Below are 143,249 nucleotides of genomic sequence, written 5' to 3' on the forward strand. Positions count from 1 at the left end.
TAGACCACTGGGAACGGCTTTGATCACAGAAATAAACTCTCTGAAAGGTATTGGAAACTCTTTCAATGTTATAAATTGTTCATATGTGAGAATATTACCCTTGTGGTCGAAAATATCAAGAACAAAGTCAATATTCCTCTCATGCCAGCTGGGGTAGAACAATGACTTATTCCTTACAGTTATGTCTGAATTATTCAACAAAAGAGCTTTATGTGGGGAACAATTGTGCAGGAAACAGATGTGCAGGAAACAGATGACAGATGTATTCCTAAATATTTAACACAGTCCTTTACAGGAATATTTTCTATTTGTTTTTCATCAGAGTTAAATAAACATAAGATTTCACATTTAGAAACATTCAGTTTTAATCCTGATGCAATAGAAAATGCAGTTATAGCATTAAGGGCATGGGTGACCTGGTCTTTGTCTCTTACAAAAAGAGTAGTATCATTAGCCAGTTGGGAAATTTTGATTTCTTTGTTAAAAATGGTTAAGCCATACAAATTTGCATTATTCAGAATATCTAGAGATAGAAGTTCCACAACCAAAATGAATAAAAATGGCGAAATTGGGCATCCCTGTTGTACACTTCTGTTGATACTGAATCTTTTGGAAGTATTTAGTAACACAGAACTAGTTTAGTAACACAGAACTATTTATATCATTGTAAAACATGAGAATTACTTTGATAACATTTTCACCGAATCCAAAAAGTTTAAGAGACCTAAAGAGAAATTAATGTTCAATTGTGTCAAAGGCTTTACAGATGTCCAAAAATAAGACAACCGCATCTGAGTCAATTGCATCTGAATAATCTATAAGGTCCAAGACTAAACAAATGTTAGAGCTTATGTGATGGCCATTCATAAATCCTGTTTGAGTCTCATTTATAAGGGTATCTATTCCTTTCTTTAAACTTTTGGCATAAACCAGAGCAATCAATTTGTAATCAATATTTAATAAAGTAATTGGTCTCCAATTGTCAATGAGAGAAGGGTCTTTATCGGGCTTCAGAATCAATGAAATAAGGCCCTGTTTTATAGTGGAGACTATTCCCCCACTTTTAATGCAATCTTGAAACATATTAAAAATCGGGTCTTCTAGTAACTCCCAAAACTGTCTATAGAATTCTACTGACAGGCCATCAGGGCCAGGTGATTTCCCTTTTTTCATTGAATTCAGATCCTCTCTAATTTCTTCAATTGACACAGGTGAATCGCAAACTGAGTGGAAATCATCCTCAATTACAGGGACAATTCTGAATGTGGCAAATGTAGCTTTCACAACCATCTTCCTGAAATTGAGAGCTGCAAAGGTTTTCATAAAAGGAATTGACAAATGATGATATTGTAATGGGATCTTTGCATAAAACATTGTTAATTTTGAGTGCAGTTATAGATTTTCTTTTGTAGTTTCTCTTTTCAAGTGCAAAAAAGGAGCTTTGCCAGATCCTTGTAAAGCTGTTCTAATTCTAGTTGTAAAGACTTGAATACAGACTCCTCTTCTTCAGATAGATTATCTTTCATTAGAAAACTGTCAAGCTTGCTCATCTTTTTCTCTAAGGTTTGGCGCGTTTTATGGCTACCACTCTGACTTTATATTTGAAAAATTCCCATCTACTTCCATGACCCAAGTCTTTTCTAGCAAAAATATCTTCAGCTAACGATTTTATGTTTTCATCCGGATTGAAATAACGCCAAGCATCCTCAACACAGAGATCCTTGCATAATGTAGTGATAATATTGCTATTTTGAGGGCTTTGACTTGTTCTAGGAGGAAAACGATCAGCAGATGCATCAGGTGTTTCATTCAAATCCCCTGAAATAATTAGAAAAGCATCTGAGTATTTGATGCTTAAATCCTGTACTTTCCTGGTAAATTGGGTAAAATGGGTCTTATTTGGAAAATGTGAGTTATGTCCGTATACATTACAAATGATGAAAATAGCAGTCAAGTTTAAGTTACTATGACCCATCTCCCATCTTGTGAAGATGTGGATTCTAGAACCTTTACACTTGTGAATAAGTGTCAAAACACCAGCAAAGTGGTTTGATCCATGACTGAAATAGGCCATATCTCCCCATTGTGCTTTCCAAAATTTCAAATCACTTTCACCCGAATGAGTTTCCTGAAGGACAAAATCTGAGTTACTGCGTTTGCAGCACAAAAATAAAGCTTTCCCTTTTGTAAGATATTGAGTGAATTGAAAATGAAATCCTGCATTAAAAAAGAAAGAACACAAATAGTAATGTGAACAATAAAACAAAGTGAACCAGAGGATTACTCCGACGGAAAACTACACTCAGCTGAGGTAGCGGTGGTTAACAGTATAAGAAATCTATTTACTTCCTTTTTTGGGGGGGGCAAGTGTTCATCAGTTGTAGTTCGAACAGTACATTTATTCGTGGTAGTACATTAACTGTACTCTTGGCAGTACTCAGTTCCAGTTTGGTTAATGTCAGTTACCCAGTAATCATTCTTCATTTGATAAACCCGTGTGGGCCCTTGAACCCAGCCTTCTTTCCCTCGTCGCGCCTTCTGTATAAGCGGCCACAGTTTCTTCCTGGCAGCCTGATCCTGCGGTATCAGAGCTTCTTCTCGTCCAGAAACGTGTTCCCCTTGGCCATTCTCCAGATGATGTTCCTGTAATGGCGCATAGTTAAGCGCAAGATGATATTGCGAGGGGGTCCATCAGATCTTTGTTTCCCAAGTCGATGTACCACATCAATCACGTCTCTTAGCCTGTCTTTTATGCACGGAGACACCTTTCCCAGGATATTAATGACTGTTTCCCTAATATCCTCCCACTCTACCTCTTTTACACCTTGGATTTTCAGATTCCACCTGCGAGAGTACCTTTTGAAGTTCAGCTACATTCTCACACAGCTCATTATTTGGGATTGCATTTTCTTACTCATTCTCTCGGAACGTTATCTTTTTTGCCGACTTTTACTGACACATTCAACCATTGTTGCGCTTTCGTAAATTCCTCAGTTATTCTGCACTCCGACACACTTGGACGAGAGTGCTCTGAAATCGCATTAGATAGCCAGAGTGAATATAATAACACCTATAGACAACCCAGATGCTAGGTGAAAATCCTGACACTCAACCAAGGCTTTAAAAAAAAAGCTTTCACTTTTTAAAAAATATTTTAATGCACCATTAATAAAAGAGTCCAACGCATTAATACAAGAGAAATATTGCAAATAATATTAAAATCAAATTAAAAGGAAAAACAAAAAAGAACAATGGAAGGTATGTACAGTTTTCCTCATGGGAAGTAGGAAAGGAACAACGTATTTACAGACTGGAACCAGTGTGTTTCTACGAGAAACAAACACCTCTACAATATGTACATTTGTCTGAACTTTTTTTCCATCTTTTTATTTTTAAAGTAAGAGGGTTGGTTTTTACTGAAAAGCACCTGTTGCAACAAGAAATATTGATAACTTTTCTGCTGTGGAAGGAACAGAACACCGAGGGGCCTTGTGACATTTAAAACATCCAAATCAGAGATTAAAACCTGGGACAGCGACAGCTTGAGTTGAGAGCAAGTCAAGCTAGAAACTAGATTTACCAGATCTGATCTACACAAGTTCACCCTTTAAAACCATTCAGAACACACACTAAGTGACAAAGTCCAACATACACAGACCTCAACACTTGTATTGGGGTCAATGGGGCAGAGTTATGTTCGGGCTCCCGAGTGGCGCAGCGGTCTAAGGCACTGCATCTCAGTGCAAGAGGCGTCACCACAGTCCCTGGTTCGATTACAGGCTGTATCACATCTGGCCGTGATTGGGAGTCCCATAGGGTGGCCCACAATTGGCCCAGCGTCGTCCGGGTAGGCCATCATTGTAAATAAGAATTTGTTCTTAACTGACTTGCCTACTTAAATAAAGGTTACATTTAAATTAAAAACATTTTTTGAACAGATTTGTCTAATGGTTTGCCAAATAAGGGAGATTTCATAGAAACATTTTTCCTGACAGTGTGCCTTGACCATGTCATACAAACTGACATTTGCAGCTTGTTCAATAGCACAAAACTACTAATTGACAGTGAGCACATTCACACAACTGGAATAAAAACTTACTCGCATCCGTAAGAATACATTCTCTTAAAACACACAGATACACACACACAGATACACATGGGTCAGGTCCTTTCTCTGCTTCCTAACGTGAGGAGGGACAACATCACAATGGGGAAAGGGGACAACGTAAAAGGAACTAACAAAGCATTCCAAATTTAGATAAACCTGCAGACTAAAACTCAGCAGCCATCTTAAGCTTTAAAGATAAACTGATGTGACACCATAGACTATTTGATCTACAAATGATTTGTTCTTATGTAGCATGGTGAAAAACAAATTTAAGTCAATGATCTCTCCGCCAAACAAACTGGTGAGAGGAGTCACGCACCCACCTACAGCTCACGCAACTAAATCAGAACAAGAATAGTAATAAGAATATGCAATACTATAAAATGACAAAGCTCAAACAATCTTCATTTTTGGAAATCTTGCATAACTGAAGTCCCAATGGATTAGAGTGTGTAACTAACACTGCGAACGAACGCCTTTAAAACCCTGAATATGTTTGTAAATCCTGTGCGTTTATGTGCGGATTGGTGTGGGCAGAGGGATTGGGTTAGCGGGAGCTTCCGGACCACTCTCTATCTGTGCGGAGGCAGACAAGACACACAACACCAGTTCTGATAGGTTACGGTTGCATTCTCTATTCTAAGGAAAGGCTGTTGGAAGAGGAGAAAAAAATGTCCACCCTTGAACGAACGGGAACAGGTGGTCCTAAGTTATTAAATCCTGCTACAGCGGAGACTAATGCTGCATTTCAGGGGTTTAGGGTACAGGAGAGGGGGCCCGATTATTAATCACATCCCTGGGAAGGAGAGTCTCACAGCCCCTAAGATAATAAACCAGAACCCCAGGTAAATTAAAGCGTGTGAACAGTGCAAATGTTGCATGTCTCTCTCTGTTTTCTGGATATGGTACAGACAACTGTTTGACAGTCTGGAGGAGCAGGTGAGCTTTGGGGTCTGGAGGGGGGCTGTTGGTGGTGGGTGTGGCTTTGTTCTTGGTTATAGTCAGGGGTTGTGGTGCGGGGACAGGAGGGACTGAAACGGGGTACTGCCACACCTGTGTGAGAGTGGTCATGCTGTGGTATCTTAGTTGAGCGTCCCACGGCAGTTCTCTGTTCCACACAGACAGGGAATCTTATTTTCCTCTAGAGGGAACTTGTAGTCGTAGGTAATCTCTTCATTCATGCCAATAGCCTGCTTGGAGTAGATCACGATCTTCTTCTGGGATTCTATGGTGATCACCTTTGCATAGCAGTTAGGCTAGGGAAGGAAGAGGATGAAGACCAGTTATAGGTAATACAAAGAAAACACAACTTAATTAAGAGGATCTTACCAGTCAATGTTACTGTGAACATTGTGTGTGTATCAGAGTCACTAAATATCTATGATGGAAATGTGTGTATTTCTATTTAGTCTTCACGTTGCTTCACTCCATTGTTATATCCTGTATTGTTTTGCTTGTGCAGGTATAGGCTGACTCACAGTGCAGCAGTGGTTGATGAAGCGTGCCAGGTTGCCTAACTTGGTAGCATCAATGATGGTGTCGTGGTCCACTCTGAACAGGTAGCTGCTCCCAATGCCCTGCTGGGCATAACGCTTCTCTCTGTTGTCAGCCACCATCTGGAAAAGAAACGGGCACAAACAGTCAAACAATGATGCCTGCTGAACACCCAGGAAAGACTAACACTGATGTTTGCCATGTGTCTATTGCTAATGCTATGATACAACACTATGGATGAATGAAGTACAGACTAGAATATGGCCCTAGACACATACAGTCCTCAAGCAGTACAATGACCCGTACCTGTCTAATATTCTGGCCCACATACTCTATGACCATCTCATCAGCAGCAATGGGCTCCATGGTGAACAGGCCCCATTCATGGATCCTACTGCGGCCAAATCGAAGCTTCTTCTTACGGAACTGAGGAAGGGAGCAAGAGTTAGTGCCATAGTGGTGCAATAAGAATTTAGTTACTCTAGTTCAGGGTTTCACAAACTCAGTCCTGCCCCTCCAGCACAACACAACTAGGCAGCAGGGTAGCCTAGTGGTTAGAGAGTTGGACTAGTAACCGGAAGATTGCAAGATCAAATCCCCGAGCTGACAAGGTACAAATCTACTCGTTCTGCCCTTGAACAGGCAGTTAACCCACTGTTCCTAGGCCGTCATTGAAAATAAGAATTTGTTCTTAACGGACTTGCCTAGTTAAATAAATAAAAACTCATTAAAATAACCAACTCATTGAATGCACTAGCAGCCTTTGCTCTAGATTTCACCATAGTCCTGGATCAAAGTCTCATTTTCAACACACTGGCATGGGTTTAAAGGGTCAAGGTCTTCATTACACAGTAAAAGAAGTGAGTTCTCGGAATGAAACCCATGGGAAATAACATGGTGGTTGAAGAGCAGAGGTAACACAGCAGTTACATAATATCAGTGGTACACACAGTTTCAGGCTGCTGTTGTGTACCTTGAGCTGATTGAGTTTGAGCAGGTCAGAGTCCATGACTGCAGGGATGCCTATGGCACTGAGGAGGCGGCGCTGCTCCGACCGTCTCTCTGACAGCAGCCGGTTTGAGCCCTGAGGGGGAGGACAGAAGGAGAGTTACATTGGGCCAGTGACACACACACGGTGACCCACACCATCACATGGCCTTGAGGTAAATACTACTGAGTCAGACGCACTTTGCCCTAAATGCCCAATATCGTGTTAAGTGAGTTCATTTTCATTGCCTCGAGCAGACGCAGCAAAGCTGTTGAATACATCTGCATGACAAACTCTGTGGAACTTCCTACAGCATTGTGAAGAATATGCTAAAATGAGAAATACACTACTTGTTCACCAACTTCCCTGTATTCAATGACCAAAGGTCATCAATCTTATTGGAACAAAACCTGTGACCACAGAGCCTATGACAGGCAACAACATGACACCATTGTATGAAAAGCCAGAGACTATATATAGTATAAAAAGTAGAGAGATGGTAAAGAGAGGTGTGCGTACCGAGGCGTCGTAGTCGGCAGCCTCCAGTAGGGCCTGCTCAGGCAGTTCCAGATCCAGGTAGACATCCTTCTCCTTCCTGCTGATGGCGTAGTAGCCCTCGCTCCTGGCACAGCCTGTCACATGCTCCCGCAGCTGCCCGTCTGCACTCTTCTTCTTACGCCGCGGGTTGGGGATGTTGGTAAGTGCAGGCCATACGTTAAGGCTAACAACAGTTACTGTTGAACACACACCAGTCCATCTAAATACACATGCATCATTACACACCATTTCATCTACTTCCAACACAGGAGGTTGGTGGCACCTTAATTGGGGAGGATGGGCTTGTGGTAATGGCTGGAGTGGAATAAGTGGAATGGTATCAAATACATCAATCATATGGTTTCCAGGTGATTGATGCCATTCTAATTGCGCCGCTCCAGCCATTATTATTAGCCGTACTCCTCTCAGAAGCCTGCACTGACTTCCACATACCGGTACATTACTTAAAAACACAGCTCAACTGTTCATAAGAGGCATCAACACATGGAAGATCCTAAACCACAAGCAGGGCTTCTAACCCTCGTTCCAAACCCCCTGCCCTGCCAGTAGTAAAGGATATCAGTGTGGTGGACCCAGTGTGTGTCGTTGAGCCAGTCGGTGCTGTGGTCGTCCTGCAGCAGCTTCTCGTAGGTCGTCTTCAGCAGCGTCATGTCCTCCATGTCTAGACCAGAGTTCCAGATGTCGTACAGGATGGTCATCTGCTCAAACTCGCTGCGCTGGTCAAACGTGACGGGCTCCGGGGCAGGGATGGGCTTGGGCCAACGCTGTGACGAAGTCAACCCGGCCTCCTGGAGGAAGAGGCGCTCGCTCTTCCTCACATCGTCCCACTCTTCCTCGTCCTCCGTGTTAGACAGCTCACCCGGCTCCAGCTGCTCCACGTCCACATCCTCCTCCAGGTCCACCTCCTGACAGGAACCGGGGACAGGAAGAGGGAGAGTGGGAGATGTCAACTCAGGAACTAAAATTAGCCTGTAACAGGTTCTTAAACACTGGTCAATACAGGCCATAGGATGGGACTTTCTAGATTAGACTGTAATTTACTAGTAATTTGTTTGACATTATTAATATATATTTACATGACAATTTGGCCATGTAACTGTCAAGCTGTGAAACTTTATGCAATTGAGGAAAGACATTGCTTTGCATGTCATTTTAAGATGACAAAGTTACAGTAAATGTAAGCTGTGGTTGAGCAATACCCTATCTTTACATGTTGTTGAAGCACCATGCTCAACACTTCTTAGTTGTGACACTTGACTCAAGCACAAACCCACAAAACCTCACACCTCTAGTTTCCTCTTCTGTTTCTTGGTCTGATGTTCCTTCTGCTTTTTCGTTTGCTGCAACTCCAGATTTTCCTTATCTTTCCTCCTCCTCTTCTTGTTCTTCTCTTTCCCCATCTCCTCCAGTTCACTGCCCCTCGCCACCATTCCCTTCCTCTTGGCTGATAGGGTGAGAGATGTCAGCACAGAGGGCTTGGCCATGTCTCCATCCTCACACAGAAGCCCCATGCCAGACAGATACTCAGCCTGGTGTCTGTCCCTAGAGGGCAGGGGTTCCCCTATGACCTCCTCGGGAGCTTCCAGCACCCCAGAGATGGCGTGATGGTTGAAGTCTGCAGGGAGGAGCACCCCAGACTCCTGTTTGGAGACACTCCTCTTTTGGGCATGGATGAGGTGGAAGGGGGCTTTGGAATAGTTGTGTTCCTGCAGGGCAGACAGGCCCTGTGGGTCCATAACCAGGGGGAGGGCTTTGGGAGAGAGGAGCATCTCCTCCTCCATCCTCTGCTCCTCTGCCTCGTCTGACGTCTCCGTCTCTTCTGAGTCTCCAGCGTCTGGGTCCAGCTTCAGGGCCACATCAGCCAGGACAGACAGATCGGCCATAGGCGCCGAGCCCAGCTGTAGCAGGCTGGATGCTCCCAGCTGTTCACCGAGTCTCAGCAGTCCCTCCTCCTCCTCCTCCTCCTCCTCTCTGAGGGTGTGGAAGGAGGGGGGAGGGGTGGGGGTCGACAGGCTGACAGTCCTGGGGCGTCCCCTGCCCCGGCCCTTTGTGACAGGGGGCGGGGCCTCCTCAAAGGCCATCTTGACCATGGAGGCGTGGTCCAGAGGGAGGTTCTGCACAGTGCGACACACCCACACTGGAGAGGGGGATTTGGGGGAGGCCCCCCGTTTGTTGGGGGACTTGGTGGGTGTGATTGAGGGGGACACCAGAGGGACAGGGCTATTTTTTGAGTCTTCGGGGCATACAGGCAAGGGAACAGTGAGAACAGGGGAGGGAGAGAGGGCATTGCCTTCGCCTGGTTTGGAGGCAAAGGGGAGGAGTGAGAGAGTCTTGGAGGGGGTGGTTCCAGGTGTGGAGGCGATGAAAATGGAGTCTGGAAGGTGAGATTTCATGTGGGACAAGAGAGGAGAGGCAGTGGAGGGAGGTGGGGACAAGGGGACAGTTGGAAGGTGGGGTTTGTAGTCGCTCTCCCCGGTAGAGAACGAGACGGTCTTCCTTCGCTTCTTGAGAGGAGGCACAATGACAATTGGGGAGGAGGGGCGGGGGGCTGAAGGACGAGCGTTTGAGCTGAGTGTTGATGAATCCTTCTTGCTGGCAGCAATTTCTAAGATATGGGCACATATTTGAATTATGAATCAGGTGAAAAACAACATTGGCACTTGCCATGGAAATGAACATCCACAACAGAGAAACTAAATGCGTGACTAACCAGCTTTGATCTCGGCGCTGAGCGGTGCCTTTGGAACAGCAGCTGCAGACTTTTCTCTGGAGTGCACAAGTGGAATGGTCAGTTACAACCCAGACACACATTGAGCAACAAATCAAGTTTCAATAAAGACACTTCCATAGGAAATATATAGAAAACATTTTGGATACTTATATACAGGTATATTCAAAAACAGGAACACCGTTCAAAACATACCGGTCATCCCCCTTCTCTGTGTCCAGAGCTGTGCTGTCCATCGTAGACTCATCCATGGTGTCCAGTCCACTGCCGGCCTGCTCTCCTTCCTCCTCATCCTCGTCTTCGGAGGAAGAGGAGGATGATGATGTTGAGGAGGAAGAACTCTCTGTGGATGAGGAGAGGCTCTCATCATCGCTGTCCGCACTCAAGGCCTCATCTGAAGAAGTGAGATGAAGTGAGAGATGATAAGATGGCATGATGGAAAAGGTATCTACCTGTGATGGGGGCACATTGGCTTCAATAAGGATAACATGAAGAATGCTAGATTTACCTTCAGACCCCTTGTCACTTCCCTCCTCCTCATCGTCCTACAGAGAGGAACAGAAGGACACCGTTTGATAATATACAACAGTGTCTCAGGTTCAATCCAAGTCAATGAAGCCAAAGTACAGCAGAGTATGAAGAGGCACACAGTGAAATGCTGCCATCTAGCCAGCACTATGGGGAAATACAACAACACTGCCAGTATGTACTGCTTGCGGAAATCATCAACTGATTAGAAAAATCATGCATTATTGTTTCTGTAGCCATTTATTCAATTTGAGATCAGATAAACTTTATGTGGAGAAACATTATTTTCATGCTAAATTATCCCTTGCACATGCAGACACACACCTTATCTGAAGAAGAACCATCAGAAGTCTCTTCTCCTTCGCTGTCCAGGTCCCAAGGTTTACGACTTCTCGTCTTCTTCTTCCTCCGCCTGCTGTCCCTCTCAGCCCTGTGGCCCTCCCCATCTGCCATTCTTCCCTCTAGACCCTTGTCATGGTACGAGTCTGGGGGGAGGAGAGAGATGGTGAGCCAACATAGGAAACACAAAGACGGTCGGTGACAAATCCAAAGGAGGGGGTCATTGATGAAAAGCTCACCTTCGTCGTCATCCTCTGGCGGTGTCTTGGGTCTCTTCATCTCCCCTACCTCTGCTAGCTCCAGAGGTTCTTTCCTCTTCACCTGGACACAATACACACAGACAGTTAATAACATGATAAGTTATGGTGGAAAAAATCTCTAAGTGAATGGATGGATACATTGGAGTAATATCTATTCATGAACATGTATTCGTCTAATGTCTATACATGTACAGTACAAATCCATCTCTATTTCCTATGCTCAGTACAAAAATGTATGTACATCAGTAACGGACAATTCCCGAGTTCCAACTGTTGCCTCTGTGTACTTGTTTACCTTGAATGATGGTAGTCGTAGCGCCCCTCTCAGTGAGAAGCCTTCCATTCCTCCACTCTTGGCCCAGTCCACCAGAGACATGAGGGGCTCCCGGGGCTTGCTGCTGGCCTTGTTCTCCTCCTTCTTGTCCTCGTCCCTTACTGCAGCCACACCCCGAACCATGGTCTGGAACGGCTGGGGAGGGAGGACGGGTATCACGGCAAATCAAATAATGGATTTAAAAAACAATAACAGGAAAACCATGTACGCCTTGAAAAACGGAAATCAAAAACCAATTTAAATTGACCAGATGGGTATACTACAACGCTAGCTAGCTCTAATCAGTTTCCCATTCCAGCTCAGATTTCATCCGTAATACAACGGTGGATATTGCTTGTCTGTCTGTCGCTAACTCTAGCAGGCTTGTAACTGCGCGTGCATGTCGCACGTGGATAATCGAACAACAAACTCGTCGAGACAATACTGAAACATCAATCCATGGGCGAGTAAGTGACACATTTTAATTTGTCCCAAAATCTAATTGCAAGAAAGGTTATCTTGCAAATTCAGCAGGCTATGGTGTTAATGCCATCTTTGATGTGCTTATCAATGCACAAACACCCTTTTCCCCACTCCTACAGATAGAAGTTTTATTGTGCGTCAAGTTTCAAATGCATTCTGTCATTACTAATTGTAATGTGATAGGTATTTTAACATTTATGTTTAACATACAAAAAACCATTTGATTAATAAAATGAAGGGGATGATGGAGGGAGGGAATCTTGATGAGAGGGAGGTAATCTGATTTATTTGGTCCTCAACTCATGGCAGACACTTCATTCAGGATAAATGGAGTTAGCCCTGAGTTAGCCTGCAAGTTAGTTCTGAAGGATTCGTTGCCATAGAAATGTACCTGGCTGAAGGGTGAGTCACTTTCACGGTACCAGTTATCCCGAGTTGAACTCAAGGGTTGACCAAAGTTACCTCACTAACTCCTCAAACCAGGTATGTAGTATAGGCCATTTTTTCTGTGCTTTCTGAACATGTTGTTCCACTCTCTTACCTTGGCTTTGGTCTCCTTGCGCTCCCACCACTCGTCAAAGGTTCCAAAGGCGATGTTCTCCACCATCTTGCGATTGAGGTCCCTCTGCATGATGCTCTTCATCTCCTGGATGAGGGTGGCCAGCACCAGCTGCACTGTGGCCTCGTGGGGGTTCTCTGTTAGCAGGGGCATTTGGGGGTCTCCCTCCGCCCCATACTGGGCCTCTCCCCCCACAGGAGGCATTGTCCCATAGGGCGGAGGGGTGTGGTACGCGTAGTGTTCGGGTAAGACATGCGGGGCCCAGCCCGTGTGTGGAGGGGGGATGGCGTGGTGGTGGGGCATCTGAGAGGGGCCAGGGTAGGCGTAGGGCATGTGGGGGGGCATGTAGTGCTGATCCTGCTCATAGCCACCCCTTCTTGGTCCATGTAGGGGTGGTGGGGGTGTGGGGGAGGGGGCATGGAGTGGTAGTAGTCTGAAGGGGGCGTCGCCAGGGGCAGCGGTGCCATTAGAGGAGGACATCCTCAGCTGGTGCAGCCGACTCAGCATCTGGGTCTGCATCTGGAAGGACATGGGGCTCCGCCACTGTACTGGTTCATCAGCTCCATACTGCTGGCATAGTCATACATGTGTGGGGGCATGTGAGGAGGATACTCAGGGTGCAGCTCCATGTGGCCCAGCGGTGGGGGGATGCAGGGGGTGGAGGGGGCTGCAGGGAAAAGCCCGGGGGAGGGAGGTGAGGGGGTAAGAGGGGATGGGTGGAGCAGGCATGGATGTGCCAAAGTGCTGTGTGGGGTCAGAGGGGGAGGCAGAGGGGTCTGTCTGGGAGGGCAGGGGGGCCTGGGATGAAGATGGTGAAGAGACAGAGGAAGGAGTGGCGTGGTGGGTGGTCACTGCTGTAATGGTGTGTTCTTCATCCTCGTCAGAGATCTCCATGTCTTCCCCAGAGGAATGAGGGGATGACTGCAGAAAGGAAAGAGAATTCACAATTTCCCCACACTTTTGCATCAACTGACAATCCCTACTAACAATACACCAACATTTCCATACAATCTGATTCCTACAATATTTCCATTAACAGAGTAAGATGTTCTTACCTGACTCTTTCCGTTGTAGGGGGGTGTCTGTGCCCCTTGTCTGGTCCTTGGATCAATAGGCTCAGGTTGGGCTGTCTCCTCCTGCAGAGGTCCTGTTCCATGGAGACTAGTATGGTCATCTGTGGTGGGGACGCGGGGAGAGAAGGTGGAGGAGGGGGTAGCTTGTGCTACTACAGTGGGACTCTTCCTCCCCTCTCCCCCCGTTCTCTGCTTCCTCCCTCTACGGCCGTCTCTATCCCTCTCTCCTTTCCTCCTCTGCTGACCTCCACCATCTCCTCCTTGTCTCCTCCGCCTGTCTTTCTCCCCATCCTGCTCCCTCTGCTTATTGCTCCTGCCCTCGCCTGCTGCTCCTCCCTTCCCTGCTGCTGCCACCTTCTCTCTCTGCCTTTCTTCCTTTCTGTCCTCTTCCTCATCTTCATCGGAGGGCAGGAAGGAGAACTTAGCTTTCTGCTCTTTCAGTAGCATCTCAATACGAGAGTCTAAGCTGCTGCTGTGGTAGACAAATGGCAGGCTCTCATTGGTGGAATCTGGCTCCGGGGAGGAGGAGTCTCGCTGGGGGGGTGGGGAGAGGGAAGTGGAGGAGGGGAGATGGTTTGGGAGGGAGGTGGAGGAGGGTGAAGTGGAGGAGGAAGCGATGGAGGAGTGGGGTGGAGAAGAGGGAGGGGTGGAGGGATGCTGAGGAGGGGGAGGTGGGGTGTTGGGCCGGCGTTTGGGCTTGGTCCACGTCTCCTCTCTGACTGGGCTCTCCTGGCCAAAGTCAAGGGCGCTGAGCGTCTCTGCTACAGCCGCCGCTATCACAGAGGCAGGGGGAGGGGAGGTGGTGGAGGGGGCGGCAGAGGGGTGTGGTGGGATCGGGGGTCCTTGTCAGACACAGACCCCCTCTCCCCAGAACCAGCACCACTAGGCTGGGCACGATACACTGAGCAGGGCTCTAGGCGAGAGGAGACAGAGGGGTTGTGGGGAGGGGGTTGGTCTTTGGAGGAGGAGTAGGAGGGGTAGGCAGATGGAGGCGGGGACAGACTGTTGGAGGAGGAGCGGTGGGAGTTGGAGTTGAATCTCGGGTCGGAGCTGTTTGAGTAGTCGCTGTCTCTGTCCCTCTCCCTGCTGTCTCGGTCGTGGCTGCTCCGTCGCCGGCTGCTGCTACTACTGCTGCTGTGATTGTGTGAGTGGTGGTTACGGTGTCTGCCGTGTTCTCTGGAGCCCAGGCTGTCCCGTCTGTAGCCCCTCTCCCTCTCTGAGTGATGCGAGTGGTGGGAATACTTGGAGGAAGAGTTGGCCTCCTGGTAAGATGACCTTCTAGAGCCAGTCCCACCGGCACCGTACCGCCCTCCTGAGTCCCTGTCCCGCTCTCTGTCCCTCTCTCTGTCCCGGTCTGCCAGAGGGGGCTGCTCGTACTGGGGTGCAAGAGGTGGGGGAGGCATTGCAGGGTGGTGTGCCATGTGCTGTCCAGCCCCTCCAGCGTTTGGGTATGTGGGGTAGAGCGGGGGCTCGTTAGGACGGAAAGGGCCGGTAGGGGGGTATGTGGGGCGACACCTTTGGTAGGGGTCTTGAGGAGGTGCATGGGGGTCCTCCGAGTACCGGGGAGCTTTGTATGCCCCGACTGAGGAGGAGACAGTAGAGGAGGAGCAGGAGGAGGAGGGAAGCATGTCCTGGGGAGGGTAGCCACTGGTCAAAGGGCCAGCACTGTATCCAACTTGTCTAAGAAACAAAAGGAGAAAGAGGGTTCATAGAGGGTTTATATATATAACACAAGTTACCACATTGACTATTACTATCCTAATAAAGAGAAATGTGTATACCTTTTTGGAATGACAAACACATTTTTTGATAAATGAACAACTGAGCTATTATGCAGGGTGTTTGTTCCCCAATACTGACCTGGCAACAGCGTAGCCCGAGTCCTGTGAGACAGAGCGAGGGGTGTAGGGCGTTCCTCCTCCCTGTGAGGAAGCGGAGGAGCCTGGGGTGTAGGGCCCCCCCATGGAGGAGGGGGTCGTATCTAGACGCTGCTCACTGAAGCCTGTGTCCACAGAGCAGGGGGTGGTGCTCCCAGGGGTGAGAGCCGGTACCCCTGCAGCCAAGCCCGCAGCCAGGCCAGCTATCTCAGAGGACAGTCTCCGCCTGATATCGGACGACTGCACAGACAGAGAGGAACAGGAAGATGGGAGAATTAGACAGAGAAAGTAAAAAACATTACACAGTAGAAAATTATGAAAGCCTCTCAAGAATGATGGACCATAAAGGTAAATCCTCCATGAAAATGTCAGTAAGATGGTTGTGATGAGCCCTTGGTGAGTGTACCGTGTCTGGTTGTGTTGGCGCTGGGGGCTGGAACCGCTCTGTCAGGGCCTTGCCTCCTGTGGGCACAGTCTGGGGCGTGTAGGAGCCACTCACTATCAGGTCATAATACTTCTGCCTCTGCTGGCCTGCAGATACACACAAACATACCCATAAGACAAGGATGTAGCTAATATCTTCACAAAATTCTAATGCGACAACAATTATGTCTCCATAAAACACCTCTATACTTCAATAGTAATTGCAATAGAAGTTATTTTTATACAAAATAGATGTATATATCAAATCAAACCACAGATATTAAGCCATGAATCCATGTCATACCTTTGATGTCCAGCTGAGCGTGAATGATGTTACCCATGACGGAGGTGTTGTGCAGCTGTTTGACCGTGTCCTTCGCCCCCCTGGTGCTGGTGAAGAGCACGCGGGCCAGGCCCAGGTGCTTACGGGTCTTGGGGTGAAACAATATCTCCATCTCCTCCACCTCTCCAAACTTTGCGCACATCTCAGCCAGGAAGGGTTCCTTGATGTTGTCATTGAGGCGAGCAAAGGTCACCTCCTTGAGGGGAATGGGGCCCACGTAGAACTCATCCAGCTTTGGGAACAAAATAAGGAAATTAGAGATAGCATGCTACAGTGCAGCTTTTAGAGAGTGAGGCTGGTGTGAGTGTATGATGAGTCAGCAAGTTAGATAGGGTTCTAACTTTGAACTTGGGCACTGGCAGGGCCATCTCTGTGTGCCTGGACCAGATTCTACGAGGTCGAGGGTCCCGCAAATCTCCCACTGGGGGGAACCCCGAGTCCTGGAGAGATGACAAGTAAAAGTCAAAGGCTCATGTTACAATTCAGGACATGTACAACAACCCTACTCCAAAATAAACACAGTTATGTAAAAACAATACCAACCGGCACACTGAAATGCACCCCATCATATCGGTATATTTTGTTGTTAACCCTCCGGATGGCTGGGTCTTGGACGAGCTTATAGCTCTTCCATTGCAAACTGAGAGCTCGTTGTGTATCCGGCTCACTGTCTGGATCCATGCTATAACTGGAAGAGTGAAGTGGGAGATGCAAGTGAATTAAGTGTTTCGTCACTAACGTTAACATCATTTTGTATACTCATAACAGGCACAAGTATACATGATGCTAGCTACATACTCGTATTTGGTTAAATAAACCATGTTTTAAAAAACCTTATTTGATAAAACAGCTCACATCAATGTAGCGACAAACGTCAGTTCTTGTCATGATAACCTACCTCTGGCATACTGTAAACTCGCTCCAGCCTGGTGCTGCTGTCAAAACAATGACAACGTCACACGCTAGCTAGCTGTGTTTTGATAGGATTCCACTATTTTCAATCCGATAGTTATGATTTAGATAACTAAGGTAGCTTATTGTAACGTTCGTTATATACTTCGGATCACCTTGACTAACTAGCTATATCTAAACTAGATTAGCATGTGTAGCTAGCGTTAGCTGCTACCATACTCAGTTTCATTTAACAAGTTAACTTGTTACCTAGCTAGCTATTCAAATCCCAACTAGCTAGTTAAGTTTCATAAATTTGAAAGTGGTTATTCAAAATATTATTTATGTACAACGTCGCAAAGATCGACCTAAGTTAGGCGAGTGAATGACGTTTAGCAAGCTAACGGAACCTGCCTCTTTCAAACCGATTGCCCGTTTCATCCGAAACTACCAACCCGCCGCTCAAGTGAAGCTAGGCCTAGGACGAACAGGGAAAAACACTGAGTACCAAACTGAAAAGATAACTCCGTTTTTGCCATTGGGCACAATAGCTCAGTTATAACAATGTCGATACGTTCCCGGTGCGGTGTAGTTACCATACAAAGCGTAATATTTTACGAAATATTTGTTTATGTCCTAAAACAAAATAATGTTAAACGAGCGGCCATCGCGAAACAAACCTGAAAGCCTCGCCTGCACTCCATCAGTCTCTGCGAATACATTTCGTCATTCGAAGTCAACACTTTCCTCACAATCCATCCAGATCCACGAAAATAAAGGGAACAGTCAACTCAGTCAAAATACAAAACGTCACCGACTAAAAATACATTACATTTTTTTTCTGTTGGATGTGCCTACTACACACAGGTAGTTATAAGATTTAAAAAACTATTCGTATGTGCCTTCTCTTGTCTATTACTACTTGTGGCGAATCTACGGATCAATGTATCAGATGTGGCCTTAGAGATACCCATTCCACATAGTATAACTTGCAGGACATTGACACCGAAAAATGTAATATTTAATTATCCTCGTACCTTCAGTTTTGAACTTCTTCACTTAGTTATATTATGCATACGGAGTACCAAAGAAGTTTCAAAAGAACTACTGCACAAGGAAACAATTCAGTGACAACACTGCCATCGTGTGGCCAAACATGACACCGCAGGGAAACGAGACACATGATCACACACGTCACACAAGTAACAAGGGTTATGTTCAGAGCTGCGAGTAGTCGGGTTGCAGCATCACCCCCTTAAACAAAAACATTACTCCTGTGTGAGCGGACAATAACAAAATATTCCTTGCAAAATGTACATGACACAGTGCATTCAGAAAGTATTCAGAACGATTTACTTTTACCACATTTTGTTTCTCATAATACTCCATAATGACAAATCTAAAGCTGGTTTAAACATTTTTGCAAATTTATTACAAATAAAACACAACATTTACATAAGTAATCAGACCCTTTACTCAGTACTTTGTTTAAGGCCTTTAGCAGCGATTACAGCATTGAGTCTTCTTGGGTATGGCACTACAAGTTCGGCATAGATGTTAGGGTTCCAGTCTTGGCTCTGGATGGCCCACTCAAGGACATTCAGACTTGCCCCCAAAGCCACTCCTGCGTAGTCTTGGCTGTGTGCTTAGGGTCGTTGTCCTGTTGGAAGGTGACCCTTCGCCCCAGTCTGAGGTCCTGAGGCGCTCTGGAGCAGGTGTCATCAAGGATCTCTGTATTATGCTCCTTTCATCTTTCCCTCGATCCTGACTAGTCTCCCAGTCCCTGCCACTGAAAAACATACCCACAACAGGATGCTGCCACCACCATGCTTCACCGTAGGGATGGTGCCAGGATTCCTCCAGACGTAACGCTTGGCATTCAGTGCAAAGAGTTCCATCTTGGTTTCATTAGACCAGAGAATCTTGTTTCATGGTCTGACAGTCTTTAGGTGTCTTTTGGCAAATTCCAAGTGGGCTGTCATGTGCCTTTTACTGAGCAGTGACTTCCGTCTCGCCACTCTACCATAAAGGCCTGATTGGTAGAGTGCTGCAGAGATGGTTGTCCTTCTGGGTTATTCCCCAATCTCCACATTGGAGCTTTGTCAGGGGGACCATCGGGGTCTTGGTCACCTCCCTGACCAAGGTCCTTCTCATATGCATTTACCACAGGTGGACTCCAATCAAGTTGTAGAAACATCTCAAGGATGATCAATGGAAACAGGATGCACCTGAGCTCAATTTCGAGTCTCATAGCAAAGGGTCTGAATACTTTTATTGTTAGTACATTCGTCAACATTTCTATAAACCTGTTTTCACTGTCATTCAGTGTGTAGATTGATGAGGATTTATTTATTTAATGCATTTTAGAATAAGGCTGTAACGTTGCAAAATGTGGAAAAAGTCAAGGGGTCTGAATACTTTCCAAAAGGACTGTATGATGGTTGGTATGGTTGGTATTGTTTTTACATTACTTTTATGTCAGAGTAGGGTTGTTGTACATGTCCTGTATTGCCACATGAGCCTTTGACTTCAGTCATTTCTCCAGATTCACGGGACCTCTCGACCTCATAAGATCTGGTCCTGGCACACAAAGATGGCTCTGCCATCTCTAATTTCTGTCTCTTGTTCATAAACTGGATGAGTTTGACATGGGCCCCATTCCCCTCAAGGATGTGACCTTCGCTTACCTCAACGACAACATCAAGGAACCCTTCCTGGCCAAGATGTAGTACAGTACATTATCAGTTGGCATTCAGCTCTCTGCATTGGTAACACATACTGTCCAATGCTGACCATCCTTGTGTCTGGGTGTGATAACTAGCTTTTCTGCTAAAAAATAAACAAGAACAGGCAGGAAGACATAGAAAATAGTGTATGTATTACTGCAGATTTTTTTCATTGACCTTGAAGCATCCCTAATTAAATTGTCCTCAACATGACTTCCTAGGTGGGTTTTTGTTAAACCTTTGTACTAGATCATAAATATTACAATACTTACTCCCCAATAAGAATCAAAATGCTGGCAGAAATGGTGGTTTCCAAAAAAGGCTACTGTACAATATAGGAGACAAGGGAGTTGACATTAAGCCCACCAGGACAGCTCGGTAGCCTAGACAATCTCTCTGCGGACTCGATCTTTGGGTCAAATTTAGCGCTAGACTTACCGTCCCATTGGTCCATTTATAATCACAAGACACAACTCTACTAAAAAAAGACAGAAATGAGATTGTTCAATAGCTTCCAGTGCATTTTATTGTTTGCTTAGAAATTCACCAGACAGACATAGCTTGTAAGGACTGTCACTTAGATATAAATTAAAATTGGATACTTTGCATCTCGTCTTGTAGCATCCACAGTGTTGGCTCAAACAGGCCTCACATGCCTTCATTCCTATTAAAATATGAGCATTTTATTTCCCACCAAGAGGTGCAACCCCCAATCCCTGTCGATTCGATTAATAAGCTCATTGAGCCGACTTGCTTTGAAAGAGCAATGAAGACCTAGGCAGAAGAAAAAGTCAAAACAGGAAAAAAACTGGCACGGGTCGTCATGGCGACAGACTTGATATGCAAAACTCCTGTCCCTCTCGCTTGTCACTAGCAGCTCACTCACAGCCAAGGAAAACCCCACTCTGATTGGACAAAGTGTTTCCATGAGAACAGAAACAGGGAACCTGCTTGACACACCCATGAAGAAGGGAATGTCTGTGTGAGCCTGTGAGCCAGAACTGGGCGCTGAAGTGAGAGAGATGGATGGAAGCAGTGAAAACCGTCTGAGCTGTGTGATTGAATCCCTGTAGCTGTCTGTCCTCACATGGCTTTGACTTTGATCTGCTTCATCTTCATCTGCTTCTTCTCAATCTTCTTCTGATCACGACGCTGAGCAGCCTCCTGGAAAAGGGAGAAACAACATAGACAGTTAGAGCAAGAGGTACAAAGAAGGCCAAGATGAACAGTGTGCTGTGTTCCCATGTGTAATGTTAAAGTGTGTAGCATTCCAGTGTGTTATTCTGGAAGGTGGGCTGTGGTGGAGCTGACCTCCAGGCGGCGCTGTCTCTCAGGATCCTCCTCGCTCATGATCCTCTCCTTCTCAGCCCTCTTCTTCTCCTCCCGTCGGGTCTGAGCAGCCTCCTGGCGCTGATTGTGGGTCTGCTTCAGGAAGTTCTCCTCCACACGGGCACGGTTCTTATCCGCCTTCTGTTTTCCCTGGAGGACAGACACAGGGAGAAAGAGGGGGAGCAAGGAGATGCAGTGATGGATGAAAGGAAGACTAGATAAAAAATAAATAAAAAGTCTGTCAATAGGCCAGATTGAGGGTGTACTAGGAGACTAGTGTAATTATCCTGCCATTCTCACCTCTCTGTTGAGGCGGAGCTTCTTGACCTTGTCGATGCTGTAGATGACCATGTTCATCAGGGGTAGCAGAGTGTCCATGTCTTTGGGAGATGTGTTCCCCATGCCAGGCACTACATGCACAAACACAGGAAAACATTTGTTAACATTTCATTCAGTCACTACGTATCAAATATGGTGAATCGGCTGCATGCCAAGTGTCGGAAAGCATTTCAAGTGGAGACAATTGGCTCACCATTAAATGTAAACAGCAGCGTCTTCTTGGTCTCAGGCAGTTTTAAGGGCTGTCCATCTCTGAAACACAACAGGGTTGAGAAGGAAGCTTCAGGTAACAGAAACAGCTGTACACAATTTCATAAGAGGCTTTAATACAAGACCAGAGGTAGGGGTGGAGTAAGGACATTGGTGTGATATAGTTAATATGTTGTGGAAAAACTGACTTGCTTGCAGGCACACTTACTCTTGCACAACTTTTGTACCAGAAAATTGGTCAGAGAAATGGATGGACTCGATCTTGTCAGCATGGTTGGTGATATAATGAACCATCTGAAAGACAAAGACAGTGGAAGGGCGAATGAAAGAAAAACAAGGGGTCTGTCAAATTGTAGCACACTGTCCTCTTCCAAGTCAAATTCTCCCACTACAAACAACAAGAGACCACTCTGCAATAGCCTAGTGACAAAGTCCCCACTGTAGTGAGTAGGCCACAACAGAGGTCCCCTCCCTTGCTCACCTTGCTGTCCATCACACCATCCGTGACCTCACCCATCTCTGTCAGGATGGCTAGGATCTCAGGAAGGCCGTACTTTGCCCCTGACTTGGGCTTGTCACTGCAGAACTCACTCTGGGGACAGACAGACACACAAACAAACAAAGACAGGTCAATACATACACCCACGCAGCCTGAGGCTTATAGATGGTTAATAGTGTCTGGAAGGCTGAATGAATGTAGAGTGATGTTGGCCCGCCCCTCACCAAGTCCTGCATCTCTTTTTGCATCCGGGCCATGGCCTTTTTGGTGCCCACAGCAAACACAAACGTATCCATGTCCTCATCATTCAGAGTAACTTTGATTTGCTACAAAGAAAACGAGACAGAAATATACAGCAAGTCAGACAACAGAAAAGGCCTACCTTTCGGAAAGTATTCGTAAGCGCTGAGATGAGTGACAATGTGACTGGTGATGTACATGTATGCAGGCATCATATGTACCCACCACTTGATCACAGACTGGCCTCATCATCCTGGCCAGTACATTCAGCAGGTCCTGCCTCTTCACAAACTGGAACAGACCAGAGAAAACATTGAAACAGCAGCTAGTTCTCACACAAACACTTTCTCTCTCTTACTCACACACTGTAAATACCTTAAGCTGGATGAGCATGCCCTCACAACACACTCGACCTGAGCACCACAGGTTGTAGATGTGCTCATTCTCCTGGTTCAGCTTCCCGGTGCTCACTGCATCCTTACTGGTGCCATCGTCACCCACCAAGGCAAAGTTGCTCTCCAGGAGCTCTCGGTGGGAGTTGAACCAGGCTGTGGCCAGACGGCTGTTCTTGTTCTTGCCGATGATGTAGTTCATGATATAGGCCAGCAGGCCCGTCACCATTAGAATTTCCATGTAGTAGCTCTCCCAGCTGTTCTGAAGGTGGGCCGGCACCTGGAAGGGGAAGACGGACAGACTTCATCACCTTGACAACCACAACATTAAGGATGTTTGATCTTGGCACTCACATTTAAGAGGGATTTTCTTCTTGGTTGTCAGAGTACAGTTTAAGAAATAGGTCTGTAATCAATGGCTTCCTAATGGTCACTAGTCTGGTGTTAACAGTGAACTTACTGTGTGGATGATCAGAGGGTCTTTAAGGGACTGGCTGGGCTTCTCCATGCCATCAAACTCGTCTGGATCGTACTTACTGTACATGTCTTGATCCTACAGCAATACAAAAAGAAATATCAATTAGTTCTGGCACAAACCAAAAACACAGTGCATGGGATAGTGTGCCAACTAAGTTGTCCCTGGTCATATGCAAGCTACCAGGCCACAGCAGCCCCTAACCTGTGTATCGGAATCCTCAAAGCCGTCCTCCTGTCCGTCTTCCTCCAGCTCCACTGTGGCCTCATCCTCATCGTCCTCATCAGGCTGAGTAGGGGGGGCCGCACGGGGTGGAGGGGCCGTCTCTGGCTCGGCCGCAATGTCCTCGCTCACATCCTCAAACTCAGCAAAGTCATTGTCGTCTGCAAAGTCTGCCAGGTCTTCCCCGTCGTCAAAGTCATCGTTGTAGCGTCCCCTGGAGACGGGCAGTGCCAGGAGAAGTAGCAGTGCGGGCAGCAAGAGGTACACACTCCTCATGGTTGAAGCTGTGCCAGCACAGGCCAGAAAAGGAGAGGACAGGTGGGAGGAGAAGAGCAGGAGGAAGATAAGGAGGGAAAGGTCAATTCAGGTGGGTTTGGAGGTGACAGAAGGTCAAACCAGCACTAGACAGAATGCCTCAGTCAGTCTCACACAGGCTGGCTGTCACAAAGATGTTTCCAACAAATACCTGCATTACTGTGAGTTGATTTAGTTACATGCCCAGGACAGTAACTTGTTTTTTTACAACACATATCTGTAATTTCATGCCTCTTACATCCACTCCCACTGAAAAGGTCAACATCCAAGAGAGTGGTAGCTAGGTCTGGACACTGTCAAATTACCTAAAACAAAAAGATGTCAGTCTGAACGCCATAGAATCTATTCATCAATCGGACTGGACATGGACTGTGGTTATTGGTAATGACCCAGTGACCCTATCATTCACAGGCCATCAATATTCTAAAAATATATGGCTCGCGTTACTTTCTTTATTGACACATCATTCTAGACACTGTAGTCCGATTATGCTAGTTAACTACCAGCTTAACCACAGCTACAAATATCTTGCTTCGCATTCAGATGAGCTAACTAACGTTAGCTGTCTGCTGCTAGCCAAATCCACTCTCTGACTCTGTTAGCTAGCTAGCTTGACTTGGAGTGGCTAGCTGAAATCATAGAACATTTCAGATGGCTAAGATTACAAAGTGCTAGTAAATATGCAACCACAGTTGACAATTTCTGGTTAACTAACTAACGTTAGTCTAGCTAGCTAGCTAGATAACTCAGTGATTAGCCAACGTGTCCCATCCCCCCCATCTCTTCCCATTCTAACCGAGCAAGCTAGCTAACGTTAGCAACCAAGTTATTGCTTCGCTATAGCTAATAAGTGGTTGACAATATAACAATAGCCGGATTTATCAAACTAAAGCAAAACAACACATGTAACGTTTGCTGTATGAATACCTATGGAGGGTTAAAATATGTTCCTATAGAAAACGCTGAGGTCGTCGTTAGCTTAACTGTTCAATACAGTCCTCTTGACAGTAGATTATACCACAGAGTTTCTAAAAACCCAGAGGAGCAACCTCGCGAGACTTCCTGGACCGCTTGCGAAACAGACCAGGCCGGGGTTTGAGAAGTCAAATATTCTTCCTTGTTGATTTTCTCGAAATCTAAAGACACAGCCTAGATTCAAGCCAATGTTGTAAGTAGTTAAATATGTAATTACTCCAACCTTGTGAAAGTGACAAACTGACACTTTTTCATGTTCGTCAAAAACAACGTTATAGCAAAGATGTGCCTTTGAGATGATGCTGTGCACATGCGCAGTTCGGCCGAGACGTTACCCGTTGACGTTTAGCTAGCCTAGTAACGTCGCCATGACCCCGCCTACAAGTGTGATTAGGGGTTTCTATTGGATAATCAGTTTTATGGTGCTTTCAAGACAACTGGGAACTCGGAGAAAAACGAGGTCAAATAATAACACCAGTGATCTTCACGTCGGAAAGTCGGAGCGCTAGAAAGATACCAGAGTTTCAGAATGAGAATTCCGAGTTGCATGACTGTTCAAAAGTAGTTTCCCAGTTGTATAGAGTTTATCAAATTGACGAATATATATATATTTTTGTGCATTTTACCTCAGCCTAACTCTTTTCCTAACCTGCTGAGTAAATTACCCTAACCTGTTACGAAAAGTTAATTGTGACATAAACTATATCCCTTCCAGACAAAATCCCTAAACAGAGTCCACCCCCCTGTTACGCTGTTAAAATAGTTTTTAAAAAACATATTTGCATATTTTCAGACTGGTGTGATTGGTATGATGATTTCCACACTTTAATGGGTTGATTGTGGTCTATGAGCTAGCTAGCGTCACACCGCCGACATTTTCTTCGATGGGAGGAGAGTGATCCCCCACCCCTCTTTGTGGTTACAGCAGCAGTGTTGTTGAAGTCGGAGTCGGGTCAAAGCTAGCAGGGGACTCAATTCGAAAAGCAGGCTCACTTACCCGGATCATCAACATCGAGCGAATGGCAAATTCAGACTATTGTCCGTAAGCCAATGTGTGTCTCGAAGCTACATTTAAGCTTTAAGGTTGCCTTCGTTGTCCGACAGTAATAGCTATCACGCGGTACAACGCGCAACTAGCTAGCTAATGGCGTTAACTGGGCTAGTGTAGTATCCATAACTAACGACTGTTTGCTAGCTAGCAAACCTTTGTCATTTGAACTGTTCAAATCTTCAATTCGGAAAGTCTAACGAGCCGTGGGGTATATTTTGTTCAAAGGAAACAGTTGTTTTGCTTTATATAGGTAAGGATTTGATATACGAGCTCGTTTAATTAGCTATGTCGCTCCACGGTAAACGAAAAGAGATCTACAAATACGAAGCGCCATGGACGGTGTATGCAATGAACTGGAGCGTTCGTCCCGACAAACGCTTTCGCCTGGCCCTTGGAAGTTTCGTTGAAGAATATAACAATAAGGTGAGTGAGAAGATGAACTTGATATTTTTGTTAACCAGTCCCAGTGTAGAATCAGAACTAATAAGTTGGGACCACCGTGAATCCCACAATGCTGTGATGTGTGCCATCCAGAACAGATCTTCGCTTCTATGTTATAATAGTTCATCCCCAAAGAATGAACACGACCAAACACTGAATAAAAACAGTATGACGTGTGTTTAAGCACTGAGTAGTATGTTCCTTATTAAATAGTACAGTCGTGGCCAAAGGTTTTGAGAATGACATAAATATTAATTTCCACAAAGTTTGCTGCTTCAGTGTCTTTAGATATTTTTGTCAGATGTTACTATGGAATACTGAATTATAATTACAAGCATTTCATAAGTGTCAAAGGCTTTTATTGACAATTACATGAAGTTGATGCAAAGAGTCAATATTTGCAGTGTTGACCCTTCTTTTTCAAGACCTCTGCAATCTGCCCTGGCATGCTGTCAATTAACTTCTGGGCCACATCCTGATTGATGGCAGCATATTCTTGCATAATTAATGCTTGGAGTTTGTCAGAATTTGTGGGTTTTTGTTTGTCCACCCACCTCTTGAGGATTAACCACAAGTTCTCAATGGGATTAAGGTCTGGGGAGTTTCCTGGCCATGGACCCAAAATATCAATGTTTTGTTCCCCGAGCCACTTAGTTATCACTTTTTCCTTATGGCAAGGTGCTCCATCATGCTGGAAAAGGCATTGTTCATCACCAAACTTTTCCTGGATGGTTGGGAGAAGTTGCTCTCGGAGGATGTGTTGGTACCATTCTTTATTCATAGCTGTGTTCTTAGGCAAAATTGTGAGTGAGCCCACTCCCTTGGCTGAGAAGCAACCCCACACATGAATGGTCTCAGGATGCTTTACTGTTGGCATGACACAGGACAGATGGCAGCGATCGGATGGCAGCGATCGATGCAGCGATCGGTTAGCTGCTCAGATAGCAGATGTTTGAAGTTGGTGAGGGAGATAAGTCTCCAACTTCAGCGATTTTTGCAATTCGTTCCAGTCACAGGCAGCAGAGAACTGAAACGAAAGGCGGCCAAATGAGGTGTTGGCTTTAGGGATGACCAGTGAGATACACCTGCTGGAGCGCATGTACTGGTGGTGCCCCGATCCCGCAGCTGAATCAACTTTAGGAGACAGTCCAGCAAGCGCCAGGACCTTCTTGGGCGCCCTGAAGCCTTCTTAACAACAATTGAACCGCTCTCCTTGAAGTTTTTGATGATCCAATGGCAGATATAGGTGCATTCTTACTGGCAGCAATATCCTTGCCTGTGAAGCCCTTTTTGTGCAAAGCATTAATGACGCCATGTGTTTCCTTGCAGGTAAGCATGGTTGACAGAGGAAGAACAATGATTCCAAGCACCACCCACCTTTTGACGCTTCCAGTCTGTTATTCAAACTCAGTCAACACTCACACCTGTGTTAACGAGAGGATCACTGACATCATGTCAGCTGGTCCTTTTGTGGCAGGGCTGAAATGCAGTGGAAATGTTTTTTGGGGATTCAGTTAATTTATATGGCAAAGAGGGACTTTGCAATTAATTGCAATTCATCTGATCACTCTTCATAACATTCTGGAGTATAAGCAAATTGCCATTATACAAACTGAGGCAGCAGACTTTGTGAAAGTTAATATTTGTGTAATTCTCAACTTTTGGCCACGACTGTATATCGAGCTGTTTCTGATTTAATTATTGTTGTTTCTCTTCAGGTGCAGATTGTGGGTCTGGAGGAGGAGAGTTCAGAGTTCATCTGCAGGAACACCTTTGACCACCCCTACCCCACCACCAAGATCATGTGGATCCCAGACAGCAAGGGTGTTTACCCAGACCTGCTTGCCACTAGTGGGGACTATCTGCGCATCTGGAGGGTAAGCATGCACCCACAGCCTCCTTGATACTAAATCATTCATAAACATAATAGATGTCATGTTGGGCGCTCCTTGGCCTGCACCCTCTTCTAACTATTGTGTCCCTCTTGCAGCATCTGAAGTTACACTAGCTCAGTTACTTGCCCAGGAGTGACTCTTTTCTACGTAGTTGTAAAGCATCTCATGGCTTGTTAACTCTTACCCCTTAGGTCAGTGAAACAGAGACACGTTTGGAATGCTTGCTGAATAACAACAAGAACTCTGACTTCTGTGCCCCACTCACCTCGTTTGACTGGAATGAAGTGGATCCTAATCTACTGGGTAAGAGATGGGACATATGCATATAGTAGAGCTGGGACTATAAACTGAAAATGATTGACACCGACCAAATATCATGGACATTTTGCTGATTTCGTTCATTACAGCAAATAACCTATAGGTGCCCTAGTAGAGAGATGTGAAGTTTCAAATGAAATAAGTTTGCTAATATGGGTGATTGTTAATACAACAATTGATAGCTACAACATTCAAAGTAGAAGATTTAAGAGTAACATAAAAAATAACTGTGGTGCACATTAATGTTATACACTTGTCATTCAAGTTATCGTGATAATTTAGTCCATTTATTGTGACATGGATGTTTGTCCATATTGCCCAGCTCTAGCATATAGTCTATTGGTTTGCTGTCAGTGTCTACAGCATGTGTGTCAGAGTAAGTAGCATATAACAGTTTAAATACAATCTCAAATAGCTGCGTGTCACTTTTAAAATCTGGGCATCGTCACATATTTCATCAAATACATGCTGGGTCTAAATGAATTGTTTACAACTGTTACCATGGACACAGCTCTGATATTCCCACAGTCGTGCATTACATTCTGTCAATGTTACAAGCCATGGCGCCACCAAAAATAAAACACAGCATCAAATGAATGGTGCTAAAGTGTGAAATGGAGGGTGTGTGATAGGCAGTCTTTGCAGGTCTGATCTGCTATGCATTTGTTATTATAATGTTTATACAGGTCAAACTGGTAGTCTTTTCAACATTCTATTGAGCTGTGGCATAATGGAAATAGATACCTGGGTATAAAAGAAGCCTGTCTCAAATGAGCGCTGGTTGTGTTTTACAGTATGTCTTGTTTGGTAAGTGTCAGTGTTTTTAATCCTGTCCATCTGTCCATTTTTAATCTGTCCATTACAGGCACCTCCAGCATTGACACCACCTGTACTATCTGGGGGTTGGAGACTGGCCAAGTGCTGGGCAGAGTCAACCTCGTATCCGGCCACGTCAAGACCCAGCTCATTGCTCATGACAAAGAGGTGTGTGAGGGCTGAGGGGGAATATAAACCTTGCCTTGTAAGTTTAGTTTGCTTGTATGAATGAGTAAGTAAAGGCTAGTTTCCGTGAGCAGGGGCTAGAATCTGTTCAGGGAGCAGAACCGAAAACCGGAAAAGAATGACATTTTTTTGAGGAACGGAATTGAGAACGAAACTGGTCTCTAGTGTTCCGTAACAGAATCCTTAATTCCACATCTTGAGGACCGATTAATAATGTTATTTTTTGTTCAAAAAATATTCCTAATGTCTAATATTTAATTATGTAATTCAGTGAAGTTACGACTCTAAAGGTATTCTAGTAATGGCCTAAACACATCCCAATTCACAATGTTTAGCGCTTCAAAACAAGCCCCCTCCATGTACACCCCTCTCTCTCTCCCCACCCATGAAATTGTCTTATCCTGCGCCTGCACTTAAATGGCCAATTAAACATGTAAACAAATAGCTTACACTCACACAGCAAGCTGCTCCATCCAAACTAATTTATGAAGCAAATTAATGAGCTGAATGTGAATACGGTTTATTTTACAGCCTAAACATTTGACCAAAAGGAGCAATATGAACCGTTACTTTTTTTTGGGGTTCCAACCAGTTCAGAATTTTATTATGCTGGTCGGATCACTGGAACAAAACAAATAGGGGTTCTGTTCAGAACAGAATGATTGGATAATAATTTTGGTTCCAACCCCTGATCCTGAGGTCATGAAGTCTGAATGTGTGTCTGTGGGTATACCAGTGTAATAACTCTGTATGTTGGTGTTCTCTGTGTCTGTAGGTGTATGACATCGCGTTCAGCCGTGCAGGCGGTGGTCGGGACATGTTTGCGTCGGTCGGAGCAGACGGCTCAGTACGCATGTTTGACCTGCGGCACCTAGAACACAGCACCATCATCTATGAAGATCCCCAGCACCACCCCCTACTGCGCCTCTGCTGGAACAAACAGGACCCTAACTACCTGGCCACCATGGCTATGGACGGCATGGAGGTCAGTCTATTTTACTCTCTCATTGGTATTGTCCATTCTCTCTTTGTTCCTCCCTCTCCTTTTCCCTATCTAATGTGTTATCTCTCTCCTGTGCTGTGTGTCTCAGGTTGTGATTCTGGATGTGCGTGTTCCCTGCACGCCAGTGGCCCGCCTCAACAACCACCGGGCCTGTGTCAACGGCATCGCCTGGGCTCCCCACTCCTCCTGTCACATCTGCACTGCAGGTAAGGCACAAACAGCTTCTTCACCAGTTCACCTTTCCTCAGACCCCATTCTAAGTCTTCTCACCTTCTCCCTTCAGCGTAATAATAATGTTTTTCCTCAGCCGACGACCACCAGGCGCTGATATGGGACATCCAGCAGATGCCCAGGGCCATCGAGGACCCTATTCTGGCCTACACAGCCGAGGGGGAGATCAACAACGTCCAGTGGGCCTCCACGCAGCCTGACTGGATCGCCATCGGCTACAACAACTGCCTAGAGATCCTGCGGGTCTAAAGCCAACCTTCACCTCAGGTGTGGATGTGAAGGGGTGGAGGATGAGGACAATGTGTGGATTCAGAACATGGACATGTTTTTTTGAGTGGAAGTAAATCTTGCAGGACTGCCTCAAACCACTACTCTGTCCTGGCTGATTGATGTACGTATGGGAGGCGGTGAGAACTTTGTCCCACTCCACAATGTCCTGGTTTACTCTGTTTTTGATAGAACTAATCCCTGTGTCAAAAGGAGTATGTTGTCGTCTTTATTTATTGTTTTGGTAATCATCAGTGTCTGTACAGCGCTAAAATGCATCAGTGGGTTCAACAATTCTAGATGGTAAATTCATTATGGAGTGAAACAGTGCAGTTCCAACTAAAGACTGCCTCGAGTGTGTTTAACCTGTTTTAGCCAGCAATATGACATAACGACATATTTAGGGTCAGGAAACTGGATTTAAAATGACACTCCCTGTCAGAAAATGTAATTTAGGGTCATCTGGGTGTCTTTCTGAACTGGTTTGAATCCAGTTGTAGACTTCTGAATTTGAAACCATAAGGCTAATTTTAAGGCCTCATAATTATTTAAAGTATTTTTTTACATGGTTTGCTGGTACCAGATCACTTCCATGATTATACTGTGATAATCTGACATGTAGTGAAGTAACTGAAGTGTTATGGTTCAATACCACAGGAAGTTGGTGGTACTTTAATTGGGGAGAACAGGCTCGTTCTAACGAGTGGAATGGTATCAAATACATATAACACATGGTTTCCAGGTGTTTGATGTCATGCCATTTGCTTCGTTCCAGCCATTATTGTGAGCTGTCCTCCCCTCAGCAGCCTCCTGTGTTCAACACACAGTTGCATGTCTCAGTTTGGATACTTTGCCATCTGCTCCTTTGGACTATACCAGAACCTACCAAAAACAAGCTTCATAATGTTTTCTTCATTTTGAGTAGAGTTGCTTGGAACAACTGCAGTTCCTATTCAAGACTGTGTGAAACAAATAAGTTTACTTAGCCTAGTACTGAAGGAGAGTGAAACCTTTTTCTCATCTCGCTCTCCCTATCTTTCTATTGTTCTCTGTACTCGAAGGTCAACCCCCCTTTTTGCATGTTTGTACAAGGGGAAATGTACATTCTTATAAATATATGATCCAAGATATTGATAAGGCAAATCTACATGTAGTAGCTTTTTTTCATAAAAGTTTGTATTACCAAATTTGCTCTAACTAATAAATATTCCTTCATGTATTTATGTAGTTGTCAGTGTTATTTGCATCACTGAATACACACTGATAGGTCAGTATGTCATGATTTATTTAGGTGGTCATAACATCACTTCAATGTGCAGATGGCAATGTATTGCAGTGAGCAGGTATAGTTCTGTCAGCTCCTAAAGTTACATTTCTCTCTGCAGTGTTCCTAGAGGTCCAATACAGCTGTTTTGATCTCAACATTAAATCATTTCTGGTTAACAGTTAAGTACCTTAGTGATTATTTTCAGTTAAAATGGTCAAAAAGAGCCATTTCTGTTATGTAGGGGAAAACTGAAAACTGTCCGGTTGGCATTTGTCATGAATGTTGCACTAGAGGCAGTTCTACAGAGTTGTCACTAGCTGCTGACAGCCACTTAGTCATAACGTCTCATTTTAAACCTAATCTTAACCACACTGCTAACCCTAATGCCTAACCTTAAATTAAGACCAAAAAGCTAATTTAGTTGAATTTTTTTTTTTTTAACGATATAACCAATTTTGACTTTGCAACTGGTCCATTTAGCAGAAATAGCTCAGTTCTGCCTCCAGGGCAAGATTCATGACAAATGTCAACCTGATGAAAACTAGCTGTTATTGGCAGAGAAGTTGGGAACGCTCTTATTGGTCAATTAACTAATTTACTCCCTGATGATGTCACCAGGCAGGCCAAAACTCCATCCCACCAACATTTCTCACTCATAATTTTCACAATTTTAGTATTAGTGTATTCGGCTATTTCAGCTACACCCGTTACTGACAGGAGAATAAGATCTAGCAGACAACCATGCGATCTCCATAGACAAACATTGGCAGTAAAATGGCCTTACTGAAGAGCTCAGTTCGTCAGATTTCTGCCCTGCTAGAGCTACCCCGGTCAACTCTAATGCTGTTATTGTGAAGTGGAAACGTCTAGGAGCAACAACACCTCCACAAGCCCAAAGAACGAAACCGCCAAGTGGTGAAAATCATCTGTCCTCGGTTGCAACACTCACTACCGAGTTCCAAACTGCCTCGGGAAGCAACGTCAGCACAATAACTTTTCGTCGGGAGCTTCATGAAATAGGTATCTGTGGCAGAGCAGCCGCACAACAGCCTAAGATCATCATGCATAATGCCAAGCGCCAGCTAGAGTGATGTAAAGCCCGCTGCCATTGGACTCTGAAGCAGTAGAAACGCATCAGTCCAACGGACAAATCTGGGTTTGGTGGATGCCAGGAGAACGCTACCTGCCCTAATGCATAGTGCCAACTGTAAAGTTTGGTGGAGGAATAATGGTCTGGGGCTGTTTTTCATGGTTCGGGCTAAGCCCCTTAGTTCCAGTGAAGGGAAATCTAAACTCTACAGCATACAATGACATTCAAGAAGATTATGTGTTTCCAACATTGTTGCAACAGTTTGGGGAAGGCCCATTCGTGTTTCAGCATGACAATGGCCCCATGCATAAAGCGAGGTCCATACAGAAATGGTTTGTCGAGATCATGTGGAAGAAGAATTTGACTAGCCTACACAGAGCCCTGACCTCAACCCCATCAAACATCTTTGGGATGAACTGGGCCTTTAACATGGCCCAACTGAATGAATCCCTGGTTTTAAAATATGGTTTATAAATTGATGTCTATGAATTCCACAAAAGTAAGCCCAACTGAAGAATAGGAAATGGTGAAAACCACAAGTCCAAGCCCTCAACCAAAAATAAACAACTTGTCAGTTTTTGAATTCTCTTTATTATTTGTTATAAATAATCATTAATCTAAAAAAGATTCATAAGAATTATGATTTTGTGCTTCAAGAAACCTTTACAGAACAATAAAGGCTTAAAAAACAGAGTTACATTCTCCTGAAACTGTCAAAAACATCTTGACACTGGGATTCTGGGAAAATGACACCAGTGACATCCCAGTGACATCACTTGATTGGCAGATTCCATCCACATCACTTCCTCCCAGGTGGGCATCAAACATGCAATAATTTTGGCACCTTGAGTCATTACACACATTTGGGCCAGGATTCAATCTGATTGCAGATTTGGACAATGCACCACTTGAATGTAATTTCCGATTGAGCCGACATATGCAGCGTTCACCGTTAATGTGGTCTCTTCAAAAGTGGGAACATTGTCTTGTAGAATCAGATTGAATCCCGGCCTTCCAAAAGGGTGATGTTAAACATGTGACCATGTCACTTACTCAAACATAGTCAACAAACACTGCGTGCACGCACACACACACACACACACACACACGCACACGCACACACACACACCTGAAAAAGAGATGATGCATCCTTGGTGTAACAACAGTCCTGTGAAACAGAACAGATATATAGACATACACAAACATGATGACCCAAGCAAAGCAGTAATGGCTGTATAAATGAAAGGTGTTTATAATGCTTCACAAGTGCTACATAACTACAGCATAAAAGAGATGAGGAAACTGTCTGCTTTTTTCCCATGTGAATTATCTGTTCTCATGACCCCTGACAATGTTGACTCAATAATGAGACATGTCACTTCATGTTAACAAATATTGCTTTCCATTAAGTCATATGATTGGTAGAACATGAGAGTAGAATTAGTGTATTCAAAATGGCCACTTTTACAGTAGTCATTCCTACCATACAGACATAAACAGTATTTAGATGGCATTTATGCCATCTCTTTATATCATCTGTTGATAATATGTTACACCAACATAGCAATAGTGTGAAAGAAATACATGTGTGCGTTCATAACTATTAGATTTCCAGATTGACGGTAAGATCCTCATGATACTATAAAAATAAGTTTCAGTTCAACTTATAAACAGCACTGAGCCTGAATGTGCAGTTCCTCTACAGTGTAAACATACAGTACACACAGTTATATGTATTTTTGGCCAAATTCTTATCTCCCAACAAAAAGGACCATGGCATAAAAGGACCATCACTTAACAAAAGGAAAAGGAGAGAGGAATGACAATACTACAGCTTTGAGATCCAGGGAAAAGGGGGCTTGGGGTTATTGTTAGTGTCCGTGTGACGTGTGTGTACATGTGCTTCTAGTCAGCTCAGTTTCATATCAGTTCTCCATAGGCAGTGCCAGGCCCCCAGGCTTTGTGGGGTCTGAGTTGCAGAAATCCTAAACCCCCTCTCAATAATGCCCTAGACCCTGATAGAGAGGAGAGGTTGTTTGTCGCACAGGACCAGAGGTGCCTCAGACCCGGGCACTGTGAGTCAGTGAGAGGGGGCCCTGCCTAGAACCTCCTCTCAGCTATGTGGAAGGCAACCCACGTTGATCAGCAGCATGGTACAGGTTAGGGGGTTGGGTGGGGATTGGAGAGGAGAAATGAGAGAGGGGACGATTAGAGAAGTGACTCTGCCAACATATGATTGTCCTCCTGTGGTGGTGCAGGGGGTGCTAGGAGTGAGGGATGATCAGGTTAAAGGTTAAAGGTCAGAGGGTTTTAGCTGCCTGGCAGGATGGGGTCAGAAACGTGCCTCTGAATCTCCTGCCCCTCTGTGGAGGTCTCCAGGTTGTCAGGGAGGGAGGGGAAACGCAGGCTGCCACACAGCAGTCCAGAGGGCCCCAGGGTTTGGCAGGAGACATGGCGGGGGCTGAGGCCCATGGAGGACCCTGGAAGGGGCTCTGTCTCAGGGGACATGGACATGGTGTCATCAGAGGCCACCGTGAGGTGGATTCCACTGGACAGGGAGTCCTTGAACTTGTGCTTCTCTGAGTCCGGGCTCTGCAAAGAAAGAAACGGGGTAGAGAGGTGAAGCACAAAAGCGATTCAGTAACTCAGTATACTGAACAACCTTTAATACCAATACTGTTTCACAATATCATATAGCTCTTCGAGGACAGAGCATTGTAGCAAGCAAAAACGGATATATATTGTACACCATACCACTACCCACCTGCATTGGCGAAAGCATGCTGTCAATCTTGATTGGGGGCATGGAGGGGACAGTGTGGATGATGGGGGCTGCTGTGCTGTACAGGGTGGTAGGGTGAGCAGGGTGAGGGCTGTGCAACACAGTTCTGTAGGCCGGGGGCACTGGGGTTATCTGCCTTTGGAGCAGCTGCAGGATCACGTGGATGTCTGCAGTCATCCGAGTCTCCAGTCTGGGCAGGGCCAAGGATGGAGGCAGGGTGGGAGAGGAAAGACCATAGATGAATAAAGTCAATCATTTCTTCCTCTGTGATCTCTCTCAATAATTTCTTGGTCTTCCTCCATTATTTATTTTGGCTTCTTCTCCAATGATTATCTTCCTTTACCTGTCTGTAAATCCTCTCCTCTCCTCTCCTCTCCTCTCCTCTCCTCTCCTCTCCTCTCCTCTCCTCTCCTCTCCTCTCCTCTCCTCTCCTCTCCTCTCCTCTCCTCTCCTCTCCTCTCCTCTCCTCTCCTCTCCTCTCCTCTCCTCACAGTTCCTTTCTAAAGATCCCCTTAGCTGTGCCCTCGTCACTTTTCCTCTCCTTTCCTGTCATCCCTTTCCCCCTCCTCTTCTCTCCTCTCCTCACTTTTCCTCTCTTCTCTCATCTCCTCTATACCTGTGGAGCTGGGACTGTAGCAGCTCCACTCTGGACTCCAGTTCACTGGGCCTGTCCTCTGCACAGGGAGGAGAGTGGTAGGTGCCCCTGACTGAGGAGCAGCGCCGCTGGGGATCTGACAACTGACTGGTCCTCCGGTCAGGCCAATACCCATACACCCCTGGGCCTGGCATGTTGATGGGGGCTGCAGCTGGGATGTAGAGAAAGAGCAGAGATGCCTGTGGGAATGCTTTGATGCAGGTTATAACATAATACATTCCACTGATCTTAGTTAGTTCATGCGTAATAGTGAGATACTCCATATCTCAGTCCCTCTTTACCTGTGTATTGGTGACTTCCTCGGTCCAGGGGCGGCCCCATGCCGGCTGAGGGTCCACTGGGAGGCAGCAGGCTGACCACAGCAGGGGGGTAGTCATCGGTGTCGTCCACAGAGGTGTACAGCTCTGCTTTGCTTTGTCCCAGGGGCTTCATCTCATCGTCACTGGACTGGGAGCAGGCGCTGGCGCTGCTACACATGCCCTCCCAATGGGAGCTTGTGTCCGGGCCGCTGTGGTTCCCCAAAGGACACGACTGGTCTGGAAATGAGTCCTCACGGTCCATGCCGTCTACACATAACCAGGACAGGTACAATGTTCACCAAAACTTTAGACATATCATTGATTGTAACACTACTTTAACTTTTAACAATGTATAAGAAACCCATGAGGACATAATGAGCAGAACCACACACACTCACCAGGCCGGTTTCTCGTGCGTCGTGGCCGCGGCCGTCGGTATCCACATTCAGAATCCTCACTGGGAGGTGCCTGGTTCATTCTATCTACCTAATACACATCAGCTTCAGTAACTCAACAAAAAACAACTCACACTTTACAACACATTACACACACATCATCAATCATCAGATTTATACACACTAAATATTCAAGAAGTAATGCTTTTGCATTAGTTTGTCTAACTAAAACTCATTGACCTTGTGCTAAGCTCTCTTTATGACTAAGGCTGTTTTCCCAGACACAGATTAAGACTAGACCAGGGCTAAAAATCCCTTTCAAAGGAGATTCTCCATTGAGAATGATTTTTAGTCCAAGGCTACACAGTCTGTGTCCAGGAAACCGGCCCAACATGAACAGTACCTACTAGTGGTTGGAGAGGGTGCTCTCTGTCCCCCCCCTGATGGTACTCACATCTCGGAGGTTAAAGGTGATCTCCAGGTTGGTCCAGAAGCAGTCGGAGAAGTCTGGGTACATGTCCAGCACCTCCAGCAGGTCCTCCCTCAGGATCCTATGGAGGTCACAGTAGGTCAAAGCCCTGACATCTGCACTCGACTTCCCTGGACGCCCAAAAAGATAGATGGGTTCCCCGAAGATATCATTCTGACCTACGGAGAGAACGAGAGAGAGAATGGAGAGATGAGAGGTTGAAAGGTGTGACACCCGAAGATATCATTCTGACCTACGGAGAGAACGAGAGAAAGAGAGAGAGAGAGAGAGAGATGAGAGGTTGAAAGGTGTGACACCTGAAGAGGAAACGGAGATGAAGGGACAATGGAGAAAGCAATGATTGAACAACAACAAAAATAATTGGACAACATACGCATTAAAAACACTCAAACTCACTCACATACACCACCAGGGGGAGTGAAAGCCTCCGTCGACAAGACTACCCTGATAGATACTTTCTTCAGGATTATTTCTAGATTTTTCAGAGAGTAGAACAATAACACTAATGCTCTACATTATTCCAGTTAGGCCTGACTTTGTGTCCACTTAAATGCAGAGGGGAGCCGAATCAAAGCGAGACAGGCTAGCATAGAGAGAGTGGGTGATCAATTGGGTGATCGGAAATCAATGACACTGTGGAATGGAAGTGGAGCCGTGCCCAAACACCTCTAGCTAAACAGCACACCACAACACAGCAGTGTGTGTGTGGATGTGTGTGTGTGAGTGTGAGAGAGGGAGAGAGTGAGAAACAGACCGACAGAGATAGGCAGACAGACAGAGATAGGCAGACAGACAGAGATAGGCAGACAGACAGAGATAGGCACTAAACCACATAAGCTTGAAAGGGAAGAACGAGGGAAAGACTTAAAAAAGAAGGAGAGGCCACCCAGTAACCACCACCACCCTTCAGCCTACCCAGTAACCACCACCACCCTTCAGCCTACCCAGTAACCACCACCACCCTTCAGCCTACCCAGTAACCACCACCACCCTTCAGCCTACCCAGTAACCACCACCACCCTTCAGCCTACCCAGTAACCACCACCACCCTTCTGCCTACCCAGTAACCACCACCACCCTTCAGCCTACCCAGTAACCACCACCACCCTTCAGCCTACCCAGTAACCACCACCACCCTTCAGCCTACCCAGTAACCACCACCACCCTTCAGCCTACCCAGTAACCACCACCACCCTTCAGCCTACCCAGTAACTACCACCACCCTTCAGCCTACCCAGTAACCACCACCACCCTTCAGCCTACCCAGTAACCACCACCACCCTTCAGCCTACCCAGTAACCACCACCACCCTTCAGCCTACCCAGTAACCCCCACCACCCTTCAGCCTACCCAGTAACCACCACCACCCTTCAGCCTACCCAGTAACCACCACCACCCTTCAGCCTACCCAGTAACCACCACCACCCTTCAGCCTACCCAGTAACCACCACCACCCTTCAGCCTACCCAGTAACCACCACCACCCTTCAGCCTACCCAGTAACCACCACCACCCTTCAGCCTACCCAGTAACCACCACCACCCTTCAGCCTACCCAGTAACCACCACCACCCTTCAGCCTACCCAGTAACCACCACCCCTTCAGCCTACCCAGTAACCACCACCACCCTTCAGCCTACCCAGTATGGCCACCACCACCCTTCAGCCTACCCAGTATGGCTACCACCACCCTTCAGCCTACCCAGTATGGCTACCACCACCCTTCAGCCTACCCAGAATGGCCACCACCACCCTTCAGCCTACCCAGTATGGCCACCACCACCCTTCAGCCTACGAAGTAACCACCACCACCCTTCAGCATACCCGGTAACCACCACCACCCTTCAGCCTACCCAGTAACCACCACCACCCTTCAGCCTACCCAGTAACCACCACCACCCTACAGCCTACCCAGTAACCACCACCACCCTTCAGCCTACCCAGTAACCACCACCACCCCTCAGCCTACCCAGTAACCACCACCACCCTTCAGCCTACCCAGTAACCACCACCACCCTTCAGCCTACCCAGTAACCACCACCACCCTTCAGCCTACCCAGTAACCACCACCACCCTTCAGCCTACCCAGTAACCACCACCACCCTTCAGCCTACCTTGTATGGCCACCACCACCCTTCAGCCTACCCAGTAACCACCACCACCTTTCAGCCTACCCAGTAACCACCACCACCCTTCAGCCTACCCAGTAACCACCACCACCCTTCAGCCTACCCAGTATGGCCACCACCACCCTTCAGCCTACCAAGTTTGGCCACCACAACCCTTCAGCCTACCCAGTATGGCCACCAACACCCTTCAGCCTACCAAGTAACCACCACCACCCTTCAGTCTACCCAGTATGGCCACCACCACCCTTCAGCCTACCCAGTATGGCCACCACCACCCTTAGCCTACCCAGTAACCACCACCACCCTTCAGCATATCCAGTAACCACCACCACCCTTCAGTCTACCCAGTAACCACCACCACCCTTCAGCCTACCCAGTATGGCCACCACCACCCTTCAGCCTACCCAGTAACCACCACCACCTTTCAGCCTACCCAGTAACCACCACCACCCTTCAGCCTACCCAGTAACCACCACCACCCTTCAGCCTACCCAGTAACCACCACCACCCTTCAGCCTACCCAGTAACCACCACCACCCTTCAGCCTACCCAGTAACCACCACCACCCTTCAGCCTTCCCAGTAACCACCACCACCCTTCAGCCTACCCAGTAACCACCACCACCCTTCAGCCTACCCAGTATGGCCACCACCACCCTTCAGCCTACCAAGTTTGGCCACCACAACCCTTCAGCCTACCCAGTATGGCCACCACCACCCTTCAGCCTACCAAGTAACCACCACCACCCTTCAGCCTACCCAGTATGGCCACCACCACCCTTCAGCCTACGAAGTAACCACCACCACCCTTCAGCATACCCAGTAACCACCACCACCCTTCAGCCTACCCAGTAACCACCACCACCCTTCAGCCTACCCAGTAACCACCACCACCCTTCAGCCTACCCAGTAACCACCACCACCCTTCAGCCTACCCAGTAACCACCACCACCCTTCAGCCTACCCAGTAACCACCACCACCCTTCAGCCTACCCAGTAACCACCACCACCCTTCAGCCTACCCAGTAACCACCACCACCCTTCAGCCTACCCAGTATGGCCACCACCACCCTTCAGCCTACCAGGTTTGGCTACCACAACCCTTCAGCCTACCCAGTATGGCTACCACCACCCTTCAGCCTACCAAGTAACCACCACCACCCTTCAGCCTACCCAGTATGGCCACCACCACCCTTCAGCCTACGAAGTAACCACCACCACCCTTCAGCATACCCGGTAACCACCACCACCCTTCAGCCTACCCAGTAACCACCACCACCCTTCAGCCTACCCAGTAACCACCACCACCCTACAGCCTACCCAGTAACCACCACCACCCTTCAGCCTACCCAGTAACCACCACCACCCCTCAGCCTACCCAGTAACCACCACCACCTTCAGCCTACCCAGTAACCACCACCACCCTTCAGCCTACCCAGTAACCACCACCACCCTTCAGCCTACCCAGTAACCACCACCACCCTTCAGCCTACCCAGTAACCACCACCACCCTTCAGCCTACCCAGTATGGCCACCACCACCCTTCAGCCTACCCAGTAACCACCACCACCTTTCAGCCTACCCAGTAACCACCACCACCCTTCAGCCTACCCAGTAACCACCACCACCCTTCAGCCTACCCAGTATGGCCACCACCACCCTTCAGCCTACCAAGTTTGGCCACTACAACCCTTCAGCCTACCCAGTATGGCCACCACCACCCTTCAGCCTACCAAGTAACCACCACCACCCTTCAGTCTACCCAGTATGGCCACCACCACCCTTCAGCCTACCCAGTATGGCCACCACCACCCTTAGCCTACCCAGTAACCACCACCACCCTTCAGCATATCCAGTAACCACCACCACCCTTCAGCCTACCCAGTAACCACCACCACCCTTCAGCCTACCCAGTATGGCCACCACCACCCTTCAGCCTACCCAGTAACCACCACCACCCTTCAGCCTACCCAGTAACCACCACCACCCTTCAGCCTACCCAGTAACCACCACCACCCTTCAGCCTACCCAGTATGGCCACCACCACCCTTCAGCCTACCCAGTATGGCCACCACCACCCTTCAGCCTACCAAGTTTGGCCACCACAACCCTTCAGCCTACCCAGTATGGCCACCACCACCCTTCAGCCTAACAAGTAACCACCACCACCCTTCAGCCTACCCAGTATGGCCACCACCACCCTTCAGCCTACGAAGTAACCACCACCACCCTTCAGCATACCCAGTAACCACCACCACCCTTCAGCCTACCCAGTAACCACCACCACCCTTCAGCCTACCCAGTAACCACCACCACCCTTCAGCCTACCCAGTAACCACCACCACCCTTCAGCCTACCCAGTAACCACCACCACCCTTCAGCCTACCCAGTAACCACCACCACCCTTCAGCCTACCCAGTAACCACCACCACCCTTCAGCCTACCCAGTAACCACCACCATCCTTCAGCCTACCCAGTATGGCCAGCACCACCCTTCAGCCTACCCAGTATGGCCACCACCACCCTTCAGCCTACCCAGTATGGCCACCACCACCCTTCAGCCTACGAAGTAACCACCACCACCCTTCAGCATACCCAGTAACCACCACCACCCTTCAGCCTACCCAGTAACCACCACCACCCTTCAGCCTACCAAGTAACCACCACCACCCTTCAGCCTACCCAGTATGGCCACCACCACCCTTCAGCCTACGAAGTAACCACCACCACCCTTCAGCATACCCAGTAACCACTACCACCCTTCAGCCTACCCAGTAACCACCACCACCCTCCAGTCTACCCAGTAACCACCACCACCCTACAGCCTACCCAGTAACCACCACCCCCTTCAGCCTACCCAGTAACCACCACCACCCTTCAGCCTACCCAGTAACCACCACCACCCTTCAGCCTACCCAGTAACCACCACCACCCTTCAGCCTACCCAGTAACCACAACCACCCTTCAGCCTACCCAGTAACCACCACCACCCTTCAGCCTACCCAGTATGACCACCACCACCCTTCAGCCTACCCAGTATGGCCAGCACCACCCTTCAGCCTACCAAGTTTGGCCACCACAACCCTTCAGCCTACCCAGTATGGCCACCACCACCCTTCAGCCTACCAAGTAACCACCACCACCCTTCAGCCTACCCAGTATGGCCACCACCACCCTTCAGCCTACCCAGTATGGCCACCACCACCCTTCAGCCTACCCAGTACCCACCACCACCCTTCAGCATACCCAGTAACCACCACCACCCTTCAGCCTACCCAGTATGGCCACCACCACCCTTCAGCCTACCCAGTATGGCCACCACCACCCTTCAGTCTACCCAGTAACCATCACCACCCTTCAGCCTACCCAGTAACCACCACCACCCTTCATCCTACCCAGTATGGCCACCACCACCCTTCAGCCTACTCAGTATGGCCACCACCACCCTTCAGCCTACCCAGTAACCATCACCACCCTTCAGCCTACCCAGTAACCACCACCACCCTTCACCACCCAGTAACCACCACCACCCTTCAGCCTACCCAGTAACCACCACCACCCTTCAGCCTACCCAGTATGGCCACCACCACCCTTCAGCCTACCCAGTAACCATCACCACCCTTCAGCCTACCCAGTAACCACCACCACCCTTCAGCCTAACCAGTATGGCCACCACCACCCTTCAGCCTACCCAGTAACCACCACCACCCTTCAGCCTACCCAGTAACCACCACCACCCTTCAGCTTACCCAGTAACCACCACCACCCTTCAGCTTACCCAGTAACCACCACCACCCTTCAGCATACCCAGTAACCACCATCACCCTTCAGCCTACCCAGTATGGCCACCACCACCCTTCAGCCTACCCAGTAACCACCACCACCCTTCAGCTTACCCAGTAACCACCACCACCCTTCAGCATACCCAGTAACCACCACCACCCTTCAGCCTACCCAGTATGGCCACCACCACCCTTCAGCCTACCCAGTATGGCCACCACCACCCTTCAGCCTACCCAGTAACCACCACCACCCTTCAGCCTACCCAGTAACCACCACCACCCTTCAGCCTACCCAGTAACCACCACCACCCTTCAGCCTACCCAGTAACCACCACCACCCTTCAGCCTACCCAGTAACCACCACCACCCTTCAGCCTACCCAGTAACCACCACCACCCTTCAGCCTACCCAGTATGGCCACCACCACATCGTCTCTCAGAATCTCTATGGACCCTCTAGAGATGAAGTAGAGAGCTGAGAGGATGTCTCCCATGTGGACCAGGGTGTCGCCCGGAGGGGCGTGGGTGGTCTTAAACCTCATGGCCAGCGCCCGCAGACAGCCGTTACTGGCCCCCTTGAAGGCCCTGCAGTTCTGGAGCAGACAGCGGTTCAGGTGGAGGCAGATATCAGCCTGCAAACACTCAGGGAAACCCTTCAGCACCTAGAGAAATGGGAGAGAGAGAAAGAGAGAAGAGAGAGAGAGAAAGACAGAGAGAGATACAGAGAGAGAGAGAGACAGAGAGAGAGACACACAGAGAGAGAGAGAGACACAGAGAGAGAAAGAGACAGAGCGAGAGAGAGAGACAGAGAGAGAGAGAGACAGAGAGAGAGAGAGACAGAGCAAGAGACAGAGCGAGAGAGAGAGAGAGACAGAGCGAGACAGAGAAACAGAGAGAGAGAGAGACAGAGAGAGAGACAGAGAGAGAGAGCCAGAGAGAGAGTGTGGGGAGAGCTGTTTCAGTTGATGCTCATTATTGACAAGGGGACACATGCACACACACAGTGTCTATGCGATCAACTCTGTTCAGATTGAATTGACAGGCGTGCTCTCTGCTACGTCATGTTCCTGTGGTGTTAGAGGGCTAATGCTTTTCTCTTCTCTGCAACCAGCAGGACGCCATCTATCTACTAACACAAAGGATATGACGCACATCATTTCCACTGTTAGGTCTCCCTGTCTGAGCACCTAATGACGGAAAAACTCAGGTGGCAATTAGGGAATATGTGTTTTTTGTGTGAATATGAACGTGTGTGTTTTTCCTGTGCGTATGAATGTGTGTGTGTTTGGCTGTATATGAATGTGTGTTTGAGAGTGACTCACAGCGTTCATGTCGATGCCATTGGTATAGGACCAGGCATGTTGGAAGTATTCCTCCAGTCTCTGGCGTAGTCCCTCTGGGATCTGGTGGAAGCGGATGAACTCTTTGACACGCAACATCTGGGTGTGGTAACGGGCCGTGCCGGAGTACAGCCTCTGGATGATAGCCGACACGTTACCAAAGATACTGGCATACATCAGAGCTACAGCAGACGACAGAGAGACATGTCAGTGACATCCACCTAAAATCATAGGTGGTACTACACTTAAAGTAATGCAGCAATGCATATGAACACTCTGGACACACAGACACACTGGTGACGTACTCAGACACACTGGTGACGTACTCAGACACACTGGTGACGTACTCAGACACACTGGTGACGTACTCAGACACACTGGTGACGTACTCAGACACACTAGTGACGTACTCACAGCCGATTAGCATGATGCAGATGGAGAAGATCTTCTCAGGGTTGGTGTTGGGGGAAACGTTGCCGAAGCCCACGCTGGTCAAGCTGCTGAAGGTAAAGTAAAGCGCCGTGACGTATTTATCCTTGGTGGAGGGGCCGGAGGCAGGGTCTGTGTCGTTGTATGGTTTACCAATCTGTTCAGCCAGGTTGTCCAGCCAGCCGATCTTCATGCCTCCGATGCGGGCCGAGTTGGTGCGCTCCGCGTTGCCGATGGCGTACCAGATACAGGCCAGCCAATGGGCAATTAGGGCAAAGGTGCACATGAGGAGGAAGAGAACGGCGGCGCCATACTCTGAGTAGCGGTCCAGCTTCCGCGCCACACGCACCAATCGCAGCAGCCGAGCAGTCTTCAGCAAGCCAATCAGAGTGGTTGTTTGGGGCTGAGAGGAGAGAGGTTCAATGTACAAACAAAGCAATTAATGTAAAAGAACAAGAAGATTTATGAGAGAGGCTTTGTTGAATTGGTACACTGACCAACACTGCAAAAAAAGGACCAATACGACACATAGATTAAAATGATCCACCTTCTCCTCCATCCATCTCACCTCATCAGAGCCAGAGCGGAATATGAGTAGGTCGAAGGGGATGGCTGCCACTATATCAATGAGGAACCAGCCTTTGAAGTAATGCTGGGCAATGCGCCCCGGGTGGCTGACCACCTCGTCATTGTGATTGACATATGTGGTTCGGAAGTTGATGAGAATGTCCACGATAAACATGACGTCCACCACCAGATCCACCACGTTGAGGGGGTTGCAGGTGTAGCCACAGGAGCGCCGGAGCTCGTCCTCCACCTCGTTGAGCAGGAAGGCAGCGGAGTAGGGTGTAAAGACGGCCGTGTAGATGACCAGCAGGAGGATGACCCAGTCCCACACCGCCTTGAAGGGACTGTAGTGGAGGATGGTCCACTTGTGGATGCGAGGCGCCTGGAGCTTGTACTCTGGCAGGACATCAGCCCCTAGGGACAGTACCTAAACGGGGAGAGGGCAGAGATGGTCAGAGAGTCCTACTGAATCTAGATTCATCATGGGCAGTAAAAGTGAAACAGAATTGAAACGGAATATCTTCACAATGGCCCCTCACCACCCTGCTGAAAAGGCCTTGATTAGAACCCCAAGAATATGAGATGATAAGCCAAACAGCCTTAGCAAAATGGAAAGCAGTATAAGAAATGGGAAAGAGAGTGAGTCATGTCAGAGAACTGTGCCAGGAAACCCGAGGGACGTGGGTTCAGGGAACCAGAGCAGAAGACAGTTCAGAGAGGAGCAGAACAGGACCTGATATTGTCTTTGTTGTGCCCTTTGGGGGAAGGAAGGGGAGCAACTGTGTTCTGTCTAACTACCTACTGTGTCTGACACCGCGGGCCTCCAACCCACATGTCTATCACCTCAGCACAACTAGATCAGCAGCAGCAAAAAAACACAACAACCCTCCATTAGCTGTTCAAACCCTGTCACAAATCAATCAGAGTTAATGTGTATTCCAGAGTGAGTGACAAAGAGAGAGAAGGAGTGTGTGTGTGTGTGTGTGTGTGTGTGTGTGTGTGTGTGTGTGTGTGTGTGTGTGTGTGTGTGTGCGTGCGTGCGTGCGTGCGTGTGTGTGTGTAATACAATGCAATGAGTGTAAATGTTCACACAAACATCCCTCAGTCTCACAGCTAGCCAGTCATGTTGTCATGAAGACAATTATGTCCTGGAGTATAAACAATATCTGTCTCAATGGACTCAACACAAACACTGTAGAAGCCAACGCACAGCTTTTCACGAGACAAATATCTACATGGTTGACGGGGGTCTGATTTCTGAGTGTTCAACACAGTCAGTACAGCCAAGTAGGAACCAAATCAACTATAATAACCAGTATGTAAATTATAGGTGCACATTCAAATACAGAGAGGACCTTAGTGATTGTGTTCTCATAGTGATGGCACAGACCATAATATTACCTAAAAATGTATATTTCCCTCACACACCAATGTATATTTTCCTCACACACCATCATCGAAACCACAGTATCTGAATGGACAACAATAACCCATAAGAACACACTCACATAGACCATTTCAATCAGTCTGAGCCTAGTGCTCCTACTAACCGGTACAACGATGAGAGCCTCCATATCCAGGAGCTCCAGTCTATCCTGGTCCCGACCACAGCAGCAGCAGGAGGAGGAGGAGCACGACACCCTGGTCCCCCTCAAATTCCCCAGCAGCCCACCCTGCCTCCCCCGGAACATATAGGTCCTCCCCTGCTCCATCCTAGCCCACTATGTCCAGCACAATGCTCTAGATCAGCTACCCAGTGCCTATATGCCCAGCTCTAACAGACCACTGCTGGGGAGTGGACCCTCTCTGGCTGCCTGGCTGTCTGTACCCTTCTCCCCCGCCCCACCCCGCTCACTGGCCTTTTAAAAGACCCTGCTGCAGCTCACCTGCCACACCATGTGACCCCTGCACTGTCCCTCGGCCAATGGCAGAGCAGGGTAAGTGCCCTAATTTACAAGCAAATCGACAGGGAATGTTGCAAAGAGCTGGGTGATTTTGGTTTATTTTCACTAACACCTTTTGTGAGTGCTTGTGTAGGAGGGCAGTATTGGTCAAAACTGTCTGTGTGCTTGACGTAGAGGCTGTATGGATGACCAAGGATGTTCTCTTGATAAGTGTGTGAATTAGACCATTTTCCTGGCCTGCTAACCATTCAAAATGTACTTTTGGGTGTCAGGGAAAATGTATGGAGTAAAAAGTACATAATTTTCTTTTGGAAAATAAAAGTAGTCAAAAATATAAATAGTCGAGTAAAGTACAGATACCAAGAAACTACTTAAGTAGTACTTTCAAGTATTTTTACAGCTCTGGACATAGGCAGACCATGGTGCACAATGTGCTCTCTGATACCACCCATATGGGCTCCCGAATGGTGCAAAGGCCCTGCATCTCAGTGCAAAGAGAAGTCACTACAGTCCCTGGTTCGATTCCAGACTGTATCACATCCAGCCGTGATTGGGAGTCCCATAGGGCGCAGCACAATTGGCCCAGCGTCGTCCGGGTTTGGCCGGGATAGGCTGTCATTGTAAATAAGAATTTGTTCTTAACTGACTTGCCTATTTAAATAAAGGTTCAATAGAAAATAAATCAAATCTGTTGCTGTCTCACTCAAGATTCATGACAGTTAACATGTGCTGCAGGCTGGGCTGGTGCAACCTCCCTGATCAACATGTGCTGCAGGCTGCGCTGGTGGAACCTCTCTGATCAACATGTGCTGCACACTAGGCTGGTGGAACCTCCCAGATCAACATGTGCTACAGGCTGGGCTGGTGGAACCTCCACAGTCAACATGTGCTGCAGGCTGGACTGGTGGAACCTCCACAGTCAACATGTGCTGCAGGCTGGACTGGTGGAACCTCCACAGTCAACATGTGCTGCAGGCTGGGCTGGTGGAACCACCACAGTCAACATGTGCTGCAGGCTAGGCTGATGGAACCTACACAGTCAACATGTTCTGCAGGGTAGACTGGTGGAACCAACACTGGCTCATACTACTTTGCATGTATAGTTTGCATAACTATGAACATAGCCATGGTGACAGAATAATCTGTAAAAACACACAGCGTTACCATGGTGCCCTTGCTGCCAACCCTCTCCAATATCCCTACTTAGCTGGATCACAAAATACAGATACATTAAATGCGGCATGTTCAGTGCTACAAGGTTTTTGCCCTACTAAATAACCTGAAAGTACAAGGTGAAAGCTTCCTATGACAATTTCCATCTCTTTCCAGAACATCTGACCTCTCTCAGCCCTCACAGCTTTGATTCTTAAATGGAAAAGATGTTCAGACTCAAAGTAAGAGAACAAACCTGTAAGGCTAAAGTCCCCACATACAGTCAGTCCTAGAGGTGATAAAATGACACCACATGGTTAGTCTCCTATCGATTCCCATCCAGACTACACACTGCCCACTTACCACTCTATGACCCAACTCTCACCCAGTCCAGTACTGCTCCAGTTGTCAGTAAACTAATCTAATACTGGGAATAGAGTAGGACTGAGCTTTAATTAAATGGATAGTTCAGTTAATGCATTTCTTACCCTGAATAAACAATTTGAAACAACAAACTGAAACGATTGACTGAAGACTGAGGATGTTAAAATGCACTGCAGAACCTCTCATAGCAGAGTATTTAAAGTACTGTACAGATGTAGGATCTTAATTTTAGCCAGTTCGATACAGCAGGAAAATAACTCTGCAGCAACAGGAAATGTGAATTATTATGTGGATTATAATGAATGGCATTTCAAAGTGGAAATTATAAACTTCAGAAGCCTTTTTAAACCTCAAATACACAACACGCTTTACATTTTCTGCATTGCAGGAAAGTTCTCCTGCAACAGGATGATGAAATGAAGATTGTACACCTGCAGCAAGCTGAGGGATGGGCAGTGTGCGTGTGTGTGTGTGTGTGTGTTACCCAGATTCACTCATCTGGGTAATTTCAGATTATTGACATAATTTCCAGTCCTGTTTCATAATGACAGCCTGAATAAGATCCATGCTGTCTGCACCACAATGTTTTACCCAAACCACTCAGGGCTTATAACAGTTAACAGTCCTTATTGGAAAATACAATGACATCTGACATAGAATACAACAAATATATTTTTAAAGATTAAAAACAAACACTAGCTATTTGCATAAAGAACACCTAACTATGTTAATACTTCAGTAACAATCCAGTCTGAAATTAAAAACCTCTGACACTTAGTGTTATTTCATACACCAAAACAAACACCTTGCAGGCACTGTGAACTGTTCTCTTTAAATTAGAATACTCATTTTCAGAACAAAATTAAATTTGATTCATGCTAATCAAATGAACATTCCAAATTCCAGAGACCAACAAGCACCCTGGAGCCCACAAAACATCAACATATTTATCACCTATGAAAGAAAAGTGGGCGACAAGTGACACAAGACAAATTATGACGACAACAAGGTGACAACAGCACTAACAACATCCGTCACTGTCCCTGCCTCACTGTCAATACGGAGGATGGAGCTAGGTAGCCTGCTACGAACCACCAGATGACCATGAGGGTCAGAGGAGAGGCAGAAAGGGACAGGAGTGAGACAGGAAGAGAAAGGAAGAAGAGAATAGGGAGTGAGAGAGTAGAGTTGGAGTACTCACAGGTTGGAGTTTCTGTTTCAGGCTCATGTTGAGGAGTGTGGCTGGAAGAGAGGGCGGGAGAAAACTCTCCCTCTGCACCCGGCAGCCCAGCCCTCACAGCTGGAGCCCCGCGGCAATACTGCTGCTAATACAGTATGCACACAACACACACACACTTACATACAAACACATACATACAGTACACTCAGACACAAACTGAGACACACACACAAATGCACACAAACCTATAGCTAACAGAAACAAATACAGTATACGCAGAATCATGAAGCATGTTTTCATTTAGAAAAACAACGTCTGGAGCAGTGGAGGCTGCTGAAGTGAGGACGGCTCATAATAATGGCTGGATGGATGGATGGAATGGTATTCAACTGTGTGTTTGATGTATTTGATACTATTCCATCAATCCCACTCCAGCCATTAGCACGAGCCCATCCTCCCCAATTAAGGTGCCCCCAACCTCCTGTTGTCAGGAGTTATTTTAGTAAGAATTGTTCTACCCTACAGACTTTGTCAGAGACAGGGGGCGCAGTAGGGGGAGATGTAGGGTCTGTCTCTCTCACTGACTGACATTCACCATCTGTCCCTCTTCTACGGACCACTGATTGTACAGTCAATCACATAATGTGCTTAATCTTACGCAGACTAATCAATACCAGCAAAGATCAATGACAGGGATTATTTCCCTCTTTTTGTAAGGCGCAAATCGAAATTCAATTATAAAAGAGGGGATTACCAAGAAGCCCAGTTGTGTAACGAGACGTAACCCAGGCAAAATCCTACATGTATTCTGTACTCATAATAGATAAGGTAACTGCCATGTTGACTGCTTTTTCAGACTATTTATTTTGACCAATTGATACTTGTTTAGTAGTTAGCCACCGTAATGTGCTCTTGCAGTGATAACGATCTGTTTGACCTAAAAACAGACCATTATGTCATGGTGGAGATTTTCCTTGTTCAGAACATTGTAGCTCTTCAAACGATACAGGGATACAGTAAGAACAACATGTAGAGAGAATAGACTGGAGGTGGAGAAAAGGAGAAAGGGAAGGGGAGAAGCAGAGAGATAGAGGAGAGAAGATGGAAGATAATGACTGACACCTTGTAGACACCAACAAACATAAAGGAGATAGTGGAGGGCAGACAGACAGACAGACAGACAGACAGACAGACAGACAGACAGACAGACAGACAGACAGACAGACAGACAGACAGACAGACTGAGAGAGAGAGACCTCTGCTGCCCTCTACTTCCATTAGTACCAGAGGCCAAGGTCATCGTAAGTGTCAGGCCGCACAGAGGGCCGCTCGATATCCCCCTGCCTCCCAACGCCTCCCCTTCCAGCATCACCAGAGGGCCGCTCGATACCCCCGTCTCCCAATGCCTCCCCTTCCAGCATCACCAGGGGGCCGCTCGATACCCCCTGCCTCCCAACGCCTCCCCTTCCAGCATCACTAGAGGGCCGCTCAATACCCCCCTGCCTCCCAACGCGTCCCCTTCCAGCATCACCAGAGGGCCGCTCGATACCCCCCTGCCTCCCAATGCCTCCCCTTCCAGCATCGCCAGAGCATAGGGCTGTTACGGTGACCGTATTACCGTCACACCGGCAGTCACGAGTCATATGACCACAGTCAAATTCCATGTGACTCTAGTCACGGTAACTAGGCTTCTCAAAGCTCTGATGTTGCTGATGGTCATTAGCAGCCTACCAAACTTGCTAACTGCCTGGTACTGAGCCCTTTATTGTCCCTCTAGTCACTCTGACATCAATGCAAATGTTATCAAAAATAAAACACTTCATGAGAGCCCATGAGCTATAGGCTATGCAATTGTGTGAGAAAACAGAGTTTTGATGGCCTCTATTAAAAAGAGGAGGATCCCATCAGCTTTCTATAGGCTAGGCCTACTATATTTATTTATCAACTTTCCTAATATTAAGCACACTGCTTCGCTTTACAACAGGAGTATAGTCGACCTGGCTTGCATGAAAAGGAACCACGGGAAAAGCGTTTTCCATTCGCTATTTAAGTGCATAGATTACATGTATTTTTCCCCCTGCCCCTGTTCCGAGACAGGTGCATGATAATGGTCCATTCTAAATCAAAACAAATTTCACCAATATGCTATTTAGTATATGTAAAGACAAGATTAAATCAAGAATAGTCTGATGGGTGACAAATCTGACCATACCTCTATCCTCCTGATTCCTGCTTACAAGCAAAAAATAAAGCAGGAAGTACCAGTGACTCACTCAATATGGAAGTGGTCAGAGGACGCAGATGCTAATAAGAAATCCCTCTATGCCCTCCGACGAACCATCAAACAGGCAAAGCGTCAATACAGGACTAAGATTGAGTCATACTATACCGGCTCAGACGCTCGTCGGATGTGGCTGGACTTGCAAACTATTACGGACTACAAAGGGAAGCAGAGCCGCGACCCCAGTGACAAGAGCCTACCAGACAAGCTAAATAACTTCTGTGCTCGCATCGAGGCAAGCAACACTGAAGCATGCGTGAAAGCATCAACTGTTCTGGACGACTGTGTGATCACGTTCTCCGTAGCCGATGTGAGAAAGACCTTTACACATGTCAACATTCACGAGGCCAGATGGATTACCAGGACGTGTACTCCAAGCATGCACTGACCAACTGGCAAGTCTTTAATACCCTGACCGAGTCTGTAATACCAACATGTTTCAAGCAGACCACCATAGATCCTGTACCCAAGAACACCAAGGTAACCTGCCTAAATGACTACCGATCCGTAGCACTCACGTCTGTAGCCATGAAGTGCTTTGAAATGCTGGTCATGGCTTACATCAACACCATTATCCCAGAAACCCTAGAGCCACTCCAATTTGCATACCGCCCCAAAAGATCCACAGATGATGCAATCTCTTTTGTACTCCACACTGCCCTTTCCCACCTGGACAAAAGGAACACCTACGTGAGAATGCTATTCATTGACTACAGCTCAGCGTTCAACACCATAGTACCCTCAAAGCTCATCACTAAGCTAAGGACCCTGGGACTAAACACCTCCCTCTGCAACTGGATCCTCGACTTCCTGACGGGTCGCCCCCAGGTGGTAAGGGTAGGTAACAACACATCACTCTCAGGGGTGCATGCTCAGTCCCCTCCTGTACTCCCTGTTCACCCATGACTGCAGGCCAAGCACGACTCCTACACCATCATTAAGTTTGCTGAAGATACAATGGTAGGCCTGATCACAGACAGTGATGAGACTGCTTATAGGGAGGAGGTCTGAGTCCTGGCAGTGTGTTGCCAGGATAACAACCTCTCCCTCAATGTGATCAAGACAAAGGAGATGATTGTGGACTACAAAAAAACAGAGGACCGAGCACGGGTATGGTAACTGCTCGGCCTCCGACCGCAAGGCACTACAGAGGGTAGTGCGTACAGCCCAGTACATCACTGGGGCCAAGCTTCCTGCCATCCAGTACCTCTATACCAGCCGTTCGCAGAGGAAGGCCTAAAAAATTTCAAAGGACTCCAGCCACCCTAGTCATAGACTGTTCTCTCTGCTACCACACAACCAGAGGTACCGGAGCTCCAAGTCTAGGTCAAAAAGGCTTCTTAACAGCTTCTACCCCCAAGCCATAAGACTCCTGAACAGTTAATCAAATGGCTTTCCAGACTATTTGCATTGTCCCCACCCCACTCCATTTTTACTCTGCTGCTAGTCAGTTTATTATCCATGCTTAGTCACTTTATCTCTACCTACATGTACATATTACCTCAATTACCTTGACTAACGGTTGTCCCCGCACATGGCCTTCAAAAGGCATGGATTTTTTAGGGGGCATTACTGCCACACAAGGGGGATGCCGCTGAGAAATCCGAGGCCTGGTTAGAATATTATTAAGTGTTTGTCAAATTGTGAATGAGACTGGTTAAGTGTGTAGCCTGCACAATAAACAAATCAGAGCTCATGCCTTTCAAGTGCCTTTTTTCAAATCATAATCTGAGTCCCATCATGCAGCCTGAGAATGTATTAAAAATCAAAACATTTGCCCAACATTTGTATCACCACTAAAGTTGCATAAATAACTCTAAATTAAGCATTCAGGAGGACCAACTTTTGTTAACTGCTCAACACAGAATAGCCACATGTAAGCACTCCCTCAAATAGTTTAGAGGAAATATCCTTTCCATTTTATTAAGCTATGTTCAATTGTATTCTTCATACTATTAAATGTAATGCCACAGAATTTGAAGCAAATCTTGTCTGTTAACTAGTGTAGCCCACATCAGGGCCTAACATAAGGACAACTCAGAGTATGCTATTCTGTTCTTCTGAAATAGACTACATTTAAAATAACTTATGCATTTATTGTGATGGTATAGGCTATATGACATGGATTTATCAGACTTTTTGTCACGCCCTGACCTTACTATTCTTTGTTTTCTTTATTATTTTGGTTAGGTCAGGGTGTGACATGGGTGATATGTGTGTTTTTGTCTTATTCTAGGGTGTTTGTACTGTCTAGGGTTTTTTGTAGATTTATGGGGTTGTTTTCATTTAGGTGTTTATGTTGGTCTATGGTTGCCTAGATTGGTTCTCAAATAGAGGCAGGTGTTTATCGTTGTCTCTGATTGGGAACCATATTTAGGCAGCCATCTTCTTTGGGTATTTCGTGGGTTATTGTCTGTGTATAGTTGTCTGTGTCTGCACTCGTTATCATAGCGTCACATTCGTTTTTTTGTTTAAGTGTTCTTCGTGTTCTTCATTAAATAAAGAAGAATGTATTCTAACCACACTGCGCTTTGGTCTACTCCATACGACGATCGTGACACTTTTTTTAAAAATTACATGTTCCAAAGGTCTGCATCGGTGGCTTGTAGGCTACAGTATGCATGGAAGCCAGGAGATGCTAAACGTCTTTATGTTAATTAACGGTCAATTACTGTGAGACCAGCAGTTATTTGCATGACTGCCACCGCCCTACCAGAGCAACATGTTTCCTAACCACCCACCTTGACCCCTTCCACCCCTGCCAGCAACACACACAGACACATGATAGCAGAACAGCTGAAATACTCACATCCACAGTCACTGATGAAAGTGGGAAATAATCGTGGGAACGGGAAGTTTTGGGATTGAGTATGAACTGCACATCTTAACAATAGGGCTCAAGCCACATACTGTATATCGTGCTCTGATATTATGAAATATATATTATACATTATACACACAGTCATTGCCAAAAGTTTTGAGAATAACACAAATATTAATTTCCACAAAGTTTGCGGTTTCCGTGTCTTTAGATATTTTTGTAAGATGTTACTATGGAATACTGAAGTATAATTACAATTATTTCATTTCAAGTGTCAAAGGATTTTATTGACAATAACAGGAAGTTGATGCAATGAGTCAATATTTCCAGTGTTGACCCTTCTTTTTCAAGACCTCTCCATTCCGCCCTGGCATGCTGTCAATTAACTTCTGGGCCACATCCTGACTGATGGCAGCACATTCTTGCATAATTAATGCTTGGAGTTTGTCAGAATTTGTGGGTTTTTGTTTGTCCACCCACCTCTTGAGGATTAACCACAAGTTCTCAATGGGATTAAGGTCTGGGGAGTTTCCTGGCCATGGACCCAAAATATCAATGTTTTGTTCCCCGAGCCACTTAGTTATCACTTTTGCCTTATGGCAAGGTGCTCCATAATGCTGGAAAAGGCATTGTTCGTCACCAAACTGTTCCTGCATGGTTGGGAGAAGTTGCTCTCTGAGGATGTGTTGGTACCATTCTTCATTCATGGCTGTGTTCTTAGGCAAAATTATGAGTGAGCCCACTCCCTTGGTTGAGAAGCAACCCCACACATGAATGGTCTCAGGATTCTTTAATGTTGGCATGACATAGGACTGATGGTAGCGCTCACCTTGTCTTCTCCGGACAAGCTTTTTTCCAGATGCCCCAAACAATCAGAAAGAAGATTCATCAGAGAAAATGACTTTACCCCAGTCCTCAGCAGTTCAATCCCTGTACCTTTTGCAGAATATCAGTCTGTCCCTGATGTTTTTCCTGGAGAGAAGTGGCTTCTTTGCTTCTCCAAAGGTCTTCACCTCACTGTGCATGCAGATGCACTCACACCTGCCTGCTGCCATTCCTGAGCAAGCTCTGTACTGGTTGTGCCCCGATACCGCAGCTGAATCAACTTTAGGCGACGGTCCTGGCGCTTGCTGGACTTTCTTGGGCACCCTGAAGCCTTCTTCACAACGATTGAACCTCTTTCCTTGATGATCCGATAAATGGTTGATTTAGGTGCAATCTTACTGGCAGCATTATCCTTGCCTGTGAAGCCCTTTTTCTGCAAAGCAATGAAGACGGCACATGTTTCCTTGCAGGTAAACATGGTTGACAGAGGAAGAACAATGATTCCAAGCACCACCCTCATTTTGAAGCTTCCAGTCTGTTATTAGAACTCAATCAGCATGACAGAGGGGTCTCCAGCCTTGTCCTCGTCGACACTCACACCTGTGTTAATGAGAGAATCACTGACAGGTCAGCTGGTCCTTTTGTGGCAGGGCTGAAATGCAGTGGACATTTTTGGGGGGATTCAGTTCATTTGCATGGCAAAAAGGGACTTTGCAATTTATCTGATCTTCATAACATTCTGGAGTATATGCAAATTGCCATCATACAAACTGAGGCAGCAGACTTTGTGAAAATTAATATTTGTGTCATTCTCAAAACTTTTGGCCACGACTGTACAGTACCAGCCAGTTTGGACACACCTAGTCATTCAAGGTATTGTATTTTTACTATCTTCTCCATTATAGAATAATAGTGAAGACATCAAAACTCAACATCAAAACAAGAAATAACACACATGGAATCATGTAGTAACCAAAAAAAGAGTTAAACAAATCAAAATATATATATATTTTGTGAGATTCTTCAAATAGTCACCCTTTACCTTGATAACAGCTTTGCACATGTATCATTCTCTCAAACCAGCTTTACCTGGAATGCTTTTACAACAGTCTTGAAGGAGTTCCCACGTGTGACATCTGTGGCATTGTGTTGTGTGACAAAACTGCACATTTTAGAGTGGCCTTTTATTGTCCCCAGCACAAGCTTCTTGATATGCAACACCTGTCAGGTAGATGGGTCATATTTGAACAGGAGAAATCCTCACTATCAGGGATGTAAACAAATTTGTGCACAACATTTTAGAGAAATAAGCTTTTTGTGGGTATGGAACATTTCTGGGATATTTTATTTCAGCTCATTAAATATGGGACCAACACTTTACATGTTGCGTTGATATTTTTGTTTCGTGTACATTATCTCTAAAACACGTAGTTTTTAGAAAGAAATTGTTGAAATCGTCTAATATCAGTTGGAAAGGTACAAGGTTGGGGTAAATTCCATTTCCAATTCCTGTCAATTCAGGAATTCACTGAAATTCCAATTCTCTTCAATGCTTTTCAATGAGGACAATTGGGAATTGAAACGTGGTTTACTTTCTGAATTGACTGGAATTGAAATGGATTTGACCCCAAACCTGGGAAGGCAACATAATTAGTCTGGAGAAATCCAGCCTGTTTGTGCTAACATTTCACTCCATGTCCTGCCAAACATGATGACTTCTCCAGTCTAATTATCTTCTAGATGTGTGAACTTGTTGGTGAGGGTGAATAAAAAAAACACAACAGCTCATATAATTTGAGAGTACATGTGTGTGGTATTTACAGTGATCAGCAGCTGAGGACTCTACCAGGAGCAGGTTTGGAGGAAGTGGAGAGGGAGGCATTCTATTGGCCCAATAAATTTTTCCATTGGTAGGAACTAGAGGCACGCCAAATTGCCTCCCATGTGCACCCAGTGAGCAAGACAGGTGTAACATGCGTTGTTTGAAGGAGACCAAGGCGCAGCGTAATTTGTGGTCATCATATTTATTTAAATGAGAACCAGCAACAAAATAACAAAGTGAAACCAAAACGACCGTACCGTTCCGTAGGCTACAAGAGCTGCACAAAAACAAGATCCCACAACACAGGTGGGAAAAAGGCTACCTAAGTATGATTCCCAATCAGAGACAACGAGACAACTGCCTCTGATTGGGAACCACACTCGGCCAAACACAAAGAAATACAAAACATAGAACGCCCACTCCACATCACACCCTGACCTCACCAAATAGAGAAATAAAACGGCTCTCTAAGGTCAGGAAGTGACAACAGGGAGCATTGACACGGCAACCTAAAGAGCTCACCTCTCACTCAGAGCAATGCTAACATTAGCAGCAAGTCCAACTGCCCTTTCACAGTCAATCAACTCAATTCTGATTATATAAACCCCCGTTATAACACTCAAATGTACTGTCATAAGACATGTATGTTCACCTGACACACACACATCTAGTAATACCACAAAAATCCCTAATATTGAGTCACATTATTCCACTTGTAGTGGACAAGTGAAGTCAGGGCAGCCAGGGTTAGCGTGTGGGTTCATCTGGCTGGTGGCCACTCTGACTGTCCCACCACAGACATGTGGGTCAGTGTGCTACGCAGTGGTGTTGTGGGGCCAGCTCACTGCGTTAGTGTTTCCATGGCATTACAGGTTATGACAATGTACTCAAACTTAGTGTGATGACATGTGGGTGTGAGAAGTTATTCTGCTGGCACAGATGTCACACTATGGAAGGTGGGATCTTTCTTTCACACATACAAACGGTCTTTTCCCCATTCTCCCTCTTTCATATACATGCAGAGAGACAAGAGCATATAGTACAGTAGTGATGCTAAGTAACATCTCCATACATGTAGCCAACAAAATGTTCATACAGGAGATAATATCCTCTTACACACTACATGACGAAAAGTATGTGGACACCTGCTCGTCGAACGTCTCATTCCAAAATCATTAGCATTAATATGGAGTTGGTCCCCCCTTTCCTGCCTAAACTGCCTCCACTCTTCTGAGAAGGCTTTCCACTAGATGTTGGAACATTGCTGCGGGGACTTGCTTCCATTCAGCCACAAGAGCAATAGGGAGGTCGGGCGCTGATGTTGGGCTATTAGGCCTAGCTCGCAGTCACCGTTCCAATTCATCCCAAAGGTGTTTGATGGGGTTGCATTGGGGCAGGTAGCGTTCTCCTGGCATCCACCAAATCCAGATTTGTCCGTCTGACTGATAAATAGTGAAGTGTGATGCATCACTCCAGAGAACGCGTTTCCACTGCTCCAGAGTCCAATGGCGGCAAGCTTCACACCACTCCAGCCAACACTTGACACTGCGCATGGTGATCTGGCCAGTACAGTACTGTAATACATACCATTTACGTAGCAGATGCTTTTATCCTAAGTGGCAACAGTGAATCATTATATTTTCGTAAGTGACCCCAGTGGAAATCGAACACACAACTCTGGTCTTGCTAGTGCCATGCTCTTATGAACTGAGCCACATACAGGACCACTACAATACATAAGTACAATACATAGTACAGTACAGGTGGAAGATATATGAGTGTCATCCCCATGAGCGCACCACCCTCCTTCAGGCCATGAATGATTAATGTAATGACATCAATCCAGGCTTTGTCAGGCTTGGATTCTCCATGCCAAAAGGTTTTTCCCCGGGTGCATGATCAATGTGTACATTTACTGCGATGTTGATGAGAACCAATGGCCAAATGCTCAAGACAGGCTTGATGCAAACTAATGCTGTTTCTTTCATTTGATTACAGTACACCTATGTTGTAATTATATCTGAACAATACAGATATTTTTTTCATCAGTTGTGAAAGGTCACACATGAGATAGAAATGATCGAAATTTGATGTTCAGTCAATTTCAAAAGATAGTGCAAGTGTATTGTCTAATGTGAAAACAGTACTGTAGTATATTATATTCAAAGGGCATTTTGAAACATGTACTGTATCTATTGGATTAACTAGCTGTTAAAATAACTACATTGAGAAGATATTAATATGTTGTGTTTTGATTATTAAATAAATGTTCATATGGTATTTGACAGTACATTTATATTTTGGATGAATGGTTGGGTGGTGAAAGATGCATTCAAACTAAATAAATGTACAATAAAACGCTTTATGAGACTTGCCGTGTTACAAGTGTTACCAGTTTGGAGTTTTGTTTTAAGAAAATTCACCACATACTTTTGAAAATAGCACCAGTGACTGAAAAAAAAGTTAATTTTATATACAGTATATCGTTCCTGTTTGTGTGTTTGTGTGTGTGTGTGTGTGGATGCATGTGGAAACTCCTGAGTGACATGCAGCTGCTTCTTCAGCAGAAAGCTTGCAACACAGGAAGTCAGACCGAAGAGATGTAATCCGCCACTTCTCAATAACCCAACGTTCCTTTTACACAACATCCTGTGTAAACAATATCGCACATACTGTTCTGAAAAAGCTCACTTTAAAAATCCCTTAATATATAAGCAGAATACAGGTTGAGTCAGGCAATCACATGGTTGTGGTTGTGTGATATGAGTGCTAGTGAGGACCATGTGTCTCACCTGTGTGACATGTGTGACCTTCTCTGTGACGTCTCGGTGGCGGTCCTTTACTTTGCTGGGAGCGATGATCTCGATCTCAGTGGGCGAGGGCGGTCGCAAGAGGTCGGAGGCGAAACTGAGAGTGAGGGGGTTACGAGTGCTGGTCCTGCGAGTGCTGGTCCTGCGTCGCATCAGGTCCGAGTCTGAGGTGGAGCTCAGAGTACCGGCCTTCAGGTCTGCACACAACAACACTCATCTCTCATTGCTGTGTCTATCTACTTTCAACGACTACTTTACATATTATATTATCATTCAAATCCTTTATTTAAACTGCAAGTAACACATTCAGAACTAAAAATATAATGTGTTATAATGCAATTTCCATTCCTCTAGATGAGAAACATCTTGGTTTATACTGAGCAAAGCATCTAAGTGAGAAAGATACAGAGAAAGTGAATTATCTATTTCACTTGTTTTGGCAATGTAAACATATGTTTCTCATGCCAATAAAGCCAATTAAATTGATAGAGTAATGAAATGAGAGGGAGTGTGTTAATGCGGGGAGTGTGTCATTGCGGGGATGGATGTATTCCTCTACATTATTTCCCTGGGGTAGATAGGAAGGTCACAGCCCTACACTCCATAGCCCATAGTATTAGCTGTTTGATGAGTAAAGGATGGCATCTGAGTGACTGGGACTCCTATAGACCTGGCACACACACACACACACACACACACACACACACACACACACACACACACACACACACACAGACACAGACACAGACACAGACACAGACACAGACACAGACACAGACACAGACACAGACACAGACACACACACAGACACACACACACACACACACACACACACACACACACACACACACACACACACACACACACACACACACACACACAGGCTATAGGTTAGAGACATTGATTAGTGACCCTGCTGCTGCACATGCTCAGTGCTTGAGGAATGGGAGTGAGGATTCGCATTTTCTAGAGAACAGAATACCTCCAACAGGCCCAGGTAGCTTTGGCTTGGTTTGTTTTGATTCAGATGGAGCTGTAAGAGGAGACAGCCACATTTCTTCCTGTCAGAGGGGGTACAAAAATGGCAACAGACTATACTTATGTCTGGGTACACACACACACGAACTCACTGCTGTTGGAGTGTGGGTCTCCTGGTCGGCCCGACTCGGCCCTCATGCTGTCGAGGTCATCCAGGGAGGAAGCTCTGCGGAGGCTGCCGACAGTCTCTCTGGAGCGGCTCCGGGGCAGGACTGTCCTGGGGAAGGCTGCACTGGAGAAGGGGCTGCTGGGGAGGAAGGGCACGCTGGGTTCCAGCCGTTCTGACAATAGGGACAGCAATTTGGGGGAGTAGTGGCTTGCAGGCTGGGAGGACTCGTGGTCCTGCTCTATCAGCGCCTCTGTCTCAGACTGCATGCAGCTCTCCTTGGACGGGATACGGAACTCTTTCAGAGGGATCTCTTCACTGTTGGGCTGAATTAGGGAAGGAGGAAGAGGACAATCATAGGTTAAATATGGTACTAGATTTCTACTTACTGCTAAATGTATGTGACTGAAGCTATATTCACTACAAAACATAAGAGATACAGGAACTGAGATAATCAATATATATTATATGTAAGGTCATATTTAGACAAATACTGTGTGTATAGGCCTATGTGTGTACGGGAGTCTCTGGCCACCTTACCTGTGGGTAGTCCACCACCACCCCCTCAAACTGGTCTTTGGCGAGGGAAGACCGACGCATTGCACGTACCAATGGCAGTCTCAACTTCAGCCTGCGACTCTGCCCTGAGAAACCACAGAGTGCTTATACATACACTTTACATAAATACACCTACAGTACCAGTCACATTCTGTATGTTATAACACAGCTACATTCAACATGGAATAAACAGGTTGATGCAGACAGACAGTATCACACACACACTTCCACACTGACCTGCCCATACCCAGCCCTGGGCCACCCTCTGTCTCAGACCTGGTTTCTTGAGGGAGGGGTCAATGATTTCCTGGAAGTTGAGGATGAACATGATGACCTGTCCCTCCGCTTTCTTCACAGGAACAACATCAATCAGACAGGGCCTGCAGGTCCCTGCAGGGGGGGAGAGACATATTATAAAGCTGCTAATGGCCATCTGAACCTGGGCTCAAAGGTAACTAAGTACACTTCAGGACAGCTCAAGTAACTATAAATATTGTTTAATCTTATCTGACTGTGCTTTCTTTAACACTGAACACATGTAGACTCAGTCTCAGGTTTCATGGTTGGTGGGCTGTTACTGCCATCTCATTTCAGTTTTATGTGGAGAGGCCTTTCAAACAGCAGTACAGCCTTGTAGTTTCTTTCCATGACTGTATGTTTTCCCAGGGCATTTATGAGACCCTCCTTTCTGTTTAAGTGAAGCCAGGGTGGGGGCTGTCAACATGTCCTAGCATAGGAGAAACAGATAGAGAATAAGACCAATCAAAATGTAGACAGACTGTAGGAAGAGGGGAGGGAGAGAGCGGGCGAGAGGGAGAGCTAGAGAAAGAGAGAGAGGAAGAAAAAAAGCAAGAAAACTACAGAAGAGAGGGGAATAGAGTGGCATATCAATCGTAGTACTGAGCGATTAGTAGTAGGCGTAAATGAAACAGACCGAAGAAGTAGATGTGCAATGGATTATAGTCATTGTAGTTAATTACCATGTTTTATGCACTAAACTATGTAGAATATCAGCTTGTTCGAAACTACAACTCCCTACTACAAGTTCTTGAAATGTTCCGCATTGACCTCTGCAGCAGAGGTAACTCGTCCTTTCCTGCGGCGGTCCTCATGAGAGCCAGTTTCATCATAGCACTTCATGGTTTTTGCGACTGCACTTGAAGAAACGTTGACATTTTCCTCATTGACTGACCTTCATGTCTTACAGTAATGACGGACTGTCGTTTCTCTTTGCTTATTTGAGCTGTTCTTTCCATAATATGGACTTGGTCTTTTACCAAATAGGGCTGTAGTTTGTATACTACCCCTACCTTGTCACAACACAACTGATTGGCTCAAACGCATTAAGAAGTAAAGAAATTCCACAAATTCACTTTTAAACAAGGCACACCTGTTAATTGAAAGGCATTCCAGGTGACTACCTCATGAAGCTGGTTGAGAGAATGCCAAGAGTGTGCAAAGTTGTCATCAAGGAAAAGGCTGGCTCCTTTGAAGACTCTCAAATAAAAATATATATTTTGTTTTGTTTAACACTTTTTTGGTTACTACATGATATGTTATTTCATAGTTTTGCCATCTTCACTATTATTCTACAATGTAGCAAATAGTAAAAATAAAGAAAAACCCTTGAATGAGTAGGTGTGTCCAAACCTTTGACAAACCTTTGACTGGTAGAAGCTTACGAATAACATTTTGGGTGAGTTTGGACATTTACAAGTGAATGTGAATGAGAGACATTGTGCAAATGAACAAAGTTTGATGCATGCTTGTTTGAAGGAAAAACAGTACTGGCTCAGGAGCAGCATGTGTACATGCTGTGTCTGTGTGGAGTCCGGAGTCGCTAGGGCAACGGACCTGCCTGCTCTGCTCGGAGAAAATGGGGGAGGAGACGGGCCGAGAACAGAGAGGCGAGAAAACGCAAGGAAATCAAAAGACAGCAGTGGCAGTTGTAATAGATAACTCATCCAAAGGGCTTTGACTTCTTAAACTTAGCAGAAAGCTAACACAACATGATGCCCCGTCACCTTATTAATTCAGCACTTACTTAGATACTGTGCATTCGGAAAGTATTCAGACCCCTTCACTTTTTCCACATTTTGTTACGTTACAGCCTTATTTGTCCGCATCTATCTACACATAATACCCCACAAGGACAGAACAAAAACTTGTAGCAAATTTATTACAAATAAAAAACTGAAATATCACATTTACTGTAAATAAGTATTCAGACCCTTTACTCAGTACTTTGTTGAAGCACCTTTGGCATTGTTGACCTTCAATATAAAACACAACCCTGTCAATACACAGATGGACTCACCTGTTCCTGCTTACTCCCATTGTGCTATTACAAACAAACAAACAAACATGTGACTGGCTCAACTGTTCTGGGGAACTACGGTAAGTCTCATAATGTAAAATAATGTGACTGTCACGTCCGTCATAACGATGAGACCAAGGCGCAGCGTGTGATGAATACATTCTTCTTTTATTTAAAAAAAATAACACTTAAAAGAAACTAACATGACACTATAACCACGAGTGCTGACATGCAACTACACATAGACAATTACCCACAAAACCAAAATGGAAAATGGCAACCTAAATAGGATCCCCAATCAGAGATAACGATAAACAGCTGTCTCTGATTGGGAACCAATTCAGGCCACCATAGACCTACATTTACCTAGACAATACCAAAACCCCATAGATATACAAAAACCCTAGACCAGACAAAAAAAACATACCACCCTCGTCACACCCTGACCTAAACAAAATTATAAAGAAAACAAAGATAACTAAGGTCAGGGCGTGACAGTGACAGGTGAAAAGAAGAACACAATCTGCTTTATCTCCTAATGCTCTCCTAACATATTGCACAAGTTGACTGCAGGTACTTCCATAAAAAACAGACACTTATATTACAATTTATTGAAAAACTTCAAAGAAACAGTTTCAAAGGTATTGATGTTATTGAAAAATCATCCTGTGGCTATTTCCAAATACCCTGGTATACGGGGTATAATGCCCAAGCCTAATTGATTCCCATTCAAAATCCTATTTTCCCTAACCCCTAAACCTAACCCTTAACCAAACCCTAACCCTAACTCCAACTCTTAACAACTAATCCTAATTGTAACCCTAACCCCTAAGCCTAAAACAGCTATTTTCATTGTGGGGACCGGCAAATGTCCCCGGAGTAATGTCCCCAGGAAATGTCCTTGTTTTACACTCACACACATTAACAAACAAATACATTCATTCAGTTTTAGGATCAATTAAGATCAATCAAGTACAGCAACATAATGCATTTTTTTGTGTATGATGAATTGTACTCATTTACAATTCATTCATGCTTGTGTGCGCATCTGCATTCATGACTGTATGCATTACTGGGATACAAAATAAATAGATGTTCAGTGGATTTGAGCTGGCACACTGACAATATTTCCATGACAACAAGCTCTCCGACACAGCACTTCTCATGCCCAAATGACCAACGTAACGGCATTGTGTCTACAGCCTCACTAGCCAGGTCTGTTTGCTTGTCCTTTGCAGGGGTTGCAAACAAACTGGAAAATAATGACATTTTTAAGGAACAGAATCAAAACCAGACCAGGGAACAAAAATTATCTTTATTGTTCTGGAACAGAACCATTATTTAAAAGTCCCATAAAAAAAATGAAACAAAGCACCTATGCAAAGCTCTTCCTCTGTCAATCATGAACTTCTTCCAAAGTCTGCCAGCTGAAAATCTTTGCCAGTGTGTGTGTGTGTAGTCTATCTGCCCCTCAGAAGCATAGCTGTAGCCTGCGGACATTACAAACATAATCCACAAGATAGGGAGAGAGATTTTTTATTACAGAAGAATGGATTAACTTTTTCAATGCTAGTTAGGGATCCTATAGTTCACATTAGATTTATTAACTATAAAAAGGTAAGATGTGTTTTTAATTCAGGTGCCGCTCTGCATACACAAGCTTGTTGGCTAGCCAGCTACTCTGGTCCAACGTTATGCCAACTCTGAAGTTCAAAGACATTCAAAATTCTTCCATAGAAGCCGCTCCTCCGTAAGTATAATTCTGTGGGCCTAATTCAGATAATGCATGTCATCACAAGATCCCCAGCGTTTCAAGCCAAGCCTCCTCCTCCACCCTCTCTCACTGTCTCCCCACTTGCAAAATTTCAGTTGCATCTCACACCCTACACTTGTCTTTCCATAACGCATGTGAACAACTCACTGAGCTATAGTGTGACAACTCTATAGCAAGCTTGTAAGGGGTGCGTAACCAGTCAAACGCAGGAGAGCAGAACTTGGTAATAGCCGGAGCACTTTAATAGCAAAACCAACGGCATAAAAAATAACAAGATATTGGGTACAAAAACCCGTCGCGCACCAATCAACACGTGCACAAGCACTTACAATAAACAATCCCACACAAAGACATGGGGGGGAACAGAGGGTTAAATACACAACAAGTGATTGAGGGAATTGAAACCAGGTGTGAGGAAAAACAAGACAAAACACATGGAAAATGAAAAGTGGATCGATGATGGCTAGAAGACCGGTGAATTGGACCACCGAGCACCACCCGAACAAGGAGAGGACCCAACTTCGGCGGAAGTCGTGAGAAAGCATCTCTATCCATACTGCATGATTGGAAAAGTAATTTAATGTCGAGCTAAATGGAAAATAAATAAAGGTTTAAAAAGGAACAGAAAGTAACGATATAAACGGGTACTTTGGGGAGGTTGAACCGGTTCAGAACTGTATTTTGCTGGTCGGAACAGTGTAACGAAAAAATTATATATGGTTCTGTTCAGAACAAAACGATCGGAAAATAATTTTGGTTAAAACCCTCGGTCTTGTGTACATGTACAAGAGACAAAACACAGGAGCATACAAGTATTTTTTAATTTTTTTAAATAAAACAAAATCACAAAAGTACTGGGCCTTTACTTGTCCTCTATTAGCGGACCTATGTAGCCTTCCGTAGCACGGGCAAAAAATAAATAATCTGCACCCCCCCCTATCCCCCTGCAGCACCCCCAACCCAAACTACTTAGTGTAGCTATGCACAGGATGGGAATGGGGAGTGGGGATGTCACGCCCTGATCTGTTTCACCTGTCTTTGTGATTGTCTCCACCCACCTCCAGGTGTCACCCGTCTTTCCAATTATTCCCAAGGTATTTATTCCTGTGTTCTCTGTTTGTCTTGTCAAGTCAACCAGCACGTTTTTCTGTGCTCCTGCTTTTTCTTGTCTCTGTTTTTCTAGTCCTCCTGGTTTTGACCTTTTGCCTGCCCTGACACTGAGCCCGCCTGCCTGACCATTCAGCCTGCCCTGACCTTGAGCCTGCCTGACTCCCTGTACCGTTTGGAACTCTGACCTGGTTCTGAACTTTTATCTGTCCTCGACCTGCCTCTTGCCTGCCCTTTGTTGTTTAATATATATCAGACCCGAACCATCTGCCTCCTGTGTCTGCATCTGGGTCTTGCCCTGTGTTGTTATAGGGGATGAATAAACATGTTGCAGGTGAGGTAAGCAGGCCAAGACAGCTCCACCATGTCCACTCCCCAGACAGATAAATTAGTAGAAGAGAGTTCACTGAGTCTGCAGCATCTGGCTCCACATACTGTAACACTGCATCAAACAGTAAGTAGCATTATATACAAGTGAGAGGGAGACAGCCATGACACTTGGAGGGACCAAAATATTCTGTATGTGACCTTTACAGCACTCCCCACTACAAAGAAGGGGAGTAATGTTGTCACTTTGACTCTCTTGCTCTTTCCCTCTCTTCCTCTCTGAATCTCAGTCTAACCCTCCACCTTCTCCTTACCTTCTTTGTTGTAGTAGAGGATCTCCACCTTGCGCTCCTCTGACCCTAGCAGGGCCTGTGCCAGCTGTGTCAAGGCAGTCTTCATGGTGCCAGGCCCCACCAAGAACTGGCAGGTGCAGGGCTGCTGCATGATCTCTGCCCGCGAGAAGCCAAACATCTGGCAGAAGCCCTCGTTACAGTAGATAATGCCACAGTTCTTCATCTGAGCGTTGGCTATCAGGAACTTACGATCTGGAAGGAAACCAAGGGGAGAGTCAGAGAAGATATGAAAATGTACGATTATGGTGGGAATGTGGTTACAGTACAATTATAATTGAAGGCTTATTACATCAAATGCAATATGCAAAATCAGACAATCAAAGTTTATCAAACTTCAGAAACATTCAGTTATCATAATCAGGTGATGATCATTTCAAGAAGAAGTCTCTCAATCAGATCCAATTCAAGTCTGGACTGTGATCATTTCCGTATCACATTCAACTAACCACATTCACCTTAACATCAAGTTGAAATTGGAGTAATCAAGTCTGTCCCTCTGCGGCACAAATCACATCAGTGCAATGATTCAAGATGGCCCCAGAGGGACAAATACGGAGCAGCTGGACTCAGTAATGACAGTCCGCAATCAAGATTATAATATACTGCAATAGGTTTCAGCTGTCCTTACCTAGGTTCATGAGTGTGGCTATTGTCTCCAGCGCTAATGACAATTGCCTTCGAAGTCACATCAGCTACACTGATATTGTCGTACAGCGTGATATTCAATCAGTACAGTTTATGTTGAAAAGCTGCTCAAACATCTGTGCCTCTGACTCTGTCTCTACTCCTCTTTTTATCCCCTCGTGAAACTGAGTTACACAACTCTCATTCTTCCCCATTTAAACAAATATGAGGAGAGCGATTTGGAGCTTCACCCAGAAAACGCAGAACCCCTTCCCCCTCCTTGCTCCTCTGTGTAGAGTAAATAGGTGAGGCCGTTTGGTGGAAAGTACATCCTATCCTAAGTCATTATCAATGCCTCAGAACATAGACACCCAGACTCAGATTGTTGCTAAGCAGCAGTGGTTTGGCACACGCATCACCCGGCAGGGTGCTTACGCACGCACACACACACACAGAGATAAGGAAGACATCAGTTTGATGGGACTTATCGGTCTGTCTCTGAGGACCCCTCTGCAGAGAGCTTTGAAAATCCCAGAGTAACACAATTAATTGCGAAATGTCACTTGCCAGCACAGCAAATTAAACAAGCTGAAATCGTTTAACATGAAATTGAGGTGAAAAGCGGAACATTGCATCTTCTCTCTTTAATGTGGAGAAGGTTATTTTGAGCCGTACCCCTGTGGTCAACAGACTGCCTTCACGCTGTGACTGAAGAACACTGACAGTGACAGGCACAGTAGTCACAGTCAGACTTACAGTGGCATAGAGATAGGCCACTACTGAGCTAGGTTATAGGCCTCTACTGAGCTAGGTTATAGGCCACTACTGATCTAGGTTATAGGCCACTACTGAGCTAGGTTATAGGCCTCTACTGAGCTAGGTTATAGGCCACTACTGAGCTAGGTTATAGGCCACTACTGAGCTAGGTTATAGGCACTACTGAGCTAGGTTATAGGCACTACTGAGCTAGGTTATAGGCACTACTGAGCTATGGGAGGTTATAGGCTAGGTTATAGGCCACTACTGAGCTAGGTTATAGGCCTCTACTGAGCTAGGTTATAGGCCTCTACTGAGCTAGGTTATAGGCCTCTACTGAGCTAGGTTATAGGCCTCTACTGTAATTGAAGTTCAGTGCTAATCAGAGCCATTCCTCTTTTTTAAACAACTGGATTTCTTCTTTGCTGAATGGATCAATAATGTTTTGTTTGAGTGGGTTGCAAAGAAATTGTGGGGCAGTTTCTGAGTGCGCAATAGTCAACTACGATACCATTTAATTTAAGACAAAAGCACGAAAACGAAGAGGCACTGTGGGTGTAAAGCGTGCTGTGATGAGCTGCATAAGGTCCTGTTCAAGAAGGATATCACTCAGTTATATGCACTAACAGAGTGTGTAGTAGAGGTTAGTGGTCACATGCAAACTCTGTAAATCAAAGTCATTATGTACTCTTTCTATCAGGATCCAGTGGTCTGACCAGTTTAAGAACGGAGAACATGTTAACTCATGTAATATAATCTAGTGCAGCATGTGAATTCATGCAACATGTGGAAAACATAGGCAGGTGCAAAGACATACTAAACACACAAACCTATAATATTAACATGACAATTTGGCATATTCAGCACATGCATACGGACATAACCTAAATTTGAACTGTAAATCAAATGTCGAGATAGGAGGAGTATCGCCAAAGGGTCTTGGACATTTACAGGGCAATACAGTAATACCTGTTCCATGCCATTAACGCCCAGGCCATAGTACAGGGGTTACACCAACAGACAGGCGGGCGGGTGGATGGACAGACAGTCAGACAGGTGGGGGGGGCAGGCAGGCAGGCAGGCAGGCAGGCAGACTTAAACTGAAGCATCTGCTTGATTACAGAAACAGCCATGTAGCACTCATATTAGGATCAATATAAACTGGGGTAGGGGGCACCATAGACCACTAGACAAATGCATTTGTCTTTACATTTTATTACACTTTGCATGGTTGAAAGGTTACATGGAAAAGGCATTCACTTTCATTTCTAATTGTTTGTTGTTGGGATTATACAGTTATAACAGCTTGCTCATGGTCACATTATGTTATTACTTTTTCAGTCATAATGTAAAGTTTGTCCACTTACTTTGTCCATCGAATTTCCGGATAATGGTGTCCAGATAAGTGTTCTGGAGGGCTACATGACCGCGTCTCACAGGCATTTTGACGCAGAAAGATGAGACTTCTCCGACGCATGAACCTCCAGAGTTTTAAATAAATCAAATTAAAGACGAAGTAGGGAAATACCCTATGCAAAAATGGCCCCGCAAACAGGCGGGTGCAAAAAGTCGAATTCAATATGCGATGGCTGGTGAGCAAAGTGAAAAGGAAATGTCACAAGGCAGCAGCGGCGAGGACCAGTTGCTAGGGCGATAAAAAAAAGGCGCACGCTCCACAGGAGAAAGAACTGGAAGCCGGGTTTTGCTTGCGGTACACAGGAAAGTGTAAAAACGGTATTTCCTAAATCAAAAACGTTTCACTTTGCCTACAAAATAATAAACAGGCTCTACAATTAATCTAGCCTTGCCAGTCGTTATCATCTAATGAAGAGGAGAAAAACCAACACCGCCTCCCCGTCAACAAGATCAAAGAGAAGTGAAAGAAAAGGGGTAAATCGAAGTCTTAACCGCTATGTTTCATCCGGACAGTAGAAGAAGCTACTATTTGGTGAATCTCGGATGCCCTCCCCATTTGACAGGGTTGACCAAGCACTGCGCGGGGCAGGGGGAGTCATCATCCCACCAGACGCGCCTGCCACTTTTTGACAGTGAGCAGAGACACCCTCATCAACTGCTTCACTGCACATCACAAGTCTCTACGCTCAAAATAGTCCCCCCCTCTCTCTCTTTGGCCTCTGTAAAGCTCCTCTCCTCGTTTCTCAAGACATAATTTTACACTAAAAGGGCATTATCATCATTTTCACAATTTCACAGGGTGGAAATATGTATAAAACACAGAGAAATCACGTTTTTGACTACACTGGGTCTTTAATTTAAAAAAGAGAAACAAGATCACAATTCTGGGAATCAGCATCCACTCCTCATAAACAGCCACTGAACCAACTTGGTGAATAACAGCCCATTGATATGTCATGTGACAAGAGGCAGATAAGAAAAGATACAGATAAAGGTGAGAAAACTTAACATGGGCTGGAAGGTGTCATCAACACATCAAGTAGAATGCCTCATGCATGCCTCATGTCATCCTGTCAAACCATTGGTACAAATTCTCCAGTCTCACGTCTCAAAGCTCCTTCAACCTTCTGCTCCTTGAGCCAGTCACTGATAACACTGGCGACGGCTGAGAAGATTGGAGAAGATTCACCGAAAATTATGTGAAACAGCGAGGGCACTTCGACTTAACAAGAGACACAGTCTGGGTATGTTTTGATGACAGTATATAGCAGGGCCCCAACCTAACCATTATACTACATGCTAATTACCAATATGGCAAGGGCCTGGACCTGTGGAGGATGGAGGGAGGAGTTATAGGAGGACGGGCTCATTGTAATGTCTGGAATGGATTGAATGGAGCGGTATCAAACACATCAAACATATGGAAACCAGGTTTGACTCCATTCATTCCATTCCAGACATTACAATGAACTTGTCCTCCTATAGCTACTCCCACCAGCCTCCTCTGGCCTGGACATACACTTACACACACCCAAACAGACACCATTTGTTTTTTATGATGACAGTGTGGCAGCAGGCGCGGGTGTAGATTATTGAGGGGACACAGGAGAGAGCTCAAGTGCCCACATGGGATCTGTGCCAGAGAAGAGACAGGCACTGATGACCAACTGGGGTGTGTGTTCCGAACAACACTTATCTCAGATTCTAAGGAGAATAGATACTTTTCCATATATGTACAGTTGAATTCGGAAGTTTACATACACCTTAGCCAAATACATTTAAACTCAGTTTTTCACATTTAATCCTAGTAAAAATACCCTGTCTTAGGTAAGTTAGGATCACCACTTTATTTTAAGAATGTGAAATATTAGAATAATAGTAGAGAGAATTATTTATTTGAGCTTTTATTTATTTCATCACATTCCCAGTGGGTCAGAAGTTTACATACACTCAATTAGTATTTGGTAGCATTGCCTTTAAATTGTTTAACTTGGGTAAAACATTTCAGGTAGTCTTCCACAAGCTTCACACAATAAGTTGGGTGAATTTTGGCCCATTCCTCCTGACAGAGCTGGTGTAACTGAGTCAGGTTTGTAGGCCTCCTTGCTCGCAACACGCTTTTTCAGTTCTGCCCACAAATTGTCTATAGGATTGCGGTCAGGGCTTTGTGATGGCCACTCCAATACCTTGACTTTGTTGTCCTTAAGCCATTTTTACACAACTTTGTAAGTATGCTTGGGGTCATTGTCCCATTTGGAAGACCCATTTGCGACCAAGCTTTAACTTCCTGACTGATGTCTTGAGATGTTATGATCTTCAATATATCCACCAAATTTTCCTACCTCATGATGCCATCTATTTTGTGAATTGCACCAGTCACTCCTGCACAAAAGCGCCCCCACAACATGATCCTGCCACCCCCGTGCTTCACGGTTGGGATGGTGTTCTTCGGCTTGCAAGCCTTCCCCTTTTTCCTCCAAACATAAGAATGGTCATTATGGCCAAACAGTTCTATTTTTGTTTCAACAGACCAGAGGACATTTCTCCCCAAAAGTACAATCTTTGTCCCCATGTGCAGTTGCAAACCGTAGTCTGGCTTTGTTATGGCGGACTTGGAGCAGTGGAGCAAATGGAGCAAATGGAGCAAATGGAGCAAATGGAGCCTGGATTCGCAAATGGAGCCTGGATTCACCATGCCCGACACTGGTCTGCCGTGATGTCATTGCATGCGTCATCCATGGCCTGGAGAAGGGAGGCTTGTTCGTGAGGGCCCCTATCATATACCTTCCACCCCCATGTGGAGAAAGATTCCTCAATCGGCTTAAGGAAAGGAGAGTAAGGGGTCAGTACAGGGTGGTAAATTGTGGATGGGCCTGAAACCATGCTTGCACCATTTGAGCATGGTGGAACCTGACATTATCCCACACAATGACATAGGTCACGCCATCAGCTCTACAGACCTGATTTAGCTCATCAAGGAAGGTTACAAGGAGAGCTGCATTATATGATCCAATACGATGATCCACACCATCTTCCAATATAGCCGCACACATGGCGATGTTGGCCTCACGTTGTCCAGGTACTTGGTTGGTTGCCCGCTGGCCAACAAAATTCTGATCTATACTCCTTGTCTTGGCCAGGTTGAAGCCTGCCTCATTCAAAAAGAGGAATTTGTGGTGGTTTTCATCAGCATCCAGCTCCATCACCCTCTAAAAATACATTTTGGAAAGAGAATTGCTGATTACAATGATGTGGAATATTTTGGCAATTTTTCACAACAGGCATCTTGAAACTAAACACGCCTGAACATACTCAGTCCTCAGTTGCTTCACTCTGCCTGCATTTCTTTCAAAAGGCACACAGTATATCTGTTTTAGAGACACCTGGTGCCTTTTCAGCATGCAGGCAATAGTCGGCTAACTGATGGCTTCCACATTGTTCAACATGTCGTCACTGTCCAAGATGTGCTGTTGAATTTCTGAAAGGTGAATGTAATTTCTGTCCCGAACCAAATTGACCACAGCCCTTTCTTGTTGGTCAGTCAGAATTTTGCCCCTGCCTCCCCTATTTGGCCTAGTCTCAATTCTGCAGGGAAAATGACAGTAAGAACACATTTAGTCACATCACCTACTCTGTGGTACACATTGGCATGCAGTTTTCAGCCATTTGACAATTGAGAGTAGCCTAATGTTTAGCGCATGCTGAAGACTTACCGGTTCTCATTGCGGAAAGTTCTGATGATTGAGGCCACGGTTGATCTTCTGAGGTTTGGTTGAATCATTGTAGCTGCCTCAGTCATTGTCATGCCATGATTTACGACATGGTCTACAACTATTGCTCAGATTTCATTGGACACTCTCTGCTGTTGCTGCGGCTGTCTTGGTCCTTGGCCTTGTCCTCTACCACGTTCCCCCACACCTCTCAAACGAGGCCCATGACCACCTCTCAGAAGGGGTGCTTGTCCCCTGCCATTCCTTTGACCACCACGTCTTCCTCGTCTTCCTCCTCCCACTGCTTGACCTCTATTGTGACCTGGATCACCTGCCGGCTCCATGTTATCACTATGTTGTTGTAGGTGGATACCACTCATTTCACTATATACTCCTACCACAATGTGAAATCAATCATCATGAGTTGGCAGTATTGGAAAAGCAATGACAAGGGCCTGCATACTTACACTCACCGGCCACTTTATTAGGTACACCTGCATGTTAACGCAAATAGCCTGCTCCTTCGAACAGCGAATCATGTGGCTGCCTGCAACTCAATATATAGAGTATATATAGTAGAGAGCTTGAGATGTTGTTTGACCAAACATTAGAATGGACAAGGTGCCACACATGGTGGTTCCAGCATCTCAGAAACAGCTGCCCTCCTGGGATTTTTACACACCACAATCTCCAGAGTTTACAGAGAATGGTGCGATAAACAAAACACATTCAGTGAGCGGTAGTTCTGTGGGCAAAACACCTTGTTAATGAGAGAGGTCAGAGGAGAATGACTCATTCAAGCTAAAAGAAAGGCCACAAATACTCAAATAACAGCCGTTTAAAACAGTGGTGGGCAGAAGGGCATCTCTTAACGTACAACACCATGAATAAAACAGGCTGTTGTAGAGGCAAAAGGGGATCCTACCCAGTACTAGATAGGTGTACCTAATAAAGTGAGTATACATGATATCAAATCTGAAAACGTGGTCTGGAAAAGTGGTACATGGGACCATAGAAACAGGGTCTGATAAGGAATGATGATGAAATATTACATCCATAGATAATGTAGTCCAATTGGTTCATGTTCCACGGTAATTGGTGTCAATGGATCTCGTTATCCTGAAACTTTCATGATCTAAACATGGAGTATTGTTTGTCAGTTTCCATAAAACTCTGCATTAAGAGTAATGCAACAGTTACTTCTCATTTTGAGCAGTTGCATCAATTGATAGTTAGATCATTGTAATGAAATGAATAGACAGTCATTTCAGATGTAATGTGTGAATTGCATTTTGAAATGGTAATACTTTGATGTTAAGTTGTGTCATTTTGAACAGGTGATTTTAGTTCAATGAACAAATGATCTTAGCTTTATGTGTATTGTATCCAAGCAATTGGAAAAAGTGTTAAAGTTTTGAAAAATGTTCATTTTGATCATCAGATGTGAGTTTTGTGTCTAAAGTTCTGAAAAATGACATCAAGATTCTGAAATTAGTACCAAGGTGATTGTAAAAAAACTGTAATATGAATCATCCCAACATTGATTGACCTAAAGTTCCTTATTGTATGACCTCTTGATAACGATCGGTCGAGTTGTCAATAATCAACAAAGATACACTTAGTATTTGATTGGTATTTGATTGGTACATATTTTGCAGATGTTATCACAGGTGCAGTGAAATGCTTATGTTTCTAGCTTAAACAGTGCAGTAATACCTAAACATACAAAACAATACACACAAATCCCCAAAATAAAATAAAATAAGTGAAATAATATCAAAACGAGCAATGTCAGAGTCCATTATGGATATAATGGTGTGTTTATAGACAGTATGGACAGTATATGAATAGAAAAGGTGTGTACAGAAGTAGTTATATAGGATAAGCCTTTACTAGAATACAGTATATACATATGAAATGGGTTCAGTGACAATGTACATAGGGCAGCAGTCTCAAAGGTGCAGGGTAGTAACAGTGATTAAGGTTCAGGGCAGGGCAGGGTACTGGGCAGAGGCCGGCTACTGGTGACTATTAAACAGTCAGATGGCCTGGAGTTGGATGTGTTAATGGACTTGGTGTGTGTGTGTTTGTGTGTTTGTGTCTGTGTCCGTAGTGTGCCTGTGTGTCCAGAGTGTTCATATGCATTGGTGCATTGCTTTAAATGTAGTACCACCTATCATTTTAGGTGGATGTTACTGACATGTCTCTGTTGGAGGAAATTATAGTTGAAATGATTAATTATGTACACATTTCTTTAAGAACCATTTATTTTAATACTATTGTGTTATGGTATGAAATGTATGGGTTCTTGGTTAAGCTGTTACTGAAAATGTAAGTAGAACGAATTAATTGTCTGTACCTTGCGGGTTTAAGGGAGAAAGGAGGGCATATATCTTTTCAGACAGATAAGAATGTTTGTTTGAGGTTCCATTAGTGGAGAAAAGTATATATTTTAGACAGATTGGAATGTTTGTTTTATGAGGGGAGTAGAAGACAATTTCCAGACCTGAAGACACTGCGCTAGTGTGGATCGGAGAGGGTGTGAGAAACTGATGATGTAATTTTATGTTCTCTCTTTAAAATGTAATGTTCTTTGTATATTGGGTCAGTACTCACTTGAATTAAACGCTGTTACCTGACTTTTAAGACTGGTCTCGATCTATTTCATGCATAATTAATGAATTTACAACTCATTAATGAAATAGAGAGAGTGCGAATTTGGTTTTGGCTACAAAACAAAAAGGAATTTAGAATTCCTCTAACAGTCTCTCTGTTGTCTCCTGTAGCTCTGATGTATGCCTTTGGTAATGTGTGTGTGTGTGTGTGTGTGTGTGTGTGTGTGTGTGTGTGTGTGTGTGTGTGTGTGTGTGTGTGTGTGTGTGTGTGTGTGTGTGTGTGTGTGGCTGAGTTTACACAGGCAGCCCAATTCTGATATTTCTTTCACTAATTGGTCTTTTGACCAATCAGATCAGCTCTGAAAAACCTCTGATGTGAAAAGATCTGATGTGATTGGTCAAAAGCAATTATTGAAAAAAATATCAGAATTGGGCAGGCTGTGTAAATGTAGCCTTAGTGTGTCAAAAGTCACTGCAGTTGTTTATGGAGTCTGCTAAAGAATCAAAGAGACAGAGAGAGTTGCTTTAGGGTGGTGGTGTTTGATGGAGGGGTTGACGTGCTTGTTCTGTGTTTTGTCTCAATGGGCTTGATGAAATGAGGGCTAAAATTAACCAACAAGCACACATGCCTTCCCATGACCCTTTGGTGACAGGGCCGAGTAGTGCAGGAATGTGTAGTGAAGAGGGGAGAGGACAAGGGGGCTGAGAGGAGAAGGGTGCTGGCTGCAACACAGAGATAGGGCATGTGTATGATGCTCACACATCTAGCATCTCATTACCAGCATTAGTTCTCTGTGTACCTTTACATAATAAGAGCTGAGTACTGGAGTAGTGATTGATGAGAAAGAGTGCTTGATGTTCTGCACTGATACAAACAAATGCATTAGGGAGCTCATTATGGATTCTGTTAGCGTAGAGAGCTAACAAACACACACTAGTGTCAAAAAGTGTCAGGGAAAGAAGACGGCAGCATACTCATTATCCTCATTAGAATTACTAGTTGAGTACAAATGATGGGTAATTTTAGACATCCTCTCTCATGGAGTGAAGAGGTCCGTATTGCCAGGAGCCCTGTGAGTGAATAAACCATGGTTGGGTTGTACAGGGTTGTGTGATGTTTGGGGTCAACAAGCCGTGGTTGGATTGTACATGGTTGTGTGATGTTTGGGGTCAACAAGCCGTGGTTGGAATGTACAGGGTTGTGTGATGTTTGGGGTCAACAAGCTGTGGTTGGATTGTACAGGGTTGAGTGATGTTTGGGGTCAACAAGCCATGGTTGGATTGTACAGGGTTGTGTGATGTTTGGGGTCAACAAGCCATGGTTGGATTGTACAGGGTTGAGTGATGTTTGGGGTCAACAAAGGAGAGGATGTAGTGTGGAGGATTTTGAGAAGCACACTCTTTAGATAACTTCATTGTCACCACTTTCTCTTCGTAGTTCTACAGTAAGTATAGCTGCTGAGGAGAAAAAGCTCTTCAATAGTAACCAGTCCTTACCCCCACCTCTGAAAGATTGGCTGGAAAAGTTTCAGTGGGCCAGGCGTCAGGGCCCACACACTGGTGGAGTGAGTGTTTTGTCTAGCCAGAATTCCTTCAGCTCGAGGCCACCACCATCCCAGACCTGAGACATGCCAGTCCACTGACCAGAGCCAGGCTAAAATAGACACATCGAATCAAATCAAATTGTATTTGTCACATGCGCACAATACAACAGGTGTAGTAGACCTTACAGTGAAATGCTTACTTACAAGCCCTTAACCAACAATGCAGTTTTAAGAAAAGTAAGTGTTCAGTAATTAAAAAATAAATAAAAGTACCAAATAATTAAAGGGTAGCAGTAAAATAATAGTAGGGAGGCTATATACAAGGAGTGCCGGTACAGAGTCAATGTGTGGGGACATTGGTTAGTCGAGGCAATTGAGGTAATGTGTACATGTAGATAAAGTTAAAGTGTATATGCATAGGTAATAAACAGAGAGTAGCAGCAGCGTAAAAGAGGGGGGGGCAATGCAAATAGTCTCTGTAGCCATTTAATTAGCTGTTCAGGAGTCTTATGGCTTGGAGGTAGAAGCTGTTAAGAACCCTTTTGGAACTTGACTTGGCGCTCCGTACTGCTTGCCGTGCGGTAGCAGATAGAACAGTCTCTGACTAGGGTGGCTGTAGTCTTTGGCAATTTGACACTGCCTGTTATAGAGGTCCTGGATGGCAGGAAGCTTGGCCCCAGTGATGTACTGGGCCGCACGCACTACCCTCTGTAGTGCCTTGCGATCGGAGGCCGAGCAGTTGCCATACCAGGCAGTGATGCAACCAGTCAGAATGCTCTCGATAGCGCAGCTGTAGAACCTTTTGAGGATCTGAGGACCCATGCCAAATCTTTTCAGTCTGCTGAGGGGGAATAGGCGTTGTCGTGCCCTCTTCACGACTGTCTTGGTGTGTTTGGACCATGATAGTTTGTTGGTGATGTGGACACCAAGGAACTTGAAGCTCTCAACCTGCAGTACTGTACTGCACACACACACACAAACACACATACACACCAGAGGCAGCTTCTGAGAGGAGCTACAGGAGGACGGGCTCATTGTAATGGCTGGAACGGTATAAATGGGACAGTATCAAACACATAAAACATATGGAAAGCACATGTTTGACGCAGTTCCATTTTTCCATTCCAGCCAATACAATGAACCTGTCCTCCTATAGCTCCTCCCTCCTGCCTCCACTGATACACACACACACTAGCACACAGAAATACATTAGCTGTACAATGAGTAAAGGATGGCCTCTGCGTGACTGGGACTCCTATATACCTGCCCAGCACATACATACACACGTACGCATGTTTCCTCCTTCAACTCCTTTCTGGCTGTTTGTCAGAAGGGGCCCAGAGAGCAGTGTGTATGGTGAGGTTGTGTGTGTGTGTGTGGGGGGGGGGCACTGAGATCACTTATATAATCTCTGTTTGAGTCATTGTCCTTACAGGAAGACTCAGAGAGTCTGGACAGGCAGTGAAGTGAGGGGTCCTTGAGGGCTGAACGTGTGAATAGGTTGTTAGATCATTCAACAGAGTGTTACAGTCTGACCCTGTCTGTGAGAGAATATACTGTCTATGTGCTTCTGTAGGGTCCTGGGCAGAGCACTGACAATGACAAGTGACGATGACAGTACATTAAATCTAGGCTTTGGTGCCGAACCCTCCCACCTCAATTCCCCTCCCCACTAAACAACAACCAACGTAGTGATGATGATGAACATTGACCCCTCCTGTCAATCTCAGCGTTCTGCCATACCAGTCATCATCTCTCCCACATACCTCTAATGTGGAACCTGATACAGAGATTGGCTGTCAGACTCAGTTATACTCATTCACCGCAGACAGATACCGCAAACAGGAGCCTACATATGGATGGATGATTATCATGATGATAAATGACGCATGTTGATTATGACTATGTGGGTTCTATTGATTATGATCAATCAACAAGTGCCCAACTGTCCTCCTGAAATCTGGCGCCCCACTCAACGAGTTTCTCACATGGTGTACGCACGTCAACAACTTGGAGGTGCTGGGTATGTAAAATAAAGTCATGAAAAATGTCCATCAGTGAGCTGGTACTGGATCTATCTTCATTTCATGAGCACACACAATCATACAACGGTACACATTCAATCCAAGCAGCAGCTTGTGTTGGACTAAAGAAAGCAAATAAAAACTGTCATTCACAAAAGACTCATTCAGACACAAATACTAATCAAACAAAATGGCTTTATTGTTGTTAGCAGGTTGTCATAATGTTGGTCAAAACTAAGGTTATATTCACATCTTGTAGGTTTTTCTTAGACCTACTGCAGTGTGGTTGAGCTGTGGCTACTGTAACTGGAAGACAAGAAGAGAAGAAATAGTATCTAGAGCTGACAGGTGAAGACACGAAGGCAAAGCAGAGGGAAGGGAGATGTGAAAGAAACGCAGGCACATTAGAAGACGGTTACAGTTTGTCTTTAGTGAAGAATGAAAAGCAGTCTGTAGTCACCATCTGTACTGAATGGTAGGTGACAGGGGTGTCAGTTTGTTTATGTCAGCAGGGGTTCTAAGCAGATGGAGAGAGCTGGGATTAACAGTTAGTGTTGTGACAGCCACCCGCCAACCCTCATCCTCTCCTCCTCTCCTCCTCTCCTCCTCCTCTCCGCCAACCCTCATCCTCTCCTCCTCTCCTTCAACGCTCCTCCAACCCTCCAACCCCCCTCTTCTCCTCCTCTCCTCCAACCCCCCTTCTCCTCCTCCTCCAACCCCCTCTTCTCCTCCTCTCCTCCAATCCCCCAACCCCCTCCTCTCGTCCACCCTCCAAGCCCCCACCCCCCAGTGTTTCTTGGAGAGGGCTGTCATCAGGGAGACACCGTGTAACCCCACCCGCTCCACCAGCACCAAGCTATCTCAGCAACACCCTCTTCTGTGTCTCTCTACAATCACTGACACTCCAGAGATGGGGCTGGGGGAGGAACAGGGGATTTCAGAGGTAAGGGTCTCGTCAATACTCCGTCTCACCTCCGTCCTGTCTCTCTCACCCCTGGTGCGTAAGTGGATGTTCCCAGGCGCTGTTCAAGTGTTCAAATATGATGTTGCAATGAAACAGTGGAACTAGAGACACTGCATCCAGAGGGGGATTGTATGACGGAGGGATGAAATGGATATGGTGTTTGGCCCTAGAGGAGAGTTACATCAGCTTCTTTCTTTTCACCAACAGTTCTGCCAAAAGCACTGTCATTCACACGTCATCTTCCTTGTCTGAGACCCATCCTGTCCACTGCTAACCCCAGCAACTGTACTTTCCTCTTGACTTGTCACATCCACTCAAACCACACAACTTCAGCACGACCCCTGCCACTAGCTGAATATCAATCACTACATTTCAAGGCCTCCTCTCTGGCTACTATCCAAACACAATGAGAACATTTCCCACTCTGATCTGTCACTATTATGAGCTGAACAAAATATACATTTCCAAGCATTAAGTATGTTAATCACAAAGGGTAGTTGTCCAAGACCCTTCCTTCTAAGGTGCATGGCCACACTTCCCAGCACTAAAGCCTATCTCCAGTTACAGCAATACAAAAATAATATTGTTTGGCAAAAATGCTAACAAGGATGCAATGAGGGATTTTTTTTTGTTTCAACAAAATGCAACTCCTAAGTATTTAATGATGTAGCATGGTCTGGGGGTGATGATGAAGAGGGGAGGAAGGGGATGGTGAGGTGGTTGCAACTGGGGGGACTTTGAGGTTTGGAGAAGAGGGAGGTGCCTGGTCAGGAAAGGGTATCGTTATCATGCAAGGCCTCTAAGTGTTACTGGGGAGTGGGGACAGTATGACAGACATATAGCTAGCACCATTTATGTCCTTTAAGGACTGTCAGGAATCTCCTTCCTCTCAGCTGTAGACTCCTTAATGATCTGAAACACAGAGCAGGGAACAGGGCATGTTGGGTTGTAGATGCAGCAGTAGGGAGGGACTGTCAATAAGTGATCTGAAAGCTTGTGAAATTGCATGTATTGAATAATACCATGTAGGCATGCTGCCCTCTGGAGGAGCTAAGCAGGAAGCAAGCACATTCACACATCTGATATGGGAATAAATCCCCCATGGATTCATTCAATGGTCTATGATGTTCTACATACCTCCCCGTCTCTAGTCTCCACAGTCCGCACTATGATGCTCCTCTTGACATGGGCCTCTGGAGAGAACTTAGTGTCCATACTGGTCTCTATACTCAGGGAGAGGGTGAGAGAGACGTTTAGCTTTCAGATGCCCATGAATCCAGTCAGAGCCGAATCCTAACTTCAGATTTATGCATCAGCACATCATTCATATGGCTGGGGTAAATTATTAAATGCCATGATAGACTACGCTAATATGTCTGGGTCAGGATACCCTTACTCACCTCTGAACTGCAGGTTGGAGAAGCTCTGCATTGGAACAGTGATCCTGAGGAAGAGGAAGAGAGTGTATCAGCCACCACCTATTGTCTTTTATTTCTTCATCACACTGTCTCCTCCCGACCCAGCTCATTAGATCCACATTATTTTGTTCCACTTTATTCCCTCCAACACCCTCTCTCTCCTTCCCTCCTCCCTCCTCTCTTCCTAACTTCTACCCTCCTTCCTCTCCACCCTCCTCTCCCTCCACCATCCTCCTCCCTCTCCACCGTTATCTCCTCACCTGCTCTCCTCTCCCTCCAGCAGCTTCCTGTAGGTAGCGATCTCTATGTCCAGGGCCAGTTTGACGTTGAGCAGGTCCTGGTACTCCTGCAGGTGTCTGGCCATCCCCTCCTTCAGAGTCTGGATCTCCTCCTCTAGATGACCCACCATATCCTGGTAACCAGCCGTCTCCACGGAGAAACGGTCCTCCATCTCACGCAGCTGCTGCTCCAGAGACTCGTTCTGCAGGAGAGGAGGAAGAGAGGGAGAAGGAAAGGAAGGGGGAATAGGTTTGGAAAGAGATGAAAGAGTAGAGGTGGTTCAGTTAGAGAGGGGAGTCATGGAACTCATGATCTTCTCATGTCTCATTGTTGATACAGCACACTCTGCTCTGATTGGACAACTCACTGTTCCACGGAGCGCCTCCACATCACAGGTCATGGCCTGGAGTTGCCGGCGGTACTCGTTGCCCTCCTGTTTGGCCAATCGCAAGGCGTCTGCATTCCGAGTAGCTGCGTCGGTCAAGTCGGCAAACTGTGCATAACAACAAAAGGAGAGACAGGATGTCACGCCTTGGTCTTAGTATTTTGTGTTTTCTTTAATTATTTGTTCAGGCCAGGGTGTGACATGGGTTTATTGTGTTGTCGTATTGGGGTTTTTGTAGGCATTGGGATTGTGGCTGATTGGGGTGTGTCTAGCATAGGCTTGGCTGCCTGAGGCGGTTCTCAATCAGAGTCAGGTGATTCTCGTTGTCTCTGATTGGGAACCATATTTAGGTAGCCTGGGTTTCACTGTGTATTTTGTGGGTGATTGTTCCTGTCTCTGTGTAGTGTTCACCAGATAGGCTGTAATTAGGTTTTCACGTTTCGTTTGTTGTTTTTGTATTTATTTAGTTATTTCATGTATCGCTATTTTTTTCATTAAAGAACATGAGTAACCACCACGCTGCATTTTGGTCCGACTCTCCTTCAACAGACGAACGCCGTTACACAGGACACTTTAAAGGTTTGCATCTTATAGTGTGTTGTCAATGTGTGCATTGTGCAACACCTGGCTGTATGCATGTTTATCTGTATGGTAGTGTGTCTGCCTGTGCCTGTACAGTAATGTAGGTACATGTATATGCAATAGCCCAAGCTTTCTGATATGACCTTGGAGCGGTACCACTCCTCCGTCTCCTGAATGTTCGAGGAGGCCACGGACTCATACTGGACCCGGATGTCCCTCAGAGCAGCGGTCAGGTCTGGCTTGGACACGTCCACATCCACATGGACCTGCTGGGCTATCAGCTGTTCCTGCAGCTCACGCAGCTCCTATAGAGAACCAACCACAGGCTTACAGGTTAAAGGTCACCTCTTTCATTCTCTGAATATTCACTATTTACTTTAGAGATGGAAACAGAGGTTGGTCAGTAAGGACTAGAGATTGCCATAGAGACGAGGGGAAGCTGAAGCTCACCTCCTCGTGGATCTTCTTGAGGAAGGCAATCTCATCCTGCAGTGCGTCTATCTTCCTCTCCAACTGGACACGGTTCAGAGACGCCTCATCCACATCCTACACACAGAGAATCCTTAGGTCAATGCGACATGTATATTCCTCAAATAAAAACACGGGCTGTGAAGATCACATGCAAAGAGGGACATGGTCAATAATAGTGACATTTATACAAATTATGAGAGAAATGACCTCACCTGTCTAAAGGCGTTCAAATTGCTCTCTGCATCCTGTCTAAGAACCATCTCATCTTGCAGTCTGATTGAAAGAGAAAGGGAGAGTGAGGAAAAATAGAAAACAGACAGATAAAAGGAGAGGCAGTATTAGGGTGCACACTAAGTCCCCTCATTGGTCACGCAAAGAGGATCCATGCACCTCAGATAAAACCTAGTTTCAACCTATTCTCTATTGATACAAAGTCAATGAATCCCAGTCATCATCCCACCAATTACCCAATATATATGATCATGTTTTCCATCCATGATCAGCATATGATTAAATGTGTCTGTGTATGGATATCCTTGTATACATAATGACATGAATAAACTGATGATATGGACTGTTTGAGTACCACTTGTCTTCCATGCTGCAGTAGCAGAGTTGGCAGTAGGTGGGCTGAGCTCAGCTGAATGGAGATCTTACACATCATTAGCCATTCACTTCTATACATCAGCCTGTCATCAGCCTTTCCCACGGAGGCGGAGTTTACGCATACAGAATGGGGCCAAAACACACACACACACGCACAAACAAGCACACACACATGAACACGCACGCACACACACACACACTTCCAAACTCCATCTACCACTATCTGCCCCGCACTGAAACACACATGCTCACACACGCTCAAATTCAGATCTGTATTTCTTCAGAGACTGATGAATTGGTGTTAAGAGAGTAGAGTTGGGAAACCAGCAGGAAACACGAACTGACCTCTAACCTTGTCAACCTTCACCATCGATACTCATGCTGAGTTCTAAGAGGTGAAAAGCAGATGTGTGTTAATGTTTTTTTATATTAGCTTTTGGTGCTATTTTCACACGTATGTGGTGAATTTTCAAAACTCTTAGTACCAAACTAACACGTTATTTATATTCAAAACCTTTTATTGTGCACTCATTTTGTTTGGAGACATCTTTCACCAAGCAACCATTGATACTAAGTATAAGACTCCGGGCCTGGATGAGACAGATGGTTTTTAAAATGTTATTTACTGCAGTGTCTATTAATTGTCCAAATGCACTGCCGCTTACCCACTCCATATTGCTACAGAAGCTTTACAAATGCCAAGGGCAGGGCAGCCACCTGAAATACCATACAAAGGCAAAGAGCAGTCCACGCAAACAGTGAATCTGAGAAAAATGGCTTTAGAGTATTTTTTTACTCTCCAGCCAAATATGTTGGAGATGGATAATGCATTAACCTATGACCCCTAAAATGCTGATACTGCACTCTGCCTTTGTATGACAAACAACTATATGGGTAATGCAAAAGAAAAGTGCAGTATCTACAATCTAAATGTGTTTATCCAACCTTTTGACTGTCTCATGGTGTGTGTGAGGGTATGTCATGATCGGGATGGCCTGAACTCAGAGCCCGATAGAATACCAAGGCAAACTGCAGGAACTTCACTTAGTAACTTCACTTACTGCTGTTTGCGTTGGTTCTTACGTGGATATTGTAGTTACTGCACATTTGAAACAGAATTTTCTTTGAAAACGGAAGATAATTGAACCAGGAGACTACAAAGCCTGATTTCAGTCTTAACTCAATTTGACCAAATGTTTAGTTACCGCTGTTTTGAATTGTATGACAGAGAACATATCTGATCTTGTCAATATCAGATTCTAAATGTTTTGCAGTAAAATCCTAATAGTCAAATCAAATCAAAGTGTATTGGTTGCTTGCAGATTTGCAGATGTTATCGCAGGTGCACTAGTACTGGTTTGTGTCATTTTTCTCTTTCTCTCTGCATTGTAGGGAAGGGACCGTAAGTAAGCTGTTAATCTACACCTGTTGTTTAAGAAGTGACAAATACAATTTTATGTTAATTTATTTGTGCAGCGAAATGCTTCATCATCATAATTGTACATTATCGTACATATATATTTATACTTTATAAACATACTTTTTCACTATTTAGTTCTCTAAAACTGTAGTAGAAAAAAAAATCTATAGGTTTACCAAACGGTTAAGTGATTATCAATTAAGAGCAGTCGGTTAATAGTAAAATGTATTTAAAGAAATGAGAAGACAATCATAGCAAAAGTAAAGTGAACATTGCATTGTGAAAAGCAATTACTGTATACAAACATGTATTGCATTGTGAATGTGAAACATGTATTTCCAGATGAAACACTAATTAAGTTTGGTCAAAAAGTGAATGTATGATTTGATGTTGTACTTACTCAATTGAGTTGAGAAATGACTGCCTTTCTGATGATGTGGTTTGAGTTCTGTACTAAGTGTTGTGAAAATATACCACATACTGCACCAAAGCAAAGATCTGTAATCAGAGAGCAGTGACACACACACACACACGTCTGTGATCCATAGTATACACAGGCTCAGAAACCAATACAAACTTAGATGTTCCCTTTGTCCTTGGCAACAACAAAAAACACCCTGTGAAAACATAAGCCATAACCTCATAACTATAAACTATGCCACTTAAGCAATAAACCAATAAACATGACGAAGAAGTGTGCATTTGACCAATGAGTGTTAAGGGGGAGGATCAGGCAACAACAGAACATCTGCCAGGCTCCCTGGTCTCTTTGTGGAAATCAGCTCTATTGTGTTTCCTCCATTCCTCCACACTCATTGAATGGCTGTAGGGGTCTGGTCAGGATCAAGTTGAGAAAGAGGGACACCCATTGAGTAACGCCTTCTCAGAGCACAGTGTTTTCAATAACTAACAAGCCAAGGCATCTACTGAGCAATTTTATCATGTAACATGATATCCAGTTATACTGAATTGTGTTATGGCAACTATCCACTTGTTGGTTTTAGACTGTAGCAAATATTCCAATTCAAAATTAACATATTGACCAATACACATGCCAAACACTAGGAATCCACTAAATCAAATTCTGAATAAACTTTTAAGTGGACAGACTGCTGAAGCAATTAGAACTCCACAATATCAATTGGAACTCCAAAATACTAAAACAAAGTACACTGATCAGTGACAAATTGTATTGATGGAAATGAGACTACCTCATTCTCACCTCTGTTTGAGCGTGGCCACGTCAGCAGCCATGTTGTCCCTCTCTATCTCCAGCCGGGCCTTCCCAGCGCTGAGTCCGTCCACCTGCCTGCGCAGCTCCCTCAGCTCCTCCTGGAAGATGTCCCCCAGACGGCTGGGCTCCTTCCCCCTCAGTTGGGTCAGCTCCGTCACCAGCACCGTGTTCTGCTGCTCCAGGAAGCGCACCTTCTCTATAAAGCTGGCGAAGCGGTCGTTCAGACCCATCATCTCCACCTTCTCGTTGGTGCGCGTCTCCCGGTATTGGGCCTTGAGGAGTGAGTCAGCCGAGAAGTCCAGCCGGTTCCCAGGGGTCCCCAGGAGCAGGGCCCCTCCAGCCGACCCCAGGGAGAGATGGGAAATGGTGCTGGAGTGGGTCATGTGGCGGGGACTCCCATGGAGGGAGAAGCGGCTGGAGGAGAGACTGCTGAGCCGCACGCCCCCACCCACGCTGCCGGCCCCCTGGGGCCCGAAACGCTTCCTGTAAGATGACAGGACTCTCTGACTCTCCATGGCTGGAATAAAATCCTGTCAGGGCACACACATACCTTTTATAGGGATAGACATCCCCCATCCTGAGAGAGAGTACACAGGGAGGGGCGAAAGGGCCGGGCCGGTCACTGAATAGGACAGAGGGACATACAGAAAGAAAGAGTGAGAGACAGACAGACAGAGAGAGAGAGAGAGAGAGAGAGAGAGAGAAAGAGAGAGAGAGAGGGAGGAGGGTGGTTTATGTGACACTCAAAAGCTGTGTGCCAGGGATTGTTTGTGCTCGTCCACTCAGCTACAAATGTCTCCTGGCCTTTCTCTCTCTCCCTCTCTCTCTCGTCCTTGTTTGAATAGGATTTGGTGCAACAGAGCTTGGCTACCAAATCAAAGCTGCCTCAACACACATGCTCAGTCACACAGACACAGATGGGGACAGAGTGTGATTTAAAGGGAAGAAAAGAAGCAGGGAGGTGAAGGAATGAGATCTCTTTTCCTCCATCCCTGTTAGTTGGTGACTAATAGGGTCAGAAAAAGAGAGGGACAGAGAAAAGGGGACAGAGAGAGGGTCAGATAGTAGCTGTGTTCTTGTGTAGCACTCTGTCTCGCTTGGCGTCCAAAATATCCCACTAAGCCCTCCAGATTTATTGGTACTACTCTGATTGGGTCGCGCCACTCTGTGTGTGACAGCAGCACCGTCTAGGAACGTCTCACACCCCGTCCCTGTTCCTCTGCTCCTCTTTAGTCTTCTCCTTGTCTGAGTCAAAATGGGAATGAGTACGATTACATGTCTTATCTAGGTACATCAAATAGAAGTCAAGAACAGTTAATCAATGATTGAATATCTACATTGACCACAGTATATCCAAAATATTGTGTAGGAGTAGGAGAGTAGGAGAGCAAACAGAGGGGAGTAGAAACAAAATAACATTATAATAGCTAAATGGCATTATTAGATTAACTCTTATTCAACAGCTGACCCGCATATCAGTATGTGAAAATCATACTGGGAGAAAAATTATAATCATTGTCCTTGTAGTCATGGACATAATAAATGCCAGTGTACTAAACAGTCAACAAGTGACACCATTACAGTGTGCTAGCCGATTGGAGAAGCTTTGGGGCCACAAGGCTGAACAGTAGCAGCTATACATCTCCACCTCTTTGCCCCCCTGGAGTTTCTGACCATGATGTCACTGACAGGCTACAGATGGATTCATAAGACCTATAGGCCACATCTATCAGTGGGTTGGAGGGCTTCTCTTTGGACGGACACACAGCCACACACAGGAGCATGGCAACATAACACACACACATTATTAATCCATCACTATCACTACCATTATTAACTGTGATCAACTACAAAGGAAGCTATGTGTCAGAGGATGGGCCAATTAGACCAGAGGCAGCCAGTTGGATTGCAGCCTCTTAGCAACAATACGACCACTCCCTCTTCCTCAAGTCACATCTCATAAAGCCCTGTTGTAAGTGATGGCAGCTCATTCAATCAGACTTAATGACTGCTTAGCCTGAAAGAAGTCGGTGTTGGGCATGGTTGAAAAGTCCAATGAGTTCTGGGTACCTATCCAAACAACAATATGTATGCCAAAGTAAGTATTAGGTTACTATAAAGGGGAACACCTGGTCAGCTGAATGCATCTTCCACATTTAACCTAAATCCTCTGAATCCAAGCAGAGCCTTAATTGATGTCATCAGCACCCAAGAGTAGTTGTTGAATTACCTTTCTCAAGGGCAGAACAACACGTTTTTCAACCTTGCTGGCTTAGGGATTCAAACCAGCAACCTTTCAGTTACTAGCCCAATGCTCTTAACCGCTAGGCTATCTGAGGGTGAGGCAGTCTGTGAGTTATTAGATAGTTGAAACTGTCACAGGACTCCAGCAGATGGATGGTTGGAGAATGGGGGGATGGGACGTAAAACCTAGTCTGAACCTGAATCAATTTCCATCCATTGTCATGGCAACCCCAGGGCCAGTTACTTCAAAACATGTTAAACTCTTGTTGACTCTCATCTAATAGGATGTGACTCTGGGATGGGATGAAGCCTTATATAAACATCCACAGCTATTATACAGTCATGATACCCAGATATGATCCTAACATGCTCAACCAGGTCTATGATCTCTCAAGCTACTATACCAGCAAGATCCTAGGGCCTTTTCCATCCTGCTCGCCTCTGTTCTCCCTCTCCCCTCCAACCAACTCTGGCCCTGCAACAGGTAGTAAAACCCACATCACAGACCATAGAAACCCTCTTTGTTACCAAAACACTCTGTTAAAAGAAATGTGGAGCCAGTGGGAGCCAGTGAGACTGGAAGACTTTAAATACAGAAAACAACAGAGTGACTTGAATTCCAATTGGTCCCTGTTGATAGAGGTTAACTGAGTGGGTCCACTGTAAGTCTGGCTGGATGTGTTGTTTTAAAAGCTTCCATCTAGCAGGATTAATAACGTGGTCTCATCATTAAGGTGACACTAATTGTATCGCCCCCTGGATTTCTGAGACAGTCACTGTGGTTGCCTCAGATCTGGTCACTTAGGCAATATCTGTCAGAGGAGAAACATTCAGAAAGAGAGAAAGATGGAAAGAGACAAGGGAGAAGGAGAGAGAGAAAGATAGAGAGAGATTGGTCGGAGTGAAAGAGGGTGTCCCCCTCTCTCCTCTCAGAGCCAGTGGAAGGCCAACAAAACATCTGATTTCTGTGGGGCAACATGAGGAGGAGTCCATCTCATTTGCAAGGAGCAGAAGAAAAGGCGCCTTGCCTGGGTGTTGAGCAGAATCTTAATGCTGTTCCTCCAGACTGATCTCCCTCCAGAACCACAGGGACGGCCAGCTCTGTTTTCCTGCACACGGCTCCCCCCACCTCACCATTCAGGCCTTTTGGACCCTTTCTGTTACTTTCCACTCTCTCCTATGGGAACTACCCTACCTCAGACCCCCTTGCATCCCCAGGCTCCTCTCTATGCAAATGAGCACACCCCAAATTCTGACCATTCAGCTGGATACACCTCATCCCCCACCCACAACAAAACTCACACAGCAGCCCCTCCTTCTCAACTAGATTAAGCACGCCACATCAACTCAATGATATGGGCCCCCAGTCAGCTCAATCACGTATAAATCCCCCCGTCACATTACTTAATCTTAGTCCTCACATGGAGCTCAGGGACCCGGGACCCCATCCTCTCTGCCAACAAAGAGCCCATTGATAACAGCAGAGCCCGGGGAATGGGGGTCCCAGTGGCCCATGGGTATCACCTCAACTCACACACACATACTATGCCCACACACAGCATGCAGTGTACTAATCACTGATGTACAGTATCACTGATGTACAATATCACTGATGTGCATTATCACTCATGTGCATTATCACTGATGTGCAGTATCATTGATGTGCATTTTCACTGATGTGCATTATCACTGGTGTGCATTATCACCGATGTGCAGTATCACTGATGTGCAGTATCACTGATGTACAGTATCACTGATGTGCATTACCACTGATGTGCATTATCACTGATGTACAGTATCACTGATGTGCAGTATCACTGATGTGCAGTATCACTGATGTGCATTATCACTGATGTGCAGTATCACTGATGTGCATGCTAGCATTAGCACAGGTCCTCTCAGGTATGATGGGACGTAGTATGTAGTTGTTAGAGGTGGAAGGTGCAGTTGTGAAATCGTAATATGCCAGATGTGGCTGCATAGGTCCAGTACCCGCTGGTGCCCCCTGTGTGTGTGTGTGTGTGTTTAACTGGAGCAGACAGGCAGGCTGAATCACTGACTATGACTCAGCACCACTGGGTCCAAACTGAGTGTGGTCACAAAGCCTGGGGAGCCAGTTTAGCCTCTGTCCAGCAGTCTGCCTGTCAGCACTAATGCTGGGCCCCAGCAGCCCAGAGAAATACCTAACAAACAGAACTGCATAACAAACAGACCCAGACACATAGCACACGAAGAGAACCACATACCTTCCAAACACTACCACTGACCACAATCACATACTGACTACAATAACTCACTGACCACAATAACACTACCAATGACCACAATAACACTACCACTGACCACAATAACACTACCACTGACCACAATAACACTACCACTGACCACAATAACACTACCACTGACCACAATAACACTACCACTGATCACAATAACACTACCACTGATCACAATAACACTACCACTGATCACAATAACACTACCACTAACTACAAGAATATTACCACTGATCACAATAACACTGCCATTAACCACATCAACAGACCTGCAGGCCACATGGAGCGGTGCATTGCAGGTGTAGGGGAAGGTTATGTAACTGCTATCAGATCCTGGTATTCAGGGGCCATGGGTCAGATCCACAGGAAGAAAATGGAACAAGCAGCATGCTAAAACACACACAGAGAAAGTGCATCACCAGAAAACAAAGCAATAAAGTATTATCTGCATCCATCCCCTTGTCACAGTAACTAAGAAAAGGAACCTTTGTTGGGTCCAAGCTTTCCTCTGTCCCATGGCCACACAGATTAACAGAGCTCTCTCCCCCTCCTCTTCTGTCTTAAAGGGAGGGAGAAAGAGATGGAGCAAGCATCAGTCGGGCTGCTTCTTTCTCCCAACAATGAGGTCTATTCAGTGAGATGTTCTTTTATTTACTGGACTGGGCCAGTCTGACTTTCCAACCTGCTGGCTGCTCAAAGATAATGAAGACACACATGGACAGACTAGCCAGTGTCTCCCAGAGCCACTGGCCCAAAAACATCTTCTGCAATACCAAACACACCTCCATCAGAGCGGTGTACATGACTGGAATGTACACCAAACATTACACAAACAAACAAGTAAGCAGGTCAGAATATTGGACCAGAGACAAAGAACATTTATTTGTTTTTGAAATTAGGCACTCAAAGATATAGAAAAACAATGTCATTTAACATACTGTTCCTTTTTCTACGTAAATACATTTGATAAACTGGAGTGACTTTGCACTGCAAGTCCCCTGTCATTAAACATACTCATTTATACATTTACATGTATATATCTAAACGTTTAACTCCTGTTTCATTTGCTTACCCCAGGGTTCTTCTGTTAACATTTGTTTTGGCTCTTTGTATATAACAGGACCATTTCTAATACTGAACTGATTCTTAGCTGCCTTCTTTAACATCTAGCAGCCACATGATATCCATTTGATTCACTTACGAAAGTATTTTAGAGCCAGTAACACTGAAATAAATGGAAATAAATGGAAAATAAAACTAAAAAAGGTCATTGTAGAAAGCCCTTTGCTCAGTGTGGAGGGACCCAGACATTGGGCACCGGTCGGTCTTTCGAACCCTGAGCTAAACAAAGTCGTCATGTTGGGTGGAACCCCGGTCTCTGGCATCTACCTGATCAGAACTCCTCCATCACTTTCCTGCTCAGCTCAGTCTAACTAACGCACACATTCAGCCCCTCTGCTCTGCAAGAATGACACGAAGAGAAGGTTATTCTGGTGAGACAACTCATTTCACATACTTCCCCTCTATTTCCCACACATCACGCCAGCAAGGAGAAATATGGAGGAACTTCAGCAGCCTTAAAATCCTAGGCGGTGGCCTTGTTAATGAAGTAGTGAAACTGTGAGAGGTTTGACAGGGCAGTCCAACTGGAAGGGTCCAATGGAACAGTGTTGCCATTTAATAAAGCATGGACCATTAGACATAATATATTCTACTGGAGCTAGGAATGTGGATATGTTTCTTGTTTTGGAGCAGAGACCAGGTAAGATAGCCAGAGGTCGTTTTCCACCCAAAGTGTTTCACTAATAAACCCCAATGTTGTAATTTCTGCAAAACCAGCTGCTTTAACAATTTATCATTTCGAACGGCAACATTTATCTCATAGGTCTAAATGCATCCTCATTAGATTTCAAATTGTCTAGAGTCAATATATAAAAAATATATTTATACATATATATTTGAATATAAAAATTCAGGAATGGATGAACATAGGGATTTAAATAAAAGTGAAAGAAATGGAATATTTAAAGTTTAAAAAAAAAAAAAGAGTTAATTTCGTAAGGCGAACAATAACCAACAACATTAATTTGACATAAAAGTGCATCTGACTCAAATGAATCCTAAATGGCAGAGTTCCACTGTTTGGAGTAGCGTTTTCCTGGATACACTTGTCAACACATAGAAAGCTGGTAAACCTAATGTCAACTCACTTTCAAATCAAGGCATTAGGATTGTATTTGTCTAAGACTAAAATAAAATCTCTCTTTCAATCACAAAGTACAATATCATTTGTAATATTGTGTAGTTAGCATATCCTCCAAACAAACTGGAAACCAAACCCTTCATGAATGAAATCGGTCATTTTTGGTACACTCAGAAAACCCTGGGCTGTGATACTGAGGGGCTGCAGTGGAGAGTTGGAGTATAAGGCACAGTCATCACAATGGTCTACTGTGAAGGTCATAATGACAACACAAAAACACTGATGTCTCTGGTTCCATGTTGTATGGTGAGGACAGGACAGATCAGCATGGGCTTCCATCAGGGACTGTGAGTCTTCAAAAGAGCATCAAGAGGCACTTTCTCAAAAATACAAAGAATATCAGAGACGGATCAGAGGAGAAAGTGAAAAATTAAATCCATCCCATCTCTATAACACTGAGTGGTGCATCTGTTGGTTTCATCAGTTACCATGTTGAAGCACTGAGCTGTGGCTGTGGGTCTGCTGTCTTGGCCTAAGTAGACCAGACACTGCTCTGCTCAAGCTTACTGTAAGTCCCATATGAACAGTTCATTACCTCAGGGGTCTCATCTAACAGCCCATCTAGAGAATGTAAACTTAGGAGGGGACACTTTGGCATATTTGAAAGGCACATTCGGTGGCGGTGCTTGATCAAATCCCATCTTGAGCCACATATAATAGATTTGATGTGTTTGGAGTGTCTGTGTGTGTGTGTCTGTGTGTGTGATCCTCTCACAGACCACCAAGGTGATAGCTGAATAGATACAGTTCGTATGGAGTTGGTGGGTCCAGTTCTCCACAGCAGACAGCTGAACACCGATCAGTCATATAGCTCCCCCTAGTGGGAGAAGTTAGAGGTGAATGTAGTTAACAGCTTGGAATAATGGCATTATTATCCATCATAATGGATCATGTGTATTTGTGGGTTAAGGAATGAGTGTGACTGGTGGTGAGTCTGGTTTGGGGAGAGAGCTCTAGGATGGAAAAGGCCAAGTTCCAAATTCCAAGTCTAGAGTCTAGATGTCAGCTGTAGGCCTTGAGTCCCGAGGAGCGGTTGAGACAGAGAGAGTGTACTAGTACTTCCCCTCAGCAGAGGATCTGGGAGAAGGGGTGTCTGAGCAGCTCCTCAGCACTGGGCCGGTGCTTGGCCTCCACAAAGATGCGGTGGATGAAGTCACGGGTGTGGTCCGAGGTGTGTGAGGGCAGCAGGGGTTTGGTGGGCTGGGTGGCGATCTTAAAGATGGCTGCCATGGCCTCGTATTCGGCCCAGGGAGGCTTCTCTGTCAGCATCTCCACCACTGTGCAGCCCAGGCTCCTGGGGAAGGAGACACACACACAGGGTTAAGAGAACACCCATACGAGCTCAAATACACATTTAAACATTTAAATACTTGCCGCACAATCTCCCCTTCCACAAAACATGTGTAAATATTGGAATATAAAATGGTGCCTTCCTGTATTATACTTATGCTAAAACATGTATTCTATTCTACTGAGCCATTTACTTTATGTTTGTATTCTTATCTATTATTATTTCTTATTGTTGTTGCATTGTCCAGAAGGAACCTGCAAGTCAGCATTTGGTTAGACGGTCTACATGTGTATCCTGTACATATGACTAATACAACTAGAAACTTGAAACATGCTCACACTCAAACATCAGAATAGGACATTCAATGCAATACACAATCGTATAACTTATTGACTTGTGTGAATTGACAAAACAGTGTTAACACACTGAAAAAACAAAGGGCAGCTTTTCCTCACTACAGGCACGAAGGGAAAAGGCCATCCCTCTGCTCTTCTGCTTTCCCAGGCCCCACTGGAATGTTTTGGTGGAAACTTTTTCCCTGTTGACAATTAAAGTGTGCTTTTGCTGGCTACGGGAGGCCATTTCTGTCCTGGAGTCAGACAGAGCAGGGGGCTGGTGAGGGGAGTTGGGTTTAGGGACAGACTCCCCTTTGGACCTGTTACCCCCTACCGACGCTTCGGCCTGGTCTGGCCCCTCAGGGGAGCAATGAAGTCGGGAACATTCCAAACTCTGTCACAAGCTGGCTGGTTGACTGGCTCTCTGCCAATCACATCCCTCGCCTGATGGGATACTACACAATCAGATTGCACAGGGGAATTCCTGGGCAGCAGGTGGGCCCGACCCATTTCAGGGCCCTGTACGTGGGAGTGAGGCCGTCCTTCTCTTTTAAATATAGCACTTTTACTATTTTATATATAGCACTTTTTCCCTTGAAGAAGAATGGTTTCCCCCTTTTAGAACAGCTATTTTCCTCCCTTCACGTTCCAGCAGTCCAGCCACTCTATCAGGGAAGGAGACTACTTATAAGGAAAGCATCTGACACTTGACCTGAAGATACATTCACACACTCCCAGATCTATCCCCCACCTCCCCCTATCACCACAACTAATCAGAATCACCTGCATGTACTTCTTACCCAAACCCCATGTGTCCCGGTCCTTACCAGACGTCAGCCTTCCTGCCGTAGCCTTCTCCACTGATCACCTCGGGGCTCATCCAGTAGGGGGTGCCAGTGACCGAGCGGATGCCCGTGCCAGACATGCAGATGGTCTGCAGCCTCTTGCTGGCGCCGAAATCTCCCAGCTTCACGTTTCCCGCCGAATCCCGCAGGATGTTGGCACCTGGATAAGGAGACGACAGAGTAACACCATGTGACACAGACTCACCCAACCACCTTCCTTGTATTTTAAATGTAGATTTTAGGTCCTTGTGAGTCTGGAAGTCTATAGCCATTTAGTTGACTATCTTTACTACAAATGGCCATCTGAGCAGTGTGTTGACATAACTACCTTTGATGTCACGGTGAACGATCATGTTGCTGTGCAGATAGGACATGCCCTCCAGGATCTGCCGTGTGTACTTCCGCGTCACGTTTTCCGTCAGCGCCCCGTAGGCCTTCAACTGGTCTTTGACTGAACCCTGAAAGACAAGAAGGAAGTGCATGGTTTATACTCCTATTCCCAGGAGAGACTGGGACACAGTCCAGGACAGAACACTACAGATACCCTTTAACCCCCAACACTCCAGCCCTGAGCCGATGTGTGAAGAATAGACTGACCCCCGGCATGTACTCCATGAAGATGGTGAGGGTCTTTTCGTTGTGGTCCCTCAGACAGCCGTAGTACTGGACGATGCGTTCGTGGTGGAGGTTCTTTAACAACTGGATCTCACACTCCAGAGCACTCACCTCCTACAGACAGGCAGACAGGCAGACAGACAGACAGACAGACAGACAGGCAGACAGAGACAGAGAGACAGACAGGGAACAACAAATCCTCAACATTACATGATATGAATGAGTCATCTGTCCACCAAAAGCTATACAACGACAACTAAAAAAAAAATCGGACAAATGGAAAAAGCATTTCAGACAGACAGACCGACCAGCTCTCTCTGCAGATAGGACATTAGCGGTAACAGTCCAGTTCCTCAAAAGCAGTTCCTCTGTTTACCTCAGAGAATATGGCCACAGAGATCACATCACAGAGAGAGAGAGAGCGGAAGAGGGAAATGGAGATATATACAAAGTATCCACAACACAAAGACCCACTAAATAGATAAAAACAACAACAACAACGGATTAACATCCGCTGCAGGCTGGGGGGCCAGTGACAGAGACAGAGAGAGAAACAGAGAGGGAGAAACAGAGAGAGAGAAACAGAGAGAGAGAAACAGAGAGAGAGAAACAGAGAGAGAGAAACAGAGAAACAGAGAGAGAGAGAGAGAGAGAAACAGAGAGACAGAGAGAAACAGAGAGACAGAGAGAGAGAGAAACAGAGAGAGAGAGAGAAACAGAGAGACAGAGAGAAACAGAGAGACAGAGAGAGAGAGAAACAGAGAGACAGAGAGAAACAGAGAGACAGAGAGAGAGAGAAACAGACAGAGAGAGAGAGAGAGAGAGAGAGAGAGACAGAGAGACAGAGAGAGAGAGAGAGAGCGACAGAGAGGGAGAGAGAGAGCGACAGAGAGGAGAGAGAGAGAGAGAAACAGAGAGACAGAGAGAAACAGAGAGACAGACAGAGAGAAACAGAGAGGGAGAGAGAGCGACAGAGAGGGAGAGAGAGCGACAGAGAGGGAGAGAGAGCGACAGAGAGGGAGAGAGAGCGACAGAGAGAGAGAGAGAGAGACAGAGAAGAGAGACAGAGAGAAACAGAGAGACAGAGACAGAGAGAAACAGAGAGACAGAGAGAGCGACAGAGAGAGAGAGAGAGCGACAGAGAGAGAGAGAGAGCGACAGAGAGGGAGAGAGAGCGACAGAGAGGGAGAGAGAGCGACAGAGAGGGAGAGAGAGAGCGACAGAGAGGGAGAGAGAGCGACAGAGAGGGAGAGAGAGCGACAGAGAGGGAGAGAGAGCGACAGAGAGGGGAGAGAGAGCGACAGAGAGGGAGAGAGAGCGAGACAGAGAGGAGAGAGAGCGAGACAGAGAGGAGAGAGAGAGAGACAGAGAGGGAGAGAGAGAGAGACAGAGAGAGAGAGAAACAGAGAGGGAGAGAGAGACAGAGAGAGACAGAGAGGGAGAGAAACAGAGAGGGAGAGAGAGACAGAGAGAGACAGAGAGGGAGAGAGAGACAGAGAAACAGAGAGGGAGAGAGAGACAGAGAAACAGAGGGAGAGAGAGACAGAGAGAGACAGTATGCCCCCCTAGGCACAACTATGACAACATAACCAACAAAAACGGGTCACAACTCCTGCAGCTCTGTCGCACGCTGGGTATGTACATAGTCAACGGTAGGCTTCGAGGGGACTCCTATGGTAGGTACACCTATAGCTCATCTCTTGGCAGTAGTACTGTAGACTACTTTATCACTGACCTCAACCCAGAGTCTCTCAGAGCGTTCACAGTCAGCCCACTGACACCCCTATCAGACCACAGCAAAATCACAGTCTACTTAAACAGAGCAATACTGAGTAACATTAAGAAATGCTATAGATGGAAGGAATGCATTTTTGGAAACCTACCAAAAAACAATTAGGCAACAACAAATTCAATCCCTTTTAGACAATTTCCTGGGTAAAACGTTCCACTGTAATAGTGAAGGTGTAAAATTGGCAGTAGAAAATCTCAACAGTATATTTGACCTCTCAGCTTCCCTATCAAATCTAAAAATCTCAAATAGAAAACCGAAGAAAATGAACAACAATGACAAATGGTTTGATGAAGAACGCAAAAATCTAAGAAAGAAATTGAGAAACCTGTCCAACCAAAAACATAGAGACCCAGAAAACCTGAGTCTACGCCTTCACTATGGTGAATCACTAAAACAATACAGAAATACACTACGGAAAAAGAAGGAACAGCATGTCAGAAATCAGCTCAATGTAATTGAAGAATCCATAGACTCTAACCACTTCTGGGAAAATTGGAAAACACTAAAACAAACAACACGAAGAATTATCTATCCAAAATGGAGATGTATGGGTAAACCACTTCTCCAATCTTTTTGGCTCTAAAACAAAGAATAAAGAGCAAAAACATATACATGATCAAATACAGATCTTAGAATCAACTATTAAAGACTACCAGAACCCACTGGATTCTCCAATTACATTGAATGAGTTACAAGACAAAATAAAAACCCTCCAACCCAAAAAGGCCTGTGGTGTTGATGGTATCCTCAATGAAATGATCAAATATACAGACAACAAATTCCAATTGGCTATACTAAAACTCTTTAACATCATACTTAGCTCTGGCATCTTCACCAATATTTGGAACCAAGGACTGATCACCCCAATCCACAAAAGTGGAGACAAATTTGACCCCAATAACTACCGTGGAATATGCGTCAACAGTAACCTTGGGAAAATCCTCTGCATTATCATTAACAGCAGACTCATACACTTCCTCAATGAAAACAATGTACTGAGCAAATGTCAAATTGGCTTTTTACCAAATTACCGTACAACAGACCATGTATTCACCCTGCACACCCTAATTGACAACCAAACAAACCAAAACAAAGGCAAAGTCTTCTCATGCTTTGTTGATTTCAAAAAAGCCTTCGACTCAATTTGGCATGAGGGTCTGCTATACAAACTGATGGAAAGTGGTGTTGGGGGTAAAACCTACGACATTATAAAATCCATGTACACAAACAACAAGTGTGCGGTTAAAATTGGCAAAAACACACAAATTTCTTCACACAGGGTCGTGGGGTTAGACAGGGATGCAGCTTAAGCCCCACCCTCTTCAACATATATATCAACGAATTGGCGCGGGCACTAGAAAAGTCTGTAGCACCCGGCCTCACCTTACTAGAATCCGAAGTCAAATGTCTGCTGTTTGCTGATGATCTGGTGCTTCTGTCACCAACCAAGGAGGGCCTACAGCAGCACCTAGATCTTATGCACAGATTCTGTTAGACCTGGGCCCTGACAGTAAATCTCAGTAAGACCAAAATAATGGTGTTCCAAAAAAGGTCCAGTCACCAGGACCACAAATACAAATTCCATCTAGACACTGTTGCCCTAGAGCACACAAAAAACTATACATACCTTGGCCTAAACATCAGCACCACAGGTAACTTCCACAAAGCTGTGAACGATCTGAGAGACAAGGCAAGAAGGGCATTCTATGCCATCAAAAGGAACATAAATTTCAACATAACAATTAGGATTTGGCTAAAAATACTTGAATCAGTCATAGAGCCCATTGCCCTTTATGGTTGTGAGGTCTGGGGTCCGCTCACCAACCAAGACTTCACAAAATGGGACAAACACCAAATTGAGACTCTGCACGCAGAATTCTGCAAAAATATCCTCCGTGTACAACGTAGAACACCAAATAATGCATGCAGAGCAGAATTAGGCCGATACCCACTAATTATCAAAATCCAGAAAAGAGCCTTTAAATTCTATAACCACCTAAAAGGAAGCGATTCCCAAACCTTCCACAACAAAGCCATCACCTACAGAGAGATGAACCTGGATGTTACGGATACAAGTATCCTGTGTGTGTATCCTGTGTGTGTTTCTCTTCTCTCCTTCTCCCCTCACAGGTGAAAATCATCACTCCCCAATCAGTCAACAATCAATCATCAATCAGAAGACACACCTCCTGTTTCCTACCCTATCACAGTTCCTTTCCCTTGGTTTAAAAACCCCATCAGTTGTTTGCTCTAGAGCTCAATCTCTCTGTAAATGCCATGTATGTAGATCTCTGTGTTTCACGCTCTCTTTGTGTCTTAACCTCTCTTTTGTTTGAGCACCTCCAAATCACTTTGTCATCTCCTGTGAGTATTGTTTTTGGTTATGGTGTTTGTTTGCTGGTGGGAAAAGGGGAAACCAAGACAAGTCGCCCATGGGCATACACTACCCGTCGGTAGACTTTGTTAAAAACACTAGTTAGAACTGGGCGGACCACCCACTGTATGTTTGGTTAGTTAGTTAGCTGTTAAATTAGGCTAGTCTAGCTTAGGGGTGTTTTGGATGCTTATTGTTTCTTTCCTTGGGTCCAGCTCAGCCCCTTTTCCTGCTCCCCCCCATTACCGTGTGTTTTACAATAAACCCTGAGTTTGACGGTATAATTTCAGTTGTCGTGGTTATTTCGTTCACACTTTTACTTTGTCACAATTATAATTTGCATGAGTAATGTTACGGGTCTCATTACCATCCCCCCTAGACTGTCGGGCTAAAAGGGATTCGTAACACTGGAGAAGAGTCCCCTAAGCAAGCTGGTCCTGGGGCTCTGTTCACAAACACACCCTACAGAGCCCCAGGACAGCAGCACAATTGGACCCAACCAAATCATGAGAAAACAAAAAGATAATTACTTGACACATTGGAAAGAATTAACAAAAAAACAGAGCAAACTAGAATGCTATTTGGCCCTACACAGAGTACACAGTGGCAGAATACCTGACCACTGTGACTGACCCAAAATTAAGGAAAGCTTTGACTATGTACAGACTCAGTGAGCATAGCCTTGCTATTGAGAAAGGCTGCCGTAGGCAGACATGGCTCTCAAGAGAAGACAGGCTATGTGCTCACTGCCCACAAAATGAGGTGGAAACTGAGCTGCACTTCCTAACCTCCTGCCCAATGGATGACCAGATTAGAGACATATTTCCCTCAGATTACACAGATCCACAAAGAATTCGAAAACAAATCCAATTTTGATAAACTCCCATATCTACTGGGTGAAATTCCAGTGTGCCATCACAGCAGCAAGATTTGTGACCTGTTGCCATGAGAAAAGGGCAACCAGTGAAGAACACACACCGTTGTAAATACAACCCATATTTATGCTTATTTATTTTATCTTGTGTCCTTTAACCATTTGTACATTGTTAAAACACTGTATATATAATATGACACTTGTAATGTCATTGTTTTGAAACTTCTGTATGTGTAATGTTTACTGTTAATTTTTGTTTATTTCACTTTATATATTCACTTTATCTACCTCACTTGCTTTCGCAATGTTAACACATGTTTCCCATGCCAATAAAGCCATTGAATTGAATTGAATTGACAGAGGGAGGGAGAGAAGAGGGGAGTTTAAGGGGTGATTAGAGGCCAAGGCAAAGCTGGCTCTGCTACTCTCCCCCTCCTCAACCCCCTGCAAATACTCCACTCAGATACAGGAAGTGACAGTGCATGTTTTCTCTGTGGCAGACAGGAAAAGACATTAAAGAGTGGGGAGAGAGAAAGGAAAGAAAGTCCCTTGAATCTCCTCAAAGTTCATTGCTCTCAGAGACAGAGATGAGCACTGTCAGGATTTGACTGCGTTAGTGATTCAGAGCATGAGTTTATCTGATTCCTGACCACAGATAGTTGAATAGCACCTTTTGTTTTTGACAGTTGACCAAAAATTAGCTAGTAAAACTCAGTCACAGCACCATACTGCATTCCTCCATAATCGCCTCTTAAGAGTAAAGTAGCTTGCTGAACACATTACCTCATTCTTGGCATTGCTCCAGGCTAAAGGTGCTCCAGGCTAAGCCTCTGCACCAATCTTTAACAATACACGGGAACTCAAGTCATACAGAGTTCTCCTTCAGGCTGGGGAGTCTGAGTCATCTTGGCATAAATACATTACAGTAGCCTGGTTGTGAACAGTAGACTTTGATATAAAAGCAGAAAACAATCTGTGTAGTAGCATACTGTTCCGGCACCCCCTGCTGTCTCACCTTGCTGGTGTCAGGACTGTCCGGGTCAAACACCACCTGCTTGGCGGCCAGCTCCCGTCCCGTGTCCACATCGTAACACAGGTAAACCCTCCCAAACGCCCCCTGACCCAGCAGCTTGCCCCGCCTCCACGTCATTGGAGCACTGGGGGCTGTGGAGGGAGGGGCATACACCATACATATCATCCTCTCCATATAGTAAACATGACACCATACTCTCAAAACACACTGCATTCATCATACAAACTAACTCCCTTATTTAAAATGTGTAGGATACAAAAATAGATTTATTAGTATGAAATCTCTAATAACTATAAAATACATGTGAAATATGTGTAATATATGTAAATATAAGATGAAGAGGTAGGGTCGGGACTCACACTTGTGTGCGACAGGGCGCTCCTGTGGGCGGAGCCTGCCCTGCTTGTCCACTAGCTGCCAGCTGCCCAGACTCTCCTCGCTGCCGTTGAGGGAGCGCCGTGAGGGCACCAGGGTGAACAGGTTACCCTGGGGGCGACGGATCCGCGGGAACGTTCTCCGACCTGGGGGGATGAGAGGAGAGTTGAGGGTGAAGGAGTGATGAGAGAAGAACCAAGAAACCAAGAGAAAAGGTCAAATACAAAGTAATATGGCTCAAAGTGGTTTGGTGAGAGGAACAGTGAACAGTGCCCCTACCTTCACTATGGTCCTTGTGATGCAGGGAGACATGGTACCTGCGGGGGTATGTCCCTCCCTTCCCCACCACCTTATCATACACATGGTTCTCCCGGTCTGAGAGGGAGGAAGGAGTAAAGAGAGCGAGCGAGAGGGTGAAGGTTAGACTACAACAGGATTCAGACTCAGCTCAGTCATACAGCATTCACGTGAGGCTCTGCTGGCTCTCTTTTCACGTGAGGCTCTGCTGGCTCTCTTTTCACGTGAGGCTCTGCTGGCTCTCTTTTCACGTGAGGCTCTGCTGGCTCTCTTTTCACGTCAGGCTCTGCTGGCTCTCTTTTCACGTCAGGCTCTGCTGGCTCTCTTTTCACGTGAGGCTCTGCTGGCTCTCTTTTCACGTGAGGCTCTGCTGGCTCTCTTTTCACGTGAGGCTCTGCTGGCTCTCTTTTCACGTGAGGCTCTGCTGGCTCTCTTTTCACGTCAGGCTCTGCTGGCTCTCTTTTCACGTCAGGCTCTGCTGGCTCTCTTTTCACGTGAGGCTCTGCTGGCTCTCTTTTCACGTGAGGCTCTGCTGGCTCTCTTTTCACGTGAGGCTCTGCTGGCTCTCTTTTCACGTGAGGCTCTGCTGGCTCTCTTTTCACGTGAGGCTCTGCTGGCTCTCTTTTCACGTGAGGCTCTGCAACTACATTGTTGCATTGTTGCTAGGAGCTGAATTGTGGTTTCGGCCTGTTGCTAAGGGGCTTGAGAGCGGCTCTCTCGCCAGCACTGTAAAGGGGTTACCGTGAATTTGACAGTAGCTTACAGGAAGCTCGGATACAAGTAAAATTCTGTATTTCATATTACCGTACACCTGATGTAATATGAATACGGTATCAAAGCAAGTACTGTGTAATGACACAAAGTAAAATATCATAAAACTGACTGTATTATACTGTAAAAAACTAAATACTACCGTAATCGGAATGAATGAATGAATATGTGGATGACTGTATTTTACTGTAATTACATGGGATTGGTGCAAGCAGGTTGGCTGCTAAGTGTTTACACATTACAGCACATTAATTCATATTTGGTGCTTTATATCACTTGAACTTCTAGAGGCCTTAACAAAGGCTTCCAAACTGGCCGCGACTTCAGGTCAAAACAGACCAAAAGGACATGGCAAAATGCTCAACCATTTGCTGCCACTCCAATCTGCCCTAATACATTTTTTATTGATGGGCCACTTTAACCACATAAGAGTAAAATTGGTACAGCATTCTCACTCACGGGTGCAACAAATATAGCCTCTTACAAGGCACACCTCAAAATATAGTAATAAGCCCGAGACAACAATACCATGCACCCACCAGTGGTCATAAGGTTTTTGGCGCTCTAAAGATACAGTGCAGTACTGTATTCGTGAGGTGGAATTACAGTACCATTTGAAATACAGCAATTTCTCCATAATTTACAGTATGCTACAGTAAAACTTCCAATGTTTTTTACTGTTGATAATACCTCAAATTACTGTATAAATTACAGTTTTCCGTGACAGTGAGGATCTATATCTTATGTAGTGATATCAGGATTCCTCCTGGCACCCACCTGAGACGTTCTCCTGCTGCCGGTTATCAGGGTAGCTCTTGGCTCGGTGCATGCGTGACTTCCTCAGGGAGGGGCTGGGAGGAAGGACAAATAAAGAGAGAGTGAGAGGTGCTGATCACTTCCTCAAAATACATACACTGTCTTTATAACCAAAGTCAAGTATTGTGTACAAGTATTGTGTATGTGTGAGGTAGAATCAGGGGTAAAAGTAGATTCCATTTCTTACGGGATCGCGCACACACTTGTTTTTTATAGGTGTAATTATATAATTACATATAGAATCCTTATTAATTTCAAATATGATCTCTGTGGGCAAAGTAAAGATTTGTCATATCACTTTTAACATGTTATACCTGTTTTTGTTTTTTAAATAATTATCCCCAATTGGTAGTTACAGTCTTGTCCCATCGCTACAACTGCCCGACGAACTCGGAAAAGGCGAAGGTCGAAACAAGACCCTGCCTAACCACACTGCTTCTTGACACAGTGCTCGCTTAACCCGGAAGAGGAAACACTGTCCAGCTGGCAACCAAAGTCAGCTTTCAGGGGCCCAAAGTCAGCTTGAAGGCACTCGACCTGCCACAAGGAGTCACTAGAATGCAATGGGACAAGGAAATACTGGCTGGCCAAACCCTCTGCTAACCCAGACGACGAAGGGCCATTTGTGCACCACCTCATGGGTCTCCCAGTCACTGCCAGCTGTGACACAGCCTGGGATCAAACCCGGGTCTGTGACACCTCAAGCTCTGCGATGCAGTGCCTTAGACCACTGCGCCACTCGGGAGGACCATGTTAGATCTGTTAACATAGGCAGCACATGGGTTTCAAGTTTGGGGAAGCTAATTTTCACCATAAAAATGTACCTTTATAATAAAGCATTCCATCCATCCTCACATTTGCAGACTTATTAAAGATAGCCTACTATTCCTAATGTGATGATTAGATTGGATACTCATAATTTAAGCTAAATAATATAAAAATAAATGTTCATAAAAAATACTTGAATGCAGTGTGTAATGGATAGAGTAGACTCTAGGCTATATCAGATACACTTCTTCTCCTTTCCAAGCACAGGAAAATGTTGGCCTTTCATGCAATTCTACTACACTTTTTATGACTGGTGACATTAGCAGAATATTTTTTTATACAACAAAAATTACAGGGTAGCATACTCTGCTGAAACTGACAACCTGATCAATTAAAACAACGTTGTCTGATCCATATAATGGGCCTACGAAAAGGGGAAACATAAAATACAATATAGTACATCTAACCTGGAGGAGGAAATTGTTGTCCAAAAACAAACAAAAGTGTCACTGACCCAATGATAAAGTGAATATGCAGACTGACCAGGGATATGGACGATGTTCTCCACTGGTGCCAATAAGAGCAGCAGGTAGCCTAGTGGTTAGAGCGTTGGGCCAGCAACTGAAAGAATGGTGGATTGAATCCCCGAGCTGACAAAGTAATAATCTGTTGTTCGGCCCCTGAACAAGGCAGTTAACCCACTGTCCATAGGCTGTCATTGTAAATAGGAACTGGTTCTTAACCTCTTGAGACGAGGGGGCAGTGTTTGGATGAAAAACGTACCCAAATGAAACTGCCTATTTCTCAGGCCCAGAAGCTAGAATATGCATATAATTGGCAGATTAGGATAGAAAACACTCTAAATTAACTGACCTGCCTAGCTAAAAAAAAGATAGGCTACTGTTTGCTCAATCTCTTCACAGATATAGCCATTTGTTTTTCAACAAAAACATTTTTTTAATATCGTCTGCCTGGGTCTCTCTGCTTTTCACTGACAGTTGCAACTCAAATGTGGCATTTGCCACATGCTGCCCAAATTTCGGGCCCTTCCAACTGTAGGCTATACAAAACAAAAAGAAGCTAATGATCCTCTGTGGCCAAATCATGCTTTCTGGTGTAGTAGCCTATTTTTATGAATTTCTTTCTTTCTGTACAGACAGGAGCTATATAATTTTGGCAATTTAATTCAAATTTACTTCAGTGAAAGCTTCCCCCAGCCTTATGGACACACCGCCTATGCCTTTTAATGTGGTATAAACACAACCAGTCATGTTTTCATCTGATTGTCAAACAAATAATCACTTTAAAAAGCAGTCCTGTAGACTAACAGTAAAGTTCATCCACTCACAAAATAATTACAGCATCCAAATCCCAACAGTGCACTGATGAATGGAAAGAGACATCTGTTACAAAACACCCACATGTATTCTAATGACATTGTCATTAGGCCTAAACTTGTAGCCTGAATTGATGCATCCACTGTTGGTCGCGTGCCTCGGTCTTGGCCACTCATCTCCACCTTGTCCACCGTGTTTCGTTCTCCGGCCTCTCATCTCCAAGGCATGTAAGTGTTCTCCTCGAACCACAACACAATTTGGGGCGTATACCACCCGGTTTAAAGTCAATTCACTCATTTTTCATGTAGCTGACATTAGGACATGTTAAATAATGCCATAATAGCCTATAGTTTTCTTGCCATTTTGTGTTAATAGTGATAGGCTCATGTTTTACCAGTACGGAGTACCCCCACTATTTATTTTGCCGGGATGCCGTGCCAGACCGTATTGGCTTACTTTCACCCCGGGGTAGAATGTGGGGTAGAGTCCTGCACTCACCTGTCTGAGCTACTGTCCAGCGACTGGCAGCTTCCTGAGACAGAGTTCTCTGCACTGCTCCAGGGGTCCAGCACCTAGGGAGAGGAGACACAGTATTAGCCCTACGGTGTGTGTGTGTGTGTGTTTGTGTGTTTGTGTGTGTTCACGCACTTGTTTGTGTACAGTGCAATGACTCACACACTGGTCGCTCTCTGGGATGAACTCTCCCTCACTGTTGATGCTGGTGTAGGAGCCCTGGCGGGCGATCCTCTGCTGCCGCTCAGGGACATAGCCTGGAGGGGGGGAGCTACGGCCTGTGTTCTGAGAACCTGGGACGGGAGAGAGGAGGAGGAGGAGGAGGAGGATAAGAAATAGGACTGTGACTTGGCCATATGACACTGTTCTAAACCAATGGAAATCAATACATGAGGTAATGGGATTCTGGTGTACCAAGATCAATGACAGGTAGCCTAGTGGTTAAACGTGTTTGGGCCAGTAACCGAAAGGTCGTGCGTTCGAATCCCTGATCAGACTAGGTGAAAACTCTGTCAATGTGCCCTTGAGCAAGGAACTTAATCCTAATTGCTTTGGATAAGAGCATCTGCTAAATGAAAAAAATAGATACACAAAAAAAGTTAAACAATGGATTATGTGAGAGAAAAGAAGATACGTCCCTAACACTGATAACAGATATGATCTCTCTCTTTCTCTCTAACCAAAGAATGAAATGAGGGGGAAAAATATCTAAATGATTAATAATGTGATTGTTTGAAATGTAACTCTGCCTTAGGTGGTGGATCTGCAGAGAATTTAGGATTTGTACAGTTTCCCTCACGCAGCACTAATTTCAACTCTCTCCCAAAAAAGCCAGTGTTTCTAAAACCAGGACATTGGCCAGCCATGCTAATAGTGTCTCTAAATCTGATTGGCTTGTGGCCAGCAGGCCATTGTAAAGCAGCCAGTGATGGTTGACAGGAAGAGGAAGAGGACCTACTGCAAAGAGGGGAAGCCAGAGAAATAACAGCAGCTAGAGAGAAGGGGGGTGGAAATGAGAGAGAGTGGGGGGATAGAGAGAGCGACAAAGAGAAAGCTAGCAAAATAAATGAGTTAAGAGAGCAAGACATGACAAACACCAAACCAGACAATATACAACATTACTGTCTCTCCATATTGAGAGATACCACTTACCTTTCTATTGTAAAACAAAGCGAGAGAAATGGAGAAAGAGGATGTTGAAAGCAAAGGCAGAATAATAGAGGAAGCAGCTATGAGTTGAATCTGCTTGTTCATACTCACTGGTGGAGAGGTGGCGCCCCCTGGGCTCGGAGGTCTGGTACACCGTGCTGACATCACCCGTGGACTGGGAGGCTTTGATCCTCACCTGCTTACTCACCGTGTGGTGGGAGGAGGGAGAGGGAGTGGGGGATGGGGAGGCCTAGGGGTGGGATGAGAGGGGTGTGGTCAGTGTCCACATATAGACTGTACACACTACCCCATTACATATGATTTTAATAACATCTTATTGATTAATATGTGTGTTTATTTCTGTACGTCTGTGTATTTTTTGTGTGTGTGTGTGTGTGTGTGTGTGTGTGTGTGTAGTACATTGCACTGCTCCTGCGTCAGCAGCAAGATCTTGATGCTCTTAATCTTGGAGCTGCGGTCCAGCAGGTCAATGGCCTTGTCCAGGTCGTCCTGACCACGCAGAGGGATGGACAGCTGGACACACAGCACACAGAGATGACTCAACCAAAACACAGAGACACTAAGGGAGGATCTCCATTAAACATGCATCTTAGTACTTAGGACTAAATGTCCAGGAAACTGTCCGTAAAAGTTACCTACATCAAGTGGGTTGCTGTGAGGGCCAGTGTTTGTGTGTGTATGCATTGTGTTGGTGTTTGTCTGAGAGAGTGTTAGCGGTACCTCATTGTTCATGTAGTGCAAGTCTAGCTGTTGGCCAAAGACAGTCTTGACCTTCTGCTGGATTTCTTCAAACTGCACAGGCCTCCCAAACATCAGTATCCTACACAAATAAAAAAGACGTAGACAAACAGTGGGTAGATGGACAGACAAACAGTGGGTAGATGGACAGACAAACAGTGGGTACATGGACAGACAAACAGTGGGTAAGATGGACAGACAAACAGTGGGTAAGATGGACAGACAAACAGATGGACAGACAAACAGTGGGTAAGATGGACAGACAAACAGTGGGTAAGATGGACAGACAAACAGTGGGTAAGATGGACAGACAAACAGTGGGTAAGATGGACAGACAAACAGTGGGTAAGATGGACAGACAAACAGTGGGTAAGATGGACAGACAAACAGTGGGTACATGGACAGACAAACAGTGGGTAAGATGGACAGACAAACAGTGGGTAGATGGACAGACAAACAGTGGGTACGATGGACAGACAAACAGTGGGTAAGATGGACAGACAAACAGTGGGTAAGATGGACAGACAAACAGTGGGTAGATGGACAGACAAACAGTGGGTAAGATGGACAGACAAACAGTGGGTACATGGACAGACAAACAGTGGGTAAGATGGACAGACAAACAGTGGGTAGATGGACAGACAAACAGTGGGTAAGATGGACAGACAAACAGTGGGTACATGGACAGACAAACAGTGGGTAAGATGGACAGACAAACAGTGGGTAAGATGGACAGACAAACAGTGGGTACATGGACAGACAAACAGTGGGTAAGATGGACAGACAAACAGTGGGTAGATGGACAGACAAACAGTGGGTACGATGGACAGACAAACAGTGGGTAAGATGGACAGACAAACAGTGGGTAGATGGACAGACAAACAGTGGGTAAGATGGACAGACAAACAGTGGGTAGATGGACAGACAAACAGTGGGTAAGATGGACAGACAAACAGTGGGTAGATGGACAGACAAACAGTGGGTAAGATGGACAGACAAACAGTGGGTAGATGGACAGACAAACAGTGGGTAGATGGACAGACAAACAGTGGGTAAGATGGACAGACAAACAGTGGGTAGATGGACAGACAAACAGTGGGTAAGATGGACAGACAAACAGTGGGTAAATGGACAGACAAACAGTGGGTAAGATGGACAGACAAACAGTGGGTAGATGGACAGACAAACAGTGGGTAAGATGGACAGACAAACAGTGGGTACGATGGACAGACAAACAGTGGGTAAGATGGACAAACAAACAGTGGGTAAGATGGACAGACAAACAGTGGGTACAATGGACAGACAAACAGTGGGTAAGATGGACAGACAAACAGTGGGTAAGATGGACAGACAAACAGACAGAAGGATAAAAAGTGTTTCGGTCTAGAAACTATATCCTCTTTAGATCTGCAACACAAGTGTGCACACACACTTTTACAAACATATTCCGTTTCCAGTGTGTGCAGATTCCTCTAAGCACACCTAACATAGCTGTGGTTTCTGCTGGCTGCCACAGATAAACCACAGTCCTTTCCCTTTCCATTCTCCGCTTCACATACCATTCTGACTGGAGATCTGGAGTGCATTTGAGCTGACCATGCTCTTCTCATAGACAAAGACGTGATAAAACAAGCACACACACACACACACACACACACACACACACACACACACACACACACACACACACACACACACACACACAAAGACACACATCCAAAAACAAGAAAACCCACTCACCTCCTCTCTCCACTGAACTCAAACTTTATTCTGACATCGTCCTGAGGGAGTAAAGAAGAAGCCCGGTCAAGAGGGTTCATGGGAGGTTACAGGGTCATGATGGGGTCATGAAGGGAAACAATGTGTCGTGTGGAGATGATGATGACATGCCTGTCTGAGGAGAGTGTGTGTTGTTGACTGAGTGGGGTGGTAGATGGTTTACCTGTCTCTTAGCAGGGGCAGGGGCAGGGTTGGGCAGAGTCTTGGGTTTCCCTGTGTCATAAGAGGGCCCAGGCTGGCGCCTCGTCATCTGGAGGGCCACTAGGTCCTTCATTATGGAGTGGAGAGCCTGACGCTCATCTGTAGGGGAGAACGTTTGGTGGAAACACACATTTACCATGAGATCAAATTGAAGTGTAATTGTGTGTTTGTGTGTGCACGTGCACATATAGCCATATAAATCCCGCTTCTAGATGTGTACACGGAAAATGTGTGTTTTTATATAAACCCACATTGAGAGTGTTTGGCTAGCGACAGGGTAATGGAGCCAGTGAGAGGACAGACTGCAGTGTTTTGATATTTCTATTCCCATGTTTGATCTCTGAGTGATCTCTGCATTGGATGTGTTAGCTCACGAAGGGAAATATTCCCCTAGTGTAGTTTGGACAGACATCACACAGCAGTAGGGCAGGAGAGAGAACCAGAGCCCCATCTCCATAACACTGAAAATCAATCCTTCACCTGCCGGCCCGGCCAGCGTCTGGAAAATCAGCTCAGCTCAACTCACACAGGCCCGGGGCTGGGGAATAGTGTGTGTGTGTGTGTGTGTGTTCATCCGAGTGTACATTTATGACATGTGTAACAATATTGTGAGGGTTTCAAGTGTGTTCCAACATCATCATAATCAACACAAGGAACTCACTCATTTTGGCGATGTGTGTGTGAGCACTGTCTAAGCCAACCACCTTCAGAGATCTTCAGATCTTCAGACTCCTCACTCTGCAGTGCCACCCATCAACATCCTGCATGGAATCCACCAATATGTTAACATGGGGAATATATTTCAGAACCTAAGCTGCAGTTGTCATCAAATTCACAAGTCATCATCATATTCATCATCTTTATGTTCAACGTATTTTGTAGCACTGGCAATAGATTATCTTTTAGTGTGAAGTGTACGACATCATCCGTCCTTAAAAAACATTCTGTTTATCTCTGATATAAACATACTAAATGGATTGTATTTAAAGATGCATGGAGAATGAATATAAGAAAATGTCGTTTCTGAAGTACCATCCATTTCTCAAGGAAAGCATGGAACATAAACTTAATTTACTTTTCTGGGACAAGGCCTGGCCGATCAGGAAACTGCAATTTAAAAAGCACTGGAGTTGTGTGTGTGTGTGTGTGTGTGTGTGTGTGTGTGTGTGTGTGTGTGTGTGTGTGTGTGTGTGTGTGTGTGTGTGTGTGTGTGTGTGTGTGTGTGTGTGTGTGTGTGTGAGTGACAGAGAGAAACTTTGCACATGAGAAAAGTGAGAGTTGTAAAGCTCTGAAACTTGAGCTCCACTGGCACTGACAGATTTGGCACGAAGCACATGAAAAAGTTTTACTGTGAATATTCTGACAGCTTTAAACTTCTCCGACTGCATGAGCCATAAAACAGTCACTCAACCACGTCATAACTCCACTGTTAATGTTAAGAGGGCAATATTCTCTTAAAAACGATGACAGAGTTGTGCCAGGTATACATTTTTCCCTGATTTACCATTACCCCCCGACAAGGTAGAGTATTAAGGTGTATAGTGTATCCAAGAAGACAACAGCATTAGACACTCTTGTATGTCCTTTAGCGGAGTAGGTTGCCATATCTATGACAAAGAAACCCTGGAATTCGAAAAAACACTGACACAACTATAAGACTAGAATTCAGCAGAGATTAGTGTGCTTAGAAAATGTGTGCTTTCTTTGGTAAGTGAAAGGGTATTTTAGTATTCTCTTTACCTAAAGTGGACCAGACACATATAAGGGCCTTACACTACAGTAACAATCAGCACAATAGCATTGGTCTTATTACACTGTATCAACTTAGTAAGTACAAAAAGATACTGAGGACTCGCCAATATATTTAGCTATGCTAGTTATTACTTTATAGTTTTGTTACTTTGTTTTATTACACGTACTAGATTCATCATCAGAGAATACTGCCTATGTAAGGTAAAGTGTTGCCCAAGGCACTGCTGTTCCTTTTTTTATAAGGTCAGCCCCTCAATCTTCTCTGATCAATATCGTTCTATTATTGATCCAAATAGAGCCGGTCAGGAGAGGAACCCAATCCAGAAGGCACTAGGTCAACACAGCAGATATCACCAGTCACCTCCCAATGACCTCAGCATGCCTGGCCACTTTTCCCAGGGGGGTTAGCACACTGTAACTCAACTCTAAGTTCATATATAAATTCAGAGAAACACATTGGACTCTAAGGTGAGTGAAATATATTAACCGAATGAATTGTATTATTATTAGAATTCTATGAGGACTGACATTGAAATGGAATGAAACAGGTGTGCTGCTGATTGAGCATTCTTGTAAAAAATACACTACTGCACATGTGCCAAATGTCAACCCTGCCCCTGCCTTATAAACAACAGGAAAGAGAGGAGGATGAAGATGGGAGGTGAGTGGCTGAGGAGGTAGAGTGGTATGATGAAGAGGGGTGGAAGTATAAACGGGCAACAGCAGCAGCACCTGAAGCGCTTCAGTGGCCCTTTGGAATCCTGGGTAATAATCACTAACTGGAATGCCAGGTATGTCTGTCTGGCCCCCTCGCCACACTCACATTCTCCTCACCCAAGAGACACACTAAATGTGTCTACCCTTTGTACCCCCAAACCAAAGGCCTGTACCATTGGCCCTCCCTCCTCCTATAAAAACATGGAGAGAAATCCCAGGGTCGCAGATACCTTCAGGACACACCAACCAAACATCTTATCTATCTCTGTTATACATTGACTGGCCTCTTAGGTCCGTCGTTCTGCTCCCCCGCTCTCCTGATTTTAATTACCTTCACAGAGGAATGTGGGGAATTCAGCGAGGAGAGTGGCCGCACACTGCCAGCCCAGGCAGCTGTGCCCCCTTTATTTTACTTGCATGGCATTTCCAGGACTCACCGGATTTACATGGCTTTTCCTCCCTCCCCTTCTCTCTGCCTGCTTTTAGGTGTTTAGTCTAAGGCTGTTTTTCCCAACCACGGCCCTTGCGCTGTCTCAGTGCCTTACATCCAAAAAACCCTGATCAGTCCCTGGCCTCACGTCTCTCCTTGCTTAACATGCTCAAGTGCTCTGGGTTGGTGTGACCTGCTATGTTCACAGCTGCACTGCAAGGCTTGAGTAAAAACTTGCCATAAAAGTTTGTAGTGCGGCCTAGTGGTGCAACTCAGAGTACCGTCTGCCAAGTTTTTTGTACAACAAAACACAAATAAAGATCCAAAACAGCCTCCCAGCAGAGTTAGCTGGAGCCCCACTTATGGATTGACAACCACCTCCAGGAGTAATGGCAGAGAGGAAAGAGAAGAGGCAGAAGATCAAGGGAAAGTTCAGAATCATAATATTGCACAATGCTTTGTCATTTCTCCATAACTTTATGCATCCACTCAGTTCCGTAGGGAGGTAAATTCCCTTACAAAACGTTAGTTGGACAGAATTGCATGCATAGAACTGTCCTGTACTGGTTCAGATGTAGGATCTTAATTTGATCACTCTTCTGTTGCTGAGAATTTTCCTGCACAGGAGGGAATGCAAACTTGCAGTGTATTTCAGTTTTAAAATGTCTTCTAAAGTTTGTAATTTCCACTTCGAAAGGTCAGACTTGTTTTGCCCTAAGGAAAAATGTATCAACCACTACAGAAATGTCCATTAATTAAAGGAGCAATATGCAGAAATTAAAATTTGAATAGTTTGCCTAATTTCAGTTTATGTGGCAAAACAAGCAGTGTAATGTGTAGAGAATCATTGTACCATCTAAACCAGTGTGAAATACATTTTCAATAACCAGAAATATTGTATTTTCAGCTGTTTAAAGCTGGTGTGCGGCTATGGAACCGTGACCTGTTCACCGGACATGCTACCTGTCCCAGACCTGCTGTTTTCAACTCTTTAGAGACAGCGGGAGCGGTAGAGATACTCTTAATGATCGGCTATGAAAAGCCAACTGGCATTTACTCCTGAGGTGCTGACTTGCTGCACCCTCGACAACTACTGTGATTATTATTATTTGACCATGCTGGTCATTTATGAACATTTGAACATCTTGGCCATGTTCTGTTATAATCTCTACCTGGCACAGCCAGAAGAGGACTGGCAACCCCTCATAGCCTGGTTCCTCTCTAGGTTTCTTCCTAGGTTTTGGCCTTTCTAGGGAGTTTTTCCAAGCCACCGTGCTTCTACACCTGCATTGCTTGTTGTTTGGGGTTTTAGGCTGGGTTTCTGTACAGCACTTTGAGATATCAGCTGATGTAAGAAGGGCTATATAAATACATTTGATTTGATTTTGATTTGATTTGTACAAAACCAAAAGTAAAAGAAGCAAAAACAAAACAAGAGAATGGGAAGCATAGAAATAGTGCACATAGAACACATCTACCGCTTCTTAGACTTGCTTTCAATGAGAATGACAGATCTATAACTCAGTTTCTCTGTGAATTTGGTTGGGCCACCCAAAAAGTTACATATTGCAGCTTTAATTATAATCCGCATAATAATTCACGTTTTCTGTTGCTGCAGGGTAATTTTCCTACTGTAGCAAATTGGCTCAAATTAAGTTCCTACATCTGTATCATTCTAAACTCCAGTTCTTGTGGGCCACAGTGTCTGCTGGTTTTCATTATTCCTTTTTCGGGAGTAATTCACTTCGACTTGGGGGACTGTCCAATTGATCAAGTAATGTCATGGAGGAAGGAGAGAAATCTTAGGCTATGAGAATTACAGGTGATGTACAACCAGGCCTTAAGAGGCTTAGGGACACTTAACTATTCATTAATTTGATTTAAAAAATAAATGATATCACTTTGAGTGGAGCTTATTGAGTGTTGACCTTTAGCCATATTCAGCATATAAGGGTGTGAGTGTTTCTATAGGTTGGATTCCTTTTGAAATTGTTCTGTGATGTGATGTGTTGAATATGCATGATCTCTCACCTGTGCTGTTGCCCTGATGATTAACCTCTGTCTGTAAGATGAGAGCCGTTCCCTCTAGCGGGGGTCCTGGTTCAACTTCTAACTGGGTCGCTCAGGAGAGATGCTGCAGCGTCAGTTTGAACCGTTATCTCCAGAGCATTATCCTCAGCTTTGATCCCCAGTCTTTGTTGTTGATTCACTCACACAAGATACAGAGGGATGAGGGCGCCATGGTGGGGTTGCCCCCAGGTGCGGGGGCACTAGTGCGCGCGCTGGTCCACGAAAGTTTGTTACGCACTAGCCAGTAAATATAAATTCTAATGAGCAGTAGGCCTAGAAAACACAATGTCGTCACATCGAGATCGTCACTGTACATGCGTATACATTTGGATTCCTCTAAAGCCAAATTAATTTAACAGAAATATAGTCCAAAATCCGTTACATTATACTGCGCTCAGAAAGTGACCAAAAAGAAAAGCGTCAACCTTCCGTCACCACAAAAACGTTCGACAACTTGCCCATATTTCCAAACTTTATCAAAAAAGAAAAACGTCCGATGGCATTTCATTGTGGAACAAGAAGCCCAATTTACACACTAGAATAGAAAAAACGAACATAGGCCATCATAATTCTCTCAATTCAATAATCAATATTTCCCAGTGACATTTTGTCAGCATGGAACGGGTGAACTAACACAAAAGATGTAACAATAACCGTGTTGCCTTTATGAAATCCATTTGCAACAGTGTAACAGTACACCAAAGGAAAAGGACGAAGCGATTTCCGTGATTTTGATGGCCTCTTTTCCTGCTAAATTTGCAGTTTTTTCCTTTTTGTTCTATGCCTTTTTTCTCTCCTAACTGTATTGTTCCATCTCTATACAGAATAATTATTATTAATCCATAAACTGCAAACAGGCGCCAGACGTTTTATAACAAAGAAATCAGGTGGAAAAAAATGTAATTCAACACACAACATGGTGGAGATGGGAGATGAAGATTCAACTACGAAAGCAGGCTATTATTTTCGGAATAATGGTGTCAAATTATAGGAGACGGATGCAACACATAGTTGACCACACACAATTAATACATTTGCATCGATAACAAGTTATGATTGGATGGTTTTATCGAGAAAATATATTGTGCGCATAACTGAACTTTTACCATCTCCGCGATGCCCGATAAGCAGTGGAAGAACTCAACAAAAGTGGAAGAAACTGTGCTTTCTTTGTGCAATAGAAGTGATAAACATGCACCAACTGTTCAGAAGACTTGAGCGAAAGATATTCCATAAATTCAGGTCCTGATGCTCACCGTCATAAAGTAAAATGTATTTTTAATGCAACCAATTTCCTGACAGAAAAAACAATCCGTCACCGGAACCCCTATAGAACGCTTCTTACAAAACGAGAAAAAGGTGTACATTCCCAATGCTTTGTAGGCTTATGATTCAATATTCTGAATGCCGTGGTTGGTCATGGGCAAAGGTGCATCATAATAACTAATTTGTGTTCCATTTGGGTAAAGCCTACAGTAACTAAAACGACTCCGTGCTTTTCTCGGGGGCGCGCTGTTCCTCTGTCGATTTCTTGCTCCTGGTAGCGCGCACAATATTAATGGCGCGCTCAAAACCAGACTTGCGACCATCCACACATACATTGATGACGTAGGCTGCATGAAAAGTAAAGGCCTAGAAATTTAACTTATGCGTTCTCCATCACAAAATAACTTTTTAGACAGAGCGCTGACAATAAATACCATGAGCAGATACCATTATGAAGACCAAATATCATTCTTAATTAAAATTCTATGGCATTTGACTTCAATTTGACTGAACTCATGAACTTCAGTGACATTTGACACAATAAATTCAATATAGGGTCTAACAAATCTGCACCCAGGGCTATAATATAGTTTGTGTGAGTGTAGATTATTCCATAGAAGTATAGGGTCAGCAAGACTTGAATAATACCACAAAAGCAGTACTTTATAGTGTTTAATCCATGGTTCAATAGCAAAAACATGGCCTATAAAAAGTTAAAGAAACTACAGATTTTCTATTTTAATTTGATTAGTCTGTTCTCTCAGAGAATTTTCCTGTGCGGCAGGAAATGCAAACTTGTATGTATTTAAAATGTCAAACTTATTTTGCACTAACATAACATTTACAGATGTGAAATCTTAATTTGAGCCCGTTTGCTACAGCAGGAACAGAATCCTGCAGCAACAGGAAATGTGAATTATGGACATTTTTGTAAGGGTTGATACAGATGTAGGATCTTCATTTGATCACCCTGTTGGAGGATACATTTAAAATGTGTAGTGTATGAGATTTTAAAAGGATTCTGAAGTTTGTCATTTCCACTATGACATTTCAGCCTTGATTTTCCCTTATGAAAAATGTCATGTCAAACCAAGGCTGAAATTTCAAAGTGGAAATTACAAACTTCAGAATCCTTTTAAAATCTCAAATACACTACACATTTTAAATGTCTCCTCCAACTGGGTGATCAAATTAAGACCCTATATCAACCCCTACAAAAAATGTCCACTTATCATCCACTTAATAATAAAAATGTCCTGTTGCTGCAGGATTATTTTCCTGCTGTGAGGGAACTGGTCAAATTAAGATAACACATCTGTACAAGTAGGAGACAATATTGATGCTCTGTTCTGTTTTCTTCAGGCACCTTGAACTAAAACAACTCCTGTTGTCGAGCATCTGAAAGATTCTATAACAGTATATAATTAACACACTAGCTCCTATACAATTCATTAAAAAAAGGCCTACTATTTACCCAACAAATGACTAGTATCAAATATGAACTGCCTTTACTCATGTAATAAAGACAACCATCTCACTTATCACCAGCATCTTCGTTTATTTTTCCAAAAGCATGTCAAAATGTAACACTACGGAAAGAAAATGATCAAACAAAATACATTTGATTGTGTGTATGTGTGGGTGGGGGACAAATCCCATTTATAATCATGTTCTACAAACACAATTTAACTGGAGTAATAATCCAAAAGAAGAAGAGGAGAGGTGAAAGACGAGTAAGAGCCAAAACGTCATCATCCACAGGTCAAGTTATACAGACTGTTTCTGTTTGTAAATGCATACATTTACATTGACAACAGTGACACCTGCATTGAAAAATAAATGTTAAGTCTACATCCAATTTCGCACACAACTACATGACTCGCAGAACACAGACAGTCACACAGCTCTCAGACCTGAGCCTCCTGGTACCAGTATGGAAAAGTGTACCTACTTTCTTGTTGTTTGTTTCTCTATACAAAGAAAGTTTATTCACAGGATAACGCCATTGTACCTTGGTACACTCCTCACACATAAGACGATATGGACACAGTGTTATTTGATATGATGTTCTTGGTTACAAAGCACTCTGGGTGGTCTCGAGAACCGTTACAAAATGTTAAAAACAAATAGATAACTTTACAACTTGAGGAAATGTACTGAACAAATGAAAAGCATTCAGGAGAGTGGAGGATCAGCGGGTAAGTAAACGTCTGGCTGAGTGAAGCCACTCACATCCACCACAGGGACTAAGTGGAAAACAAGCAGAAGGATTCTTTTCATTCACAGGGGAATAGGCTGGAACAGGGAGAAAGGTATGTGCACTCAAAAACAAAAAATTGTTTTGAAAAAGCATTAAAATGTTAGGCAATAGTTTGCCATTTATTTCTAAGGATTTACTTATCAAAAAGTAACATTTTATTTCCTATTCTGCACAGCATGCTCTAATTAAGCAATATAGCCAGAGGATGTTTGGTATATTCCCAACATAGCACAAACCCCCAAGGTGCCTCATTGCTATTATAAACTGGTTACCAATATTATTAGATTAGTAAAAATAAATGATTTGTCATACCAGTGGTATGCGGTCTGATATAACACGGCTTTCAGCCAATCAGCATTCGACCCACCCAGTTTATAATTCACAGTAAACTTTCCATCACAATATACATTGTGTCATTCAAGTGTTGTGGCATTGAATACTTCCCAAATGATGTAATTCAATGGCTTTAGTTTCATTCTAAAGCTAGAATGAAGAAAATAAAAATCTTATCTATCGAGTTTGTTGGCCAAAGCAGGTGTCGCTTTAGAACATTCCAACCTAAAAAAATACCTGTAGCACAACCGTTTCATCCCAAGGCCCCTCCCACATCTTAAAAAAAATGAGTAAAAGCTATACGGAAGAAATTACTGGGGGCAAATGTGTTTATTGACAATTGTGTGATAAGTAATATCTCAAGCCTTTACTGGGACTGGCTGAACTGACTCAAGCATTTCCAACCTCTCTTCTCCCACCAGGAGGCGCTACTCTGAGGTTCAGAGCACTGTAGGCCTGGGCTTCACTCACTGCGTAGGAATTCCCCTGAACATGCCTCAGTTCAAACAACATTCCCTGTTAGCGCCCACCCCTCACATAGTACTAGGTTGCAAATGAGAACTTGTTCTCAACTAACCTACCTGGTTAAATAAAGGTGAAATAATTTTTAAAAAAGTAATTAAAAAAAAATAAAAGGTCCTGGTGCTCAAAATCAGAGATGGCGCAGCAGCGAGACATCCCACTCCCTCATTCTTTCTGGTTACATTAGTCAATAAAGTAGACCAGACCACCCTGTTTGGCAGACTGAAACTGACAATATTTTCCCCCAATGGTGAACCATCTTCACAAATCCACCACCTCTGCTCAGGATCACGTGATGCAGTTAAGACAAGAAAGCCATGAGGCATTTATAAAAATAATAAAAGATATTTATGTTTGCAGATGTGATGTCACTGGAGAAGCACGATAATATATATATATATTTTTTTTACATTATGTGATTTCACTTGTGGCCTCATCAGGACATCCCAGTCATATGTGAATTTCTGCCACATTCAGAACACTGAATTCTCAGACTTTCGAGCATTCAAGACAACAGGGAACTCAAAAATAAACTTTTTGTTGTTGTTGTTTGTTTTAAAAGGTCATCCAACTCATAATTCTGCGTCAAACTCTGGCCTCTTTCTAGAGCTGACTTTCCCAATTGGCAGATCACAGACAACAGGATTTTGACATCGTTCCCCCACCAGAGTTCACAGTTGTCTTGAAAGATCCGAAAGTCCCGCTTAGTTTTACACACCAACTTAGCCCAATTTAGTACATGAACAGGCAGCTCTGCATGGACAGGAAGCAGCGGGGGATATTAACGTGACAGTTGTGGTTTCCTGTTAGGCTATGTTCCCTGTCAATCTAACATTGACTTGTCTGGTTAACATATATGGTCATATGTGCACAGTATAGTGCAATATGTTCACTAAGCACAAGCTATGTACAAACACCTATGAGATACTGCTCATATTCAGAATAAAGCCGAAAAAGCCTCTACTAGTGAGAGCAACTTATCGCATGACCGTCAAATCCAGCAAATAACAAGAGCAAAGAGTGCATTTTAAAACCAGTAAAGTGAGATTAAGAGTCAATGAAGCAGATTAGTTTTAAAAAGTCATCCAGAACACAGGAGGGCAGTACAGACTAAAGGTACAGCTAAGACTCATACAGGACAAACATGCAGAACTGAAACCTAGCAGCCATTCAGATCATAGGAGCAAAAAAAACATTTGAACAATGAGACAGAATTCAACTAAATGTACCCAGAGAGAGAACGTGTGACAGTTTTACAGTACCGTGTTTGTTTCTCAGATAAGTGAACCCTGACAAACTCACAAATGGGCTTCTGCCGGTGCTACCGCAATGCAGAGGACTGGTCTTTAAAATTGGTGTTAGATTTAATTGACGATATGGAACTGAAAAGGAGGTCATAAAATAATACAAACTTGCTAATGAACCTAGCTCAGTATGGTTGACCTGAGTATGCTCTACAGCTGAGAGTGAACTCCAGCTTCTCTAACCATATGTTCACCTGAGCATACGGTCCCTTGCGCCTGTTGTGTCAAAAGGGTGCAAATTTATCCGAAAAATAAACAAGAAAACAATGATTTGTAGTCCTCAAAAAGACAGCAAAAACATACCACTGGTTTGTGAATAAGCAGTTTGGTCACAATCAACAATTTCTAAAGAGCAAATGTAAAATAAAAATGATACTAAAACCAAATGAAAGGAATAGACACCCCACTAAATAAAATGCCGAGCAACAGGGAGCGTGACCGGCCAGTCATCGTGGGTGTGTGTCTTCCATGTGGAGCGAGCGCACAGGAGCGTTGACTGCATCCCTCATGACACGTTGGTGCTCTTTATGACATGTTGGAGGTGGAGACGAGGCAGCTTTGGGGATGAGATGGGAAATGCCAGTAGGATACTCCTGACCTGCAAAACAACCAAAATCTAAAACTAACCCTGACCGTTACCAATTCTGAAAATAAAAGTCGGTTTGCAGGTCAGGAGTGTCCGTATAGCCTTTCCCGTGGGAGAACGGTTGGGACACAGACAGGCGTGGCTACGCAGTCTTAGTTATGTTCTCTCCCTCCTTGGAGGTCCAAAGCTCCTTGTGCTGCTTGCGGCCAAAGCCCTCATCATAGTTGCCTTTGCTCTTGAAGAGCTGCTGGAAGTGCGGCTTGCAGTAGAAATCCCCCGAAAGGGCAGCAAATGTGCCCAGGCTGCAGGGAGGGGCAGAATATAAACAAAAGAACACAGTTTGATATGGAGTGAGTGAGTGAGTGACTCACCTGAGTTTGGTGTTGCAGTGTTTGCAGCAGAAACAGGCCGAGTGGAATATCAGGTTGTTGGCCACCAATCTCTCCATGGGGTAGACGGTCTTCTCACATGACGAGCACACCTCCCTCGGTGTCTTGAAGCTGAAGGACTACGCACATGAACAAAACCCACACCGTTACTATGGCTTCAAACGTGTTTCAATGGATAAATGAAGCATCATCTCAACTTGCTCACTTGTCTATAATCAATCTATCGAAATGAGTTGCTGTTGAGAGTATGTGAAAACATATACTGTTATATAAAACTGTAGTTCCATTATGGATGACGTTTAAATGACATCTGAGTAAAGGTCAGTAGAGAGAGATACACTGGGCCAGACAGACAGGTAATGGAGAAGGATAGTGATTAAAAGAATGTCCTACTGGGTAGAAACCGGGACAAAGGGGGGGTGATAATGGAGGTATATTTACTTTGGAGCGCTGGACAGGTTTATCTTCAGGGGTATTTCTGTTGTCCTGGAATAAAAATGAGTAAACCTCAGTACTTTCCTATTTAGTGTTATTACAACAGAAGTGTAAGCATTCAGGATTTCCCCTGTTATATTGACAAAACCATGTCCATATTATCCCTCTCATCTCAGTCGTTTCCCCACTCCTGCTCTCTCCCTCCCAGCAGCTCCATCTGTCAGTGTACTGTACTCCCCAGAGGGAAGGTCAGCTACCTTCTGTCTGGACATGTGAGTAGGTACACTGAACACACAATCATAGGGAAGCACAACCATTTCAAATATTAACCCCAAGCGTGACATCACGGACATCCTCTGGATGCTCTCCACTTGCACAGCGGTTTAAGAAAGCAACCAATGCCACTGTTACACTACATCACTAAACTGGAATTCTGATGTACAACTGAGTCAATAAAAAACCCATTTGTTCACAAACCTTACACACAGTTCAGTGTGAGAGCTTGGCCTTAACAGAGAGCACCATTCAGGTCTATAGAACTAAAGGCCTTATGTAATGGAGGCCCGTCTCATTTCTCTACTTGTGGCTCCAAAGCCCCACACTCTGACACAAACATCCATGGACTTCCTGCTTCAACTTGACTCTACAAAGAGGCCCTGAACACTCATTCCTCTCCATGACAACTGCATTATACTGTACACAAACAAGTTACTTTCAACATACAAACATGAACTCCTAGACCCTACTGTCGGCACCGACTCCCTGTCAAAACCCATGAGGGCCGGATAGGTATCATATTGTCTGCCATATTGCTAACAGATGTTGACCTAGCAGATCAATTTGGAGTGGCTTAGAGTCAGTTTGAAACTAGGTCACAAAAGACCACAGGACAGACATAGGTCAAGCAATTGGTCAAAGGCGCGTAGGTCTCAGCTGTCTCACCTTGCTCTAAACACACCTGGTGAAGAACTATACTTCAAAACTATGTGACCGACAGGCTTCAGCAAGTTCTCCACATTGACATCCACGCCCTGAAGCTGGACTAGCAATCAATTAGCAGACAGAAACACAGACACACGCATTTAGGCAGACGCACTGAAAAGGCTGTGTCCACTTGTGTGCAGGCCAGACTGCTCTCTGGGAAAGTCCACTGCTGACATCTAAACCCTGACTGTTATGGAAGGAGATTGGTGGTAGTAGTCAGGGGGGGCTCATTTGACAGACAACTGTGCGACAACCCTTTCATGAAGCAGAAAGGAGGCCATTCAGGCTACATTCACACACATTGAAGGGGAGTGGACACACAGAGCACTGATCCACAGGGATATGGCTTGTTAACAACAAATCCAGCTCCTCATTGGGTCTGCTCAATTAGAACGCGTTGGAACGGCCCGAAAAACTCAATTAAACTGAAATCATGTTGAGCCATAACAAGCGGTTCAGAGTGAAACCCATCAGACACTGACTCAATCATGTTGCACTTCACAACTGGCAGCTATTAGGATCAAAGAAGAGCTCCCCAAAAGCCCTTAATCATCTAGCATGTGCACAGATACAGTTACCACAGAGACTTTGGGAATACAATTGGTATTCTATTAAATTGAAATGATCAAATTAGTAATTTTTGCATTGGCGTAACTGTCGCCCACTCACTACTGAACCCTGATGTGAAAATCATGTCAGATATCTTTAAAACTGAATGACTGAGGAAGCTGGGGTGTTGCCTTAGTTTGTGAGAACGGAATGTCTGATGGAGGGACTGCAACTTCCTGTAGATGCAATCGCCATCCTGACCATCTTCCTCCTCACGAAGTCTCCTTCATTCTCATATTTGGGTAGGGTACAGGGTGCACTGCATGGTAAACTCACTTCCTGTTGCAACAAGAAAGCAACCATCAGTAACACTCAACAGGAGCTTCATATTTCATAAGATAAATAAACGGCTTCAAAAGGCAATGGTTTCTGTTTTAGCACAGCATGCAACGTACAGTACATTACAGAAAGGTTCATCACCAATTCAGGCTGCACAAGATACAACTGCAGGCCAGAATTGCCATAGCCACTAAAAGATAATGAAAACAAGAATAGATACCATGGCAGGCAAGCACACAGTCAGTCCTGGAAGGCTTGTACATGGCTGGTGCCATCTGCCTTCTTTTGCCTTATTTGTACATGAAGACACGCCACTGACTGCAGACCAAAAAATGACGATGTGGCAGGAAGTAGTGATGACACAGACTTTAAGAGTCCCTGTGGGGAGCCTGCCACAGCCAACTGCCACCCCACTGGGCTTAGAGCACAGGCTGATTACAGCAGATAAGAACTACCAGAGGGAATGATCAGTGCACAGACCAAACCTCTCCTTAAATGGTGAGAAGGACAATATGAACCTTGTGGTGTGCCAACCGTGCACACAACTAAAGGTGCGCAAAAACAGTAGGCTAGATGCAGGCTGCCCATTAGATGAACACACGGTAATTCCATTACAATTTGGTGTACCCATTTAGATTAGTTTGAAGTTGGAACCACTTACTAAAGTGTCCAGCCAGAGAGAAGAGAGCACTTCACCAATTTTGCTAGAGCAGGCTCCCACCTTTAGCAACATTAATATTCAGTCTATTACCAGTCATTTATTCACACTAAGCAGAAGAGACACTGCATCTCTGTTTGAGGTTCAGGTAGGCTACACTTCATGTATGTGAGATTCTTTCATGCAGCCATTTGAAGAGTTCGGCCCTGCTGTGCTGCACCCACAGTCAGATCAGGTTGAGACTCTCCCTCTCTGATGAGGAGCTCCTAATCTCATTACAATGACAAATCCCATTGCCTGTTCCCCTGGAGCTCAGACCACCACAACAATGGCAGGGGGTCTGGGGGTGACTGCACCCTGCCTCGAAGAAAGAGGCCTTCACCGGGGTTGTCTGTTCAGGCCCAGGGAAAGCACACTGGGGCTAGCGCTTCCCTAATAAAAGTATTGAGGGAAGGGTTTGGAGTGTCAAGTGCTTGCTTGCACGGCTATGAATTCCACTTACAACTTTGAAACGGTCAGCGTTAGAAACCATAAACCAGACCTCAGTCCAATATTTGGGTATGTTTATACAGAGAACTAGCCTAAATCTGCCCCTTTTAGAAAGGTTACAGGTACAGTCAGGAATATTAACAGCCATGGGACATCAATGTTTCCATCTAGAGTAGAGGCTAAGGGACTTGGTGCTGGTAAGTTTACTTAAAGCATTTCACCCCAGGCTGTGACACACACACGGAGCGAGAGATCAGCCAGTGTTCTTACGGTAACGTACACAGTAGTGAAACTTGCCCTAGATGTTGAAAGAAGTCAGTGGCCAGTCATTTCAGTTAGTCTCTCAGCACATCTTATTTTTAGACCGCTGACTTGCACCCCTTCATGAGACAGAGGGATGGAAAATAAACAGGAAAAATGCACTACGATTACACCAGCCTGTTAAAGGGCCACCCATTCTGAATGTTATATTCAGAATGGGTGAATGGCGCTATGAAACAAAATGGCAGACGTTATACATCCCTCCCACAACCAATTGTTTTTTTTTTTGTTTTTTTTTTTTTTTTTACCTTTAAAAAATATATATTTTGTACATAATGTTCCCACTAGTCTCTTATGACCGAAAAGAACTGGACATCAGGACCGCGATGACTCAGCATGGACAGGCAGAATCCTTCTTTTTCCTTTAATGAGTCTGACAAGCCCGACACAAACAATATACGGCTTTCTCGGGAACAGGCCCAGATCCCCGTGATTAGCGTGAAGAGGAGGCAGAGAAAGTTGGCCAAAGGGCAGACTGCCTTCTGAGAATTTGTAGGCGATCGAATAAACCCACACTTCCTTCCATTCTGCTAGCAAACATGCAATCTTTGGAGAATAAAATGGACAAATTACACTGAAGATTAAACTACCAACGGGACATTAAAAACTAATATCTTATACTTCACAGAGTATTGGCTGAACGACGACACCATCAACATACAGCTGGCTGGTATTACGCTCTAACGGCAGGATAGAACAGCGGCGTCTGGTAAGACAAGGGGCAGCGGACTATGTATTTTTGTAAATAACAGCTGGTGCATGATATCTAAGGAAGTCTCGAGCTATTGCTTGCCTGAGGTAGAGTATCTCATGATAAGCTGTAGACCACACCATCTACCTAGAGAGTTTCTGTATTTTTCGTAGATGTTTACATACCACCACAGTCAGAGGCTGGCACTAAGACAGTAATGACGGGATACAGCTCATTCAAAAGCAAAGACAAAACGTGGGGCTCCTAGTAGCCGGGGACTTTAATGCAGGGAAACTTAAATCCGTCTCACCAAATTTCTATCAGCATGTTAAATGTGCAACCAGAGGGAAAAAAAATTCAGAAAGCAGGAAGCACCATTGACCAGATCAATAAAAATGTAAAAAGTGGTCAGATGAAGCAGATGCTAAGCTACAGGACTGTTTTGCTAGCACAGACTGGAAAATGTTCCGACATTCCTCCAATGGCATTGAGGAGTTCACTACATCAGTCATTGGCTTCATCAATAAGTGCATCAAATGACGTCGTCCCCACAGTGACCGTACGTACCTACCCCAACCTGAAGCCATGGATTATAGGAAACATCCGCACTGAGCTAAAGCTGCCACGGTCAAAGAGTGAGACTAACCCATGAAGCTTATATGAAATCCTGCTAAGCCCTCCGATGAACCATCAAACAGGCAAAGCACAAAGCCCAGTGACACGAGCTAAACTACTTTATGCTCGCTGCGAGGCAAATAGCACTGAAACATGCATGAGAGCACCAGCTGTTCCAGAAGACTGTGTGATCATGCTCTCCGCAGCTGATGTGAGTAAGACCTTTAGACAGGTCAACATTCACAAGGCCGCATGGCCAGACAAATTACCAGGACGTGTACTGTGAGCATGCGCTGACCAACTGGCAAGTGTCTTCACTGACATTTTCAACCTCTCCCTGTCAGAGTCTGTAATACCAACATGTTTTAAGCAGACCACAATAGTGCCTGTGACCAAGAACACAAAGGTAACTTACCTAAATGACTTCCGACCTGTAGCACTCACGTCTGTAGCCATGAAGTGCTTTGAAAGGCTGGTCATGATTTACAACACCATTATCCCAGAAACCCTAGAACCCACTCCAATTTGCATACCGGCCCAACAGATGGCACAATCTCTATTGCACTCTACACTGCCCTTTTCCACCTGGACAAAAGGAACACCTACGTGAGAATGCTATTCATTGACTACAGCTCAGCGTTCAATACCATAGTGCCCCCAAAGCTCATCAATAAGCTAAGGATCCTGGGACTAAACACCTCCCTTTGCAACTGGATCTTGGACTTCCTGACTGGCCACCCCCAGGTAATAAGGGTAGGTAACAACACATGCTGATCCTCAACACAGGGGCCCCTCAGGGGTGCGTGCCCAGTCCCCTTCTGTACTCCCTGTTCACTCATGACGGAGTGGCCAGGCATGACTCCAACACCACCATTAAATTTGCCGATGACACAACAATGGTAGGCCTGATCACTGACAACGACGAGACAGCCTATAGGAAGAAGGTCAGAGACCTGGCCGTGTGGTGCCAGGACAAAAACCTCTACCTCAACATGATCAAGACAAAGGAGATGATTGTGGACTACAGGAAAAGGAGAACGGAGCACACCCCCCGTTCTCATCAACGGGGATGCAGTTTAGCAGGTAGAGAGCTTCAAGTTCCTTGGTGTCCACATCACCAACAAACTAACATGGTCCAAGCACACCAAGACAGTCGTGAAGAGGGCACGACAAAACCTATTCCCCCTCAGAAGACTGAAAAGATTTGGCACAGGTCCTCAAAAGGTTCTACAGCTGCACCAGCGAGAGCATCACTGCCTGGTATGGCAACTGCCCGGCTATGACCGCAAGGCACTACAGAGGGTAGTGTGTATGGCCCAGTACATCACCGGGGTGAAGCTTCCTGCCATTCAGGACCTCGTATACCAGGCAGTGTCAGAAGAAGGACCAGAAAATGGTCAGAGTCCAGCCACCCTAGTCATAGACTGTTCTCTCTGCTACTGCACAGCAAGCGGTACCGGAGAGCCAGGTCTAGGTCCAAGAGGCTTCTAAACAGCTTCTACCCCTAAGTCATTAGACTCCTGAACACCTAATCAGATGGCTACCCAGACTATTTGCATTGCCCCCCTCTCACTATTGCTATTTTACTGCTGCTCTTTAATTACTTGTTCGTTATATTTATCATCTGTATTTTTTAAACCACACTGTTGGTTAGGGGCTCGTAAGTAAGCATTTCACTGTAAGGTCTCACCTGGTGTATTAGGCGCATGTGACAAATACAATTTGATATTTGTGATCCGAGTGATGTTCTATCGATTCCCTGGGTCATTTCATGTTTTCATATGCATCCGAGTTGATGGCGTTCAAGGCAGAAATACATCTGGTATGACGTAGCAGTGATAAAGTCTCACTACGCTGGAAGTTAATAGGAATACAACTTTTAGATTATGAAAACTTCTATCATACATGTCAGATTTCAAAATTCAGGAGGATGTCTTCTCTCAAATGAGCCATTCGTGCCAATTCATTTTTTTTAACTGGAGACAAAAAGACTCCCAGTCACTCCATGAAGGAGAGCACTCCTTGTCCCAGAATCGGACACGTGGCCCATTGACGTAGCATGGACAACTTTTGCACTGTATATCTGTAGTTGTGAATGTCAGTCTCCACTCTGTGGCACATCGATCTGCAGATTGAACATGGTGAGATTGTAAACTCCTAAATTGATAGTGCAGTATGTTAAGGCGATTTCACAGCTAACTAGCTAGAGATAGATGGTACTGGGGTGAGAAGGGAAAGTCAGCGGACATTTCTGGTCACCGGTGGATCTGAAACAAGGCCACCATGTCCAATGAACAAGCCTCAGCTAACAAATAAGTCAGGCAGTATCGAGGCAGTAGAACCACTAAATTAGCAAGTTTTTTTCCAACCTCTGTCAGTTGAAGTCTTTCTTCACTTGCACATGTCAGGGGAGGCCATTTCCTGTGAGGCTGCGGTGAGAGAGGTTGTCCTTATACGACTAGTGACAGAGAGCCTCAATGCCATAATCACGGATGTGAAACCTGTCTAGGGAGGTAACAGCTGACACTGACAAACAGGGGTCAAGATTGTCTAAGGAAAACCTCTGAATAACATCTACTCTCAGCTTTCACACATTCCCACTGGCATAACCGAACATTTTACGGACATCCCATCTCAAAAAGGTTAACGAGAGATGTTTAGTCTGAGATTAACCCACAACCTTTGGCTCAAAGTCAGCTTTTAACAATATTGCGCTCTATTGACTTTAGCATGTAGGGACCCAGCGAGAAGCCGCTGATCATGCATTTAATAAAGTCACTCAAAAAACAGCCCTCAGCATCAAACCTCAGAACTGATACAACCTATCGCACAGAGAAGAGAAAGTTGCGCAACCAAAGCCTGTGGAGGGACAGGAATTCAGGAAGACAGGTATCATCGCGTTGACCAAAACACATGCAAATCTGAAGTCTACCATTCTATTGGAATGTCACAAAACATGGGAGATTTTACAACTACAGCGCAACATACCTTCTGCCCCCTTTGCCTGTTGTGTCAGGCTGTGTGACAGCAGGGGCAGGAGACAAAAGCATGAACTTTTAAGCCTATGCATCCCAAGATATGAAAGGTGGGTGGTGTGTGATGCAGTAGGCATTCCTCAGTAAACCAGGTTGCCCACAGTACACACTGCACATGTAGGCACTTCGCTGCTGTCATTCTCACGTGAGGCGAGGTTGCTGTGGAAAAAGTTGCATTTTTTACTGGGCAGTATGTCCTTGGGTCCTCCCAATGTGACTGCAATTGCTTGGTACTAGGTTGTAAGAACAGCCAATAGGAAGGTTAGCTAACCGATGGAAACGTTTAAACGTCTTGTTCAGTGTGCATCTAAAAGAATAGTGTTATTCACAACAAGCAACGATACAATAGAGCAGGTGTAAACACAATGAACCGTTAGTGCCCTTTAGGAAGTTTGTTTTCAAGAAGCTTCCATGTCACAATAATAAAGACAGGAGCGGAAAAGTTTGGGGCGGAAATTGCTGGGATAAATCCCATAATGCTGTGTGAATGAAGTCTTACATCCCTCCAGGGCATTACAAACAATGACTGGATTATTTCTGACATGTTTATTTGCTGACTATGGTTCATTGCTAGTTAAGAATATTTGGGACTTCTACCCATGCGTGCTATATAATTACTGAATCAAGTCAAATGTATCAAAAAAACATTCATTTTTACAATGCAATCTACAAGGGAATGGCATGTCATTATACCATGTCTTAGTTTATCTTATGTCAGGTTATTGTTCAATGATACCCTGCCTCAAAGACTGAGGTATCAAAAACAATTAATAATTTAACTGCGCCATTAGGCTAGCTAAAATGGCCATAACCAATTGGGCAGCACACAACAGCTGGATGCATCTCCCACTCACACCCTCCATTAATCTGCACCTAAAACATACAGCACCTGACCGTTCTCTTTTTGCACTCCCTGTCCAATGACTGTAGTTAAGGTGCTGTCATCTACACCATCCCAACAGACCATCTCTGTGACGTCTGTAAAAAGAAAATCTGACACCATGAGGACCCGCCAGCTATAGAGGAAAGCTCAATGAAGTGCATGTTGAGCTGTTCACTCAAAAACAAGTGGAAACATCTCCCATAGTTGTATAAAGGAAACGTGCACTATATGGTTACTTCAATTGGACCTGCATGTAATTAACACATTTTACATTGTGACCAAAGCCTCCCCTCCACTCTGACAGACAGAGGCAGTATGTGCCTTTGACAAGTCATTGGGCAATGGTGCATATGGCTGTACAATGGAAATGTTCCAAGCAAACTGCAGGTGCAATTCTCAATGCAGCCTAGGTGTCAATACAAGTAGACAGTCTTGGCACGTTCAACGTAGACAGTGAAACCAGCTTCTATCCGCGCAGAAGACAATCACTCAGAACAAACGTCGTCTCGCCACAGAAACTTGCCCCACAAATCCGCCAGCATTGACGTAAATCTGTCTTCAAACCATGTGTTAATCCTCGGCAAACAATGGGCCAAAATTACAGACAGCACATCTACAGATCCCCAGTTTGTACCCACAAAGTGGCGGTAAACGAAAAAGATCATATGCCAAGGCAATAATTATAGAGATCGGAGTCTTGATTCGATAGAGCGCTGGTCTGGGAAGACCGCAGATGTGTTCTCCAAGGTCTCAATTTAGAGAACATCATGCGGGAATGGAAGAGAAGACCATTTGAAACAGGTACTTTACCCACTCTGCTAGTGCTGGGCCATGCTGCTACTGTCATGAGCTCGCAGGGAGCCAGATAATTCACAGGGGCGTTACAATAAATCAATATATGATAATTGATGCATTTCTAGGCCAATACCGTTCATCATGACACAGCGTTGGCTTGCAATGATGCGGTCGGCTCATTGCCTTCCAGTTCTTAACAACCGCCTTGCGCCTACCACACCAGAATCCCTTCCACAGCCCTTTATGTAACAAGGAGAGACGCCAGGTTCTGTGCACCAAATAATGGCTGGCATGATTAGGTAATAACAGTACGTAGACATTAAGATTATCAGCCAGCCAGAGAGCGCTTCTGAAGTCAAACTGGGTGAAGTATATGATTGGCAGGCGTAAACTTAATAAATGGTCAAAATAAAAACATTTATACTACGCACAAACACAATCTGTTGAGAAAACCAACAAAGGCAATCGACAGTGCACATTTCCTTCATATTCTACATCAGAGTGATCAAACTAAAGTTAGTGTACTTTATCCTAAAACATGACAGACAATGACTTTTTAAAGCTTCACTTGAGGCAAAACATGAAATAAAGCCTCAACCAGTGTAAATAGCGCCCGATATTGCGCTAGCTCGCAAGCTAACGTAACTATAAATATGTATCGTTCGAGATAAGCTCATTTTGAGTGAAATGCTGGGTAGCTGCACAATTCCGTACATAATGCCGGATTGATTAATCAGCGTGCAAAAAAAAAAGAGATGGCAAGTTGGCACAGTGCAATACAATAGCGTTACATTGCACGTTTTTGCCCTATTTAAAAACAGAACAGCAGGGTAAACATGAGTCATTCCACCAAAAAACGGAATGGATGGCTAGCAACCTTGGTAGCTAGCGAGTTAGCATCGTGTGGACATCACCTCATCACAAAAGGAGAGGGAGGGGGAAGAGGGTATGCTGTCGCTAGCTAGCCATCTCTGTACAGTAAACGCGAGAAGCACTTACCATCTGTGTACTTTCGTCAACGTTTAAATAGAAAGACAATTTGGTGATCAATAGGCTGTGATCGATTGCTTTCTCATTCGTTTCCCCCGATTTCTGCTGTCAGGATTCTTCCTACAGACCCGGCGAGTAACCTCAGCTTGGCTCCCCTGCTCTTGTTTTTCAAGAGTCGTTTTTTTTGTTCTTTATATTAGCAGGATGTTGCACGCTATTGGTTCCAGTCACCCCCCGGCTCTCTCCCCTTCACCCGGCTCTCTCCCCTTCACCCGGCTCTCTCCCCTTCACCCCACCCCGTTCTTTTACACCACCTCCCTCTACTTAAACGGTCATTCTTAAGAAAAAGATAATCCCAAAAAATATTAACAGTGTAGATCATTCCTAGGTTTAAAATTTAAAAAAAGAAACTAACACACATGAATATGCATACATCACAACTAATGTCATCTCTTTTGCTGACAGGGTGAAAAAAAAGCACCTTTCGACTCTTTAAAAAATATATTAACAAATCAATAAAAGTAGTACATGGGGGAAACACCTTTCGACTCTCATCTACACAGTCTGACTGTACTGCCACTTATGTGTTGTGTGCTGCAGATGACAAAGAACCCAAAGTGCACTGTACATGTAACAAGTCTCAGCACATTCCTGTCCAAAGTTCAGTGACTGAGGTTTATGTCTGGGTAGGTAGGTATGAACCACTCTTTGGCCCAGCATAGAACAAGTTCCACATTTAAGAGGCTGAGAAATCCTGCCGAATTCAAATAATTTGTAACAGCTCGAAGAATAGCACCCTCAACCCTTAATTCCTGCTCAGTTTAACTAACATTCACAGCACAAGTCTGTTATGCCTAGTCTTGCCAACAGTTAGCTTTGTGATGGGAACCTTTGTTTAAATATGACATACATGCAAAAGTTGAACATGATAATAGTAGCGCTTAAAATATAATGAGAGCAATTGGTTGTGTATGGTAATAAAAAAAAAAGACTAAAGAGTTAAGTGTGAAATGGCTGTGTTGTTTACTGCTGATGTCTTCATTAACTGTTAGGTCCATGTAAGTGCGTTTTGTGTAGTGTCAAGGGTGACCCAGAGTCCAGTTATTGAAAACAGATGTTGAGAGGCCTTCATCACACTAGAAGTAGAAGGGTTTGTGGGTCTAAGTGGGGGATGGTGTATGGGCTATTCTGTACTGAAAGAAAAGGGTTGGGGTTGTTACTCTTGAGACTGGAAAACACCTACCATCTAGTGGGGGGTTATTGGGATTACATTATGGTTGTTGGTGGTGGTGTGGGATAATTTACCGTGTTTTATACCAGAGCCCAGTGGCCTGTACACACATTACTTTCAGTATCAGACATACTGTACGCGCTAACTAATTGTTTTTGAGGCGACTCAATCTGAAGACCTTGCAGGTCTATGGCAATGCCTGCAATAGTATTGCATGTAACACATTGATATTGGCTCGATGAGTATCAGATAGATTGTATGTAAGGCTTCAGATCAGAGATGTTGTGTGTGTAGCATACAAGGAGTTTTACTATGACTTCGGGCAGTGAATGGCCAGACAACGCAAGTCTCAGGCCCAAGGAAGGAAGATTTGAAAGGCCCATCTCTTGGCATCGGAGAGAACATTTATCAGTTTAAGATCATTTCCTGAAATTCTACAGATTGTCATGTGGCAAAGAGATTTAGTTGTTGTTGCAGTTAAAGCAAATATCCTGCAAGAGAGAGAACTTAAGTTTTAGAGCTAAAATTACAGTGCATTCATGTAAAAAGAAAATGGAAGGGGGAATACAAGTATTGAGTTGAAAAATGTATAATTGGTGGACAACTGTGGATACCAATATTCCTGTGAGCCACCCAGGCCCATGTTGCCCAGGGTTAAGAACATACATTGTAAATTAATAATATTACATTGTATTACACCCTCTAAATTTATTCCATGGATCCCTTGGCCAAAATTAGTTTACATTTTTGATATACACTGAACAAAAATAAACACAATATGCAACAATTTAAAAGATTTTACTGAGTTACAGTTCATAAGGATATCAGTTAATAGAAATACATTAATTAGGCCCTAATCTATGGATTTCACATAACTGGAAATCCATAGATTGTCCATAGTTTATGCCTGCCCATACCATATCCACACCACCACTATGGGGCACTCTGTTCACAACGTTGAAATCAGCAAACCGCTCACCCACACAACACCAAACACACGGTCTAGCATCTGCTCGGTACAGTTGAAACCACGATTCAACCTTGAAGAGCACACTTCTTTGACGAAAAGGTCATGATCATTAGACTCCTCTTTAAATCTGTGTATTTCTCCAAAGCTCAGTTGTCCCGAGTCTGCACAACACTGCCAGGACCTATGATCAAGAGAGACACTCAAGTTTTTTAATTCTATCTCTCTTTACACTTGACTCTGATGAAAATATTCTTGGCCTCTTAAACCTTCAAGCTGCATACTGGACCCTATTCCAACTAAACTACTGAAAGAGCTGCTTCCTTTGCTTGACCCTCCTATGTTGAATATAATAATCGGCTCTCTATCCACCGGATATGTACCAAACTCACTAAAAGTGGCCATAATAAAGCCTCTTGAAAAAGCCAAACCTTGACCCAGAAAATATAAAAAACGATTGGCCTAATCAAATCTCCCATTCCTCTCAAAAATGTTAGAAAAAGCTGTTGCGCAGCAACTCACTGCCTTCCTGAAGACAAACAATGTATATGAAACACTTCAGTCTGGTTTTAGACCCCATCATAGCACTGAGACTGCACTCGTGAAGGTGGTAAATGACCTTTTAATGGTGTCAGACCAAGGCTCTGCATCGGTCCTCGTGCTCCTAGACCTTAGTGCTGATTTTGATACCATCGATCACCACGTTCTTTTGGAGAGATTGGAAACCCAATTTGGTCTACGCGGACAAGTTCTGACCTGGTTTAGATCTTATCTGTTGGAAAGATGTCAGTTTGTCTCTGTGGATGGTTTGTCTTCTGACAAATCAACAGTACATTTCGGTGTTCCCCAAGGTTCCGTTTTAGGTCCACTATTATTTTACCTCCTGGTGATGTAATTTGGAAACAATGTCAACTGTCACTGCTTTGCGGACGACACAGCATCAAATTTCGATGAAACATGGCGAAGCCCAAAAATTACCCACCCTGGAAGCCTGTGTTTTTCATACATAAGGAAGTGGACGGCGACAAATGTTCTCCTTTTAAATTTGGACAAAACAGAGATGCTAGTTCTCGGTCCCAAGAAACAAAGAGATCTTCTTTTGGATCTGACAATTAATCTTGATGGTTGTGCAGTCATCTCAAATACTATGATCTCTTTTTTTAATTGTTTTTTTTTTACCCCTTTTTCTCCCCAATATTGTTTTTTTAGTAGCTACTATCTTGTCTCATCGTTACAACTCCCGTACGGGCTCGGGAGAGACGAAGGTTGAAAGTCATGCGTCCTCCGATACTCAACCCAACCAAGCCGCACTGCTTCTTGACACAGCGCTATCCAACCTGGAAGCCAGACGCACCAATGTGTCGGAGGAAACACTGTGCACCTGGCAACCTTGGTTAGCGTGCACTGCGCCCGGCCCGCCTCACCTATTTTGAATAACAAGAAAATGTGGAATAGGTCAAGGAATATGAATACTTTCTGAATGTACTGTAGGCTGCGACTAGCTGGAGAAGGAGCGCTCTGGGAGGTTTGGTACACTGACCACTAGAAGGAGAGCACCTTGGCGGGGTGTAGCTGGTAGCCTGTGGAGGGGGTAGCAGGGAGCCTGCAGGTAGCCGGTTGGCAGGTCATTTAGTAGACCATATGGTACGGCTCTTGGTAGGATGCTTTATTGGCCACTTGGTAGGCCGGGGTGGCTGCTTGGGATGCTGCTACACTCCCTCCATTGTGTTACCATCCCAGGATTTGGCATCATGCAAAATAGCTTAAAGTCTGATTCGGCTGGGTGGGAGTTAACACAATGGGTAGGTCTTCAAGAAAACAGGGAGATGGTAGTAAAACAGGCTTGGTCTTTATGGCTTCATTTATGGGTAAGTGTTCCATGCTGGTTTGGTTTGAAAGGGGCTAGTTATTGCAGGTGTGTATATTTAAAGAGGTAGTCCCGCCTCTTTTAGGTGGACGTGATTTGGTGTATTACATTGACTGAGGTGTGTGGCGACCAATAAGTAGCAGACTCCCCTCCAGGTAGGAGGGGTTTTGTACACTAAGGCTGCGTTTAGACAGGCAGCCCAATTGTGATATTTTTTGCATTAATTGGTCTCTTAACCAATCACCAATCAAATATTTTCACAGATCTTTTTCATTGCTGATCTGATTGGACAAAAGACCAATTTGTGAGAGAAAAAAAATCTGAATGGAGCTGCCTGTGTAAATGCACCCTGTAGCTTTAACAAGTGTACATGGGCACATAAGGAGAATCTCAATTGCATAGTCCACGAGTCCTCTCTCCTCAAAACCCATTGGATGAGAAAGCAAAGGGTCCCTCCTCTCTGACCTCTTCTAATGGGTTTCGGGGAGGCGAAAACAGAGGTGTCACAGTCTGTCCTTTTGAATCAGTCTTTACCTGCCAAAGTCATGTTACGATATATCTGTTATCCTGTTAGAGCTTTCGTGCCAAATCCACTGCAGTGTTTCAGGTGCCACATTTATTGTCATGTCACACCAGTGTGTAGGAGGGAGATTCCAAGATGTGGGAAGTGTGCAGGAGGGCAAGAGATAGAGGATTGTGTAGATTCTGTGGAAAAAGTTGTGTGTGCAACTGTAGGGGTGCCCATGTTGCTAGGGATCGGAAGTGTCCGGTGCGAGAGAGGCAGGTTGAGGAGGCCAGAGTCAGAGTGGTGTAGAAGGTGTAATACGCTGTGGCTGTGAAGAAAGTAGAGGAGGATGGGTCAAGGGTGAGGGATCCTTGCAGGATCCCTGTGAGTAGTATATCTGTGCCAGCAAAGAGGGATAGACCAACAAGTGATATATACTTCAGTAACAAAAAATAGATGTTCTGGTAGCAACTGCAGAGAAGTATTTAGTTGTATGAGATTTGACTTCAGAAGAGTTACAGTGTGTGTTGAATGGTGGTGTCCCGTCCTCTCAGGCCGTTGGCATGGTGTAGGAGCAGATAGGGTCAAAGTAGTGGAATGTGCTAGTGCGTTTTTAATGAGTGTGGGGTTAGTTGAAGGGTGTTTTTATTTGATTCAGTATTTTCTATCACAAAGTATAATGGATTTATACTATAGTCCAGTTGGGGACGGTAAGGAAACATATTGGATGCCAACTGCCGTTAAACCCCACCGAAGAGGAGGGGACGCGAGGAGTATGCAATTAAGATTCTTCCTTACACAGGCACACACTTACTCTGTCGATCAGGCTGGACATGGCAGGTGTTGGACCTCACTTGATACTCTGAAAAAGGATACCAAAAGAATATATAAATAGGTGACAAAATACAGTCCAGTCTTTGGTAAAGTAAAGCCAGTCAACTTACCAAAGCCCATATCAAACATGGGATCAGCCTCACAAACACCAGTAACCAGCACAGTGTGTTAATCTAAACAGGAGGCCTGTCCTACTCTAATTGAGCTATAAGCAAGTGGGTCGGATCTGCTAGCTAAAACACCAGGGATACCACTCTCTTCCGGGTGGTGGCATTCTTTCTCACATGGTCAATCAGAAGAACATGGCCTTTTCTCAATTGTATACTCCTCACACCCTCCCTCCCTCTTCCTCAAAACCCATTGGAAGAGAAGATCAGAGGGGAGGGACCTCTGGATTTCACATTCAATGGGTTTTGAGGAGGTGGCGATTGGAGAAGGAGAGCGGATACAAGGAGATTGCAATTGAGATTCTCCATGTGTGAGGAAAGAGACACACCCAGAGTTGTGGTTGGCTCTGGATACCTTCTAAAAAGGTACCCTACAAACCACCCAAAAAGACACAACTAAAAACCACATGATTTTATTAACAAAAATTAGACCATTGTTTTTTCACATGTATCTACTCAGTCTTAACCCTATTGTCTATGGAAGTTACATATACACCGAGGAACAAAAAGGCATCAAGGGTTAAATACAAAAAGGAATTGCCAATTATATCCTCAGAATTGACAGCTGTTCATGTCACATCTTGTGTGCAAATTACAGATATAACAGAGAATCTCACAGGTATTATCATGCCTAAGATTAGTCATTTTCAAGACAGAAGCCAATTCCAAATGGGAAGCTTTTGAAATAGAATGTTATGGCGTTTGAGAGTTCAGTTTTTCACTAGTATATAACCACTTCTACAATATCAGGTGTCAAAACGTAGTGAGTGGTGACAAATGTGGGACCAAGTGAATTTGTTTATTACAGTTCAGAAGTGCTGTGTCAGCTGCAGCTAAGTTTAGAATGCACACTTATAGAACTGCCATTGACAAATTACAAACAGATAAGGAAACTATAGACACACAAAATAAACTGCCAAAGCCATTTTCTTTTAATCAAAAATACTTGACATCCTCCTGTGAATGAACTCAAGCGTAGCCTCACACAAAAATTAACAAATACATTTTTACATACACTCCACTTTCAAAAGCATAAAAAACACCTAAGTGACACAGAGGCACTTTACTAAGAAGTGAATACAAGCTGCAAAGTTCACAAACACAGATGGATTCACAGGAAGTAGTACACTTATAATAAAAAAGGAGATCTGTCATTAACGTGGGTTGATAATATACACTCACATTTAGTCCAATAGGGCTATTGGGTTACTCAGGGCTAAGAGTTAAACTAGAACGACAGGGGGGTGTCCAGTGAGAAAGGACGTAAGAATACAACAGACATCTCAAATCACAGGTGTTTTCTGTGGCTTCAGGACTGCATAACAGATTTTCTGGATGGTATATTTACAGTAGATTTTTCTCCATGCACAGTAGAGTGGAACTTTATCCAAAATCTCAACACTCCTTCAGACAAGCTGACAATCAGGAGCCATGTTTCTGAATCCCCAACCAATGCAGGATAGCATATCTTTCCCCTTGCATTTAGACCGCACAGTAGGGTCGGTTCACACATTAACCCTTGAAATTCTGTGCATGTTTCAGCTGAAATGACCAGCTGTGCATCTACAGACTAGGCATGCTCATCTAAGAACAGTTGGTTGGTTGCTTTACAGGTGATGTGTTTTGTGCTTTAGT

General features: G+C 44.8%; 8 protein-coding genes across 16 annotated transcripts in view; 1 reads left to right on the forward strand and 7 right to left on the reverse strand.

Moving 5' to 3' along the window:
* Positions 1–3,133: 3,133 nt before the first annotated feature.
* Positions 3,134–17,639, reverse strand: LOC112259260 (histone-lysine N-methyltransferase SETD1A). The gene is made up of 23 exons (XM_042327903.1): positions 16,973–17,639; positions 16,618–16,762; positions 16,416–16,514; positions 16,036–16,306; positions 15,715–15,839; positions 15,292–15,548; positions 14,212–15,111; positions 13,414–13,519; positions 13,040–13,279; positions 12,341–12,928; positions 11,299–11,472; positions 10,983–11,064; positions 10,729–10,889; positions 10,385–10,421; positions 10,072–10,270; positions 9,859–9,914; positions 8,435–9,753; positions 7,708–8,053; positions 7,110–7,291; positions 6,576–6,686; positions 5,909–6,028; positions 5,587–5,724; positions 3,134–5,364 (listed from the first exon to the last, which is right to left on the reverse strand). Exons 2-23 carry the CDS (start codon positions 16,753–16,755, stop codon positions 5,191–5,193), a joined length of 5,823 nt encoding a protein of 1,940 aa, XP_042183837.1. The 5' UTR covers positions 16,756–16,762; positions 16,973–17,639; the 3' UTR covers positions 3,134–5,190.
* A 2,560-nt stretch (positions 17,640–20,199) lies between these two features.
* On the reverse strand, positions 20,200–24,968 carry LOC112259010 (PAT complex subunit CCDC47). 4 transcript variants are annotated; one of them, XM_024433754.2, is made up of 13 exons: positions 24,640–24,781; positions 23,951–24,017; positions 23,380–23,681; positions 23,161–23,253; positions 22,684–22,980; positions 22,534–22,599; positions 22,293–22,394; positions 22,051–22,161; positions 21,778–21,863; positions 21,553–21,611; positions 21,321–21,430; positions 21,003–21,170; positions 20,200–20,855 (listed from the first exon to the last, which is right to left on the reverse strand). In XM_024433754.2, the coding sequence occupies exons 3-13, from the start codon at positions 23,671–23,673 to the stop codon at positions 20,775–20,777; spliced, it is 1,467 nt and encodes a 488-aa protein (XP_024289522.1). In that variant the 5' UTR covers positions 23,674–23,681; positions 23,951–24,017; positions 24,640–24,781; the 3' UTR covers positions 20,200–20,774. The 4 variants fall into 4 exon arrangements, with proteins under 4 accessions (XP_024289522.1, XP_024289523.1, XP_024289521.1 ...); XM_024433755.2 differs by lacking the exons at positions 23,951–24,017; positions 24,640–24,781 and adding an exon at positions 24,911–24,968; XM_024433753.2 differs by lacking the exon at positions 23,951–24,017 and having other exon boundaries at positions 24,640–24,785.
* A 525-nt stretch (positions 24,969–25,493) lies between these two features.
* On the forward strand, positions 25,494–32,114 carry LOC112259020 (DDB1- and CUL4-associated factor 7). 2 transcript variants are annotated; one of them, XM_024433778.2, is made up of 7 exons: positions 25,494–26,161; positions 27,898–28,056; positions 28,266–28,377; positions 29,258–29,376; positions 30,170–30,379; positions 30,486–30,603; positions 30,681–30,812. In XM_024433778.2, the coding sequence occupies exons 1-7, from the start codon at positions 26,024–26,026 to the stop codon at positions 30,683–30,685; spliced, it is 861 nt and encodes a 286-aa protein (XP_024289546.1). In that variant the 5' UTR covers positions 25,494–26,023; the 3' UTR covers positions 30,686–30,812. The 2 variants fall into 2 exon arrangements, with proteins under 2 accessions (XP_024289546.1, XP_024289545.1); XM_024433777.2 differs by having other exon boundaries at positions 25,500–26,161; positions 30,705–32,114.
* A 1,711-nt stretch (positions 32,115–33,825) lies between these two features.
* Positions 33,826–72,302, reverse strand: LOC112259031 (potassium voltage-gated channel subfamily H member 6-like). 4 transcript variants are annotated; one of them, XM_042327818.1, is made up of 17 exons: positions 71,623–72,302; positions 68,837–69,067; positions 63,274–63,387; positions 62,980–63,083; positions 62,426–62,765; positions 62,278–62,328; positions 61,278–61,492; positions 46,118–46,543; positions 45,535–45,952; positions 45,103–45,302; positions 44,190–44,442; positions 37,838–38,031; positions 37,387–37,474; positions 36,971–37,255; positions 36,651–36,840; positions 36,017–36,224; positions 33,826–35,844 (listed from the first exon to the last, which is right to left on the reverse strand). In XM_042327818.1, the coding sequence occupies exons 1-17, from the start codon at positions 71,696–71,698 to the stop codon at positions 35,563–35,565; spliced, it is 3,675 nt and encodes a 1,224-aa protein (XP_042183752.1). In that variant the 5' UTR covers positions 71,699–72,302; the 3' UTR covers positions 33,826–35,562. The 4 variants fall into 4 exon arrangements, with proteins under 4 accessions (XP_042183752.1, XP_042183751.1, XP_042183754.1 ...); XM_042327817.1 differs by having other exon boundaries at positions 63,235–63,387; positions 71,623–72,301; XM_042327820.1 differs by lacking the exon at positions 71,623–72,302 and adding an exon at positions 69,504–69,653 and having other exon boundaries at positions 63,235–63,387.
* Positions 72,303–82,332: 10,030 nt separating this feature from the next.
* Positions 82,333–89,461, reverse strand: LOC112259261 (glial fibrillary acidic protein-like). The gene is made up of 9 exons (XM_042327821.1): positions 88,912–89,461; positions 85,876–85,936; positions 85,643–85,738; positions 85,336–85,497; positions 84,593–84,718; positions 84,207–84,427; positions 83,929–83,972; positions 83,666–83,751; positions 82,333–83,440 (listed from the first exon to the last, which is right to left on the reverse strand). The coding sequence occupies exons 1-9, from the start codon at positions 89,436–89,438 to the stop codon at positions 83,390–83,392; spliced, it is 1,374 nt and encodes a 457-aa protein (XP_042183755.1). The 5' UTR covers positions 89,439–89,461; the 3' UTR covers positions 82,333–83,389.
* A 4,837-nt stretch (positions 89,462–94,298) lies between these two features.
* On the reverse strand, positions 94,299–120,138 carry LOC121847262 (mitogen-activated protein kinase kinase kinase 3-like). Its single transcript, XM_042327822.1, has 17 exons — positions 118,561–120,138; positions 114,292–114,391; positions 113,593–113,729; positions 113,391–113,431; positions 111,633–111,732; positions 111,312–111,425; positions 111,003–111,141; positions 109,905–110,035; positions 109,728–109,801; positions 107,086–107,159; positions 105,520–105,615; positions 105,225–105,386; positions 104,848–104,996; positions 98,775–98,906; positions 98,506–98,635; positions 98,160–98,337; positions 94,299–97,000 (listed from the first exon to the last, which is right to left on the reverse strand). The coding sequence occupies exons 2-17, from the start codon at positions 114,293–114,295 to the stop codon at positions 96,772–96,774; spliced, it is 1,890 nt and encodes a 629-aa protein (XP_042183756.1). The 5' UTR covers positions 114,296–114,391; positions 118,561–120,138; the 3' UTR covers positions 94,299–96,771.
* Positions 120,139–121,399: 1,261 nt separating this feature from the next.
* LOC112259029 (LIM domain-containing protein 2) lies at positions 121,400–136,228 on the reverse strand. Of its 2 annotated transcripts, XM_024433793.2 has the most exons (4): positions 136,053–136,226; positions 125,701–125,745; positions 125,242–125,378; positions 121,400–125,172 (listed from the first exon to the last, which is right to left on the reverse strand). In XM_024433793.2, the coding sequence occupies exons 1-4, from the start codon at positions 136,053–136,055 to the stop codon at positions 125,013–125,015; spliced, it is 345 nt and encodes a 114-aa protein (XP_024289561.1). In that variant the 5' UTR covers positions 136,056–136,226; the 3' UTR covers positions 121,400–125,012. The 2 variants fall into 2 exon arrangements, with proteins under 2 accessions (XP_024289561.1, XP_024289562.1); XM_024433794.2 differs by lacking the exon at positions 125,701–125,745 and having other exon boundaries at positions 136,053–136,228.
* Positions 136,229–142,523: 6,295 nt separating this feature from the next.
* Positions 142,524–143,249, reverse strand: part of LOC112259262 (ATP-dependent RNA helicase DDX42) — a 6,352-nt gene continuing 5,626 nt past the window's right edge. Inside the window, exon 17 of the mRNA XM_042327823.1 lies at positions 142,524–143,249. This exon is cut by the window's right edge and continues 658 nt beyond it. Coding sequence (XP_042183757.1) covers positions 143,245–143,249 — 5 coding nt within the window. The 3' untranslated portion in view covers positions 142,524–143,244.

This window comes from Oncorhynchus tshawytscha, linkage group LG09, assembly GCF_018296145.1.
Source record: "Oncorhynchus tshawytscha isolate Ot180627B linkage group LG09, Otsh_v2.0, whole genome shotgun sequence".
NCBI classification, from domain to species: domain Eukaryota; kingdom Metazoa; phylum Chordata; class Actinopteri; order Salmoniformes; family Salmonidae; genus Oncorhynchus; species Oncorhynchus tshawytscha.

Coding starts and splice junctions, on each gene's coding strand:
- LOC112259031 (XM_042327817.1), bottom strand. CDS start 71,698: ATGCCTGTGAGACGCGGTCATGTAGCCCTCCAGAACACTTATCTGGAC. Junction 45,953..46,117: donor TCCGCTCTGGCTCTGATGAG/GTGAGATGGATG, acceptor CTCTCCTCTCAG/CCCCAAACAACCACTCTGAT. Junction 44,443..45,102: donor ATGGCATCGACATGAACGCT/GTGAGTCACTCT, acceptor CCATTTCTCTAG/GTGCTGAAGGGTTTCCCTGA.
- LOC112259261 (XM_042327821.1), bottom strand. CDS start 89,438: ATGGAGAGTCAGAGAGTCCTGTCATCTTACAGGAAGCGTTTCGGGCCC. Junction 85,739..85,875: donor ATTTGAACGCCTTTAGACAG/GTGAGGTCATTT, acceptor CTCTGTGTGTAG/GATGTGGATGAGGCGTCTCT. Junction 84,428..84,592: donor TGGAGGCGCTCCGTGGAACA/GTGAGTTGTCCA, acceptor CCTCTCCTGCAG/AACGAGTCTCTGGAGCAGCA.
- LOC112259020 (XM_024433777.2), top strand. CDS start 26,024: ATGTCGCTCCACGGTAAACGAAAAGAGATCTACAAATACGAAGCGCCA. Junction 28,057..28,265: donor ACTATCTGCGCATCTGGAGG/GTAAGCATGCAC, acceptor CTTACCCCTTAG/GTCAGTGAAACAGAGACACG. Junction 30,380..30,485: donor TGGCTATGGACGGCATGGAG/GTCAGTCTATTT, acceptor TGTGTGTCTCAG/GTTGTGATTCTGGATGTGCG.
- LOC112259260 (XM_042327903.1), bottom strand. CDS start 16,755: ATGGATCCAGACAGTGAGCCGGATACACAACGAGCTCTCAGTTTGCAA. Junction 13,520..14,211: donor CCTCCCCTCCCCCTGCCTCT/GTGATAGCGGCG, acceptor TGACCATACTAG/TCTCCATGGAACAGGACCTC. Junction 5,365..5,586: donor TCATCAACCACTGCTGCACT/GTGAGTCAGCCT, acceptor TTCCTTCCCTAG/CCTAACTGCTATGCAAAGGT.
- LOC112259010 (XM_024433755.2), bottom strand. CDS start 23,673: ATGAGGAGTGTGTACCTCTTGCTGCCCGCACTGCTACTTCTCCTGGCA. Junction 23,254..23,379: donor TTGAGGATTCCGATACACAG/GTTAGGGGCTGC, acceptor GTATTGCTGTAG/GATCAAGACATGTACAGTAA. Junction 22,395..22,533: donor GGCCAGTCTGTGATCAAGTG/GTGGGTACATAT, acceptor TTTTCTTTGTAG/CAAATCAAAGTTACTCTGAA.
- LOC121847262 (XM_042327822.1), bottom strand. Junction 111,426..111,632: donor TGCACTACATGAACAATGAG/GTACCGCTAACA, acceptor CTGTGTGTCCAG/CTGTCCATCCCTCTGCGTGG. Junction 98,636..98,774: donor TCATGGAGTACATGCCGGGG/GTCAGTCTATTC, acceptor CTTGTCTTTCAG/GGTTCAGTCAAAGACCAGTT.
- LOC112259029 (XM_024433793.2), bottom strand. Junction 125,379..125,700: donor AACCTGTCCAGCGCTCCAAA/GTAAATATACCT, acceptor TCATGTGCGTAG/TCCTTCAGCTTCAAGACACC. Junction 125,173..125,241: donor CACTGCAACACCAAACTCAG/GTGAGTCACTCA, acceptor CCCTCCCTGCAG/CCTGGGCACATTTGCTGCCC.